We start from the raw sequence: 105,351 nt of genomic DNA, 5'->3' as shown, positions 1-105,351 counted from the left end.
CAACCGATACCAAAAGACTGAGATTATTCCCTGCATATTCTCAGACCATAATGCTTTAAAACTGGAACTCAATCACAAGAAAAAATTTGGCAGAAATTCAAACACTTGGAAGCTAAAGACCACTTTGCTCAAGAATGTTTGGGTCAACCAGGAAATCAAAGAAGAACTTAAACAATTCATGGAAACCAATGAGAACGAAAACACATCGGTCCAAAACCTATGGGATACTGCAAAGGCAGTCCTAAGGGGGAAATACATAGCCATCCAAGCCTCACTCAAAAAAATAGAAAAATCCTGAATTCACCAACTAACTCTACACCTTAAAGAACTAGAGAAAAAGCAACAAATGATGACTAAGCCATGCGTTAGAAGAGAAATAATTAAAATTAGAGCAGAGATCAATGAATTAGAAACCAGAAACAGTAGATCAGATCAACAAAACCAGAAGTTGGTTCTTTGAAAGAATTAATAAGATCGATAAACCACTGGCCAGACTTATCCAAAAGAAAAGAGAAAGGACCCAAATTAATAAAATTATGAATGAAAGGGGAGAGATCACAACTAACACCAAGGAAATAGAAACAATTATTAGAAATTATTATCAACAACTATATGCCAATAAACTGAGTAATCTGGATGAAATGGAGGCGTTCCTGGAAACCTATAAACTGCCAAGACTGAAACCAGAAGAAATTGACAACCTGAATAGACCAATAACCAGTAATGAGATTGAAGCAGTGATCAAAAACCTCCCAAAAAACAAGAGTCCGGGGCCTGATGGATTCCCTGGGGAATTCTACCAAACATTCAAAGAAGAAATAATACCTATTCTACTGAAGCTGTTTCAAAAAATAGAAACAGAAGGAAAACTTCCAAACTCATTCTATGAGGCCAGCATTACCTTAATCCCCAAACCAGGCAAAGACCCCATCAAAAAGAATTTCAGACCGATGTCCCTGATGAATATGGATTCCAAAATCCTCAACAAAATCCTAGCTAATAGGATCCAACAATACATTAAAAGGATCATCCACCACGACCAAGTGGGATTTATCCCTGAGATGCAAGGGTGGTTCAACATTCACAAATCAATCAATATGATAAAACACATTAATAAGAGGAGGGAGAAGAACCATATGGTCCTCTCAATTGATGTAGAAAAAGTATTGACAAAATACAACATCCTTTCCTTAAAACTCTTCAGAGTATAGGGATAGAGGGAACATTTCTCAAGTTCATAAAATCCATCTATGAAAAACCCACAGCGAATATCATCCTCAATGGGGAAAAGCTGAGGAACATGTCAAGGATGCCCACTCTTGCCACTATTGTTCAACATAGTACTAGAAGTCCTAGCAACAGCAATCAGACAACAAAAAGAAACAAAAGGTATTCAAACTGGCAAAGAAGAAGTCAAACTCTCTCTTTTCGCAGATGACATGATACTTTATGTGGAAAACCCAAAAGACTCCACCCCCAAATTACTAGAACTCATACAGCAATTCAGTAATGTGGCAGGATACAAAATCAATGCACAGAAATCAGTTGCTTTCATATACACTAACAATGCAACTGTAGAAAGAGAAATTAGAGAAACGATTCCATTTACAATAGCACCAAAAACCATAAGATACCTTGGAATTAACCTAACCAAAGAGGTAAAGGATCTATACTCTAGGAACTACAGAACACTCATGAAAGAAATTGAAGAAGACACAAAAAGATGGAAAAACATTCCATGCTCATGGGTTGGAAGAATAAACATTGTTAAAATGTCTATGCTACCCAGAGCAATCTATACCTTCAATGCCATCTCGATCAAAATTCCAATGACATTTTTCAAAGTGCTGGAACAAACGATCCTAAAATTTGTATGGAATCAGGAAAGACCCCGAATCACCAAGGAAATGTTGAAAAAGAAAAACAAAGTTGGGGGCATCACGTTGCCCAGTTTCAAGATATATTACAAAGCAGTGATCACCAAGACAGCATGGTACTGGCACAAAAACAGACACATAGACCAATGGAACAGAATAGAGAGCCCAGACATGGACCTTCAACTCTATGGTCAAATAATCTTTGACAAAGCAGGAAAAAACATGCAATGGAAAAAAGACAGTCTCTTCAATAAATGGTGCTGGGAAAATTGGACAGCCACATGCAGAAGAATGAAACTCGACCATTCTCTAACACCATTCACAAAGATAAACTCAAAGTGGATGAAAGACCTCAATGTGAGACAGGAATCCATCAAAATCCTAGAGGAGAACATAGGCAGTAACCTCTTTGACATCGGCCACAGCAACTTCTTTCAAGATTCATCTCCAAAAGCTAGTGAAACAAAAGCAAAAATGAACTTTTGGGGACTTCATCAAGATAAAAAGCTTCTGCACAGTAAAGGAAACAGTCAACAAAACAAAGAGGCAACCCACAGAATGGGAGAAGATATTTGCAAATGACACTACAGAGAAAGGGCTGGTATCCAAGATCTATAAAGAACTTCTCAAACTCAACACCCAAAAAACAAATAATCAAGTCAAAAAGTGGGCAGAAGATATGAACAGACACTTCTCTGAAGAAGATATACAAATGGCTAATAGACACATGAAAAAATGCTCATCATCATTAGCCATCAGGGAAATCCAAATCAAAACCACACTGAGATACCACCTTACACCAGTTAGAATGGCAAAAATGACAGGGCAAGAAACAACAATGTTGGAGAGGTTGTGGAGAAAGGGGAACCCTCTTACACTGTTGGTGGGAATGCAAGTTGGTACAGCCACTTTAGAAAACAGTGTGGAGGTTCCTCAAAAATTTAAAAATAGAGCTACCCTATGATCCAGCAATTGCACTCCTGGGTATTTACCCCAAAGACACAGATGTAGTGAAAAGAAGGGGCATATGCACCCCAATGTTCATAGCAGCAATGTCCGCAATAGCCAAACTGTGGAAAGAGCCGAGATGCCCTTCAACAGACGAATGGATAAAGAAGATGTGGTCCATATATACAATGGAATATTACTCAGCTATCAGAAAGGATGAATACCCAACTTTTGCATCAACATGGATGGGCCTGGAGGAGACTATGCTAAGTGAAATAAGTCAAGCAGAGAAAGTCAATTATCATATGGTTTCACTTATTTGTGGAACATAAGGAATAGCACGGAGGACATTAGGAGAAGGAAGGGAAAAATGAAGGGAGGGAAATCAGAGGGAGAGATGAACCATGAGAGACTATGGACTCTGAGAAACAAACAGGGTTTTAGAGGAGAGTGGGGAGGGGGGATTGGTTAGCCCGGTGATGGGTATTAAGGAGGGCACGTACTGCATGGAGCACTGGGTGTTATACGAAAACAATGGATCGTGGATCACCACATCAAAAACCAATGGTGTATTGTATGGTGACTAACATAGCATAATAAAATTTAAAAAAAAATAGTCTCAAACAATCAGCAAATTACGATATTGAAACTATTTCCCTTTAAGGTAGAATCAGGAGTTGCATAGCCTAGGAGACATCACCTTGTAGCAATGGAGGGAGGAACAGTGGAGAGAAAGAAAAAAAAAAACACGCACAAATTTCAGCTCTTGCAAAATCTTGCTTGGTCAACCGATATTTGCCAGACACTGTTGCGAGTATCAATGATACAACAATAAATAAGGCAAAGCTCCTGATCTTAAAGGCCCCTTGAGGAAGTCAGACTGTAAAACAGAAGAACAAAAAAGTTTTTTAAAAAAGCAGGCTTAAACTGTGTATACCTGTAACATTAATTTTGTTTTTTAAAAATATTGCAATGAAATTTAACTAAATTGTCCCTAAAAAGTGATTTCACTGGCTAATGAAATTGCAGGTCATTTTATTTTTCTTATATTTTAATGTAATTTCCATTCTCTACTACATTTGTAATACATATTACATTTATAATGAGACAAAAAAAAATTTTGTTTTAAACTTTTTTATTTTCATCACTAACAAACCGTACTTTCTGATTTTTTGCCATACCTTTACTTATTAATCAACAGACATTATTATTTTCAGGGATACAACAGAGTGATTCAACCTTTTATGCATTGCAAAATGATCACCTCAGTAAGTCTAGTTGCCATCCATCCCCATGCAAAGTTAATACAGTATTATTGACTACATTCTCCCTGCTGTACATTACATCCCCATGACTTATTTTAAAACTGAAAGTTTGTACTTCTTGATCTCCTTCATCCATTTTTCACACCCACCCCCCAAACCCCTCTCCTCTCTGGAACCACCAATCTATTCCCTGTATTAGGGTTTTGTTCTGTTGGTTTTGTTTTTTAGATTCCACATATAAGTGAAATTGTATGATAGTGAGATCAAAAAATTAATCTTTATGCCTTTTGATAATGTATAGAATTTTTATGACTCTATTCCCCAAAGAAGTAATCTTAAATATGAATAAATTTTGATAATTACAGTATTATTATAGTAATGAAAAATGAACAACACTTTGCTTAAAATCCTTCCTGGAGTGTTCTTGAATGATCTCAAAATGCTGCTACTACAATTTAGAGATAGTACCACTAGGTGGCACTAGGGAATCTCTGACTTGTGAGTCCAACTCCAAGATTAGCTAGCAAGCCTTCAGAGCCCAGTGCTGGTGGAATGGTCATTGAGAATCTTTCTCACAGTGAATTCACAATGTTACCCCTCCCGACCCCTGCCAAAAAAAGAAAAAAATCCAGCTTTTGGAAATAAATTATTTTAAAAAGTAAATGAACAAAGATGTATGGGCCCGGTAGCAAAAAATGTGAAATAACCCAAACGCCCATCAGAAGAGGGATGATTACATATATTTGATATTAATGGTGAAGATCTATATTGACATGAAAAGATGTTCATTATATGTCATTTTTAAGTGAAAAGAAAGCAGACTGCAGAGCACTAATATGAAAGATAATTTGTTATAAAAGCACATCTAGAGGGGTGCCTGGGTGGCTCAGGCGGTTCGGTGTCTGCCTTTGGCTAGTGTCATGGTCTTGGGGTCCTGGGATCGAGCCCCACATTGGGGTCCCTGCTCAGTGGGGAGTCTGCTTCTTCCTCTCCCTCTGTCCCTCCACCCCCATTCATGCTCTCGCTCTCTCTCAACTGTCTCTCAAATAAATAAATAAATAATCTTTAAAAAATTTATTAAAAAATAAAAGCACATCGAGAGTCAGATGGTCTGGGGTCAAATCCCAACTATTAGCTGTGTGATCTTGAGCAAGTTTCTTAACCTCTCTGGGCTTCATTTATAAAGTGGGAATGATAATACTACCTCACTGAGTTTTTTGTGAGGATTAAAATCAGTATTACAGGGAAAACCCTGAGAACAGGGCCTAGCATATACTAAGCTCCTGGCAGGTGTTTGCAACCATTATTACATATAGTTGATCCCACTGCCTTTCTACATGTCCATTATATCTGTATGTGGACACATGCATTTTCCAGAAGGCTAAGTATCAAAATGTTACAATGGCTCTAATACCTGGGTAGTGAAATTACAGGTGATATTTTAATTAAATCTCTTAATAGTTTGGGGAAAAATTCTGATGGTGGTTCTATACACTCAAATACAAGAGATCTCAACTGATAGCCTCCCATATACCATATTTCTAAAACAAACTGAAAGGCTTTTTTTTTTATTTAATAGCAAGTAAATCATTGTTTTAAAATAGATTCTACAATGTAACCCTCTAATAATTTCCCTTTCTTCTTTTACTAAAATTTGATTCCACCTTTGCCCTTATCAGAGCTTCTGTCGACGGTTTCTTCATACCCACCCTTAATTCTAGCTTGTCACTGTTGGGCCCTCCTTTCCAGCCCAGGATGACTCCAGAAGCAGCAGCAACCCCTGCTTTCTGCTCCGGCCCCCCTTCCAGCCCTCCAGGTGAGCCACACAGGGTTCCTCCAGTTCTGTTCCTACTGCCTTTCTTCCTACCACAGGCCCCAAACTAGTCCTCGCTTGAAAAGCCCCCTGATTAGGTTCCCGCCAGTCACACCATTTCTCCCCCTTTTTACTACCACTTCCCTTTTGGCTCCTTTTAGATAAAAAGAACAGCTTCTCCCCCTCCTCCTCTGCCCACCCACCCTTCAAACCACCTTCCTCTTTTTTTTGGTCTGTTCGCCTAGTGTCCTCGTCCCAGGGACAAAGCACTCCTCAGCCCTTGCCCCTTAACGTTTTTTTCTTTGCAACTTTGCTAGTTCCTTCAAAACCCTGACGTACACCAGAACATTTTGTTTGGAGAATTAACAGCAAATTAATCTGCTTTCATAACCACAATTCGCGGTACTAGCTTTAACTGTGCCCCACTCCATTGTTAACATAAAACCTGATACTGGTGATTGAATTCATTAGCTTCTTACCTCTAAGCCCACATTGTCGATACTAAGAACAAATAAATGGCCTTCAGATAGTAGCCTCTACATTTGAACCTTTAGAAGTCAGCTAATTCTTAGCCGCGAAGGGAAGTCAAAACTGAAGTTGGCTCCCTCTGATGATTCAAAAGGACCCACGTTTTGCTAACACAGAAAATGACATGGCAGATGGTGATTCTGGCATAAGGCAATTGCTTGTGGTGGCTTCATGATTAAAGTGACTAGAAGCAACTATTACTACAATTTTTTTTAAGTGAAGCAAGAAGCAGCTACGAAATTTAATTAATAAAAATGTATATTGCAGGTAAGATAATGGTACAATTTTGTAAGGAGAAAATACAGTAATAACTTCTGATTGTACTGTAATCAGCCTTAGCAATTTTGATTGGTTTTAAAAATGATTTTAAAATCAGCTTTATAGTGTTTCATGTTTAAATCAAAGATTTCTCTCAAGGGTCGAGGTTGCTTTCTCTTTAACTCAAAGCTCACTGGGTATATTCATTCATCAAACAGCAGCTCAGAACTGATGACCAGCATAGTGGGGGGAACAGGGTGGGGAGAAGGAGGCTGCAAAAACAGAAGACATGGTTTCCACTTTCACAGAGTTTATAATCTACTTAGAGAGCAAAATATAAACATAAAATAACTCATGGAAAAATTTGAAAGCAACACAATAAAGTGTAACGATATTGGGAGGTTTTTTTTTTCAAGAACTTAAACTTGAGTCTCCAGATAAAATACAAGACCCCCAGTAAAATTTGAATTTCACAAACAACAAATAATTTTTGGTTAAACATGTCCCATGCTCAAAAGAGGAGGAAAAGGTATTTGTTATTTATCTGAAATTCAAGTTAACCGGGCATCCTGTCTTATTGTTTGCCAAATCTGGCAACACTGAACTTGAGGTATGTGGACTACAGTGAGGATCCTCATAGAGTGGAGTTGGTCAGATAAGCTTCCTACAGAATGTGAGTTTTTAGCCAACTGCTGACGGAAGCAGTGGATGGAAACAGAAGACATTCCAAATGTGGGAAGTGCGTGCTCATGGCACTGAAAGAGAGATGAGCAAGTAATTCCTGGTTAGGATGGTAACCAGATTAGCTTAGCAGAAAAGACAGTTTCAAGATGGACGAGAGAACTGGAAACCACTGGTGTGACTGGGTCCATTCTTAACTGGATTTCTTTCTATAGAGTTTGTTTAAAGAAAAATATTCGTACTTCCCCATCAATGAGACCTTTTTTCTTTTTTTACAGGGGTGTTACAATTTGCATTTTGCAGTCACATAACTCAAAGATCAAAAATGTCTTTGAGTTACATATATATTACATACATTACATATTATATATATATATTATATATTATATATATGGTCTGTTAAAACAAAATTCAACTGAGTAAATTTTAAAGATCAATGATTCATGAATCAGGCAGCATCCAATCTAACAGATGGAAAGGCCCTCGAAGATGCTGTACAAGACGAAAGGCTTGTAGAGCTGGAAAGAAGGAACAAGGAAGCTATACTGAGCAAAAAAGCAGCAGGTTCATCAAGGTTACTTTCCTTTAGGGGATGGCAGGGATTTATCTATCGGGCAGATTACCTATCTAGTGCTGATCAGCCCATTCCTGATTGACTGGTTTAAGATTCCATTTCTGGGACAGCCGAAACTATAATTAAGACTCAGTTTGGTGACATGGAGCTTAGCATATATCATTCCATTTTGGGCCTGCTGTCTTTTTTAAAACAGATCCCAGTGGCTTCCAACAGTAGGATCCAGGGCGGGGCGGGGGGGGGCGGTGTTGTGTGGGGGTTAGTAGGGTAGGAGGGAGGAGAAGGGTGAGTCCTAAAGAGATCTGCATTAATAAAAAGAGCGAGCTAGAGAGTGGGGAGCCTGGAGCCTGCAGTGTACTTGTTGGTGTAGGGAAAGGGGCTGGGGAGAAGGGAAATACTGAAAAAAAAAAAAAAAAAAAAAAAAAACCTCTTGTCCTTCTGCTTTCAAATCTATATTTCTTATACCTATCAACCCATTTCTAGAAATCTATTAAAAGCTCCAGAATATATGGTTAAGGGAAGAAAGCAAGATTTAGGAAAGTTGTACACTATGCTACAGCTTACCTGAGAACAGAGTATACAAATATATTGGTTTCTATTAAATAAATACATATGATTATATTTTTTAAACAATGGGAGAACAACCACAAAGTAAAAATAATAATACCTACCTGGGGAAGTGGGAGAGGAAATAAGGTGGAGAAGAAACAAACAGAAACTAGACTTCTTAAGATGGGCCTGGTTTGGTAGATTTGACTTTGGGATCATGTAAATGTTTACATAATTCATAAGGAAAAGCAATCCTTAAAATCAAAAAAATGAAAGGAAACAAATTAATGTAAATGTATATCCAGTTGGTGGCAAAACCACCAGAGAGAAACCATTCTAAGTGACTTAAAAACACAGTAATTTCAGTGGCATCTTCTGTGAGATACAGCCTAAGGATGAGGATGAGAGAAGCTATTTTTACAAAACCCACTAATAAGGAAATCTTTGAAATTTTGAAGTTTATACTGTTGGTATCTGAGATTGTCATGTATATAACTTGGGATAAAGCAAATGAGTAATTATGTGATGTTCCAACTCGCTCATTCCCCACGTTATTGAGAAATGGGGTTCTTGGTGTAGAATGAAGGAAGAAAATAAATTTAATAGAAGAGGTTAAGTAAAAATCCTGTAGTCATGAATTTGAAAATGATGCATTTTATCTATGAAATAAAAATAAAAACTGTATTTCCTAGCTTTGTCTGCTGAAAAGTTCTAGAAACAATGGCCAAAAACATAGCAATGAGCACTCTAGTGCCCAAATTACGATCTTGAAATACTACTTCCACTAAAAGAGATAAGGGCTTCTTAAAAAGAACTAATTCTAGGGGAAGGAGAAATACAAGATGAACTTGGAACATCTTGTCCCATCAGATGACAGAGAAGCTATCAAAGACTACTGAGTCATGTCAAAAGGGCTCTGGAGACAATTTAAAGGAGCTCCCACTGACCAAAGATGAGCATCAATATGAATATAACATATAATTAATATTAATAATATAATTCATCAATATGAATTATAACAGCAAAAAATTTAAATACATCAAATACATTTACTTCATGAGTTTATAAAGATAGTAAAGCAAAATAAACCTATTGATCACTGTTGAAGGATACTAGGGAGACAGCTTATTATTTTGAAAATTGATAAAAGGAGATAAGCATTTATCCTGCTTTTCCTATATAATCTGTACACTGTGTAACCAAATAGCAGTCCAGCTAAGAAATGAAGAATGAAAAACAGAATTAGAATATCACCATTCTGCAGCCCCGAATGAATTAATGGATCTAGGCATGAACCATCAACGGCTGCTGGCATGACAAAGAGAGACAACTAGACATCAGGTACCTCCAGATGGAAGGACCACATGACCTACGAAGTGGTCCTGCTGAAAACTCAAAGCTGCATTGGAGAAAGATCCAGCTACCAGTTCCCAAGAACCATAGGAGACAAAGGAAAAATGCTACACAGTCTGAGTGAACAACTAGCAAAACTCAGATGACCATTTTTTTTTCCATAATTGCAAGAGGAAAAAAACAAAGGTAGAGTGAGAATAACTGGATTAAAAAGGATTTAAGACACATATTAATAATCACAATGTATGGACTTTAATTGGTTCCAGATTCAAACAAGTAAATGGATTTTTTTAAATTATGATCTTTATGAGAAAATTAGGAAATTGAACAGTGGTTTGATAGTTGCTATTAAAGTATTTTCATTAAGTTCAATATGTGACAGTGGTATTATGGTTATTTAAAAACATGAGGCTTTTCTTTATCTTTTAAATACATATACCAAGATATTTACACTAAGAAGATACAAAATCTGAGATTTGCTTCAAATGAATACTGGGGAGAGGTGTAAGAAATAAGATGACATCAGATTGGCTGTAAAGTGATCATCACTGAAGCTGGGAAATGAGTACAGGAGGGGTTCAATGTACTTTCCTCTCTATGTTTTTACATGTTTGAAATTTTCTTTAATAAAAAGTCTTTTAGGGGCGCCTGGGTGGCTCAGTCTTTAAGCGTCTGCCTTAGGCTCAGGTCACGGTCCCAGGGTCCTGGGATCAAGCCCCCCATCGGGCTCCCTGCTCAGCGGGAAGCCTGCTTCTCCTTCTCCCACTCCCCCTGCTTGTGTTCCCTCTCTTGCTGTGTCTCTCTCTATCAAATAAATAAATAAAATCTTTTAAAAAAAAGTTTTTTAAATCTATAGTGCCCCCCAATAAACAGCTGTAATTTATTGAACACTTAATATGAATTTTTTTATTTGACCCAGGCAACAACTTTGTGAAGTAGGTACTATTACTATTATGTCCATTTTAGAGATAAGGAAGCTGAGGCAGAGAGGTTAATGAAGACATTGAAGGTTCCACAGCTGAGACAAAGATGCAAATTCACCACATTAACCACCATCCTGTAAGTGGGTTTTCTGCTTCATGATGGTGCTGAGTCCTGGGTGTAGGTTTGCATGAACCAAAAACAGAAGGTGTCCTTGGGGACAGTTGACATCTGGGTTTCAGTCATTTAAAAAATGTTAACTTTCCAAAATACATAACCAAAGTCATTAGGGATAACAACAGCTTGTGTAAGCCATGTCAAGGAAAAATGGATCTCTACTTCTATTCATGATAAAAAGCCTATTTAAGCCAACACATTATCCCCAAAAAAGTATTTACTGAGCTTTCGAGGAATGAAAAAGCAAGCATAACACTTATAGACAGGCAAAAAGACAAATGGTCCTTAAGGGAGTATGAATTTGAATACAAAAATTTGAACAATGGAGAGCAGCCTGTTTCTTAGATCCCCCGATGTATGAAGTCTGGTCCGTTTCCAGCAGCAATCAGGAGATGCCAGCAGCGGCTTGTTGGCCCACCTGTAAGACCATCTGGAAGGCAGGGACGTGCTGGCCACACCCCGGTCAGGCTGACCCCAGCGCTGGCTTGTCTGTTCATTTTTACAGTACCTGCGGAACCGCAATGTGAGGTTAAAGAGGAGTGACCCCAACACCCGCAACATCAAAGAAATTTAAGTGTCTCATCGAGATAGTAAAGAGGACTTTTCAGTCACAGAATGAGTCAAACTTAGAGTGACTTACTACCAAGTTTTTAAAAATTCGCCCAGAGAGCATCACATTTAAGGCCAGTGTTATCTTTTCCCCCGACTGTAACTCAGGAAAGCTATCTTTATCATTCTACTTGTATCTAACAACCCAGATGTTAAGTCTCTGACGTGAATATATAGCTTTGAGGTTGAAAACTGTTATCTCCCCTAAACATTCTGTTCTGGGAGGAAATCGCTTTTTATACAGCAAGAGACCAGCCTAATGCTTTACTCTTTTCTGAGAAACAATGATACAATATTCACAAGGATCCTTCAGACACCAGAGATAAAATACTTGATATAAAAAAAAGTGAGTTTTAAATCTTACCAGATCCATGGGGGAAGTGAGTGTGGAATAGATTTTCAATAGCCCTTTCCGCATCTTGAAAGATATACAGCCAGAGTTGTTTTATCACAATGTTACTGAATTTCAAGCCTGTCACATGGTAATGAGGTAAAAAAAAAAAAAGAGAGAGAGAGAGAGTACAGAAAATTCAGAATCAATCACTGTTTGATGCAAATCCTCTGGTAAAAAATAAAAACCTTAGGGCGAAAAAACCCCACACGGATTCTCTTATAATACCCAAAGTGGTTTTAAAAAGAAAGAACAATAAAAATTGAGAAAATATATAGTAATATAAATGTAGGTAAATTAGGAAAATAAAACTGTTGTAGTAGATTTTCTATTTTAATCATTTTTTCCACTAAAAAGAATGTGTCAATATTTTGTATGCAGTCAGACGAATAATAGCTGTTGAAATGCTCAAAGGAAAAAACTAAACCCATATATACAGAGAACAGATTGGTGGTTGTTAGAGGTGGGCGGTGGAGGGTGGGGAAAAATGGGTGAAGAGGGTCAAAAGGTACAAATTTCCAGTTATAAAGTAAGTCATGGGAATGTAATACACAGCACCGTGACTATAGCTAATAATACTGTATTGCATATTTGAAAGTTTCTAAGAGAGTAAATCTTAAAAGTTCTCATTACAAGTGGGACGCCTGGGTGGCTCAGTCGGCTAAGCGTCTGCCTTCGGCTAAGGTCATGATCCCAGTGTCCTGGGATTGAGCCCCACATCGGGCTCCTTGCTCAGCAGGGACCCTGCTTCTTCCTCTCCCTCTGTTGCTCCCCCTGCTTGTGCTTTCTCTCTCTTTCTCTCTAATAAATAAATAAAATCTTAAAGAAAACAAAAGTTCTCATCACAAGAAAAAAATTGTAACTGGTGCCAGATGTTAACTAGACTTATAGTGGTGATCATTTCGCAATATGTACAAATACAGAATCATTATGTTGTCACCTGAAACTAACATAATGTTATGGCATTTATACCTCATGAAAGAAAACACTAAAAATGTATTCAAGTAACACAGTGATGGAAAGAGTCCATAGTAGGGATAAGCACACAGCACATTAATAAATGTTTAAGTGACATATCAGATCCTTTCCTCTTTGACAAGCCAAAGAGAACACTGGGAAACATGAAGGCTACTGAAGAGGGGCAGAAAGTCAACCTCAAAGGGCTAAAGTTGACCCTCCTTATCAACCTACCTAGACAAATAGATGTTATTAGGGTGCTTTTGGTCTCTATCTCTTATACCATGACTTGAGACAACACAGTGACAATGTTGTGCAACCTTAGCCTTAACATAATCCATCATAATAAAAGAGTTTTCCCCTCAGAAGATCCATGAAGCACCAAGAGGGTTATTTGCAGTAGTTATGACAAATTACCACCTCACTAAAAATGTATGTGCCCGGATTTTTATTACTTTTTCTCACATTACGTTGTAATTATTTGTATACCTGTTTGCTTCACCAAGAGAAAAGATTCTATTTTATCTATGTTTCTCTATCTGACACATAGAGGTGCCCACACAGAGGAGGGACTTGAAAAAAGGATCTTGAAGTAATGGGGAAATGTACATTATATCCTTATTGTGAGATTCTCAGACCTTCACTCCAGCTTGACTCCCCTTTCTATAATCCCAACGGCCCTTCTATTCCCCTGTTCACAGGAATCTATCTCACCTGGCAAACAGCTCAAGAGGCTTTCCTGCCCTCATTTACTCAAAATTTTAATGTCTGCTATCCACCAGATTCACTGTTTCCTGATCCATAGCTTTTCTAAAGCAGCTATATTCCATCCAGTGGTGTGCTGGTAAATGTTTAACAGCCGGTTCTCAGGGCAGGAAAGTCAGGGAGAGACCTGATGTGTAGAATTGGCCAATTTCTCACTGTGGCTGATTTCAAGCTGCCAATGTGACTTCTCTGAGCTCAGAGCTGAGAAGAGATGTACATAATGGGCTCTCACAACCAACTTCAGCTCACTGTTGGTTTACATCTCATCAATAGGCCACAGTCATCAGCATGACCTTGGAGGTGGACAGAGTTGGAATGTCTCCCCAACTCTAGCACTGGGTGACTTTGGGCAACTTATTTAACCTCCCTAATTGCATTTCTTTATCCATAAGCTGGAGATAATAACAGTAGCTACCTTATAGTTCTTGAGTGCTGGAAAGAAGGTAATGCATATAAAGTGCTCACCATAGTGACTAGCACACTATACAAAGTGCTTGTATATTATAGCTAGCATATTAGCTACTGGGGCTTCTGGGTGGCTCAGCCGGTTAAGTGTCAGACTTGATTTTGGCTCAGGTCATGCTCTCAGGACTGTGAGATCAAGCCCCACATTGGGCTCTGTGCTGGGTGTAGAGCCTACTTAAGATTCTCTCTCTCTCCCTGTGCCCCTCCCACCCTTAAAAAAAGAAATATTAGCTACTTCTCTAGTGAGGGGAGAAGGGCTGGAAATGGAGTTAATGACTGACCATGCTTAAGTGATGAGGCCTCAATAAATCCCCAAAGTATGGGATTCAGTGAGCTTCTAGATTGGTAAACAAATCCATGTGCCAGGAGGGTGACACGCTTTAACTCCATGAGGACAGAAGTTCCTGTGCTCGGCACAAGTCCCAGACTTCGCCTTATGTATCTCTGCATCTGGCTGTTCATCTCTATCCATCATATTCCTTAATAAACTGGTAAATGGTAAGTTAAGTGTTTCCCTGAGCTCTGTGAGCTGCTCTAGCAAATAGTCAAATCCAAGGAGGAGATCATGGAAACCTCCAGTTTGTAGCCACATCTGACAGAAGTTATGGGTGACCTGGGGACCATCTGAAGTGGGGAGCAGCAGTGGAACTGAGCCCCTAACCTGTGGGAGCTGACGCTATTTCCAGGAAGATAGTGCCAGAATTAAATTGCGGGACACCTAGCTGGTGTCACAGAGAATTGTTTGGTGGGAGAAAGCCCCCACACATTGGTGACCAGAAGTGTCAGAAGTGAAGTGTTCTGTGTGAGTAGTAAAGGAAACACAGAGTAAAAGGGACTGTTTTTTTCTAATGTAACCACCCCCAGGGGACAACCAAACTCCACAGAATACAACCAAACTCAAAAGACATCACAGAATGCCATGCAGAATGAGAGTAACAATCTCCATCCAAAGGGTTAAAAAATATCTATCCTTGGCTATATATGCCTGAAATATTGTAGTAGCAAGCAATTTACCTTTCTCAGTGCTGAACTTTGAAGTCAATCAATATGTTAATTGTGAGCAGCTTTACGCAACTTCATGACCTTTTTTCCATTAACAAAAATATTCTGTACAAGGAGTCCACCTGCGCTGGGTAATTTGTCCTGGTGCTTTCAGAGGTTACCCTAAGAGAACTGTGGAAAGCGCTGCTAAGACAGAGGGAAGTCATCCCACTAGAGGAAATGCTCTGACTGTAATGTAGTACCTGCCAAAGCGATCAGTGTGCAAGTGAGAACACCTTGAGGAAAGCGTGTAAAACCCTCCACTTGGCCATGGTTCCTGTTACCTGCCATTCAAGTTACAGAGCTTTGTTCCTTCCCCGTTCCCATATCCAATCAGGAAACACACTTTGTTCTTCTCTTCCTGTGGTCTGACTGTATGATGGTGGCCATGAGAATGGAAGGGGAGGAGGTAGGTCGGAGCCCCCCCGCCCCCCCCCCCCCCCGCCATGAGCCCACCCCCCATTCTCACTGCCACCCCCACAAAGCCCAGCCTTTGTTCTCTCCTAGGGAACGTCTTCTAAATAGGGAAATATTTGCAAATTCAAAACCTAAGTGCCAGAGGCCTCTCTCTCTTGATTACTGCAGGATTTGATTTAAATAAAAGGCTAGTTTTGCCTAAGGTAGTGTCTTTTGTCATCAGCAAACTGTTGAAGAACGAATGCGGTCGGTGTCTATGGAAATAGTAATTTACGAATTCTGTAGTTCTTTTTGGCGTGCCCCATCATCGGTCTTCTGCCGGACGGAGTACGAGTCCTTCCAGTGCCCAGCAGACGCCCCTCCTCAAGCCATCAGAGTAGACCCTGGGGCTGCCCACGCAGTTTTTCTTAGAATGACCCGCTCAGCCTCTAAGTCCGGGATCAGAACCTCCCCCGGGGCCTTCACAGCAGCCAATCAGCTGTTTCTTCTGGCTCCGTTTCAGTCCCAATCTTTACTCTATTTAAAGGGCTGAAAGTTAAAACTGACCCAGAGACATAGCTAGGAGGTGACAGCAGCTAAGCCCCTGAGGCTTTAAATAGAAGACACCGCCTAAGGAGAAGCTTCCCTGGAGTGTTCCTCTGTGGTCAAAGGGATCTTTCAGGAAAGTCACTCTGTTAATCACTTATGACTGCACTGGAATCGATGCCTGGTGGCTGCCAAATGAAGCAAACAGTGGGTAACTGCCTCCCTTTGCCAGGAGACAGATTTCTGTCATTATAACGTATGGGAAAATGCCATTTGTTATGCCAGAGGAAAATGCGCTGGTTTACAAAACAAATGAGAGGAATGTATCTATTGATCAATTATTATTTCATCTTATGCTAGGAATTGTTGAAGTTCAGATACACGATTCTTCACCACAAGAGAATTTAGTTCCTCAGGAGTCCTCCAGAGGCTGAGCCAGACAGACCCCTAGGAGTGTGAAATAAGATGAAAATAAGATGCACCTAAAAACATGCAGATTTTAAAATATTTAAAAACCCTGAACTGGCCTTACAAAACCTAAACACAGCTGCAGGCGAATCTGGCTCACACATGCTGCTTTGCCTTGCTGGCTCTTAGCTTAAGCAGAGAGATTATAAAAATCATGAAAGCCTTGGAAATGCTGCTGCTGGTTGTTGTGTTGTTTTTTTTTTAACTATGTGGTTTAATTTTAGATAGCATGAATTGACTCTCTGCTATGAAAGATGAAGTGATACAATTTTGTTATTCCTCCTACCTACACTTTCCCCTGTTCCAGTTTTCATTGCTTATATTTTTACTTTGCCGGGTTATAAACCATCACATTGTGTTCTGTAATTGGGACGCTCATAGTTATTTAATCTTTGTTCTTTTGAAAAATGGATTCAGCGCTCGTTTCTGATTCTTTTACCACTCCTAAATTCTTGGTCTTCATTCATTTGTTTGGCAGAATTTCAATGTCAAATGTGTTTTTATTTTTGGGTTTTTTTTTTGGTTGTTGTAAGAAAGGCTCTCAGGTTTTGTATCTCTTACACACCAGATTCTAAACACTACTTTCCCTGTTTTTTTTCGTATTTGAAAAAGCCTGCTTGCTGACTTTATAACTAAACAATTTTTGACTGGGTTACACTTTCTTGTCCTCAGAAGTTTGTAAATATTGTTCCATCGTGTTCTGGCTTTGAATATTGCTGAGAAATCTAAGGCAACCCTAATATTCCTCCTTATGGGTGACTTACGTTTTCTTCCTGAGCAGCTAAAGATTTCTTATCCTTTAACGTCAATAACTTAACCAAAGTGTGTCTACATGTTTGTTGTGTTGTATCAATTTTTCTAGCATACAGAGTGCCCTTATAGCTAAAGATTTAGTTTGTTAATTTCAGGGAAAGTTTCTTTTATTACATATCTAACTACTTTTCCTATTCCATTTGTTGTCTGTGTTGACTGGTCTCTGTTCTCCATACTGACTGCCTTCTACATATTTTAATTTCTTTGTCCCTTTTCTCTGCATTAGCTGATTATTGCAGGCATCTCCTCCATTCCACTAATTTTATTTTCAACCACTGTCTCTCTTGTTCCTTGCTCTTCCTAAATAATTTACTAGATCTATAATGGTGCTCTTTGGACTCTCAACAAGTTTTCTTAGCTCTGAAATTTCCTTGTTCATTTTATTCTGTTGTTTTATTATCTCATTTTAGGGCCTGAGTTTTATAGAACAACAGTCTCATAAAGCAATTCTGTACCTCAAAGCTCTCTCAGGGAATCTTGTTTGCTTGGAGAAGCTAGCTACATTTTTGTTATCTGAAAACCCATTCTCCCCCTTAAAACATCTGCCTTTTTGTACCAAGTTCGTTCTTTCTTTTTCTTCTCATTTTTCTTTTCCTTCTCCTCTTTCTTCTTCTTGTTCTAAAGGGTTTGCTTATCGCCATGCCATTTCTTTTCATTTTTCATTAGATAGCTCTGTCCTGACTTATTTGGTCTGATATAATGCTTCCACTTTATTTAGGACCAGTCTGTCTGCCCCATTTGGAGCTAATTCAATGTGTTGGAGATACTTTCGATCCACTCATCCATGGAGGGCATGGTGGGAGGCATGTGAGTGAGGGAAAACCCACACTAGGTCGGGGTAGCCTCTGATTTCTCCTTTGAAGTCCAGTGAAGCATCTTGCACCAGTGCCCGCCCCAGCCAGCTGGGGATATCCCTCTCATTCATCCTACCCCCACACCCCCCACAGGGACCTGGAAGATCAGAAGCCCTTCCTGCCTCCGACCAGGCCCCCTAAGGAGAAGTAGGGTCAGCTACACTGAAGCCATTTTCCTTTACTTACCCACGGCTACCTGATCACTCCCTCAGACAGCTTCTGTCCAAAGTGGATGACACTAATAAAAATGATCAGAGTTCTCAATATTCTCCTGGTGAGTGGATGTGAAGAAAGGGGCAACAGCAAAACTTCTGTCACTGTCCTTAGCCATCACTTTTTGAAGTTTTATGCTGTAAAGTTGTTCTTTGTTCATTCATGAATTGTTGCCTTTTTCTCACTGCTTCTGTTCACTTCATTAGATTTGAAGGAAGATTCTTTATTCTGGCTTTGTTTCGCCATTTGTATTCAGAGGTCACTTTGCCCTTCCGATTTTCAAATCTTATAAACTTATAATAGGCACATAGAAAATATCTGGAGAAATGTTGCCGCTACATAATTTGTTAAAAAGTAAAAATTGTTGGGCGCCTAGGTGGCTCAGTCGGTTAAGCGACTACCTTCGGCTCAGGTCATGATCCTGGAGTCCCGGGATCGAGTCCCGCGTCGGGCTCCCTGCTCAGCGGGGAGTCTGCTTCTCCCTCTGACGCTCCCCCCTCTCATGTGCTCGCTCTCTCTCTCTCTTTCTCTCATTCTCTCTCTCAAATAAATAAATAAAATCTTTAAAAAAAAAAGTAAAAATTGTTAATGGGACTGTTTATTGCTCTTGGGTAGTTAAACATTCCTCAAAACTGCTACTATAAGATAGTTAAGAAGCCCAGTCTTCAGTCCCCAAACCCTGGAGCCACACAGGCCTATGTTCAAAATCTCAACTCAACTACTCACCAGTTGTAGGATATTAAGCAAGTTCCCTAACTCCTATAAGTCTCAGTTTCTTCATCTGTAAAAAGGGGATGATAATAATGCCTACCTTATGAATTATGAGGATGAAACGAAATAATGTACAGTGTTTATCACAGTGCCGGTCACTGAACCCATCCACTTTCCAAGTTATGTGTAGGGCTTCCCTTTTCTGTGATGCAGACCATGCAACAGGAATTTTTAGAATTGAGAAGAACTTTAAAGGTTATCTTATCCAAACCTCTAAGATCACAAAAGATAAATTAAGATCATAAGAAATCACATCAGAAATAATATGATACCTATTTCCCAATACCCTAATACTGGGATTAGACCCTTAGTCATTGGTCATAGACCCTGAGATGACTGTTCTGATCATGGGGAAGGTGTATCTCTCATTGTAAGTTATTAACAAGGTATCCACTTGATTAAAAATAGAACAAAAATGGGATGTCTGGGTGGTTAAGAATCTGCCTTCGGCTCAGGTCATGATCCCAGGGTCCTGGGATCGAGTCCCGCATCTAGTTCCTTGCTCAGCAGGGAGCCTGCTTCCCCCTCTGCCTGCCGCTCTCTCTGCTTGTGCTCTCTCTCTCTCTCTTTGTCAAATAAATAAAATCTTAAAAAAATTAAAATTAAAACACAACAAAATCATTTCAGCAGGACCTATGACGACAACCTAGGACCTCTGAATCCAGGTGTGGTGCACTTTCCCTTGTTAACTGTCTCTCTTTCATTATTGAAGGAACTATCTTTAATCCCAGAAAGGTTTATAAAAACATTTATACATGAAAAAATGTAGTCATTTTTTAAGTTGTTTGACTTGGTAAAGAGACATAATATCATTAAAGATCTGTACTATTCCTGAGATATAGATCTCATAGAGATATGCTAAGCTCATCAAAGGCTATAGCAAAAAGCTTTAACCCAAATTCATAATTCATCATAATACATCTGTTTAAAGAACACAGTGTTGAAAATGCAGTGGTATGACTAGCTAAAAAAATTTATGAATTCTTAGAGGAAAAAATATTCCACTTACTAAACCACAGTGAATTGGCCAACCATAATAATGTATGTTGCTTCTAATCCAGACTTTCTAAGCCTAGAAGAAGTCAGAGCAGGAACAGCCTTGGAGGATATGTTTCCCTGGATGAAACTCGTGTGCCACTCTTACTTTTCTGGTCCACAGTCACAAAGTACCCACCTCTGTACAAAGCAATTCCCAGGCCCTGTCCTCCTTAGCTTATCCCCCCGCCAAGAGTCCCCCTGCCAGTCAGACTGTAGAGTTGCAGACATACTTATTTAAACTTCTCTTACTCCCAATGTGGCAACCAGTTAATCAGATAAACAGGTCAGTTATAAATGATTATGAACTAATGAAAACTAGAGATGCAACAGCCCACTCCCTTGCCCTCCCAGAAAATATTAACAGACTGTGGCTTTTAGAGACTGTCTTCACTTCTATTGCTTAACCTGAAGGATTGCTTTCAGTGGTAGAGAATTCATGCCACTCGAGCCAGAAGGAAGCCATGGCATCTCCTATTTGCTAGAGTCCCTGAGGGCTGTGGTAGACTACTAAATGAAGGGTGAAATGGCTGGGGGGCACTTGGAGGACTCCTCAAAGAACCCCAAGCAAATAGTTATTTAGGCCTGGTCTGGTATGAAACACCTCAAGCCATAATGGCTCTGGTATTGAACAAGATGGCCATCCCCGTCATTCCCTCACCACCGGCTGAAGTTCCGAGGCCCTTGAATGGATCAGAGCAGAAAAGAATCCTGTGACTCTTCTCCCTACGAAGGTGGGACCCCTGACCTTTGCCGTAAGCTTTTTCTCCAGGCCACCAGAGCCCAGGCTGGGGCATTGGCACTCCACGCTTCCTGACGCTTCACTTGCTCTCAGGCTCCGCTCCTCTTCCCTTCCCCAGGCAGACCCACAGTGCCCTCCAGAGCCCCTGCCAGGATACTAGAAAACACTGCTTTCCTCCAGAGCAGCTCTGGTTAAGATGGACGCTGATGATGCCTGATGACCACGTCTTCCTTGTACCCAAACTCAAAAGCACTTTCTAAGGTTCAACAGAGAAGCTTCATCTAGAAGGTCTTGACACCCACCACATTATACTCCTCACTGAAAACTTGGATACCCAAAGCATCTAGCTTTCTCAGTAACACTGAATCTATCATAAAATTTCAAAACAAAGGATAAGCCAGAAAAGTTCATGCAGATATGTTGCTCATTGTTTTCATACAAAGTGTGTTACTCTAAATAAATTCAAAGGCCAAATCTTTGAAAGTCAAACAATAAACTTGCAAGTTATAAGAAGAGCTTCCATTACTGAGACTCACAACTTTTATAAAATAGTTATTTATACTACATCTTCTAGACTTGGTTTTTGACAACGTATTTTCAACATTTTGCTAATGATGCATGCTTTTGCCTCTGGTTTTTTTCTTCACAGTTGAATCCACGGCCAACCAGCTTAATACAATGAGCATTCATTTGAGACTGAAGAGTCACAACCTTTGGCATGTCATATCCATCTTCCCTTAAGAGATAGAATCCCAAATTTGGCTGGGCATATTTCCCACCCTCCCTTGTAGCTAAGTCTGGCTATATGACTAACTTCTGACCAATAGAATGTGAGCAGAAGTGACAATTTCTGAGTTGCGCTCCTTAAATGGAAAATGTACCTTTTTATTCTATCTCTTCTTCTGCCATCCTGGTGCCTAGACATGGTGGCAAGTCATCTAGGAACAAGCAGACGGGGCCAATATTTAAAGGATACTGCAGGATGGAAGGAGCCAACACATCAATATTACGTGAGAAATAGATCAGATTATTAAATGAAAATAAAATTCTATATTGTTTAAACTTCTGTCTTTATTAAAGCAGATTAATCTGTATCCTAATTGAAACACCCTACAATTTCAACTTCAATTATATTACATTTAGAATTTTTGCTTTTGGTGACTCTTGGCTTTTGCTATTTCATGTTCACTAGTTGTTGAAAGTAAGTCAAGGAGCAATAAAACATTCAAAGAATTACACAAATTTCTGTACAAAGAAGGCTGATAACTTTGCTAAAATTGATGGGCATTGACATCATCTAATAGTTCAAAATGGTCATTTTATTGGCTGATTATAAAAGTCCACGTCCAGGGAACAAACCCTATTTTAAAAGTTATGCACAATGCTGTTTACTCATGAAGACAATGAACACAGGCTGTTAGGGGAGTGCACCGACACATTTTACTTTTGGTGCAATTAGGGCAAAAGCTAGAAGAATGTGTTTCAATTATTCGAGATAAACAATTTCCTGTTGCTAAATCCTCTTAGCAGATGTAAACAAATTACTCGAATTCTATATTTAACAACCTGTTGAGTTTCAGTTGTAAAGTTGGCTAAGAGTCGTTGGTTCGGAAGAGGTAACAGACCTCTTCAAAAAGTTTCTGTTGTAAACTGAGGCTGTTGTAACTACCAGCAATTTCAGAAGGTAGATTGCTATTTGATGCAAATTTCTACTTGCAAATAACTCAGCTAAAGAACTAGGTTAGAAAGAACGTTATGAGTCATTTCTATTAGAATTATGCAGACAAGGAAGTAGTCAGGAAAAGAGGAATCATCTTAAAATAAAGAACACTCAGGACTAGAAACTTTATTTCACTGTAATGCCCAGTATGACTATAATTCCTATTTCTATTGTGGCTACCACAAATAACAGGCAGTAAAGGGAGAAGTAGTATTATTAAAAGAGGAGAAGAAATGTGTGTTTCCAGTCTTTCCGATTCTCTTTGGGCTACCAAAATGGGGTGAGAGTGCTAAGTTAGAAAATAGAAGCCATAAATGTTGCTGGAAGAGAAAGGAATCACATGGCCTTCAGGGAAACCTTAGGGGACATTTGGGAGAAGCTATAGAACTTTCAGTTTCACAAATCGTGAGCAAATCCTAAGAGGCAGCTCATTTCAAAATGAGGATTCATAGTAATAAAGTCTCTCAATGTCTCTAATTTTCACTAATGGGATAATGATCACCATGTCACTTAATCACAGGATGTCAGTTATCTATGATTCTTTCCTCCCTTTTATCCCATTTTCTTACTGTCACTGCTTATTGTCACTCATTGTCACCCTTTCATTTTATTTCCACCACCACTAAGTTCAGGCACTTGGTATCAAACAGCCTCCCTTCCACCCTGCTCTCCAGTCACTATGTTCATTAATTCATTAGTGGAACATTTATACTAATAGACACTGCAGTAAGTGCTAGGGGTATCACAGTACACAAGTCAGACATTCTTCCTGCCCCCCGTGGGGCTTATGTTCTAACAAGGGAAGAAAGCAAATCAATTTTATGGTATCTTGTCCTCCAAGACTCTATAGAACAATCCCAGATCTTTTGTGTTATGGACGGAATGTTTGTATCCCCCACTCCCCTACCCCGCTCCAAATTCGTATGTTGAAGCCCTAACCCCCAGTGTGACTGCATTTGGAGATAGGGCCTTTAAGGAGGTAACTGAGGTTAAATGAGGTCATAAAGGTGACCACAATCCTGTAAAACTGGTGGCCTTATGAGAAGAGGAAGAGGCGTGCTTAGCTGGCTCAGTTGGTAGAGCGTGCAACTCTTGGTCTCAGGGTCATGAGTTCAAGCCCCCATTGGGCATGGAGCTTACATTAAATGAATAAATGAATGAATAAATAAAATAAAGAATAAAAAGAGGAAGAGACACCAGAGCTCTCTCTCCCTCCATGCACACACAGACGGAAGGTCATGTGAAGACATAAGGAGAAGGCAGACATCTACAAGACAAGGAGAAAGGCCTCAAGACAAACCAACCCTGCCGGCACCTTGATCATAGACTTCCAGTCACTAGAACTGTGAGGAAATTAATTTCTGTTGTTTAAGCCACCCAGTCTGTGGTACTCTTTTATGGCAGCCTGAGCTGACCAAAGACATCCTATTACTCTTGTTCCCACCACACAGGCACCACTCTCAAATGCCAGTCCTCAGCTCCAGTTACGTAAAATTCTCCAAAGACATCCCATTTCTCTATTCTAAACCTTTGTTCATGTAACTCCTCATCATCACTCTACCCAACTGCTTTAGTAAAGACTTCATTATTTCTTAAGGCATAATTGTAGGCCAAGTTCATTAATCTCTCTCTTAGTTCTTCCTGCCAGTGACCGAAGTCTGTTTGGAAGAGGAGGCCATAACTAAAGTACTAATGGGAGTTTTCTTACTCTGAATGCAGACAAAATGCACATAGGGAACTAAAGAACCTCTAAAGGGCAGGAACCATAAAATAATTGCCTGCTTGGTAAATTTGCATATGTCCATCCCTTTCACAAACATAGATTTCATTCGATGCCAATAGAAGAGTAAGAGGCTGATAATTGTCTTGGCCAAACTAGATACAACTATGAAATAGTATTTTAAAGTAATTAGGTATTCCCTATTACAGCTTTTTGTTTTGATTTTTCCAAGAAAATAATGTCATAACATATTTATCTGAAAAAGGTATGTTATATATCAAAAATATTCTTTTTTTGGCAAAGATGATAGATTTGTACTGAAGTGGTTGAAGTTGTCACATATGTTCACAACACGACTCATCAGGATTAGGTGTCACAACATGGACAAAAGGAATTTCTCCAAATAGCAACCATACTTCATATTTGTGATGCACTTGCCCCATATTCTAAGCTTTAACAAAACGCACACACACACACACACACACACACACTCTGACTTCAAATAAGTCATCAAATTTAGGACTTATTAGATGTAGTAAGGCCACATTGGAGTAATAAACGTACTAACTGCCAAAGTTTTTTGTTTTTTGGGTTTTTTTAGATTACAATATCAGTTCCTTTGTGAGCTTTTGAGTATCTGAGGTTCCTAATTTACATAAACACTTTGGTCTTTCCCAGAAAGCGCACCTGTGCCTTTCCTTTCTGCTCAGCCACCAGAATGGCTACTCATTTTTATGGACATGAAGTCTCAAAGGAGGTTTGAGGTATTATTTTTTCCTCTCTTCCAGCAGAGTCTACTTATCACCTTCTAAAGAAGTTTTCCTTTAGATAATAAACGTTTCACAGGTTCAGAAATAAATCTTAAAATTTAACTGGAACTTTAGCAGCCACTGGTTATATTAATAAATGACATGGGCTGGCATATCTTCAAATTTAGTACTGGCATTATTCAGCAAAGTGGGCCTCAATGAAATATAATACTTAAATAAATATAATAACTCTTAGGAAGCATTTCCCAAGAAGGCATTTTAAATTTAAATTACACTAACTAATATATATTACCCAGAAAATGATTATCCTCTTGGGAGAAATTTTTCTATGTGTCAATAATAAGCTTCTTTCCAATTTTTAAAAGGTGAATGAAAACTTCTTTTAGGAAGAAGGAAGAAAAGAGTATTTCAGAGGACAGAGGTTGGCTTCCCTGAACAGATTTCTTCAGTGACCCTGCTCATGGGTGAAGCCCAAACGTGTACCATATAAATAGTTCCCACTGTTTCAGCTCTATCCGGTAGAGAGACAATGAATGATTTTGTGTGATTCAGACTGTGTGTCTGTTCTTAGTCACTCTTCAGATTTTAAATGTCACCAAAACTCAATGGCTTCTCTGAGCATATAGACATAGCTCTGCCATTCTGTTTCTATGATTTTTGAGGTTGTTTATATGATGTGGTGCGCAATCACTCTGTAGGTTAAGCTTCAACAAAGCAAAAAAAAAAAAAACCACTTATTTTATTCTGATTAAAAGGATAATATATGTTCGTATAAAATATTCAATAATTCTTTTTTTTTTAAAAAAGATTTTATTTATTTATTTGACAGAGAGAGACACAGCGAGAGAGGGAACACAAGCAGGGGGAGTGGGAGAGGGAGAAGCAGGCTTCCCGTGGAGCAGGGAGCCTGATGTGGGGCTCGATCCCAGGACTCTGGGATCATGACCTGAGCCGAAGGCAGACGCTTAACCGACTGAGCCACCCAGGCGCCCCAATATTCAAACAATTCTAAAGATTATATAGAAAAAATTAAGAACAGGGTGCTGGGTGGCTCAGTCGGTTAAGCATCTGCCTTCAGCTCAAGTCATGATCCCGGAATACCAGAATGGAGCCCCACATCGGGATCCCTGCCCGGTGGGGAGTTCACTTCTCCTTCTCTCTCTACCCCTCCCCCTACTCCTTATCTCTCTCTCTTTCACTCACTCTGTCTCTCAAATAAATAAATAAAATCTTAAAAAAAAAAAAGGAAAAAAGAACAACCTAAAAACTCTAGTTCCTAAATGTGACTGTTGTAAACTATTATAAAGATTTTGGGGAACATCTTTCCAGATGTCTTTTTATTCATGTATACACATATACACAGTCTAAAATATTAATGACCTGATATTAAGCATACTATTTTGTAACCTGATTTTTTTCACTTAGCAGTGTGGCTTTCCACGTCAGTGGATAATTGATATGCATAGATATATGTCATATTCTTTAATGGCTGCATAATATTCCTATCCTTGTATATGTCACAGTGTATTCAAATAATCCCTCTTTGGGTTGTTTCTAATTTTTTGAGAGAATAAACTACAAGTTAATGACTCTGTGATTTCACTTTTGTGTATCTGTCCAAGTGTTTCTTTTGGACAATTTCCTAACAATGAACTTGGCTGGATCAATAATATCTACCTTTTGAGCTTTTGATTTTTCTTAAATCTATATTGCCAAATCGCCTTCAAGAAGTTTGTACTCTCACCAGCACTGTGTGAGAATGTTTGTGCTCCTGCAGCCTTGCAGACACAGTTTTGTCCATCTTTTCCAACTCTGGCAGTATAATAAGTATATTAGTTCTACTTCTGTGTAACAAACTACCATAAACTTAGCAACTTAAAACACATACATTATCTCTCAGGGTCTGTGAACTGGGAGTTCGGGCACAGTTTCACTGGGCCCTCTAAGTTTCCTCACAATTTTTGCAGCAATCAAGGCATGAGCCAGGGCTGGGGGTCTCATCTGAAGGTTCACTTAAGGAGGATTTGCTTCTAAGCTCACTTACATGGTTGTTGGCAAGATTCAGTTCCTTTTGGGTTGTTGGAGTGAGGGCTGCAGTTTGCAGCTGACTATTGGCCAGAGGCTGCCCTCAGTTCCTTGCCACATGTATCTCTCCAACATGGCAACTTGCTTCATCAAAACCATCAAGGGAGTAAGTCGGCTAGCCAGATGAAACTCAGAATCTTTTGTAATCTGATCACAGAAATGACATTTCCTTGGGGCGCCTGGGTGGCTCAGTGGGTTAAGCATCAGACTCTTGATTTCAGCTCAGGTCATGATCTCAGGGTTGTGAGATCGAGCCCCGAATCAGGCTCCATGCTGGGTGTGGAGGCTGCTTGATATTCTTCTCTCCATTTCCCTCCCCGCCCGCCTCTCTCTCTCCCTAAAAAAAGAGAAAAGAAAAGAAACGGCTAAAAAGAAAAGAAAAGAAACGACATTTCCTCAATGTTGAGGTAGTCTATTGGTTCTTAAAAGCAAGTTATTTAAGGAGATGGGATTATACAAAGCCATAAATACCAGAAGGCAGAGACCATTAGGGGCCATCTTGGAAAATGCCTACCACAGTCCACCCTCTGGTCCCCAATGATTCACATCACTTCCACATGCAAAACACATATCATTCTCTCCTAAGGCCCTCAAGAGTTTCATCCCATTATAGCATCTGCTCAAAGAACAGAATCTTATCATTTAAATCAGGTCCAGCTACAGATGAAGCTCCTTAGGTATAGTTCTGTTAAGTATATCTCCTGGAGCACAATTCTTTTTAATTTGGGGAATCTGTGAAAGAGATAAGTTTTTTCCTCCTAGGCACCTAATGTACAATGATGTGACAGGCAAAGAAAAACAGCTACCAGCATTCCCAATCAATATGGGGGAAATGGTAGGTACAAAGACAGCAGGGGTCCTGAGCAATTCAGAAATACATTTCAGCAAATGCTGGACCTTCTCTGATTAGGCTTCAAGGTCTAGGTATAATTCTCTGTGGTTCTTGGCTCCACCCTCTAGACTCTTGGTTCCATATTCTGAATCTCTGTTCCTTTTCATGAAAGGTAGTACAAGTTTGCAGGATACGTACTTTTCTCACCTGCCTCCTGCCCGTAGAATTTTGGAAGCCCAACACCTTTTCATTTTGTACTCCTCTGTCCCACTCAGTCCAAAGGGGCAGTGTTTTGAGTGATGTAATTTTCTCATAAACTTGGTGGGTGAACCATGAATTTCCTTGGGGTTGATTCCATTGGACAAAAGCCAATCCAAAATCTCTTCTGGGTAAGACCTTCTCTACTTTGGGGTCCTGTTGATTTTGCTGAGGAAAAAATGCCCTTAAACTTCCTAAAAGGCCTATGGGTTAATTGAGAGGTTTTTTAAAGCCTACCTTTAATCTCTCTCAAAGCTCCTTTGTGTGACTGAATAGTCTGAGCCTTTGATCTTTCTGAGGTTTTAACAAAAGATTGTACAGTCACACGCTCAGCTTTTCCTCTATGCCACTTTCCCCAGTCAGTGCTCAGAATCCATTCCTCCACTTTAGCAACTTTTTCCATCTGAAGAGGCTGAATATTTTCAAAATCATCAAATCCTGGCTTCTTTCGTTTCATAGTTTTTCTCTTATTTTTTTTCTCTCCTCTTGCATTTTACTATAAATATTAAGAAGAAACCCAGTGGCACCTTCAACACTTCTGCTTGAAAATTTTCATACTATATATCTAAGTTCATCACTTACAGGTCCTGCTTTCCACATAATTGCAGGAGACATTTGGCTAAATTTGTTACCATTACAAAACAAAGACACCCCTTCCTCCAAAGATGTCCATTCCAAAAACATGCTCTGCATTTCCTTTTAAGCCTTACTGGCATTGTCCTTAAAGTTCATATTTCTTCTCACAAACCGGTCAAGGCAACTGGGCTTTCTCTTTCATGCTCCTCATAATTTTTCCAGCCTCTGACCACTACTTGGTTTCAAAACCACTCCCACATTTTTAGGTATTTATTACAGCAGTACCGCTCTATCAGGTACCCAAATACCACAAGTAGTTATCTATTGCTACAAAACAATATTCCCGAGTCAGTGCAGAGCCAGGAGGAAATGGTGAAGCAGACCATACAGATTTCCACGAGGGTGAAGCCAACTGTCCGAAAGCAGCAACAAGGGATTTATTCCATAGATGAAGATGAAAAATTAACCCCTAGCCTGGAAATTACCTTACCTTGTGATTTGGCAGATGGATTTGTGAATAATAAGCGAGAAAGCTACAAATTTAAGTCAGACATCAGAAGTTCGCTGGCTTAGCAACCCTAGGGTCCCTAGAAAACAGGTGCATCTTGCTTGGGTTGTGACAATAATTTGGACTCTATACATTCCTTCAACCACCTCTCAACAGAATGACTAGGAGGAGGAACCCCCCAAATAGGAAAGACTCAGAGATTATGACTTATGCCACAGATTTACAAATAGATTCAGATATAACCAAGATGTTGGAGATGGAATTCAGGCTAGCGATTGTGAAGACAATGGCTAGAATGGAGAAATCAATTAATGGCAACATAGAGTCTCTAAGGGCAGAAATGAAAGGTGAATTGGCAGAACTTAAAAATGCTATCAATGAGATCCAATCTAATCTAGATAATCTAACAGCTAGGGTAAGTGAGGCAGAAGAACGAATTAGCGACCTGGAAGACAATTTAATAGATAAAAAGGGAAAAGAGGAGGCCAGGGAAAAACAACTCAGAATCAACGAAAACAGAATCAGAGAGATAAGTGACACCATGAAATGTTCCAATGTCAGAATTATTGGAATCCCAGAGGAGGTGGAGAGAGAGAGAGGACTAGAAGATATATTTGAGCAAATCGTAACTGAGAACTTCCCTAATTTGGGGAATGAAGCAAACATTCATGTCCTAGAGGCAGAGAGGACCCCTCCCAAGATCAAGGAAAACAGGCCAACACCCGGCATGTAATGGTGAAACTCACAAATCTTAGAACCAAGGAAACCATCTTAAGGGCAGTTAGGGGGAAGAGATTCCTTACATACAATGGGAGGAACATCAGAATAATGTCAGACCTACCCACAGAGACCTGGCAAGCCAGAAAGGCCTGGCAAGACATATTCAGGGTACTAAATGCGAAGAACATGCAGCCAAGAATACTTTATCCGGCAAGGCTGTCATTTAGAATGGATAGAGAGATGCAGAGCTTCCAAGACTGGCAGAAGCTGGAAGAATATGTGACCACTAAGCCGGCCCTACAAGAAATATTAAGCGGGGTTCTATCAAAGGAGAAAGACCCCAAGAGTGATCTACAACAGAAATTTACAGGGACAATCTATAAAAACAACGTCTTCACAGGCAACATGATGACAATTAATTCATATCCTTCAATATTCACTCTCAACATGAACGGCCTAAATGCTCCCATAAAATGGTACAGGGTTGCAGATTGGATAAAAAGACAGGACCCATCCATATGCTGCCTACAAGAGACTCATTTTGAACCTAAAGATACATCCAGACTGAAAGTGAAGGGATGGAGATCCATCTTCCATGCCAATGGACCACAAAAGAAAGCTGAGGTAGCAATTCTTATATCAGACAAATTAGATTTTAAACTAAAGACTGTAGTTAGAGACACAGAATGACACTATATCATTCTTAAAGGGTCTATCCAACAAGAAGATCTAACAATTGTAAATATCTACGCCCCCAACATGGGAGCAGCCATCTACATAAGCCAACTGTTAACCAAAATAAAGAGTCATATTGATAACAATACGTTAATTGTAGGAGACCTCAATACTCCACTCTCAGCAATGGACAGATCATCTAAGCAGAAAATCAACAAGGAAACAAGAGCTTTGAATGATACACTGGATCAGATGGACCTCATAGATATATACAGAACATTCCACCCTAAAACAACAGAATACTGATTCTTCTCGAGTGCACATGGAACTTTCTCCAGAATAGACCACACTTTGGGTCACAAATCAGGTCTCAATCGATACCAAAAGATTGAGATTATTCCCTGCATATTCTCAAACCATAATGCTTTAAAACTGGAACTCAGTCACAAGAAAAAATTTGGCAGAAATTCAAACACTTGGAAGCTAAAGACCACTTTGCTCAAGAATGTTTGGGTCAACCAGGAGATCAAAGAAGAACTTAAACAATTCATGGAAACCAATGAGAACGAAAACACATCGGTCCAAAACCTATGGGATACTGCAAAGGCAGTCCTAAGGGGGAAATACATAGCCATCCAAGCCTCACTCAAAAAATAGAAAAACCCCGAATTCACCAACTAACTCTACACCTTAAAGAACTAGAGAAAAAGCAACAAATGATGACTAAGCCATGCATTAGAAGAGAAGTAATTAAGATTAGAGCAGAGATCAATGAATTAGAAACCAGAAACACAGTAGATCAGATCAACGAAACTAGAAGTTGGTTCTCTGAAAGAATTAATAAGATCGATAAACCGCTGGCCAGACTTATCCAAAAGAAAAGAGAAAGGACCCAAATTAATAAAATTATGAATGAAAGGGGAGAGATCACGACTAACACCGAGGAAATAGAAACAATTATTAGAAATTATTATCAACAACTATATGCCAATAAACTGAGCAATCTGGATGAAATGGATGCCTTCTTGGAAACCTATAAACTGCCAAGACTGAAACCAGAAGAAATTGACAACCTGAATAGACCAATAACCACTAACGAGATTGAAGCAGTGATCAAAAACCTCCCAAAAAACAAGAGTCCAGGGCCTGACGGATTCCCTGGGGAATTCTACCAAACATTCAAAGAAGAAATAATACCTATTCTACTGAAGCTGTTTCAGAAAATAGAAACAGAAGGAAAGCTTCCAAACTCATTCTATGAGGCCAGCATTACCTTAATCCCCAAACCAGGCAAAGACCCCATCAAAAAGGAGAATTTCAGACCGATATCCCTGATGAATATGAACTCCAAAATCCTCAACAAAATCCTAGTTAATAGGATCCAACAATACATTAAAAGGATCATCCACCATGACCAAGTGGGATTTATCCCCGGGATGCAAGGGTGGTTCAACATTTGCAAATCAATCAGTGTGATAGAACACATTAATAAGAGGAGGGAGGGGGCGCCTGGGTGGCTCAGTCGTTGGGCGTCTGCCTTCGGCTCGGGTCATGATCTCAGGGTCTTGGGATCGAGCCCCGCATCAGGCTCCCTGCTCAGTGGGAGCCTGCTTCTCCCTCTCCCACTCCCCCTGCTTGCATTCCCTCTCTCACTGTGTCTCTCTCTGTCAAATAAATAAATAAAATCTTTAAAAAAAAAAATAAGAGGAGGGAGAAGAACCATATGGTCCTCTCAATTGATGCAGAAAAAGAATTTGACAAAATACAGCATCCTTTCCTGATTAAAACTCTTCAGAGTATAGGGATAGAGGGAACATTCCTCAAGTTCATAAAATCCATCTATGAAAAACCCACAGTGAATAACATCCTCAATGGGGAAAAGCTGAGAGCCTTTCCCTTAAGATCAGGAACACAAGGATGCCCACTCTCGCCACTATTGTTCAACATAGTACTAGAAGTCCTAGCAACAGCAATCAGACAACAAAAAGAAACAAAAGGTATTCAAATTGGCAAAGAAGAAGTCAAACTCTCTCTTTTCACAGACGACATGATACTTTATGTGGAAAACCCAAAAGACTCCACCCCCAAATTACTAGAACTCATACAGCAATTCAGTAATGTGGCAGGATACAAAATCAATGCACAGAAATCAGTTGCTTTCATATACACTAACAATGCAACTGTAGAAAGAGAAATTAGAGAAACGATTCCATTTACAATAGCACCAAAAACCATAAGATACCTTGGAATTAACCTACCCAAAGAGGTAAAGGATCTATACTCTAGGAACTACAGAACACTCATGAAAGAAATTGAAGAAGACACAAAAAGATGGAAAAACATTCCATGCTCATGGATCGAAAGAATAAACATTGTTAAAATGTCTATGCTACCCAGAGCAATCTATACCTTCAATGCCATCCCAATCAAAATTCCAATGACAGTTTTCAAAGTGCTGGAACAAATAATCCTAAAATTTGTATGGAATCAGAAAAGACACAAATCGCCAAAGAAATGTTGAAAAAGAAAAACAAAGTTGGGGGCATCACGTTGCCTGATTTCAAGCTATATTACAAAGCAGTGATCACCAAGACAGCATGGTACTGGCACAAAAACAGACACATAGACCAATGGAACAGAATAGAGAGCCCAGACATGGACCCTCAACTCTATGGTCAAATAATCTTCGACAAAGCAGGAAAAAACATGCAATGGAAAAAAGACAGTCTCTTCAATAAATGGTGCTGGGAAAATTGGACAGCCACATGCAGAAGAATTAAACTCAACCATTCTCTAACACCCTACACAAAGATGAACTCAAAATGGATGAAAGACCTCAATGTGAGACAGGAATCCATCAAAATCCTAGAGGAGAACATAGGCAGTAACCTCTTTGACATCGCCCACAGCAACTTCTTTCAAGATTCATCTCCAAAAGCTAGTGAAACAAAAGCAAAAATGAAGTGTTGGGACTTCATCAAGATAAAAAGCTTCTGCACAGCAAAGGAAACAGTTACCAAAACAAAGGCAACCCACAGAATGGGAGAAGATATTTGCAAATGACACTACAGAGAAAGGGCTGGTATCCAAGATCTATAAAGAACTTCTCAAACTCAACACCCAAAAAACAAATAATCCAGTCAAAAAATGGGCAGAAGACATGAACAGACACTTCTCTGAAGAAGACATACAAATGGGTAACAGACACATGAAAAAATGCTCATCATCATTAGCCATCAGGGAAATCCAAATCAAAACCACACTGAGATACCACCTTACACCAGTTAGAATGGCAAAAATTGACAGGGCAAGAAACAACAAATGTTGGAGAGGTTGTGGAGAAAGGGGAACCCTCTTACACTGTTGGTGGGAATGCAAGTTGGTACAGCCACTTTAGAAAACAGTGTGGAGGTGCCTCAAAAATTTAAAAATAGAGCTACCCTATGATCCAGCAATTGCACTCCTGGGTATTTACCCCAAAGACACAGATGTAGTGAAAAGAAGGGCCATATGCACCCCAATGTTCATAGCAGCAATGTCCGCAATAGCCAAACTGGAAAGAGCCGAGATGCCTTTCAACAGATGAATGGATAAAGAAGATGTGGTCCATATATAAAATGGAATATTACTCAGCCATCAGAAAGGATGAATACCCAACTTTTACAGCAACATGGATGGGACTGGAGGAGATTATGTTAAGTGAAATAAGTCAAGCAGAGAAAGACAATTATCATATGGTTTCACTTATTTGTGGAACATAAGGAATAGCATGGAGGACATTAGGAGAAGAAAGGGAAAAATGAAGGGGGGAAAATCAGGGGGAGAGATGAACCATGAGAGACTGTGGACTCTGAGAAACAGACTGAGGGTTCTAGAGGGGAGGGGGGTGGGGGGATGGGTTAGCCTGGTGATGGGTATTAAGGAGGGCACGTACTGCATGGAGCACTGAGTGTTATATGAAAACAATGAATTGTGGATCACCACATCAAAAACTAATGATGTACTGTATGGTGATTAACATAACATAAAATAAAATTAAAAAAAAAACAATATTACCACAAATTTAATAAGTTAAAACAATACCCATTTATTATCTCACAGTTTCTGTGAGTCAGGGATATGAATGCAACTTAACTGGCTGCTCTGCTTTGGTGCCCTTAGAAAGAGGCAGATGAATCTTGAAAGAAGTAGGACTGGGCAGAGGAAAAATTGAGCTGTGATGCAGTGCTAACAATCCTCAGCCAAGCCTATGGAGTCCAGCCAAGCCAGGACTGGAGTCTTACCTGCTGCTCAACCAGGGAAGATTCTGATTCCAAAATCATGTGGTTGGTGGCAGGATTTAGTTCTTTCTGTTTCTTCAGACTGAGAGTCTTGCTTTCTTGCTGGCTGCTGGTAGGAGGCCACCCTCAGTTTCTTGCCCCATGGGGATAACTTCCTCAGGGAAGCTCAGTTCACCAAACAAGCAAGCCAAGAGGTAATAGTATCTTCTAGCAAGATGGCAGCTACATCTTATGTAATATAATCATCCTTTGCCATATTCTATTGGTTAGAAGTAAGTTATGGGTTGCTCCCATGTTCAAGGAGAAGGGATTACGTGAGGAGTATGACTGGGGGGGGGGGGCATCTTAGAGTCTTTCATCCACAAAATACTGATGCCTTCAACTAGGGATATATCTTCATTTCCATCATGTATAAATGGCTATTGGGTTTTTATTCACATTAACACGAGTAAGGGGGTGCCTGGGTGGCTCAGTTGGTTAAGTGTCTGGCTCTTGATTTCAGCTCAGGTCATGATCTCAGGGTCATGAGATCCAGCCCCCATTGGGCTCCATGCTGTGTGTGGAGCCTGATTAAGATTCTCTCCCTCTGCCCCCCCACTCCCCCTCCACCGCGCCCGCATGCATGCACACATACGAGCGTGCTCTCGATCTCTCTCTCTCAAAACAAACAAAACCATGAGTATCAACTATTCTTTTAAATATGTCCTGGGGGTCCCTGAGTGGCTCAATTGGTTAAACATCCAACTCTTGGTTTTAGCTCAGGTCATGCATGATCTCATGGGTCCTGAGATCAAACTCTGAGTCAGACTACCCTCTCAGCAGGACATTGGCTTGAAAATTCTCTCCCCCTGCCCCTCCCCCTACTTGTGCTCATGCTCTCTCCCTCTCAAATAAATAAATAAATCTTTCTAAATAAATAAATAAATAGGTCCTGAACATTGACTATGTGCTAGGCATTATACAAGGTACAAGGTGAAGTTCAATGATGAGCAAAGCCAGACACAGTTCCTGTTCTCACGGAAATTATAGTCAGAGGGAGAGAGAAAATAATTCTATGAATAAATGTGAAATTACAATTTTGACAAATACTATGAAAATTTGTGGTGCTGTGAAAATATGTAACATGAGGAAGTGACCTGATCTGGTGGTTGGGCACAGCCTGTGGGAGGATGTTTCATTTGAGATACAAAGACCAGGGAAAGCCCAAGGAAGAGAGGAAGAGCAAATACAAGGGGCTTATAAGAGCAGAAAGCATCAAGTGATTGAGGAATGAAAAGTGTGATTAGAGCAAAGAAACCAAGAGTGACCTCCAAATTCTCATCTGTCCTTTGGAGTCTACACTTACATATTCACCTGCTTATTTGATATCTTCATCTGGATATTTTGTACTCCTCACATCAATGGATATAAATCCACGCTACTGATTTTGGCTTGCCAAGCTTAGTTCTTTCCCAATATTCTCTAGTTCAGTGAATGGCACCACCATCTGTCCAACTGGAAGTGAGAAACCTAGCGGTCATTCTTTTTTTTTTAGATTCTATTTATTTATTTGACAGAGAGACAGCGAGAGAGGGAACACAAGCCGGGGACCAGAAGAGGGAGAAAGAAGCAGGCTACCCTCCGAGCAAGGAGCCCGACGCAGGGCTCGATCCCAGGACGCTGGGATCATGACCTGAGCCGAAGGCAGATGCCTAACGACTGAGCCACCCAGGTGCCCCCCTAGCAGTCATTCTTAACAATTCCATCTTCCTCGATACCTCACCAAAATCTTAAGGACTTTATCACTAGTTACAGCAGTGCTCACCATAATCCAGATATACCATATTCTCTCATGTCCCAAGCCTTTACTTTTGCTGGTCTCTGTGTTTAGAAATTCATCTCCATCCTCTCCCTTCTCTTCTTAGCAACATCCTACTCATTCTTCAAGACTTAACCTAACCATACTGCATTGATGTTCTGCTACCCCTATGCAGAAATAATCTCTCGCTCCTTGGTGATACCAAACACTTTGTATATACCTCATCATCCCTGTTACAGGTTGAGTTCTCTGGGAAGCAGACTTTAAGATAGATCAGCATAAATGGAAGTGCTCTTGGAAACAATGCCTGTGGAAGGGAGAGAAAGAAGTAGGACTGGGCAGAGGAAAAATTGAGCTGTGATGCAGTGCTAACAATCCTCAGCCAAGCCTATGGAGTGCTCTGGGGCTGGGATGGTCCTTTAAAATTGTCCCAAGTTAGGGCAAGAAGGCCAGGACTTTATACCCCCAGGCTGTTGAGTGATTGGATATGGGCTATCCCTGGAAGGAGACGTGATGTTGGCTGAGGAGGTTTTCTTCGGTAATTAACCCAGAAGTCTGACACCTAATGGATGTCTTCTGGTAATACTCCAGAGTTGGGGAATAAGTCATTATTGAAGGGGCATCTGGGAGGTGCATCACAGCATCCAGTCTAATCCCCATATTCAAATCAACTTACTATAGCAATACTCTCTTATATTAAAGCTATTTAATAAAGGGACCATCATACTCACTAGGTTCTGAGATTTCTGAGGACAATACGCATTTGAATCAGAGTTGCAATTTCATGAAAGTACAGTGAAGAAATGATTAAAGAAATGACCCAAACCAAAAACATGAGAGCCTACTTGATGAAACCAAATGCCAATTTCTTCCTTTACACCAGTATTTCTCAACCATTTTTTAATTATCACCCCTCCAAGTGCCTTTTTAGATATTTTTCCCTAATCACCAGCTATGAAATTTTAATGCCACAGATACATTGCATATCTGTGCATCAAGCATATTTTATCTGTATGTTATATATTTTTAAAAGTATTTTTTGCCCCGAGAACCAGTAATTTTCACCCCCATGGGAGCAACATTGGTCCGTTAAGAATGCATGATTTATATCAATAAATGTAACTGTTAAGAGGATCAGAGTACTGAAGTCAGCTCTTCAACCCATTCTGTTACGTAGTCAAGTCTACATGAGAGGCCACATGGGTGTGCTGTGCTGAGCATGAAATCAGCGCAAAGGGGGTTAAATGATCTCAGCAGCTCCTTGTTGAGCTAAGATGGTCTGATACCCTTTTCCCCACTCTAAGATGATAGTGACCCAACAGTTGAGTAGTCAAGGGAGCTTCCATTATTCTGTGCAAACAATTGCTTTAATCATTTAATTTTTGTCATTTATATTTAATTACAAAGTATTTCTGGCATATAAAAAGTAGAAATAATATAAGGAGACTCTTGTACCCATAATCTAGTTCGAGATAAAACATTATAGATATTTTTGTGGGCCCCCACTCACCTCCCGTATACATCACTCCAGTCTCAATTCTCTCTCACTCTCCCTAGGAATAACCACTATCCTGAATTTGGTGTTCATTATTCCCCTGCATGGTTTTACATTCTTATTTATAAATCTGCTTTTTAAACTTTATATACATGATATCAGAATGTAAATTTCCTTTGCTATGTTTCCTGTGGCACAGCATTCCACTGAGTGCATCTTTGGCTTTTGTTACCACATTCAGTCTTCTCTGCTTTCCCGGGCCACTCCATTCACGCCCGAACCAGTTTTTACTTTCCTACAGGTTCTTAGCATATCTTCTGATCTTTTAAAGAGACTTAGAAATATCCTAGCCCTTTCAGCAACACATTTATAAATTATCTTTCAGCTTAGGACACTTCGGCAGATAATTTCATTATTTACTAATTCTTACTAATTTATTCTGAGGATAACCCTTTCCTAACCATAGTTCACTCTCCTAGGTATATAATCCTGTGGCCCAGGAGTGTATAATGGTAATAGTCTACATTTTGAAGACCCAAGTCTACATCTTCCTTTCATCAGCCCTCAAAAGTAAGTTACTTGAGTGGAAGCTTCCTGCACTGTTATGGACTGAAGGTTTATGTCCCCCCTTCAAATTCATATGTTGAAGCCCTAACCTCCAATGTGACGGTAATTGGAGCTAGGGCCTTTAAGGAAATAATTAAGGTTAAATGAAGTTATAGCCTGGGGCTCTGATCTGACAGGATTAGTATCCTTATGAGACACGAGAGAGTTCACCGGCTTTTTATCCACCTCCTGGGACACAGCAGGAAAGTGACCATCTGCAAGCCAGGAAGAAAGTCCTTACCAGAAACTGACCATGATGACACCTTGATCCTGGATTTCCAGCCTCCAGGACTGTGAGAAAATAAATCTTTTGTTTTAGCTCCCTAGTCTATGGAGTTTGATTATGGCAGCCTGAGCAGACAAATACACATTCTAATCCCAAGAACCGATCACACAGTATACTAAAAAAGAAGAGCAGCCAAGGGGTCAAAGCAATGAGAAGACTGCATTCTACTCTGAGCCTGGCCACTCTGACTCAAGGGTATGACAACCCTTTGAAGCCTTCTTTTTCTCTTCTATGAAATGAGAGACTTAAGTACTTAAGTAGAACTTCTTTGGGCCCCTTAGAACTTCCTAATTAAAAGGGTTAGATTACATATTGTGGGCTATGACTCAGGCAATTGCACTGCCAGGATTATAACCTTAAGAAGTAATTATGGATAGTCACAAAGATTTAGTTATAAGCATGTTCATGCCAGAATTGCAATCAATAGCAAAAAAACAAAAACAAACAATAAACCCTGTAATTCTAACCAACAATAAAAGTATGTTAAATTACAGTAGAGCCAGACAATAGAATAAGTGAATATTTATTGTGTGAACCTATAGAAACTGCTTTTGTTAATAAACATCAAGGATAGGGGCTCCTGGGTGGCTCAGTCAGTTAAGCATCTGACTCTTGAACATATTGTTTGTTTCAGGGGTACAGGTCTGTGATTCATCAGTCTTACACAATTCATAGCACTCACCATAGTACATACTCTCCCCAATGTCCATCACAGCCCCTCCATCCCCCCACCCCCCTCCCCTCCAGCAACCCTCAGTTTGTTTCCTGAGATTAAGAGTCTCTTATGGTTTGTCTCCCTCTCTGGTTTCATCTTGTTTCATTTTTCCCTCCCTTCCCCTATGATCCTGTCTTGTTTTCTAAAATTCCTTATATCAGTGAGATCATATGATAATTGTCTTTCTCTGATTGACTTATTTCACTTAGCATAATACCCTCTAGTTCCACCCACGTCGTTGCAAGTGGCAAGATTTCGGTTTTATTGATGGCTGCATAATATTCCATTGTATATATATACACCACATCTTCTTTATCCATTCATCTGTTGATGGACATCTTGGCTCTTTCCACAGTTTGGCTACTGTGGACATTTCAGCTCAGGTCTTGATCTCAGGGTTGTGAGTTCAAGCCCTGAATTGGGCTCCATACTGGGCATGGAGCCTCTTTAAAAAAAAAAAAAACATCAAGGATATAGTATTGAGAAACCTTGTTTTTTACAATCATAGATTGGCAAAAATTTTGTCAGAAATCCCCTCAGAGGGGCGCCTGGGTGGCTCAGTTGGTTAAGTGTCTGCCTTCAGCCGGGGTCCTGATCCCAGGGTCCTGGGATCAAGCCCCATGTGGGGCTCCCTGCTCAGCAGGGAGCCTGCTTCTCTCTCTCCCTCTGCCCCTCCCCCCACTTGTGTTCTCTCTCTCAAATAAATAAAGTCTTAAAAAAGAAAACAAAAGAAATCCCCTCAGTAAGCATGGAACTTCCCACTCTTATAAGAGTCTGAGCCATGCAGGTTACTTTTTAAAAATGTCTTTGAACTGCTTTATTGAGGTGTAGCAACTTAAACTATAATATTTAAAGTATACAACTTGGTAAGTTTTCACATACATATATACCCATAAAACCATCACGACAATGAAGATAATGAACTTATTTATGAGTCCCTGAAATTTCCTGATACCCTTTTGTAATCCCTCCCTCCCACTTCTTGCTCCCACCCCCTTCCCCCAAATAACTCTTGATTTGCTGTCACTATAGTTTGCATTTTCTAGTTTTATATAAATGGAATCATACTGTATGTACTCTTTTTTTTTTTTTTTTTTGCCTGGCTTCTTTCACTCAGCATAATTATGTTGAGATTCATCTATGTTGTTGCATGTATTTATAATTCATTCCTTTTTCTTTCTGAGTGGTATTCAATTGTATGAGTCACTTTGATACTTAGAAAAAGCAGTCTTTAGTTCCAACCCACATGTTTCAGGTAAGAGGTTTCAGAAACATTTCACGTTCATCTTAATTTTGCCACTTCTGAGGAATTAGGATTCTGAATCTACTTGGGCCAGGCCTGGTAACTCCTTTACAAACAGCCTGCTTTGCTTAGAGTCTTTCAAAGCATTGCTTCATTTAAGCTTTACCTAAACTTCATTCTGCCATAAGTTAATAAACCCAAATTTGTGGCACCACAGGTGTGTTCCTGGTGTTCAGATGGACTTTCTCAATGAACATGAATGTTCATGACCACATTAAGTGCAAAACAGTAAATAGCATATGACCTTATTTCTCTTTTTAAAATATAAATACTTGGATGACTATACAGTTATATATGAAAAATGATATTTGTATTACTAAATACATTTTTAATCTATTTTTAAGGTTTTTTTAAAAGGCATTTTTAGGGACAGTCACAAAAAAGTGAAATTATTTTACATAATCAACACTTGCTAGGCTGCCAAAGGAACAGGCACATCCTGCTACTATTACCGTATAATAGCTTAATTCATAAATCCACAGGTGTTAACCTAGAACGGGCATTTGAACTTCTTAAAGTCATCATCTTTCCCATCTCTAGAAACAAAATGTTAAAATGTGGAATTATAAATCTAATTTCATAAATATAAATGGAATTTGGAAACTTTTAGGGTTAAGGCGGATCCCAATGTCATCATGTAAGTTTTTGGCCTTGTAACTTACATTGTCTTTAATTATAAGTCTATATAAAGCTTAGCAAGAGTAGTCTTTCATTTTTACTATTCATTTACAAAACTCCCTTCCACCCATTAATCACAAAGTAGGTCAAAATACTCCTTAATAGATATTTGGCATTAGGTGCTTATTGATCTTACCCCCCTTTTCTATTCTTTGAGAAAGTCTGTACAACTGACCCTTGAAAAACAGACGTTTGAACTGCGTAGGTCCACTTACAGGTGAATTTCTTTCAATAAACACAGTACAGTACCGTAAATGTATTTTCCTTAAGATTTTCTTAATATTTTTTCTCTAGTTTATTATAAGAATATAGTACATAATACATATAACATACAAAAATATGTTAGGTGACTGCTCGTGTTCTTGGTAATAAGGCTTCCAGGCAACAGTAGGCTATTAAAGTTTTGGGGAAGTCAAAAGTTATATTCCACTGTCCAGGAGTCACTGCCTCTAACCCCTGAGTTGTTCAAGGGTCAACAATATTTAATCCACTTAAGATACTTGCTTACATGCTATCATTTAATGATTAAACAACTTCCTTATAGCAAAGTGGAAAGAAACCGCAAGGCACCCCGCAAACCATCATTTTTGTAATTAAAATATGAAAGGGCAATTCATTTCTTCCTAACTCTACCCAGAGATGGTCGACACAGATTCTAAAAATAGACTTTTTTCAAACTCCTTTTGTGGTCTTGTATGAAAGCTTAAAATAAAACACAAGGAGGAAGCTACCTCTACGCGTAAACACGGTCCAACGTGCTTCTCTTGTTATTTCTCATTAAAGCTACAGATTAGTAGGAAAATAGTGCCGCCCACGGGCTTTTCAAGTTTTGAATTCTGGGGAACACCCAGAGCAGGAGTGAATGAGCGAAATTGATGCGAACCGCCCAAGCCAGGCCAGCGAATGATAGGCACGCGGTATGTTAGTTGGCCCCGAAGAGAAAGAGCCAGTTTGTGAATGAAACCTAGGGCTTGGAGGAGGAACGTCTGGCTTCATACTCAGTTAAGCCCACTCTGTTAGAATCTAGCCCTATGACCCAGGGAGAAAATGCTGATTCCACCCCAACACCACTCCCAGAAAAAGAATGGAGAAAACCTACACCTACTAGGGCGACTTTGACCTAGACACCCCGACCCGCTGTTACGCTCTTCACCCTCTCCCCCCACCCCCGACTTCCTCGAAAGCCCCTCCCCTGGACTCATTCAAAGCGCCACGTCTCCTAGCGCCAAGGGACCAGCTACCCGGCGGCGGCTTCCTGCAGTTAACCCCTCCCAGACGCCCGCCCAAGGTCTGCGATCCCGAGGCTCGGAGCCTCCACTAGGGCCAGAACGTGTCACCGCCAACCGCAGGAGCCGCGCCCTCGACCCAACGGCTCCCGCCCCGCCCCGCCCGTGCCCACGTGACACCCACGTCCCGCCCATGGCGCCCACGTGACCCGCGGCCATCCCCGCGCGCGGCGTGGATCGCGGCCCGAGCCGCCATTGTTCCGCCAAGGGACGACGGCGGGGCCTGGCACTGGCGCCGAGACGCCGCTTAGCGGCCGCCACTGGAGACACTCCCTCCCGCCGCCCCCCTCCTTCTGGCGGCGGCGGAGTGAGGCTGGCTAGGGGGACCTGGGAGCCCCCTCTCCTGGCGGCGGCAGCTGTCGATCCCCGGCTCCGGCGCGAGGGGCGGCCGCGATGCGCTCCGCCTGAGGCAGTCCGGCCCGGCCCTTCTTCGCCTCCCTTGACTCTTGTACGGCGTCTGTGCGCCCCAGCGTCATCCTGCGAGTCTCGCTGACGGAGGGAAGATGGCTGCACAGAGCTGGCAGGACGAGCTGGCCCGGCAGGCCGAGGAGGGCTCGGCTCGGCTGCGGGAAATGCTTTCGGTTGGCCTAGGCTTTCTGCGCACCGAGCTGGGCCTCGACCTGGGGCTGGAGCCGAAGCGGTACCCGGGCTGGGTGATCCTGGTGGGCACCGGCGCGCTGGGGCTGCTGCTGCTTCTCCTGCTCTGCTACGGCTGGGCCGCGGCTTGCGCCGGCGCCCGAAAAAAGCGGAGGAGCCCGCCCCGCAAGCGGGAGGAGGCGGCGGCAGTGCCGGCCCCGGCCCCGGCCCCTGACGATCTAGCCCTGTTGAAGAATCTTAGGAGCGAGGAGCAGAAGAAGAAAAACCGGAAGAAGTTGCCCGAGAAGCCCAAAGTGAGTAGGGGTGGAGCGGCGGTAGAATAGGGGCCAGGGGCCGGCGTGGAAACCCTCGAGAGAGCGGGAGGCCGAGCCCCAGCCGCCCCAGCCGCCCCAGCCGGGAGTGGAAAAGGAAAAGTGAGGTTAGTCAAGAGCTGGGACTGCGATCTCTCCAGGTGGAGGAGGGGATCGGTGGACGCGTTACTGGGGAATCGTGGAAATTCGGGAAGTGCAGGACGGGTGGGGAAGACTAGTTTCAAGGAAGGAAGTTAGACGGCGTGGGGTACGTGTAACTCGAAGCGCCCAGAGGTCAAGCCGTTTTCGGGAACCTTGACCGCCGGAATTACGTACCAACCCTTCTTGAGGCCTACCGGGGTAGGCTGCATGTGTGCAGAGTAATGGGACCTTAAGGTGGTGTTGGGAAGTTGTGGAAAGACAGTGACTGGAAGACAGATGTCTGCTTCAAGTCATATTGAGACGGTAGTCAGTGGAGGAGATACGATGACCTAAAAAATCTGGGGCTTACAGAGGATTAAAGGTACCCAGGTCTAGACGCGCTTCCATTTTAGTTAGACTGTTTAAGGGAAATGGTTGCCCACTCTTATTCTTGTGAATGTGGCCAGTGGAGGCCTGAACAGGAGTAAGGCGAGAGGAGTCGGTTGCCTGATTTACTCTGGGGTACATGGCCCCGTGAGAGAGACCTAAGGCAAGTTGAGCGGTGTGCGAGGTTTTGAAATAGAGTAAAAGGGGATGACAGAGCAGAATGGTGCAGTCTGAAAGAGAGATTTAGGCACCGATTTACCTACCGGACCACGTGTGGAAATGCAGAGAGCATTACATCCATTTTATCATGCCTTTCTGTTTTATTTGTATTTTCTTTATTGCCGTTTTCCCATTATATCTTTTATAGTTTTGTTTTTTAAAATACAGTTGAGCAGAGTTTGGAGGATGTGCAGAATTAGAAACCGCTCTTGGCCTATTGTTATGTACACTGAATTAAGCTCTTTACCTTTCAGTACAATAAAGTAAATGTAACCAAGGCCATACTTTGTGATATGCACTCTGGTCTGTGTTGGGCAATGGGAGGCATACACATGGGAGTTAGAGTCTATCCTGGAGATTAGTGTAGGAGACAGATTCATAAATAATGCCTATAGTGCATAGACAGGTGCTGTAGGAGCACAAGTGGTGTTAATGAGGTCTGGAAGGTGGGAGACTAATTCCGTTGAAGGAATTTAGGAAAGTTATTGGAAGAAGTGGGATTTGAGTTCAAACTAAAGCAATGAGAGTATTGTTGGTACCAGTACAAAGAATAAGTCAGTATTAGAGAAGTGACAGGTCACAGTGCATTATTAGGCCTAGATAAGTGATCACATTTTGTCTGCTGATTAAGAGGATGTAAGATACATACAAAATCTAGAAAAGGTACAACTTTGTCAGTATGAATTCTACCTTAAGTTAGAAGAGGAAATAGAACTGATTTGGAACATATATAATTAAATTTGTTGAGCACATCAAAGGTTACCAGAAAGTAATGTTATGGTGGACATAGAGAACTTGGCTCCAAAATAAGCAAAGAAGGTGATCTTGAAAAAATCACATACATTAGTAAGCCTAAACCCTATGTGGATGAAGCAGGTTGTGAACATTTCAAAGCGCTGTTTGGGATGTCTGGAATTTCAGATAGACTTGAGTCCAGAGACGGGTGCTCCAGGAGCCCATCCGAAGTGCATCATAACACTCAGATGACCTTTATCTGAAGAAGGAACAGACTTCTGTGAAACTTGTACTGTGAAAAATACTCATCAGACTTCGGACTTACTGCTTCTCTTTTTCATTTTAGTTAAGGAATGGGGCAGTGAATAAATAAATAAATCTAATATTAAGCTTTGGGGAGTGGAGAATGGGACGACTAATCAAATGGTCGAATGTTAATTGGGTGAGAAAATATCTTTGCCTACTTTATGGTATAGAAGTGTTGGAAAAGTTTGTCAACATTAACAAAATTCTAGCTTTCAAACTTTTTTGGCTGCAACTTACAGTAAGAAACACATTTTACATTACAGTACCTGCCCCCACTCTTCCCCCACCCACATATCAAACCATTCTGTTTTTCCTTAATGATATTTGTGACCCATCAGATTGGCTTCACATTTCAGTGTGAGGCATGACCCACAGAAAAATACTGCTTTATGGGACTGAAAAGTAAAAGCACCCATTTGTGTAGTACTCAAATGCTTTGCACTGTGCTAAGTATTTACTTGGAGAAAAGCAGCATACTGCTTGCAATTTGAAGGCAGTAAAAAAGAATGCAATATACATATGTGTCATTGTGAAGGGGATACAAAAGTAAAAGCTCAGTTGCTCCCCAGGGAGCTTTTTATTCCAGTTGTGGAAAAAGATACACGAAAAAAAAAGTTAACATCGCAACCCCAGTGTGGGCCCAGGAGGCTGTGAACGGCCTTATCGCACAATCTGGCTTTGAATGTGGGTAGGAGCAAGGTAGTGGAAGAGGCTGAAGCAACAGAAAAGGCCCAGTAGAGGAAGACTTAACTGTCAGCCTGTCAGGAATGGGGACTAAACTTAAGTAAGGCATTTAACCTTGCTCTGTTTAGCATGTCTTGTTTATAAATTGAGGATCTTAATTGAGTTAAAATACTGCAGGATTCCTCAAAATGTTATCTCCGACTACTTGCGATAGAGTTACTTTGAATGCTTACTAAAATTTATAGATTGCTGAGCACCAGAACTGATCTTATAAATTCAAAATCTCTGGAACTGAGTCCAGGGAATCTGCATTTTTAACGAGCTCCCTTGGTAAATCCTTGCTATTGGTTTAAAAATGACTCATTGGTGTAAGACCATGAGATCCATAGAATAGGAGAGGTTTCTAAGTGGAGTCATGTTTAATCTTACAATTCATCTCTTCATTACTACATCATTCTGATATACATTTTAGGATATACCTTACTCTGATCCAACTAAACTACTATGGGTTTGTAAAAGGATATTACATGTTTACTTAAATATTTTATTCTCATCTTTTTATCCCATTATTTTTAGTTCTCAAGTCATTCCAAAGTTTGCAACTCAAGTTTTTAAAATTTGTTTCTAGTAGCTTATTTTTATCTGTAGAGTAGGTGGTATTTAGCTCTCTAATATCTACCCATAAGCACTTTTTGAAATTTTTATATCATTTTGGTTTTTATCCCCCAATAATATCCTGGCATAGGTCTTTTAGGGTATGAATTGCAGTTTATTTCCCTATTAAAAGTGGAGGGGGTGGCACTTTTCTGGGTTTATTTCTTGGCATTTTTGGAAATCATTGTTATGTATTTTCCGTGACACCTAGTACGATGTGAGTATTAAATAGGCACTCAGTAAATATTTTTAAGTTGACTTAGTCTGAGCAGTGATTTAGATGGATGTGAGATCTCAGATAACTGGTCTTTAACAAAAAATCATTGCTTTGAATCTCAACTGGAAGCCTATAACCCAGGATCAACTTCAACAAAAATTCATTTAGTGAAAAAGCTATTTTTACATTAGTATAGGACTTCTCATAAAGATTTGCCATAGCGCAGTCATTGGTATCAATAAATTCACTGAATAGAGTAGTGTTTTGTCTTGTTTGCTGCTGTATAACCTTGCATAGTGCTTGGCACTCAATAAATAATTAACAAATGCATAAAGTAGTAAGATGTCCTACCAAAGTATTTATACAACTCATTCCCATTCTTCATGCCTGGTAAACAGCCATATGAGCCACCTTTTTATTTTTACAGTGGATGATGGCTGTGTTTGCCTCTTCTGACTAAAATTTTGTGAGGTCCATCGTTCTACAGCCAGTAAATCATTCTAATAGTATGCAGTATCTTTTGTAGTTATTACTTCTGTTCCAGTTTCATTGCCATTGCCCTAGTTTTGGATTTTATTACCTTTTGCTTCAACTATACTAACAGCATCCTAACTGGTTTTCCTGCTTTCCGTCTCTTTGTTGCCATTCCTTTCTAGAACCCACTCCTGCTAGTTAAATCTTTTAAAGCCCAGCTCTGATCGTGACTTTCATGTTCACATCTTGTCAGTAGTTTCCCCATCACATGTTGAGTAAAATCCAGTCTATGAGATGGCCATGATGTAACCCCATCTTAGATTTATCTCTTAACCATTATCCCAAATGCATTACCATTAGCTAGACTGCAGTATTTCTTTATTCATATTATTTTGTTCCATTGGAAAGCCTTCAAGAAAGGCCCAGCTGTGGTGCTCTCTCTACTATAAAGCCTTCCCTAGCTCCCCAGGTAGAGTTAGTCTCTTTTTTATATGTTTATTTTATATTTTATTATGATCTAAAACAAGAAGACAGAGCATTGCCTAGGAATGTACCTGTGGGGCAATTCAGATTTTTTTCCCAGCTCTGTGCACGTCCATGAGTGATCAGGAAAGCACCTCAAGTACTGATTTTGGGATTAGAAGTTAATTTTAGTGAGTAGGTGAACTTGCCAATATGGAATCCCTGAATAATGGAGATCAACTTTATATTAGTCTGTATCTATAATTGGACCATTCCTCTCATCTCCTCATATCTAGGCATATACTTGACTTCTCCAATTGGAAATCTGGCATTTGTCTCAAATTTTAACATCTCCAAAACAATTCATGATTCCTTGCTTTCTCCTGGTCTTCCCCATTTCTGTGAATGGTAAATGACTGCCTGCCACCCATTCAGTTATTCAAGCCAAAAATCTGAGAATCATTCTTGAATCTTCCCTTGTCCTCACTTCCTTGTATCTTCCCTACCTCATGTCTAATCTAGGAGCAAATACCATCCATTTTATCTCCAAGATGTAATTCAGTTTGACTACTCTGTTCTGTTGTCTGGCACCTTAGCTCACTTGTGTAGCTGGAGCTTCTGCAGGCTGCCTCCAGTCCTAAAGCCAACACTTGTCTAAAATCAACACCTCAGTGGCTTTTGCATTTAAAATCTCAACTTCTTTCCTATGTGGCCCAGCACCTGCGTTTCTTTCTAAGCTGATTTTGAGTTAATTTCCTCTTATTATTACCTCCAGCTATAGTGATCTTTTTTCAGTTCCTCAAATTCCTTCACAACCCAGTGCCTTTACATGAACTATTATTAACACTTCTGGAATAATCTTTTCCCCACTGTTCTAATCAGCCTGTAGATCTCACCTTAAATCTCACCTTCGTAGAAAATCATTTTCTGATCACCCTATTTCACATAGTCATCCCGTTCTATATTCTGTCTCAACTTTTGGTATGTGGGGATTATTTTTATTGTAAGTATCAGAGTTTGTAAATTATTTACTTATCCATTAACTTTTGGGGGGGGTCCTCTGCCTCCACTAGGGGAAAGCCTCACTGGCCTTGAAATGCAATGGCAAACAGTGCCCAGCACACGTAAGAGCCTTTGATGATTATTTGTTGAACTCAATTCTGAACAGAGTAACTATAATGATATCTCACAGTTTAATTGGATAGTTTATTTGGCTAAATAAATTTATCTTTTAAGATACTCCAACAGAATTATATCTTTTATTCTTAAGTAGTGGTTTTGCTGTATCATCCCAGGTATTAGTAAAGGTAAATTATATCACTTGCCACCTACATACAGGATTTTCTTTTTACCTCTAAATCACTAGTGCCGTTAGTTTTAAGTACTAAAAGAATAATCATTTGAAAATAAGTAAATGAATAATCATTCGATGAAAAAATCCCAAGTCATAGTTAAAACACATATTCCTGATTGTACAGAAAAGGAATCTTGAGATTCATAAAGATTAAATAACTTATTCAAGGGGCGCCTGGGTGGCTCAGTCGTTAAGCGTCTGCCTTCGGCTCAGGTCATGATCCCAGAGTCCTGTGATCGAGCCCTGCATCGGGCTCCCTGCTCCGCGGGAAGCCTGCTTCTCCCTCTCCCACTCCCCCTGCTTGTGCTCTCTCTCTCTCTCTCTCTCTCTCTCTCTCGCTGTGTCTCTCTGTCAAATAAATAAATAAAATCTTTAAAAAAATAAATAACTTATTCAAGGTCATAGAGCAAAGGAGTTTCAAAGGCTAAACAGTATCCTAATTTTTAGTCTACAAACCCAACTGTTACTTCCAGGGTACCTCTCTGGTTTCTGTAGCATGTTCAAGGATGTTACTTTGCATTCAGAGAGCAAATCCAGTTTTCCCAGTGAGTTACAGCTCTCTGTATTGCTTTTAAAATTTACTTTTAGAATCAGAAGTTTGTACTGAAAATTGTAATGACTTTTACCAAAGCTCCAGAATTTTGGCTCCATTTGTTTGGTTATATGACAGGGCTTTTTCATCTTGTCATTTTCTCCTGCCAGAGGCCTAGTAGAGAAGACCTTTAATAGTTCTGCTTATCTTAGATACCGAGAGCAGCAATAAACCCTCTGAACACCTGGGGTTTCTTTTGCATTTGGGCATTACTGCTTAACGCACTACTTCTCAAGTTCATGAAAGCTTTGACAGTATTTTTAAATTATTATTATTCAGGCAAAATCAAGGGCTCTGAGTGAGGAATTGGTGTTATTTGACCAGTTTTAAAGTTTACTTTTTTCTCTCCAGCTATGCTAATAGTTTTCAAACTGTGCCACAGAATACCAGTATTCCAGAGGGCATCCAACAGGATCCAAGGAAGTACATGGCTGTGTATCTGCTCTATCAAATGTAGTCCTTATCTCAGTACCCATCAGAGGCAAAACCTTTGAAACCAATACCGTATTGAATTCTTCAGAAATCCTCTTAGCATAATTTGACCAGGTGACAGGTATGGCGTGTCATCTCTCTATCCTTTGAAAGTAGCTCTGAGCATCCCTGATGCCGTCAACAAGTGGACAGTTTGGAATCCCTGAAAAGAGTTGAGTCTTTGGCCAGCTGCTTAGAAGGCAATAGGATCTTTACTACTAAAGGAAAGATCTCAGGATACACAGCAAGACTGTGCAAATTTGAATTATAGGCCATATTTTTAAGATTGTTCTGTCGGTTATTAAAGAGTTTAAAATTGGAGTTGAATTTAAAAATAATTTGGTAAATTACTATGACTAAAGCTGTAGTTTATTGTATATTTAGTTTATGTAATTGGTATATTCACATTTGGCAGAAAAAAGACACAGTTCGTGCTTTCAAATAAATGACAAGGAATTGTTCTATCATGAATTTGTATCAGAACTCTTCAAACTAAAACTGACTGAGGCAAGGTCTTGTTCATTAGATAAGTTGATGTGTATAAAAAGCATCTAGCAAGGTGCTTGGCACATGGCAAATACTTGGAAATTATTAGTTATTGTCAGGCTATCTTTATCAGCTAAGGATGATGCACCTTGAATTTCTATAACATCGTGCCTTTTATCTTCTTTATGAAGGGTATAATGTATATACTTATGCCTCCTGTATGTGCAATATAACTTTGAGCTAAGAAAATTGAAACTCCAGTGACATCGTAACTTGTCCAGGTGGCACACATTTGAGAATTCAACCCTGGTTCCAGCTTGCCTTCAAAACCCATACTGTTTGCCTTTAAGGGGTGGGGTTGGAGGGGTAGGGAGAAGGGGGCAGAGTATACCTTTTGCCTTGTATTTTAATATGTGATGTTGTCTTCTTCCTTTGCTAGGTTCTAAGCTTTTTGAAGGCAGGGATTGTGCCTCACTTGTCTTTGTTTCAAGCTTTTAAGGGTTCTACGTACTCTACTATGTTCACTTACTGGATGTTGAGTGAATGAACATAAGTGAATATGATGTAATTTTCTTTTCTTAGAAAATGGTGAAACTATAAGCAGGTTTTTTGTTTTTTTTTTTTAAAGAAAGATAATATTACATTGCTGTCTCTAGAACAAGCCTGGACTATTTCTGGCCTCTGAGAGGATATATTTACTTATCATTTGTATTCTGTTAACTTTCCAAAAGAATTTGTGTCTGGAGTACTGAGCACATGTATTGTTTGTTGGCCCTCTTGACCACCAGGACTTAACATTTATTTTGAGCTTGCTAGTTTGAAAAGTGACCTGAATGCTAGAACATGAGGATAGGGATTTGAGCCATCCTAGCCATGTTCTCTCCTTTATTGTCGTTTTAATAAGAAACTTGTATAAGACAAGTACATATTTTTTTTTTTTTTTTTTTTTGTATTACAGATGATGAAGTCAAGGGTTAAGTCAAGGAAAATGCTTACAATCACAGGGAGTAGATACAGAAGTCGAGTCTTGATCCCAGTTTTGTCCAGCTTCAAAGCCCATGGTCTTTTCATATTCCATTTTTTTTTTTTTTTTTTTTTGGTAGTTGGTAGACTGCCTTTCTAGTTTCTAAACTTAAGGCGTTTCCAAGTAATTTAAGTCATGATTTTTATATTTTATGTCTAGAAATAAAATTTACATAGCTAAGTGAAAATGGGATTCTAAATGGTTTCATTTTAGAAGTCTAATGTTAAACCTTATATATGCTTTTCTTAGATGTAGATTCTTTTGCAATTTAGAATCAGTTTGACAAATATGTACAGGCTGCTCAAATGGAGTAGATGTCTGTTATTAAGCATATCTTCTGGGGCGCCTGGGTGGCTCAGTTGGTTAAGCGACTGCCTTCAGCTCAGGTCATGATCTCAGGGTCCTGGGATCGAGCCCCGCGTTGGGCTCCCTGCTCGGCGGGAAGCCTGCTTCTCTCTTTCCCACTTCCCCTGCTTGTGTTCCCTCTCTCGCTGTGTCTCTCTGTCAAATAAATAAATAAAATCTTTAAAAAAAATTAAAAAAAAAAAAGCATATCTTCTTATTCTAAACTTTGAAACTCCTGGAAGGCAAATTCCTTTCATTTGTCCTTGTTCCTGAGGTCCCTAGCCCATTGCCTGGTACTGAAGTACTTTTTTTTTTTTTTAAAGATTTTTATTTATTTTTTGACAGAGAGAGACACAGCGAGAGAGGGAACACAAGCTGGGGGAGTGGGAGAGGGAGAGGGAGAAGCAGGCTTCCCGCGGAGCAGGGAGCCCGATGCGGGACTCGATCTCAGGACCCTGGGATCATGACCTGAGCCGAAGGCAGACGCTTAACGACTGAGCCACCCAGGCGCCCCAAAGTGTTTATGGAATTGTATGGAATTAATAACTCGAAGGTTCACTAACACAAAGAATTTTATTTCCTTTAAATCAGGCATTATTAAATAAGAGACCCTACTCCCCTATGTGTCTCCCTTCTGCATTTTATTTTCTTGATTGTCAGCTAGGTATTTTCGTTCTGGTTTATCACCACCCCTCCCAACACACAAACACACACTATGTTCTTTTCATGAATGCATTTTTAAAAGAATCTGGCATAGGAATTGGGGAATATATAATAATAAGGCAGGCATAGTGATGCCTACAAGGACTTTATCCATATAAGAAATGATTATGTCATTCTTCTGTTATTAGTTGATTTTCATGAGATTTGGAGAATGTTCTTGTCTAATTTAAAATATAGATTGTATGCTATATATGAAATTAGCCTTGGTTGGCCCTGGAAGGAACCCTCAGAGGGTTCTAGAAAATTTTATACTAGGGTACAATAAGAGGCTCATGTAATTACTAATCTATGGAAACACACCATATATATTAAGGCTTCATGATGAGAGAAGATAATACTTTTGTGTAAAACCCAGATTGGCAGTCAGGTTATATTTAAAGTGTTGGTTTGCAGTTAGTTACTTTTCATGTGAGCAGATCTACATAGTATTCTTCCATTTCTGGATTTGCTGATTTAAATATGGTTAACAATTTTCCAGGGCGAGGCCTTCTTGACCAGCTAGTGGCAAGTAAGGGGACAGATTAGTGTTGCTGGTGGGTAGAAGAGGCACAGCCACCATAGTGTATCCTTTTCTCCTGCTGTCCAAGAGCTCTTTGACTTTATTCTTGGGAAAGGAGGCTTATTGTTTCATGTTATCAGGCATTTGGGGGGAGTTGTTGCTGACTTATGGACTCCCAGTAGTAGTGAGAGCAATATAAAGCCCCAGAGTTAGTGGAACATTGGGACATCTGCAGAGACCAAAGGAACAGCTGCAGTAACAGCCATTGCTTAAGTTTATGTTGCAAAGAAGGAAGTAAAATTGGCACAGGTTGATGGTGTGGGACCAACCTCTGGCTTGGTGGTCATTTCAGAGTCTATGAGATGGAAACTGAGTATTCCCTTTGTAAGTCACTGATAGAGGACTTCAGACTTCCTAGTTGATCAAGAGGAGAGATTGTTTCATCTTTCATTTGGGAGGCTGTATCAACAGTGTTTGCAGTTGGTCTCAAAGGAATTGCATTGAACTTTTTAGTCATTTTAAACCACTTAATTTCTTGCCTTTTAGCAGTTAATAAATAAATTAAAATGACTCCGTGTAGTCATTTACATGAGTAAAATGGAAATGCTATTTAAGTGACTATGATGGACAGTTTCCTGAAGGGATTAGTTAAGTGAAGTTTTTAGAAATGTAAGCCTGTGAGCTGCCAGTTAGAAGTGGGAAACTGGAATTGGAGCTGCCAGATCTAAGGTGGCGTAAGGCTTGTATAGAAAGGTAAAGCCAACCACAGGAAATCAGAAAAAGTTTGGCTAAAGAGGATAGTATGAACTAAGAACTAGCATATGTTGGATATTAGAAAGTAGAATTAAACAGTTTTATATTCCTGTTGTGGTTATGGCTCTAAGTCCAAATTCCTTTTAGGGTTTCTTACCTTTCTCTGTAGTACCCCCCCGCCCCGCCCCCAAACACACGCATATACATACACAGGAAGGTGGATTAGAGGAAGCAGCAGGAAAGTGACAAAACAGCACAGGAGAAAGAAAACTAAATGAGGAGTGAGGAGACCTGGTTTTGGCATCTGACTTCAACAAGTTGCTTAAGAGCCAGCAGATTAAATTGGGATTAATTGGGAATTTCATCAGCTAAAAGACAGCTTTTGTTTTGGTTTTTCTTCCATAAATCTTTGTGAAGCCTACAAATTGGGTTTTAGAATATTAATGGTCTCTTTCTCTAACTGTATATCCTTGATAATTTTGAACAAACTCAGGGAAAGTCAAGTTATAGAAACTTGAACATTCATATTGTTTTCTTGAGTATGGCTCTGCTATAGTGAGTAATCTGGTGGAAGTCAATTCTGCAAGAACTGGAAATAAGGCAACTGAAACTAGTGTATTGATTTACTAACTCACTGTGTTGGAATATGAGAATAAGCAAGTGAAAAGAAGTAGTAGGATCCATAAAGAAGAGGTTAGAATACAGATACCTGGACCCCATTCTTCAAATTCCTGAATCCTAAATACATTTCTGGTGATAGAGCTCAGAAATTGTTTTTTTTGGGAGGGGGTAGCCCCCAAAACAAGTGATTCTAATGAAAAGCCAGATTTGGAATTCACAGACTTATTTTTATTCATGAGCACCTCTAAGAGCTATCATTTTATTTTAGGAGTGTTAAAGCTGAGGTAGCCTTTCTTAAGCTTTAGCAGCGGATTGGTAAATTTCTTAACCCCGGAACAGTAGAGCCATTAGATAATAGAATTACAAGGGATATTAGAGATAATCTTATACAGAGGCCAACAAACTATGGCCCATGGACCAAATCTGGTCCTCTACCTGTGTTTTGTAAATAAAGCTTTATTGGAAATAGCCAAACTCATTAATTTATTCATCTATGTCTGCTTTTGTACTATAATAGTGGAGTTTTGTGTTGCAGCAGAGACGATATGGCCCACAAAGCCTAAAATATTTCCTGTCTCTTTACTGACAGAGTGTGCCAACTTTTGAATTGATCAGATCTATCATTCTATATATGTAGAAATAAGACTAAAAGATAATGAGCGAAACATTCGGAGATTACACAACTAATTGGTAGTTAGAGTGCAAATGCAGTATAGTTCCCTTTTTTCCTGCTTTCAGCCCATTATTTTTTGCTGGAGCAACTGATACCTGAGTAAGATCAGAAAATATATTTGTTTATAGGTTCATTATTAATTATATTATGAAACACAGTTACTATGAATAGTAGTCCAGGTCTTAGATAACATGGCTGTACAGAAACCTTTTAAATTTGGGTCAGGGGGTAGAATTTGATTGTAGTATATTCTGTTTCCTGAGTATAAATCTTTGGTTTGACCTATTGAGTAGTTTGATAACAAGATTCTTTTCTGTTGCCTGTGCAGCCAAATGGACGGACTGTTGAAGTGGCTGACGAGGAAGCTGTCCGAACTCCTCGAAGTATTACAGCAAAGCAGCCCTTAGAGACAGATAAGAAAAATGAAAAGGTAAGCTTGAGAACATATGAAATTATATGCAAAGCTCTTAATAAAGAGAGTAACATATAAAAATGATGCTTTTCTGTTTCACAAAAGTGTACATATACTCCCCATTAAGGACAACTGAAAATCTGAATTTGTCATAGCAGATAGGTGGTGCAGGTTTAAGTAAGTTGTTTTGTTTTTTTACTTTTAAAAAAGGAAGGATATATCACCAAGTATTTTAAACATGCTGTGGCATTATTAAATACTCATTTTTCCAAAAGAATTTACTCATGACTTGAACATCTTTTATATGAGTAAGGTTCCAGGTATGTAACATCCCTCTTATTTGAAAACAGAACTGTGTTATCTTTGTTAATAGTGCACTTCTGACATAAAAAGCTTACCAAAATTGTTCTGTGGTATTAAGGTTGAAACAAATTGCTGTTCTGATGGAGATATAGTTGTCTTCTTTTTAGACAGTTTGACTTTGTTTAACAAAAAAGAATGTTCTATATTCAGGTCATTATTAAAAGGTTTGGATGTGCACTCTTAAGTTTTCAAGTAAGACAATCTGTCATACCCCATAAATGATACATTCCTGGGATTTTATTCATTTTTCAGTTTTCAGTGTTAGAACTGACCCAGTTTTTATTTGACTCAATTTAGTTTGTAAGTAGGCAAAATGTAAAAAACTGTTAACAGTGGGTTGTTCTGCTGTGGGAGAGAGACTTTTTATTTAAATCCTTTTGGTACATTAAATACTTGTTCCCCTCTCCCCCTTTAAAACCCTACACGTGCATAACTTCTTTTCAAGAAAGACAGACAAAACAAAAAATAACCAGAGGTAGGTAAGTGGTTTCTAGGAACCAGAATGCAGCAGTTCCAGTCCTACAGAATACTAGTATGAAATGGTTGCTACAGTTTCTGAATGCTTGCAATTTCAAAATGTCTTTGAAGAACTGGCAAGATCAATTCTCCCCCTGTAACCCAATGAAATTGGTCTAGGGCCATGACAGTTGCAGGTGGGATGGCTTAAAATGAAGGATAGTTGTGGGAAAAAGTTAAATTTATGCCTGATTTTGCCTTTGGCAGAAAAATAAAAAGTAAATGACTTGTATTAGCAAATAAGGATATAATTTCGGGATTGTGAATTTACAGAATGAATAGTTTATGTCTAATATGGATTTATGCTTCTTCCATCTGAAGTTTCCTTATTTCTGGGCTTTCTACTAGTGAGCATTTTATGCTTGTTCTTGCTTCCAGTTCCTGAATTATCCTATAAAATTTGTAGTTGGAATAATTGATGAACTACCATTCATTTCTGATTGATGAATTATATATAGATTGGGTGCATGAGGATGTAAAACTATAGTTTAGAGTTTATAATCATTCTGAAATTTCTGATAGAAAATAATTATAATTGACATTTGTTAAGTATCTGTAATATGGCAGGCACTGTACAAGGTGAGGTGTGTGTATATGTGTGAATATATTTACATATATCTAGTAGAGACAAGTTACTGAGTACCTACTGGGTATACTTTTAAGACTTTATAGAATATTTATATGTTACTTTATTTATGCTCACAAGAGCACTGAGGAGGTGGTATTATACCTACCTTACAAATAAGAAACCTGAGGCATAAGTTACCAAAGCTACTAAAAGTAGTCAGTTCTATCCCAGACCCATCTGACTTCAAAGTCTGTGCTTTTTACTGCTCTGTATGATTTCTGATCCTTTCATAAACTCTACAAGGCAAATAGAAAGAGCCCCATTGTACAGATAAGGGCTCTGAGGCACAGAGGGATTTTGCAGTTTCACTCATTTCATAGTTTTCTGAAGTAGGATTCGAATCCAGCTCACTCTGGTGCCAAAGCCCGTGCACTTGTTAATCACTTGGTGGTACCGCCTCCTTTCAGGTGCTGTTGATTTTTAAGGACAAAGCTTCTGCCTTTGGTTTGCTGCCTATTTGATTTGACTTTTTGCATAGTAGTAAATGCTGCAACTCATAGCTAGTGTTTCTTTTTGCCATCTGCATCTTGAATTTATGCTTTTAACCTGGTTCCAGTCCAAGAGACCTCATTTCAGTTAATTTTTTATGCTCTTGCACTGTGTGTTTTTGTGCGTTTTAAATATGTGTTTTTTAAGACTTTTTATTACTTTTTTTGTAAAGATGCTTATCATAGATCTACTTATAAACCTTAAGACACATTATTGTCTGTTTTCCTCTCAGAGCCATATCTTGGGCACTTTGAGAAGTACAGTTTGCCTATAGAATAATTGCAGTCTAAGCTGTGATACTGAATACCTTGCCCTGTCACTTGAGTAAACCTCACAGAGAAAAACATTGTCTAAAAACCATGTATGACAAGAGTTATAGATCTTGGGTCTATAAAGCAAGTTAAACTACCATAGTTGTCTAGGTCTTTATTTGGCTGTGAAGGTCAATGCTTCATTGATACTGGTCTCTAGCAGAGTCCACATAGGACCATTAGCTAGGCTGAATGTATTGTGCTGTTAGATGCTGAAGGGAATAAGAAGAATGGAAGATGTACTTAGCCCTCAGAGAGATTGCAGTCTAGTTAAGGAAATGCAAGCACAAGAGAAGATACCAGGTAACAAGGCCTTGAGTGCCAGATATTCAGAGGAGTAAGATTATCTATTCTATTTGGGTGGCCAGAAAAGATTGACTTAATAGGACTCTTAAGGATGGGGATGGTATTTCAGTAACTAGAAGTGAGGAGGCCAGTTCTGGCAGGTGAGAGAAACAAATGAACACAATCAGACATTATTCAGCTGAAGCAAAAGAGCATATTCAGACATACTCAACGGAAAGCCCTAGACAAGTTTGACTGGTCAGGGTGGAGTGGGGGTATGACAAAAATAGGTATGTTCAGCTGGCAGCAACATTTATGAAAACAAATCAGGTTTGCATCGATGATGAGGGTCTGAATTAAAATAGAAGTGTAAAGATCGTTAGAGAAGCAATAGAAACAAAAATGTATGAAATTTGGTCACTGTCAGGTTGTTCAGGATGAAGTCAGTGGTGTCCTACTGAAATACTAATATCACTCATTATAAGTATTAATAAGCTCTTACATTTTTATGATGCTACAATAATACAAATATTTTCACATCTCTGAGCCCTGATGAATAACTCTTGGTTGGGGAAGGAGGGGAGTATAATCATTTTTTTAAAATCCAGCTCATTAAAAAGAGTTTAGTGGATTGCCCAACATCACATAGCTAGTAAATAATGATCCCTAAATTTTGCGGGGGCACCATTTCTCAAAGTGTGGTTTGTGGACCCCTGGAAAGGGGCCTCGGGGACCTTTCGTTGGTTCCAACTGTTTTCATAACAATAGAGACATTTGCCTTTCTCAGTGTGTTGATATTTGCATTAATGGTACAGAAGCAGTAGCAGGTAAACCTGCTGACCTCCCGAGCACAAATCATGACTGTGACACCAAACTGCTAGTAGCTGTATTCTTTATTGCAATCCACTCACCATTAAAAAGAAAAAGAATGCCAGTTTCACTTAAGAGTGTCCTTAAGCTGTAAAAATGATCATTATTAGTTTTATTAAATCTTGACCTTTGAACACATGCTTTTTAATTATTTTGTATGATGAAATGGGAACTATACATACAGTATGCTGTGTAGTGAAGAACAGTGATTGTCCTGAGGACAAACACCAGTACCGTTGAATTACAGTCCTGACTAGCCACTTCGTTCATGTTGCTCCATTTTAACATGAAAGAAGAGCTGATAGATAGGCCATGGTGATTTAGACTTGGGTATTTGCAGACATTTTCTCAAAAACAGTCAGGATGATCCTGTCACTTCAAGGAAAACAACACTTAGTATTTATTGCAAATGATATAATGATTTGTTTCCAAGTGAAAATTAGAATTTTAGAAAATTTGTATCTGCTACCATGAGCTTGACAGCATCCCAGTGCTTAAAGAATTTCTGATGAGATCAATTGTGATATTAACAATTGAGATTTTTTAAAATACTGTATACAATGGAATATTTTAACATTTTAGAAGATGTGTGTGTCTCACTGAACCAGTATTTTCCAAATGACCAATGCTTGCGTGTTACAAAATCAGGCAGTGTAAAAGATTCATTCAAAGTGCAGGATAGACCAATAGAGTATGGGAAAGTTCATCGATACAGATTTCATGTTGCAACAATTTTTAGGAAACTACCACTTGACAAGTTTTGGCATAATGTTTTTTCCTTCCTCTGCTTAAAACTCTTCACAACTTCCCATTGCTCTTACGCCACAGTCTTGAACATAACCACTCAAGTCTCTCTTCCTATCCCTGACCCTCCCTAAGCCCAAACACATTGGTTTTCTGTCTTTCTTTTTTATTAAACAGCTTTATTTTGAGATATACTGTAAAATTTATTTTGTTTAAAGTATATGATTTCAGTGTATCTGCAGAGTCATAGTGTAGTTTTTGAACGTTTTCCTCTTCTCAAAAAGAAATCTTGTGCCCATTACCAGTCATGCCCATTACCAGTCAGGCCCCATTTTCCCCTCTTTTCCTCTTAGCCCCAGCCCCTGTCAACCACTAATCTTTGGTGTAATATCAAAGAAGAATGCAATTATCTGAAAAAACTATTAAGACAGTCCTCGTTTTTCCAATTATATATGTATGTGTACGTAGTCAGATTTTCTTCATATGCTTCAAATAGTGTATCACACAGTAAAATTAAATGCAAAAGCAGGTATGCAGGCTGTCTTTTATGAAGCTAGACACTAAAGATATTTGCAAAATGTAAAGCATACCACTGTTCTCACTAAAATGTTTGTTGTTGTTGTGGAAAATATGGTTGTTCATATAGGTGTAATTATACAATATGTAATGAGTCTACTGTTTGGAAATAAATTAATATATATCTAAATAATATCTTAGTTTTAATTTATAATATGGTAGATATCAGTAGGTATAATCCATGTAAACAAAGGCTCTTTGACATCCTCAGTCTGTTTTAAGAGTAATCCTATATCCAAGAAGTTTGAGAACCACCACTCTAGGAGTAATCAGTGTTTAGAAGACCGAAGACAAACTTACTCCAAGGCATCATAGATTTTATTTTATTTTATTTTTTTTTTAAAGATTTTATTTATTTATTTGACAGAGAGAGAGAGACAGCGAGAGCAGGAACACAAGCAGGGGGAGTGGGAGAGGGAGAAGCAGGCTTCCCGCCGAGCAGGGAGCCCGATGTGGGACTCGATCCCAGGACCCTGGGATCATGACCTGAGCCGAAGGCAGACGCTTAACGACTGAGCCACCCAGGCGCCCGGCATCATAGATTTTAAACAAGTGTAAGGTATAGCAGCTCTTAGCAAAACAGAGAACACCTGCATGCCCAGTGAGCTTACATGCATTTGTGTTTTACCTTCCATAATACATCTTACAAACTAATTTAAAACCAGGGATTGGCAAACCATGATCTATTTGCCATGTCTAGCTCTCTGCCTATTTTTGAAAGTGAGTTGGAATGCAGCCACACTTACTTACTTATTTATTGTCTATGGCTGCTTTTGTACTCCCAACAGCAAAGTTGAGTGGTTGCAACAGAGGCCTTATAGTCTGCAAAGCCTAGAATATTTACTGTCTGACTTCTTCTTTTTTTTTTTTTTTGCTGAAACCCTGTTTTAAACTCCAATATAGTCTTTTGGATTCATTAAAATGTTTTTATCTGGAATGCTTTGAGTCTGATTGTGTAGGTCTTGGACTCTTGACTTTTCGGGCTCCTTGGGCCACAAAATCTATAGTTTCGTGAGTCTTGGATTCCCATCCAAGGAGTTAGTTTTCAGTGTCCCCTTTAAGGCAAACACTATTTTCTATAAAAGAGGGTGTATCTTACCAGAGAAATGTCATTTCTGCTCCTAGAATTTTCTGTCTAAACTCTGACAAATGCAGAAATGAGACCAGAACCAGGACTTCCACCCTAGCCCATCCTTTTTCCATGATGCTGTAGTTGTATGAGGCAGGAGGGGATCGAAATATGGTGAAATAATGAATTTGGTTTTAAACATACTAAGATTGAGGTAAAAATGGGGTCTCCAAGTGGAATTAATTTATTAGGCTATTGGAAATATGAGAACCGTATCTGGGAAAGAGTTCGGGGCTAGATAAAAAGTGTTCTTAAGGAAGGTTTCTTGTAATTTTTTTAAGATTCTGGGTAGATAGCCATGCTACTTATGTGGTGTACCATAATTCATGAGCTCACACTAAACATATTTAAATAATTTAATGGCTTGGATGATGGATCAAGTATACAAATATGATAGCCCAGAGGTTTTATTTTGGGGACAGTGAGAGTTGGGCAGACAGGGCTATATGTAATGCAGTCTACTTTTAGGCTCTTCCATTGATTAACCAAATATTAATTGAATACCTTCTATCTGCAAGGTACGTTATTCTAGGCACTAGGAATATAATGGTTGATAAAACAGGATAAAATGGGAGCGGGGGGACAACTGAAAACAAGCAAATATATTCTCTCATGTCAGATGGTGGTAAGTGCTGTGAAAGAAAATATAACTAATTAGGGTAAGGAGAAAGAGGTAAAGTTTAAGTTGTGGGTACTTCCCTGCACCTGCAATCCTGCTCCTTCCTTGCATTCAGGAAAATGCATCAGGATAGTAGTGAGTAGAATAGTCTTGGCTCTAGTTTGAATTACACCACCTCTGCCAGCCACCACCACCACCACCTCCAGAAAAGGGGGAACATCAATTGCAACTCTCTCTACTTTTAAAAAGATTTATGACACTTTTTATAATTAATCTCATCCTAATATTGTGTCACCAAGTTACTAAGATTAAGAATTGCTGGTGTAGAAAAATATAAGTAATATGCTCTTTGAACCGTCCATCCTTTGCCATTTAACCATGCCCAGCTTGTTTATATGTTTGAGACAAGTGAGAAAAAGAGTGCTAAATATGGAGCAATGTAAAATAAGGACTTGCCATATTTGTTTAGGCAGAAAGTGGATGAAATTGATTTAAAGCAATAGTTTTCAGATTTTCCAAGTGGCAATTGATTTCACCAACTAACAGATTTTAATTTTGTCAGGTATGTACATTTTTAAAACCACTGTCACCATTACAAAAAAAAAAAAAAAAAAGGAATTTTGACACAGTGGAAAGAGAAAGAACAAAAATCTCAGAAAACAGAATAGTTTTTGCCATGAATTAGTGGAAAATCTTACATACTAGCCACTCATCTGCAGACAAAAGCATCATAGTATCCACTTCTGACCTCTAGGAAATACTCAGCATTCCTCTTTTTCAGGTTCCATTTCCTTTATCACTCCTGACTTTACCAGCAGTGGCTTTAGATAATTATAGGGCTTTAAATATCAGTTATGTCAGTTCACCAAAATTTTAAGGACCAGTATTTTCCAGAAAAGACAATTAAGAAATTGAGTAAGGATTACATTTAGAATCTGGCTGCCTACTTTGGTGCAAATAACTGATTGCAAAATAAAGTATCCTCTAACTTAAAATTTGTACAGTATCTCTCTTAATGATAGTTTTTGACTCTATACGAATATTTAGACTCCCTAAAATTGAGCACTCCTCTGCCCTTTTTTTTTTTTTAATACTTCACAATTCCTTAAAATCTGCTAAGCAGCAGCCATTTCAGTAGATCTGCTTTTGCTGCCAACATATACCTTTTGCTGCTCTAATAAGTGTTATCACTTATTTTTGGGTGTTGTCTAATAGTAGGAATATTCATTCATGTTGGGAAGTTAAAGATAGAGGCTGAGCTTATTTATGGAAGTCATTTTAGTGTTTTTGATAACTCAGCTTATAATTTTTGATATTTTAAGTTCTGTGAATTCGAAAGCATATTACTTGTAGTCCTAGAACTGCTTCAGCATGTGCTTTTTAAGACCATTGTCTCCAGAGTGGAGTATACAGGAGGATCCATTGGGATGAAGGAAGAGAATATTGGACTTTCTATTTATACTTAGTTTTTTATTAAAACAAATGAAGCTTTATTCATTTCAATATATGATGTCATTGGCATCCTCATTTGGAATATTAGAGGGTAGTAAGACACTACATGGGCCAGATCCTGAGAAGAATGGGAAGCTACAATGGAAAGACTGCCCTCATTGGTTCTTTTCTCGTAATATATTTTGACAGATTGCAGTTGATGTGTGCTCAACTCTGTGGGTTTCTTGATTGTGTTACCCAGTTTAAACTAGACTAACCTTTAGTGAACAGGCTAGGAAGCTGCCGACTGTAGATGATGATAATGCAAATAAACAGAAAAATAGAGTGGGCACTACTATTCCTACTAAGACCTCTGTCAATCACATCATCATGAGGTTAAGATGATTTAATCAGACCTAATAAGAAATTGGTCACAAAAAATGGAATCATCAAGGAAGATTTTTGAAACAGAAATATATTCCTACTTCTGGTAAGAAGCCTTGCCCATTTATACTGTGACTTAAGATTTTAGCTAATGATATTCTGAAACTGTCTTAATCAGCAGGATATCTAAGCATTTAGAATGTGAAGATTGGCCTCCGCAGTTTTTTTTTAAAGATTATTTATGCAGTACCCAATAGTACAGAATTTTACTAAATATAATTATGAATGCTTAGAAGCCACTCTTGGAGGTTTCTTGTTTAAAAGGGGAAAGACATATGTGGGGAAACACTTGTTCTTTCTGCCATGGTAAAATCGCAAAAAACAATACGACAATCAACCAGAACACATTCTTTCATCAGCATATACTGTTGGGTGCAGCATAAAAACATTGTTGATGAATTAAGTAAATCAGTAGCAGAGCAAATTGCAAATTGGAAAAATGTACAGATGATTCTGACATTACACTTGGGGAACTTGGTATATTCTATTTCAGTAATGAAATGCATAAAGAACTAGTTTTGTGAGCAACTAAAGATAAAAAAAAAATACAAAGATACCTTCTCAAGAATAGATCACTTAATTTAAATTTTTTGGTGTGGAAAAACTAAATAAAAGCCACTGATGGAGGGCCCATGTGAACTGGAATTTAATTTAAAAAAATAAAATTTGGGGAATAGGGAGATGAAGCTATAGAGATAGCACCATGCACAAAATTCATTCACTACATTATTTCTAGAAATCTGTGGTGGCAAAAAAGGTATAAAGCCAGACTGTAAATTGGAAAATGAGGCCTTTAATTTATGGTAAGGGCAAGGTGGGAATCATCATCTTTTATTCTACAAAGAAGAGATTCATTGATTATATTTGTCAAAATACTTTTAAAAAGCTGACCAACTTAAAAAGCGAGCCACACATTTTTCTTTTACTAAAATTCAAGTGTTTCAAATATGTTGATCTTTTTTATAATGACAGATTATACTTAGCAGATCTTTTTGGGAAAAATTTGTACTTAATCTGTCCCGTCAATGTTAAGGAAGCTTTAACGAGATGTGTCAGAAAGTAGCTGATTTTTTTTTTTTTTTTTAAGAAACTCATGCAACGAAGAGTGTATTCTGAGAAGTTTACACCATTGTGTGATTTTGTTATTAAAAATTATTTGTTACTTGTGAAAATTATCATATCTGCATAATTTAACAGCTCAGGAGCAGTTTTCTAACAGAAAAATAGCATAGCAGCCCAGGTTCTGGAGCATGCTTATCAAATCCCAGCTCTGGCACTTAAGAATTATGTGATCTCCGGGCGCCTGGGTGGCTCAGTCGTTAAGCGTCTGCCTTCGGCTCAGGTCATGATCCCAGGGTCCTGGGATCGAGTCCCATATCGGGCTCCCTGCTACGCAGGAAGCCTGCTTCTCCCTCTCCTACTCCGCCTGCTTGTGTTCCTGCTCTCACTGTGTCTCTCTCTGTCAGATAAATAAATAAAATCTTTAAAAAAAAAAAAAAAAGAATTATGTGATCTTCGGGTTGGTTACTTAACCACTCGGTGCCTCCCTTCTCTTATCTGTAAAGTGGAAATAATAGCATCTGCCTCATAGAGCTATTTTGAGACTTAACTGGGTTAATTAGAAAGGTCTATAAGTGATAGCAATTACAACCAACTTTTTTTAATTTAAGTGTTTTAAGTGAATCCATTTTTTAAAAATGCCAAAATAAAGTAAAACCATCAGATTCAAGTGCAGGAACACCTGGTGTTGAGGAAGACTAAATTTTATTAGTTACATTTCCACAAAAACCTGTGCCTACTTAGAGGATGAGGTGGAAGAATTAATGTCATGTTTTAGTAAGCGTGGCCTTCATTTAAATGGATCTGTGTACCTTTGTCAGGTATGATAGTTTTTAATATTAAAAGTATTAAAGTATTAAAATGCATGAATTTAGAAGATTATTCAAAAATAATGAAGCGTATTCGGTCCTATTGCTCTGATGTTTTACACATGTATACATCATCAGTAGTAGGATATGTGTAAAATTTACAAATAAGCATTTTGGAGTATATGTCTAGCACTTTGTAAGTATTTAATAAATCTTGATTGCGTGATGACCAGCCATTCAAGAGAGGCTAAGGCTAGCTCCATGGTAGAGTCTGACAACGAATTGGGGGAAAGAACTATGGTAACAAGGGAGCTAGAACTTTGTATTTGCAATTTTCCTTCAAAAGTGTTAACTGTAGTGGAGCTGCCCAGAAGTAAGGTGTTCCTCTGAGTAGGATGACTGGGGCAAATAGTAGCATGTATGCATATTCATTTTAATGCTTTTTATGATATGTTATTAAGTCTCAATCTGGGTAAGCATGATTTTTTGGTTAGTTTTTTAAAGGTAACTAAAACAAGACCTAAGCCAAGATAGTTGTCTTTATTTTTCTGCAGATTTTATTTTAGTGACACATCACAGTATTTCGGTGTGAATGTAATTTCTGTCCTTTTTTCATAGTTGCTTTCCTTGAAAAAGTCTTATTTATGTATACTGTTTCGTAGTTGGCAATCCGCTTTCACATCTTACTTAATCCTTAAAAGACCTTATGTGAGGTTAGGAATTTTTGTCCCGTATGGCAGTTGGGGAAAAGGGTTTAGAGCGATTTAGCCCAAAATCACATACCTAATACATGATTAAATTTGTATTTAGAGTTAAATGTAGAGAGACAGAATAGCAGAGTATTTGTGAGGGCAGGATCTAGAGTCGGAACTGAATTTTAGCTCATTTTACCACTTAATAACCCTCTGACCTCAGGCAATTTATATAATCTATGGCCTCAGTTCTCGTATCTATAAAATGAGGGTACTTTAGTTAGTTCCTGTAGGTCTGTACTCTCCAGTGTGGTAGCTGCTTACATGGCTATTGAGCACTCTTTCTCATACTATGTTATTAATAGTTTTTTATATTAATTACATTTTGAAATAGTATTTTGAATGTGTTGATTTACATATATTATTAAAATTAATGTTACCTATTTCTTTTAACCTTTTAACCTGTGTGCTAGGAAATTTTAAATTACTAACATGGCTCGCATTATATTTCTATTGGACAGTGCTGCTCTAGACCAGGGGTTGGCAAACTCTGGCCCCCGAAATCCAACCAGTTGCCTATTTTTGTAAATAAAATTTTGTTGGAACACAGTCATACCCATTTAATTACATATTGTATATGGCTACTTCCATGCTATAATAGCAGAGTTGTACAATTGCTACATGTAGAGATACATATGCCTTGCATAGCCTAAAATATTTACTGTTTGATCCTTTATAGAAAAAGTTTGCTGACCCCTACTTTAGGCTGTAATCGAAAAGTGCGCAAGGTATTGTGTGTATTTGAGAGTGGATATGAGAGACAGACAGAAAGTGGCCTGGTGGTAGACGCCAATGGGAAGAGGGTAATGGGGAGTGATTAATACTAGGTACCAGTTTTCTTTTTCGGGATGATGAAATCATTCTGGAATTAGACAATGGTGATAATTGTACAGCCTCGAGTATACTAAAAACCACCGAATTGTACACTTAAGAAGGATAAATATTATGGTATGTAGATGATACCTCAATTTTTGTAAAGTGGATATGAGCCTGGTTTGGTAGGTGTAATAAAGCAGTACACGAGACATGATACATGTTCATGAGAACATGCAAAGAAACAAGTACAGATCAACTATGGGAAATAAAAAAACATTGTTTTGAATAGTTGTGTACTCCTGTTGTCAAAGAATTTGTAATCACTCTTAAGAGCTGTCATTCATTGCTTACTCAAACTATCCTTTACTGCTTTACCCATGAAAAAGGCTTACTATCAAGATATAATCTTTTTTGGTGGTAAACTTAACTTTAAGATAGTGTACAATAATACATATGTGTAGCCAATATTAATAAATAGTTAAATGTGTGAATACAAATTATAAATAAAATCACTATTTCATGAATGTTAGTACTCTTCTCGAATAACTAATCTATAGGAATCATGGCCTTATGAGGTTTTAATGAGCTTTTGAGAAGAGAAAATATTAGCGGAAGGGAATTGGAAGGCTATTTCAAAATATCCTTACCTTCTGTGTGTGTAGGTGTTTTTTCTTTAATGAATTACTAAATACTAAACATCTACCATATATGAATTCTAGATATTTTCACATTGCTCTGAAACCGACAAAATATTATCTACTTTGTACAGTTGACTCACTAATTTGCTATACAGTAGGGTATTCCAACAATGTGTTTTATGAAATCCAAAAACCAATAATCAGTGCATCATTTTCTTTCTGAACATTAGCAGTAGGTTTTTATTTTATTCTGAACACATCATATTATAGTACCTTATTTATGATGTAAGTTAGGGTAGCATGTTTCTAAGGGCACAGACTTTGGAGCCAGATAGACCTATTTCCTAATTTGACTCTGCCATTTACTGACTCTTAATGTGACCCCAGACAGCCTATTTAATATTTAACAGCTCTAAGTCTCCATTTCCTCATCTCTAAAATGGGAATAATACCTTCTCTAGTGATTTTTTTTTTAGGGAATAAAGAAGAAAATGAATGCAAAGTACTTAGCATAGAGTAACCACTGAATAAATGGTAACCTCATATTATTATTGCCATTTAATGTTAAGTTTTTTAATCAAACATTAAATTTTTTGGTTGTCAGCATCATACATTTCATTATGTATCTTACTCCTACCTTTTCAAAAACATAATGAAATATTAAGTAACATTCTATTTTACTTTCAGTCAAAGAAAAATAAGAAGAAATCAAAGTCAGATGCTAAAGCAGTGCAAAACAGTTCACGCCATGATGGAAAGGAAGTTGATGAAGGTACTTGAGCAAGTGAAAGGACTATAGAAAAATTTTTAATCCTTTTTTACCATGGTGCATTATATAAAAGCTGCATTTGTGTCGCTTAATCTTGTATCTAGTTTTCTTTTAATAATTACAGATTTTAATGTACAGATCTGTGACATTGTTAGAAAACATTTTTTTTTTTTTTTAATCTAAGTTATAAGAATCTAATAGTGCTTTTCCTGAAGGGAACCACTTTGAGATTTAAGGTGTAGCTCAGTATCTTGAGCAATTGTTTTGTCTTTGTTTCTTAGAAATATGATTTGGACTTTTTCTCTCTTGTTCTTAAATACACTATCCCTAGAAGGCTGTGTACAAAATTCTTGAGGAAGCCCTTTATTGTCATCACCAAATAAACCCATTTATTAGTAATTATTTATAACACTCTCAATTCTCTCCAGCAGGATAAAAAGATCTACAGGATGACTTATAGTTATCATTTTTCCTAAATCATAGATGACAGTTGATAAAAATTACCAGAATAAATAATAATGGCAGTTAGCTGCCTAAAACAACATATTGGGATTAGAATAAATTCTTAGGATAAATTAATATAATCAGTACTCTGGGTTTTTAGTTTACTCTCTTAATTTATCATGATATCTTATGTGCCCTGCCCCATTTCCCCCCTCAGAACTACAACGTTTTGTCTTCCCCTTTACTGAATAACACTTTTTTTTCTGGGGCTATGTCAGGAGCCTGGGAAACTAAAATTAGTCACAGAGAGAAACGACAGCAGCGTAAACGTGATAAGGTGCAGACTGATTCTGGTTCATTGGATTCAACTATCCCTGGGATAGAAAATACCATCACAGTTACCACCGAGCAACTTACAACTGCATCATTTCCTGTTGGTTCCAAGAAGAATAAAGGTATATTAGTGGAACATAAGAGTCATACATCAAATCCAGCTCCTTTTAATCAGATGTACAAAATATCATTATGTCAAAATTTGACTATTTTGAACTGCTTACATCATTGTGCTGATATACCCTTCTTCGTGAGAGCACTGTGGACCACATATTGGTTTACCTGATAACCAGCAGTGTTACTTGTTACGTAACACCTGATGAATGGCCTGCTAAATTAAAATTGCCTTTCTGCCTTGAGTCACGTGAGAAAATGATGTTGTCTTTTTTTCTTGTGTGCATTGCTTTGCCCCAACTCTCTTACATCTCCATGTCTTACAGTGGACAAGACATTTATTAAATAAAATTATTTGTCACCATTCTGCATGTTGGATGCTTTCATTCCAAGATGAAACAAGCATGTTCTGGATAGTGCAGGCTCTATCTGGACTTCTTATCACCCTAACTTTTTGAGAATGCCATAGGTGTTTGATAAAGCTAGACTGAAACTTCAGAGGTCGTTGAGCTGATATTCTTCCCAAGTATTTCAAGTGCTCACACTATCCAGTACTGATGGCTTCTTAAAGCTCTTTACATTGCCATCATTTTTACCCTGGAGACATCAGTCTGCAGTGATACTATTCAACTTGAGCATTGACTTTTCTTCCTTCACTTTTTTATCAATTGCCTCCTCACCCTGCATTTGTCTCCAGACCACTTTCTTAGCTTTGGTGTATTTTACTTTTTTGCTTGATGACTTGCTGAAATGTATTGCTTTGGTACAGCAATGACTTCTATTTATGCATTTTCGCTGTTACATATTAGCCATGTCTTAGCGTTCCGTTGTGTTGGGGACCCTTTTTCACTGTCTTGTGCATGCCTTCCTTTGCTAGCACAATCTGTCTGCTGGCTTTTTGATACATTGTAATCATTAAATGCTTTTTAGTGTCAGAGAAATGGTATCCTTGTTATAATATGTATTCGTACCTCTTGCCATATTTCCTAAGTCCTGGTCCCAAATACTGGCAGTGTTCTTCTTAAGTTGGATGTGTTTGCTTCCAGGATTATTGAAAAGGCAGCTGGTATTGTTGAGAGGTGGCAAAGTTGAATCCAATTACAGAGCCCCAGTTCTCCAGTTCCTACTTAAAAGAATCTCATAAGCGTTACAGAACAGCAGACTCTACATATACTTAAGAGATTTTCCAGTTCCTATATTGCCATTTTAGTTGACTAAGAATATGGTAACTATAAAACTCAGTTCCTTAAGGACATGTCAAGTGTGTTGTGAGTAAAACTCTTTTCCAGTATAAGAATTTAATACTTGAAGAAACAATTTATTAAAAATAATAAGTGAAAACTTAATTTATATGTTAACTCCTAATTTAATGTGCATAGTGGCCTATTTAGTATTAAATAAATTTTATTTCTATTTCAACCAGGTGATTCTCATCTAAATGTTCAAGTTAGCAACTTTAAGTCTGGAAAAGGAGATTCTACACTTCAGGGTGAGAGAAATTACATGTAACTTAAATTGAAGGCCCATCAAAATAGAAACTTATATACATGTCTGTTTCCTCACATGAATGATACAGAAGGAAAAAAAAGACTTAGAAATGATTTTTAATTACTAAAGTAACATAATCACAATCCAGAGATTTTGGAAAATGGATAAAAAGAAAAATCATTCCCACTTCCTAACAGTCTTTGGTATGTTCTAGTTGTTTCTCCCTCTCCCCATATGTAAAAACAATTTTTTAGTAATAGTTTACATGCGATTTTTATTCTTGCTTGCATTGTGTAAGCCAATAGAGAAAAGAAAGATTTGGGGTGGGGGAGGACTTGGTTTTAATATAGGCATATATGGGATAAAAGACTTTACCCCTGTTTATTAAGAAAAAAACCTTAATACCTATAATCGTTTAAATTGCTTCCTTAACAATATCAAATATTTTACAATAAATGGACTACAGTCTGAGGTTATACTGTGCTTCACAATTAGAAAATATATTTTATTTACTTGTTTATGATAAAGATTGAATTAAGTAGAGTGATATACCTTACCTAGAAACTAAAAGTGTGGTAGTAAAATATAAACTCAGAAATGAAAAGCACCTTCTTGTTTTAGGCTTATTTTAACCCTGTCAGCTTCCTTCATTCCCATGGTTCTCAATCCTGGCTACACATTACAGTCATCTAGGAAGCTTAGAAAAACAACACACACACATATGTACATATACCTGCATACAAATATTCTGATTTTATTTTATTTTATTTTTATTTTCTTAAATAATCTCTATGCCCAACATGGGTCTCGAACTCACAACCCCAAGATTAAGAGTTACATGCTCTACCAACTTGAGCCAGCCAGGCACCCCTAGAGATTCTGATTTTAATTAGTCTGGGCTGAGGCTCCAGTGTCTACTTTTATTTTCAGTTGATTTTAACGTGCAGCCAGGTTTCAGAATCACTGCCTTATACTCTGTGTGTGTGTGTGTGTGTGTGTGTGTGTGTGTGTGTGTGTGTGTGTGTAAATAAGAAAGGAACATGGAACTAAGGAGAATTGTTCATATTTTTAGTGGGTGAGTATTCTGAGCATAGCAGAGTATGTGTTGTTCTCCTGTTTAATCTTTTGTACTTTCTTTGAGCAAGTCATTCTGCTGTTGAAAACATCATTAAAATATAAAGTTCAAGCCTACTCTTAGTTTCTAAATTAAAGTCATCCATTGGTGGTCATGTCACTTTTAGGACATAATTTTTATTTTTAAAGCTCAAGCTGTTTAGAGGACAGTAGGGGAAAAAATGAGTGATAAATATAAACCAAGCAAATTTGAAAATATCCCAGTTTTCATAAGGAGTCATGTATCAGTTTTTAATCTTCTTTTCTTTTCTTTAAGTTCCTTCAGGATTGAACGAAAACCTCACTGTAAATGGAGGAGGCTGGAATGAAAAGTCTGTAAAACTCTCCTCACAGATCAGTGCAGGTGAGGAGAAGTGGAATTCTGTTTCACCTGCTTCTGCAGGCAAGAGGAAAAGTGAGCCATCTGCCTGGGGTCAAGACACTGGAGATGCTAATGTAAATGGAAAAGACTGGGGAAGGAGTTGGAGTGACCGTTCAATATTTTCTGGCATTGGTAAGAAGTGTTAGAAAATTTTAAGTTCATTTACAATTGCTTATTTCCAGTACATTTTGAATTTTCCAGGAATGAAAAAAAAATCCATGAGTAGAAAAATGAGTAAAGCTATTCAGAAATAATAGTAATAACTAACTCATCTCAAACCTTCACATAGAGCAAAGTGGTAACTAAAAAAGTCAATAATAGCATGTATTACTTGCTCTTTACTTAGTGCTCTCACATACTTTTATCACATCTGATTATCAGTGTAGCTAAGGGGTATAATTGTGTATTTTTAGTGATGTTATAAATGTAGTGTGTGAGCAGACTTTTTGATTAATTTCAACTGTTCTGTTGAGTTTAAATAAGAATAATAAAAGTTTACAGCATCCACTTTTATACTGTTTTGCAGTATATATAATTAATTTTTCTCCTCGGTTTTAAAGATAAAGACAGTAGTTGAGAAGCTTATTCTTGTTGAAAGCCGTCAAATAAAAAGCAGCTTAATTCCAGTGTGTGTGTGTGTGTGTGTGTGTGTGTGTGTGTGTGTGTATGTGTGTGTATGTGTGTGTATATGTGTTACAGAAAAGTCCATGTTTAATATGGAAAACTTAGAAGGAAAAACCCACTGTTACTACACCACCCAATGACAACCACTGTTTTTTATATTTCGTTAATGGTCTTTTTTTTCCTGTGTAGTTTTTTGGGGTTTTTTTGTGTGTTTTTTTTTTTACATAATCTAAATTAGATGTGCATTTTTATGTCCCTCCCACACACACACACACACTTAATATTGTAACATAAACATTTTCCTTTTTGTAAGGATTTTTAGTTGAAGGCCCTGTAATATATTGTATAAGCATAGCATATAAATTATTCAGCTATTCCCATATTATCAAGAGAATTTTCTGTTTTTTAACCATTGTAAGTAACATTGCATTAATATATCTGTTTTGGGGTTATTTTTTTTAGGATAGATTCTTGGGAGTGATATTATTGGGCTAAAGGGAGTATAAACATACAGTGCTCTATGACGTGTTGTCAAAGTATTTTCTAAGAGAGTAGTTCTAATTTATACTGTCAGCATCTATTATATGAGTGCCATTTATCCTGTGCTGACCAAGATTGGGTATTCTTATTTAAAAAATCTTTTCTAACTTGATAAACAAAAAATACATAAATTGTTCTGGTTAAATGAGGTTGAATATTTTTCACAATTTTCTTGGTCATTTCTATTTTATGAATTGTCTATTCATGTTCTTTGCCCATTTGTCTAATGGCCTCTTGTTTTTTTTTTAAATCAAGTTGTAATTCCTTGTACATTAAACATACACTTTTTTCTGTTATGCTTGTTGCAGATATTTTTGTTTTATTTCTTTTATTTGGGAGAGCAATAGACACTGCAGAGTTTTTAGTGATTAAGTACAAAAAAACCTTCTTCCAATGTTATTTGCTTTTCCCATCACTTTTAAGCCTAAAAAGATTCATGTTGACTATTGTCCCCAAGAAGCAAACTCTAGATCATTTACTGATAATTATTTTTAAGCTTGTTCTTCCCTACAATGTCCAGAAATTGTGTAGAAATATCAAAATTTGTTTGGAAGAAGACAGTCCCTAAATTCCCAGCCTCATTTTCCATAGTGAAGAAAGCAGAAATGTCTATGCTTTAAAGCATCCTTTCATATTTAACAGAAGATCATCAGGTTTTATCGAGTAATGTTAAGAACTATGGCCTTTTCAGATATTTGCAATTTACTTATAAAAGCTATGTAGCATTTTCATAATTAGGACATAAATTAGATGGTACTTGCTGAATGGTTGCTACAGATAAAATTAAGCAGCAGGTTAGAGTTCCTGCCTAGGTGGATTAGGACCTTTGTTGAAATTGAAAGGGAACTATATTAAATTGGGTTTGTAGTGAATCACTAAGAAGAGACTGGTGTGACTGGTCTCATGGATGTATACATTCCTTAAAATACTCATTTATATAAGTAAGAAATAGCTTGAAAATATTGAGGAAATAGTACAGTATAGTGGAATGAGTGTGGACTAGTTGGAAATGGACCTATTTGGAATGAATCCCTATTTTCCCACATGATAACTTTTATGGAAATCAGGCTTAGTTTTTTAACCTGTATGAACCTCCTATTTCAGTAGTTGTGAGGATTGGCTGTAATGAATGTCAAGTACCAAGTTCAGTGCCTGGCCCCAAGTAGTAGCATAATTATGGTAAATAATAAGGTAGCTTGCTAAAGTGGAGAAAGGCATAGGCTTTGGAAATCAGCTTAAGTTCCAGTCATGGCTCAGCTGTTTTCTGGCTGTCAGAAAGTCATTTAACTACTCTGAAATTGTGCCTAGCAGGGTTACCCTAAGGATTAGAGGTGTTTGGTATGAAGAGCTTGGCCTGTAATAGACATTCAGTAAATAGTAGCTATTGCTGTATTGTCCTAATTTCTAAGGTTATCTTTAAATATTATTATCATAGTTTAAATCTGTACATATCTTTCAACTTTTCTTTTGCAAATTGAAGGTTCCAAGTGACGTTCTTTATTTTAACAGCTGCTTGGTCTAGTGTGGATAGGGGAATGAATACCTCTGAACAGAATTCTTCTTTTGCATCTCTCACACTTAACTCTGCTGTTTCTGGTATGTGAAAACAGTCTTTCATTTAGTTAACAAAAGAATTTCTGTTTAAATTCTTTGTAGCTCATGCTATTCGAAAAATGAAAGAGTCAAGTACTGCTATCAACATAAATAATAGATATATAATATAAAGTAGTGGAGGCCTTAATAAAAGGAGAGAAAAGAAGACCTAGATTCTTATCTGCAAGTGGCTTGGTTCCTTTCTGTAGTGAAGATAGGAAGATTCTGTGGCATAACATAACTGAAAGTTCCTTGGCATACAAATACAAATAGAAGGCCTTCCCTTCAGGGTTATACTTTTCTGTTACTAGTGTATTTCTACCATACTTCTACTTGCAGTTTGCTATTTCTATTTGCCCTTATTCATCATGAGTTTGTATCTAAGCCTTTTAGGTTATGTAGAACCTCACATAATAACTCTACTTAGAGTATCTATTGATTTAGAAAATACAGTATCACTAATAAACTATTACCAATTCAGCATTACTTAAATGCTGTAATGGATGTGCCTTTTATTAATCGTGTAGAAGTCATATGTACTTAACAAATACTACATAAATGTGGGAGGTGTTTAGTTTGTAACATTTTGTTCACTATGGAATTCATGGACCCAGTGTACTAATTATGTAGCTCCACAGTGTCTGGAGTCACTAGAACTCTAGGGGTCAGCAGACTTTTTCTGTAAAGGGCACAATAATAAATATTTTAGGCTTTGTGGGCCATACTGTCCCTGTGGAACTACTTAATTCTGACATTGTAACAGGAAGGCAGCCAGAGACGATACATATAAACAGATGGCTGTGTCTGGTTTTGAAATACTATTCTTTTGATCTTTTTTCAATCATTTGTAAATACAAAAACTGATCTTCGCTTATGGATCATACAAAAAGGGACTGTTTGCATTTGGCCTGTGGGTCATAGTTTGCCAACCCCTGCTCTCATAGACTACATTTCAGTTCCAGAGATAGAATTAATTGCCTCTTTCATTTGGTGACTTGGTACAGCACAGATGCTATTCTCTTCATGTATTCAGAGAGAAAGAGAAAGCAGCATGGGCTGCTAAAGAAATAGCAATAGTGTTACTGTGGTGCTTATAAGCAGCTAATATACTAATTATATATGGATTTATAGGGTTGTTCTGTTAAAATTTTTATTAAAAAATACATAACTACTTTAAGTATGTATCAAGCCATTATATTATGGAAGGCTGGTAAGATCATCTATAATCAGGTGAAAACGTTTAAGTTAGGAAGGGCTTTTATAAGAGGACATGATTGTATGTAAGTCTTTTACGGTAACAGGTTTTCTTAACCATTTCTTTGTATCAGTGGCTCCAAATCCTAAGTGAGGATCAGAGTCTCCCAAGGATTCCAGTACATGTGAAAATTCTGATTCAGAAGGTCTGGGGGATATGTATCCCTAATGGAGAATCCCTGCTTTATGTTTGCATTCTAAAATGAATTTATAGCTATAGAACAAGGGTTTTTGACCTGGCACCCATGAATTTCTGTGTCCCCAAAATTATCTGCAAAATTTTGTGTAGGTTCTGGACAGAGTCCATCACAGCTTTCATCAGATTCTAAAAACTATGTGACCCCATTCTCACCCCACCTCCTCCCCAAAAATGAAAACAGAAGGAACTTAGGAGATAATAGTCTCTTCTCTTTAAGTGCACCTGAACTTAACTTGGCCTCTAAACCACCGGCTTCCCTCTGTCTCACCTCTCTAGATAATCATCTGTTTCTTTAATTTTTTCTTAGGCAGAAGGTTCCAGCAAACCTAGATATTTTCTAGCTCTCTCTTTTCAAGGTCCTCAGGTTATAGGCATATCCTGAAACATTCAGGATTTCTTTTGTGCTTTATTATTTTTCATTAAGAACAAAAATAAAACAACTTTTTTCACCTTCTTGAAATTTGTAGATATCAGTTTGAAATATGTGTTATAAAAGACAAAATCGAATGGATTGGTACTAGGGACAATATATAATTCCCATCAGTGAATTCAGTCAAGTATTATCATGCTTAATCTGAAATTACCCTCAATTCTACTTTTCCTTATCTTAACTCTTTTTCTAATGTCTGAATTTTTCCTTTTAGGGGAAATAAAAAATAATTTAGACTCCGTGTGCAAAGTATAGAACTATTGTTATGAAGCATCATTAGAAAATTCCATTTTTAATTTTATTGCATTCGTTTTCATTTAAGGGTCTACTGCTGAGCCAGTTTCTCATTCTACCACTTCTGATTATCAGTGGGATGTTAGCCGTAATCAACCCTATATCGATGATGAATGGTCTGGGTTAAGTATGTCCTTTTAAAAATTATGTTTTTGTTTTTTTTTTTTTTTTTTCAGAATTTTCTTTCTAGCACCCTAAATTCATGCTTTATGTTTTAATTTTAATCCTAATTTTCACCTCTTAGGCCATAGTAATATAATTTAATACCAAATGTGTACTACTTGTAAACTGATGTTTTTGAATAACTGTAGAATTTAAATTTATACTTTTTGTGATTGAGGCAATATTTAAACATGATGTTTTCTTATAGTTGCTCTATAGTTTTTTATTTTAAAAATTTTTTGTTTTATATGAACATTCTGTTTCTCTTCTTAGTTTTAGTATAATAGAGTGAATATAATATATAGGAATGGCTTTCAGTTTGTGAGGTATGCAAGTTTTGTATTTTAAAATAATTTTCTTAGCCTGATTCCCAGTAGAAACTTAGGAAGGTTAATGACAAGAGTTATTTAAAAAAAAAAATAAAAGGAGGAGGAGGGAAAAAGAATATGGTTTTTACGTTCAGAGAACTTATGCCGTCTTCACTTAAAAAAAAATCTGAGATTTTTTTTTCCCCGCACAACCTCAAACCTCAGAATGTACTCCTTAGAATTTTTATAGCCATCCTTTTCTATTTATTTAGCATTTATATGTTACCTTGTGGACTTCTCCACCATTTGGCTAGTGCAAAAAAAAAAAAAAATTCTTGAAGAATATCTTGTGTTTCTTCAAGTAGAGTTGAAATGAAACCCTCTAAAAATAGGAACTCTCAGTTACTCTTGGATCCTCGGTACCTAGTGCAGTGCTTTATACAGAGGTGTTCAGTAGTAATAATGATAAGAAAAGCAAACAGCTGATTGTGCCAGGCACTCGTCTTAAGTCTTGTGGATTTTATTAGCTTATTTTAATGCTTACAATAATTCTACAAGGTACGTGTTTTTTTCCCACACTTTCCAGATGAAGAAGCTGAGGCAAAGAAAAGTTATCTAACCCAGGTCACACAGCTAGTTAAGTGGAGGAAGTGGTATCAAACTTGGGTAGTCTGGCTCCAGAGTTCATGCTCTTAACCACCACAGGGTCCAGCCTTAGTGATGATGGTCATCGCGAAGGTAAACTTGCAACGCAGTACAAAAATTAGTCTGTAGATTAATAAGTCTCCAGAGATTCACCAAAGCACAATTCCTACAGATTAAAGGAAGTGAGGTGGAAAGGTAGATTAGGCCATAAAAAGCCTTGAATTGCTGGCTAAAGATTAGGGAGGTGGGGTTGGCGTGCTACTTGAGAAGAAGGTATTTCCTACTTTAGTCCTCACTTTAAAACGTTGTACCTCATACGGCTTGACTTCACTTATCTTGGAATCTAGATTAATTGAGCTGTAAGATGGAGCAAATAATCTGTCCCATCTACTTCTGTAGATTGTTGTGAGGTTTTAATGTGGTAGTGAATGAACATGAAAGCTTTTTGTAATTACAAAGTACCATATAAATCCAGGGTATTACAGGATGTGAAAGTAACGATTTTGGGAAATGAAGTCTCTGTACTTTGGGAAGAAAGATCAGCTCTGTGCAGGATAGAATTGAAGAGTGGGTTGTAGGAATGCCAGAGAATAGCAGTGAGGCAGCTATGGGCTGAGGCGGAGGACAGCTGAGCATCAGGGCTCTAGGCTTCCCTGCCTGCACAGAATTACTCCACTTTTATCCATTTTAGAATTCTTATAACATGAAAAACATGATTGGCTGCCGAAATAAAAGACTGAAGCAAAAGATGTATCCACAGGACTCTGTTGAAAGCTAAAAGTATCAGAAACACCATCTTTGACACCATCTTTCATTGGTTAGGCTCTTAGCAGTCTTTTAAGTCCAAAGTTTCTCTTTAACCTCATTTTTCTCTGTGAATTTTATTTTTTGTTTTATCATCTATAATGTGGCTAATTTTGGTACTCCGTGCACTTAATTATTCCTTCTAAATTTACAAAATGCATGATTTAGTATTTGAGATTACTAATCCACAGAGTATGTATATGTGTGTGTATGTATGTACGTATACACATACGCTGGCTTTACATTTCGTAGTGTGATATGATTAATATATTGACCCTCTGGTGTGAGGCATAGACATCATTATCTGACAAAAAGGCATTGGATTTACCCGAACACTTGAATATAAAGTTAAGATGCTAAAGTACAGAAGATACATTTTTTAAAGGCAGGTGTTAATCTTATCCGTTGTCTGGATCATAAAGGAACAACATCATCATAACCCCTGTAAAAAGTCAGATTTTGAATAGAACTTTGTTTTTGTTGGCACACCAGAGTGAGTGAATTTGCTGCAACATAGTTAGGGGTTGAGAGCATGAGCTTTGAGGACAGACTACTTGGGTTTGAATCTTAGCCTTGACATAAACTTAGGTAGGTACATGTCATTGTATGCTTCAGTTTCATCATCTGTAAAAAGAATAGTTCTTCTCCCACAGTTGTTGAGAGAATTAAACAATAAAGTATATAAATATAGCACTTAGAACACTGCCTGAATATTCAGTAAGTGCTGTGGTGCTGTTGATATTCTTCTAGGGGCAACATTTGTCTACTCGGTGGAGTCAATTAGTACTGTCTGTTTGAACACTGGAGAGTCTTTCTAACATAATTGTTTTGTTGTATTAAAGTTAATGCTAAAGTAAGCTCTGACCAGAAGCAGCTGACAGCCATTTTTTTACTGATAAGAGATTAGCTATGAGATACTTAAAGCATTATTCAAGCAAATTAAATAGATAAATTCCTTACCATTTTGAAAAGACACTAATACAGCTCTTTGAAAAGGTATTGGCAAACCGATGGGAGAATTTTGAGAAATGAGAAGTTACCCTGTTTATAAATGGAGAAAACTATCCAGTGAATGAAACCATACTGCATAGTTTCCTTAAAGGAAAGAAGTTTTTAGCATATTAGGCCCATGAATCTAAAGAATTATGTGTTGAAAAGTCTCCTGGTGACAACTTTTATGTTTAGGTAATCTTTTGTTTTATAAAGTAGTTTTATTTGATCCCAGTTAGTAAGAAAACAAACAAACCTGAAATCAATAAACCTGGAAAAAATCACCATAAACCTTTATAAAGCCAATAGAGATTTGTGCTTCTGTTAATGTTCTTACATAGGTTAAACCATAGGCTGCAGTCATTCCCCAACCTTTCTGGTTATCTAAGCCTTTAAAAAAGTAATGTTACTAAATACTTTACTAGATTTTTACCTGTTATCCCCCCACACCACTGTATTTATTAAGAAAATAGTTTATGGGGCGCCTGGGTGACTCAGTCGTTAAGCATCTGCCTTCCGCTCAGGTCCTGATCCTGGGATCGAGCCATGCATTGGGCTCACTGCTCAACGGGAAACCTGCTTCTCTCTCTCCCACTCCCCCTGCTTGTGTTCCTGCTCTCGCTATCTCTCTGTCAAATAAATAAATAAAATCTTAAAAAAAAAAAAAAAAGGATGGGGCGCCTGGGTGGCTCAGTCGTTAAGCGTCTGCCTTCGGCTCAGGTCATGATCCCAGGGTCCTGGGATCGAGCCCCGCATCGGGCTCCCTGCTCCGCGGGAAGCCTGCTTCTCCCTCTCCCATTCCCCCTGCTTGTATTCCCTCTCTCGCTGTGTCTCTCTCTGTCAAATAAATAAATAAAATCTTTAAAAAAAAAAAAAAAAAAAAGGAAAGAAAATAGTTTATATGTTAGTATATTGCCCACCCACTTGTCTAAACTTTTTTTTTTCCTATAAAAGAAAGTATCTTTTCTGACCAGAGGCCTTAGAGACCTGGCTTATGGAGAGCAATTTGCCAAATCTGCATTGCTTATTTGTGAGGTTTAAGCAAAACCTGTGACATTCAGATCTCCTAACAGTGTTCTTAATGAATGCTTAATGTAAATTGAGCAGTTGGTTCCAGATGTCTACTAGATGCCTTTATACTTATAAAAATGATTTCTACATTACGACACACCAAATGTATCTTACTGAGAGATTTACTGGGGTTGTAAGAAATAAATTCTTAGTTGTGTATGCCTGATAGCTTAGAAACTGGCTTTCTATTGTTAACGTCATCAGTGCTACATAAACAGAACACCTACCATTCATTGAGCACGTACTGCATTGCTGTGCACTGCTTTAGATGTATCTAATATAATCTTCTCAGTCATCCTGGAGAGTTAGTGTATAACCCACTGAGATTATGAAATTTGACCCATATCACATAGTTATTAAGTGGTAGATCAATATTCACATGTAGATCTGTTTGACTCCAGGTCCATGCCCTTAACCCTGATGTGGGTGTACCGTGCAATACTGCCTCTGGATTCCTGCTCGTAGTAGTAAATTTAGGAAGGGACTTCCTTTATTGTAACATACTTCACAGTTGTCATCACTTGTTACATGTTTAGACTATCAGTTCTTATTTTCAGTCTCTTTCCATCCTCTACTGTTTTAGCCCCTCTTCTCCCTTTCCATACCCCTGTGACAGAAAGTCTCATTCTGTACTTAAATGTCTCTTGTACTTACCTATCTTCATCTCTGAATAGATAAGACCAGGAGCTCCATGTTGGGGGTGGGGGTATATTGTACTCATTTTTGTTTGTCTAGTACCTACCCAGCTCAAGTTCTAATATATAGTAAGTGCTTAATAAGGTGAAATTCCTATAACTCTACTATTAAGATATATCTGTTGTTACTATATTATTTTCTTCAGTCTCTTCCTCATATAAATTTAGGATCATGTTTTAAAGACAATTTTGTCTATTTTTTTTTCTGTGAGCACTTTCCCAGATTATATTCTTCCGAAACATAGGTTTTAAAGCCTTCGTGAGGTATCATAATACCTCCCCTTTAAACAAAAATAAGAGTTCACGTGAAAAAATAAGAACAGCAAAGAAAATAAGAATCAGGCAGATTTGTCATTCGAGTTACTAAAAAGTATTACAGAGTCATATATGGCACCAGCCCAGGAATATATCCGTGAAATAGGATAGAAATTCCAGAAACAGACTCAAGTGTATGTGAAACACCTCAGTAGTTAGTAAAAGTAACATTTGACATAAATGGGGAAAGATTGGATTTTTCAATAAAGCAGTGCTAGAATGACTTGTTCACCATTTAGAAATAGAGCTTAACCCCTATCATCTTAAACCACTGGAAATGAAACCTGGCTGTAAGTAGTCCTTGCAGAGGTGATGTGGAAGCATTTCGGAAATCCAGGGAGAGGAGAGAAGAATGGACTTTGAGAGCTACTTAACCAGGATAAAGCCAAAGATTGTTTTTCCCTTTTTAGAATAAGCAAGTGATAGCTTCCCAAAGGAGGTAAAATTCAGTGCCTTTTAGAGTGAAAGAAAGGGATCTAGAGGTCTGAAATAAAAATTTATTCTTGAGAATAGATGATAGAAACCCTGAAAGTGACTGGAATATTTTGGAATGATAAAAGTAGCATTGAATAATTTGGAAAACGTAAGAAGGTACAGATTAAGTATTAACCATTAAAAGTCACAAAGTAATTGTTCCCCAAAAAAAAGGAAGAAAGAAGACATTAAATATGCTGTCGTGACTTGGTGAATTTGAAGAAGAACCTAATCTTGAAAAGCTCCTAAGGAGGGGAGGAGGTGTAGTGTAAAAGGACGGATGGCGACCATAATTTTGGCACTGCTGTTGTCAAGATTCACTAATTCTGGACCCTAGAAAATAAATCAAGTACAAAAATGGAATGACCAAGGGGAAAAAAATGACCAGGACCCAGACCAAATTAGACATAAAAAGTACAAACAGAGCAAAGTCAGGTGGTTGATCACAAAGGAATTTGGGAGAGTGGAATTAAATAGGTAATTCTTAAGTTTCCTAGAGTTTCTTAGAAATTCCATTTAATTAGCCATATGATGTGCCTAGCACAGGTGGGACAGAGGTTTTTACCATTATGATTGGGTTTTCTTCTAGCTCTTAAAATGTGCATGGGAGAAAGAAGGAAGAACAACATTTTAAAAATACAGCTTAGTTCAACATAAGGAATTTTAGTTTTTGCATTTTAGTTTTTGGCAGAAATGATAGATACCTAATTCACACTGTTAAATTTTAGATGGTCTGTCTTCTGCTGATCCCAGCTCTGATTGGAATGCACCAGCAGAAGAGTGGGGAAATTGGGTAGATGAAGAAAGAGCTTCACTTCTAAAGTCCCAGGAACCAATTCCTGATGATCAAAAAGTGAGTAAAGGCATTGGCGGGTATGTCTATTTCTCTGTGCACCCAACTATATTATAATTATTAGGGGTTACATTCTGTATTATAAATACATCCAGTGGTAGAATTGCTTCTGAGCCATTCTGATTATATTTGCTTCAATCCTTATGCCTGCATGCCTTCTCTGTATCTCTGTTTTTTCTTTCCACATATTATTGAGAATTGTGATATGTGGAAAGCACTATTAGGCACTGATAAGAAAACACAGTTCCTTTCCTCTTATCAGAATTAATAATAGTTGGTATTATATCAACTCTTAGTGTGTTTAGAGAAGACTAGATCAGTTGCCAGTGAAAGATTTAGGAAGGCTTCATAGCAGCAGACAAGACTGAGAACACCATGAAAAAGCCATCAAGGCAAGAAAATAGGTAATAATTTAGTGGAGAGGTAAATAGTACACATGTGTGGAATCAGTTGATGCAAAGTACGTTCCTTCTAGGCTACGTTCCTTAAAGAAAGGGACCGTGAAGTTTTTGTTTTGTTTTGTTTTTTTGTAGCTCTAGCAACATGCTTGGCATTCAGTAAATAAATGAAAGGAATGATAGATAACCTTGCCACATTTTTGTGAAATTCTGTAGGTGATAACCTGTCAGCGGCTTTTAAACTAGGGATAACCTAATCATCACTGGGGTTAGGAAAATTAGGTTGGATATGGCGGAAAGACAAGAAGCTTGGGAAGCTATTTTGTACTATTTTGGGGTAAGTGTTAAAGAGGCAGTTACATGAATCAGGTAGGAGATAATGAACTAAGTTGATAGCTTTGAAAAATAAATGGAAGTGGTGTTTACCAGAGATATAAAGCGACTGATCAAACTGCAACTGGGAAAAATCAAAGAGGCTCTGAAGATAATAGGGCCGTTAGTATTCAACAAATATTAATTGAACATCTGCCATAAGTCAGGTATTGGTTAGTAGAGAAGCGGTAATAAGACACGGTTACTGCCTTCCAGGAGCCTACAGTCTGGTTAGGGAGGAGAGGAAGGAGACCGGCACATCAGCAGGTAAAAGTCGTGTTACGGTATGTGTTGGGTATTAGGGAAGCACTTGGGAGTTTTAGCAAAAGCATCCTGAAGGTAAAAGCAGAATGCGAAACAAAGAGTGGTCAGAAATTAGACTAGAGAGGGAGGCAGGGACCAGATGCTAGAAGTTCTTGAATGTCATATTTAAAACCATGGATTTTATCCTCTAAGTAATGGAAGGATTTTAAGCTAAAGTGTTTTTTTCTCCGTGGGTTACACTGGTAGCCCATGTAGAAAAAGGTGGAGGCATATGTGAGAAAAGGCAAGAAGACCAGTTCAGAGTTTGCTTAGTAGTCTAGGACAGTAGTGGTAAGAATGGTACACGGAATACAGAATGGACTTGAAAAATACATTGAAATAAAATCCACAGAACATGATTAGGATTGAATGGTGTTATACGCAAACAATGAATCATGGAACACTACATCAAAAACTAATGATGTAATGTATGGTGATTAACATAATAAAATAAAATTTTAAAAAAAGAAAAAAAAAAGAATTGAATGGAGGAAGAGTCATCAAAATGACTTCCAGGATTTTAGCTTGGGTAACTGGGAAGGTGGAAGTAGTCCTCCCAACAGAGAAAATATAGGAGCAAAGGCTAGTTAATTGGGGGAAGGGTGGTTGGTTCCATTTGGGATATGTTAAATGCAGAGCGTTTTGTTGAAATGCCTAAGAGAAGTTGGTTTTGTGCCAGGTTAAAGCTTAGGGAAAAGATCTGTTTGGACGTTATTAGTATATGGTTGTTAAACACTTTGAGAGTAGGTGAAATATCTAGGAAAAATCTGTAGACTTGAAAAGAGCAGTGGAGTGAACATAGGAATCTGGGAAACTCCCAAGTTTTAAGGAGAAAAAAGCCCATGAAAGAGACTGAGGGAAGAGAGTTTTGGGTCACAGAGGCTGAGACATCTGCTCTCTGGTAATTAAGAGCAGTTTCGTTAGAAATCTTGGACTAGGGGCGCCTGGGTGGCTCAGTTGTTAAGCGTCTGCCTTCGGCTCAGGTCATGGTCCCAGGGTCCTGGGATCGAGCCCCTCATCGGGCTCCCTGCCCGGCGGGAAGCCTGCTTCTCCCTCTCCCATTCCCCCTGCTTGTGTTCCCTCTCTCACTTTCTCTGTCTGTCAAAAAATAAAATCTTAAAAAAAGAAAGAAATCTTGGACTAATAACCATATTGCAGTAAGTTGAGTAAATGGTTAGGAAAGAGTAGTAACAATTACAAGGTTTTTCTAAAGTAAGTTTGGATAGAAATGGAGGAGAGGTAGTGGGTGACAGCACACTGTAGTATCAGGAAGGGTTTTGTTGGGGGCTGTTTGTGTTTTAATGACAGGAGAGATTTTAGTACAGCGTCGGTAAACTTTTTATTAAAGTTCCATACAGTAGTGCAAAAGCAACCGTAGACTATAGGGAAATGAACTTTATTTACAAAATCTGGCATCGGACCAGACTTGTAGTTTGTCAACCCCTGCTTTAACATATCTGTGGACACAAAGGGAAAGGATCTAGAGTAAAGTAAAAGCTAAACATAACTGAGAGATGTGGCTAATAGAGTAAGTTCCTGGCAGTAGATGTAGAGGAATCTCAGGCATGAGTGGATTGTGGGTTGGCCTTTAATATAATAGGATGGTAGTACCTCTGATCTTTAGAGACCACAGGAAGGAAGAGGTAGTAATGGGATTTATTATTAAGGGTATAAAGAAATGTACAGGGGGGCAGTTGATAGGTAATATGAAGGTCGAGGGGGTTAGGGGGAGAGAGAGAGATGAATGGGCAGAGCATGGAGGGGTTTTAGAGCAGTAAAACTACTCTGTAGAGACACTATAATGGTGGATACATGTCATTATACATTTTTCCCAAAGCTGTAGAATGTACAAGACCAAGAGTGAACCCTAAGGTAATTCTAGGGGCTTTGAGTGATAGTCGTGTGTCAGTATAGGCTCGTCAGTTGTAACAAATGTCCCACTCTGGGGAGGGATAGTGATAGTGGGAGAGGCTGTGCATGTGTGGGGGTGGGGAGTGTATGGAAATCTCTGCCTTCTGCTCAGTTTTGCTGTGAACCTAAAATTGCTCTAAAAAATAAAGTCTGTTAGGAAAGAAAAGCTTCCTGGTACGGTACCTTAACACACAGTAATAATTCTGATATTTGTTGAATGTTTAGTGAATGTGCAACCAAAAATCTGTTTCTTTAACTGAAACTTCCTTGTGCCCGATCATCAGAATTACAGAGTAGAATCACTGAATGGAGTAAAAGACTGTTAACATATCATAGCACTTCTTTTTCTGAGTATATTCGGAGATCGTCTTTCATTTCTCTTAGCAAAAATGGGGCAATATCTAAATGCCCATCAGTTGAGGAATGGAGAAATAAAATGTGACAGGTTTGTACAATCACATATTAGATATTAAAAATCAATGAAATAAGTTACATTAATATCAACATGAATAGAATCTCAAAAACATGTTGAATGATGAAGGACAGGTTTACAGAAAGATACAGTATGATACCATTTATATAAATTTTGTATGTGTGAACACACCAGAATTTATAAAAAGAAACTTGATCGGATGGACACAAAAGAAGTTCATGGTAATGGTAATGGTAAACCATTACCATGGTAATGATAAACCCTAGGGTAAACCCCTAGGGGAGGTGGTGTGGAAATGGGATTGGGAAGGGTTTAAGAATAAGTTTATCAGTAATGTCTTTTAATAATCTAAAATAAATGTGTCAAAATGTCAGTTCTTTTGTGTGAGTTAAAAGATGGTATGGAGTTGATTTCAGCCTTTTTCCCCATGAACAAAACTAGTGTTTTGCCATCAGGAACTACAGTTCTCTCATGGTTGGATAATTGGCTGAGAAGCAGAGTGCCCAGAGTCCTTGTGACCTGAATATTCCTTATAGGATACATTTTTTCACGTGGTATTTTAATCACTGTGAGCTTATGGTGAAAACTTCTGTGGAAGTTTCTCTACAACTAACAACCAACTTGTACTGAACATCTCTTAGCTAAGTTTGTGTAGGATTTTGTTTTTCCATCTGCTAGTAATTTCTGTGAACTGTTTGGTGGTTCATCCTAATGACTGTGCTGCTGAGCAGAGAAATAGTAGTTACCCCATCATCTCATCCTATAAGGATAGGCTAGGAATCTTGGCTGTCATCTGTGCAGAAGAAACAAAAAGTGCTTTTTGTTTAGAAAAGTCAACTATATGGTATGTGTGAAGGGATATTATGAATACTAGTTTAACAGTTCTAATTCACTATTTTTGTCCTGCGGAATGTTATTTTCAATGACATTCCATCTCAAATTCAATTTTTTTAAATTAAGCCTTCTGTAGAGTGACAGGCCCTTGTGAGAAATGATACAGAGAGATTCCCTGTACTCTTTACCCAGTGTCCCCCAGTGGTAACATCTTGAAAAACTTGAGAACAGTTATCACAACTAGGATGCTGACATTAATGCAGATACAGAAAACATTCCCATCCTGCAAGGACCCCTCATGTTGCCCTTTTTTTTTTTATAGCCACCCTTTCTTTCCTCTTGTCACCACCCCCCTGGTAACCCCTGGCAACCAGTGATCTGTTTCCATCTGTATAATTTTATCATTTCAAGAATGTTCTATGAATAGAATAATATAGCATGTAACCTTTTCATACTGTTATTTTTTTCACTCAGCATAATTCTCTAGACACTCATCTAGATTGTTGTGTGCATCATTAGCTGGTTCTTTTTTACTTTTGAGTAGTCATGGTGTGGATATGCCTCAGATTGTTTCATCATTCTGTTGAAGGACATCAGGATTGTTTTTTGGCTTGGGGCTATTGTGAATAAAGCTGCTATCTACATTTATGTACAGGTTTTTGTGTGAACATAAGTGTTCATTTTTCTGGGATAAGTGCCTAGGAGGACAGTCCCTGGGTTGTATAATAGATGCATATTTAATATATTAAGAACCTGCCAAACTGTTTTCCAGAGTGGTTGTATCACTTCACATTCCCGCTTACAGGGAATGAGTGATCGTATTTCTCTGAATCCTTGCCAACACTTGCTTGTCACTGTTTATTATTTTAGCCGTTATTGATAGGTGTGTAGTGAACTCACTGTGATTTTAATTTGCATTTCCCTATTACCTGATGATGTGGAACATCTTCCCATGTGCTGCTTTGCCACCTGTCCTCTGTTGTGAGATGTCTGTTCATATCTTTTACACATTTTCTAATTGGATTGTTTACTGTTGAATTTTGAGTGTTCTTTATATAGTCTGAGACACGAGTCCTTTGTTGGATATATGGTTTGCAAATATTTTCTCCCACTCGGTAGCTTGTCATTCTCTTAACAGAGCATATAAAAACAATCAGGAAGATGTAAAAAAAAAAAAAGTGGTCTATCATAGACAATAGGAGAATGAAGTTCCACGTACTTTGTTCTTTTTAAATATGTAATTTTAGATCCATTTTATTACTTATTACTAATTCTTTACTTAGCGTTTAGGAGATAAAGACTGAGCCTAATGAGTGAAATTATTCCATAATTTCTGAATAATGAAAACTTAACCAACTGTTTCACTTAATACTTTTGCTTTTAACATCAGGTTTCAGATGATGATAAAGAAAAGGGAGAGGGAGCTCTTCCAACTGGGAAATCTAAAAAGAAAAAAAAGAAAAAGAAGAAGCAAGGTGAAGATAACTCTCCTGCACAGGTAGAGTATCAAAACAGATGTCATTCGTTAAGCACCTACTGCTCAAATGTGAAAAGATAATATGCAGATACTAGAATATGTAGAGATAAAAGACACTAGGAGATAGGTTTACTTGCAAAGCATTTGAAAAGTCACAGAATGTTTTAAAGATCTTCTATATCCTACTGTAATAATAACTATTGCTGTAAAAAAAATCATACCAAAGGTGTAAACCCAAAAGTAATAAATTAAGTTAGATGCATTTTGATTTATATTAAGGTGAAATGGAAAAAGAGGTACAGTATTTCTCACATACAAAAATGCTTTTTGAATAACTTGAATTTAGCAAGTTAGAATTTTAGCTTAGAACATGTGAGTCACAAGTGGAGTGTCACTCCAGAGTTTGCTCTCTGTTTCACTTAGTATCCTCTTAATACCTTCACTTAGTATCTTCATCTGCTTGTTTGGCTTCTGACAGAAACTTTCTACTTCTGTCACTCCATTTTCCTTCTTTTTTCATTGGTCTCTCCTATTGGGAAAACTAATTTTAAATGACAATATAGATGAAAACAAAGGTATTTTAATTGCAAACATACTAGATTACTAGAAGTATGCATGGGTTTCTCTTTGAAAGCACTATCACCATTATATTACAAATTATGAAAATCTTATTCCTTACCTACAACCATGTGGCTACTTGTTTTTATTCCTTTAGATGTAGGAGATAGCCAGAGTTTCTAGAGGATAGCCTCCATAGTAATTTTCCTGTTTATTCTCTTTGGGAGAAGTTGGTGCATAAGGAAATACGTGTTGCGTTCATTTTTTGTTGAGGGAAGCACAGCCCATCATAAATGACACTAATCCATTTTCAAAGCTTGTTTTTTCTCACAGTAATATATGTAACTGAGATCAATGGATATACTGTGTAATAAGGGTGCTTCTCTCGTTAGCTGAGCTAGCTGATGAGAACCGTTATGGACAGCTATCTTTTGTTAGTAATACTGTCTGAACTCTGTTTAGCCAAACTTTTCCTGGACTTCTGTGACTTACATTATAGCCTTTACTAAAGACTACTTTTCTGGTTTGTGGATTAGATGAGTTCCTTTTAAAAGAAATTTTGTGGGACAGATGTAATCTGTAAATTTCAACTTACTGGCAAAGGTCATTAACTTGTGAAAGTTCTTTTGGTATTCTTATACTCCTTTTAAAAATGTTTGATATGTTTTTAAAAATAACAGTGAGTATGGGGCAGCTGGGTGGCGCAGTTGGTTAAGCATCTGACTCGGTTTTGGCTCCTGTTGTGATCTCAGGTCGTGAGCTTGAGCTCCACATCGGGCTCTGCGCTCACCGCCAAGTGGTCTTGGGACTCTCTCACCCTCTGCCCCTCCCTCCCTCCCTCTCTCTCTCTCTCTCTCAAATCAATAAATCTTTTAAATAAATAACTGAGTAAGTATACAGGCTTTGGAGTCAGATCTGTATTCAGATTTCAGTTTTGCCATTTACTGGTTGTTTTTGTTTGTTTTTCTTTGCACAGATGACTTAGCTGCATAGGTTGCTTTGAGAATTAAATGAGACAGCCATGAAATTCAGTGTCAGGTTCATAGAACATAGTATCCTATCCGTAGTACATTTGGGAATTTGTTCTTTTTAGTTGTGGGTACGTGGTTGGTGGGCATCTTTACTGTTAGAGTACAGCTTAGGATAAAACTAACTGATGTCTTCATGTTAATTTTGTACAGATGGCAAATCTTACATATATACTTCCAAAGCTACTCTTCAACTTAAATTCACAACAAAATTTATATTACTGTCTAAACCCACTACCATCCTGAACAAGTTTTATAAAGCATCAGTATTGGCAGAAGACTTCCAAGATCACCCTAGCCAGTTGTTTCTATGTATGTGTTGGCTAAGGAACAATACAATTAGCAATGATGGTCCTGTTTAATGTATTCTAGTTCATATTTATTTCACATACCTAAGCATGTAATGTGCTTTAGAATTGCTTTGTTGAAACTTTTTTTTTTAAGTCTGAACGCCTTTGGACACCTGGGTGGCCCAGTCGGTTAAGCATCTGCCTTCGGCTCAGGTCATGATCCCAGGGTCCTGGGATCAAGCCCCTCATCGGGCTCCCTGTTCAGCGGGGAGCCTGCTTCTCCCTCTCCCTCTACTGCTCCCCCTGCTTGTGTGTGCGCTCTTTCTCTCTCTCTCTCTCTCTCTCTCTCTCTCTGTTAAATAAATAAATAAAATCTTTTTTAAAAAATAAAATAAAGTCTGATGGCCTAAGAATGGAAATGTTAAAGCTTGGATAGGACCTTAGAAATTATCTAGGCACATTTTATTTTATAGTTGAGGGAGGAAACTAAGGTTCAGGGAAATGAAATGATTTGTCTTTGACACTACTCAGCTAGGCTGCAGCAGGCCAGAACTGAAATGTCCTTTGTACTATGTCAGCCTCGTTTATCTACAGAAAGTACTTATGTACAGATATTTTGTTCCTTGAAGATGTCATTAACTGAAATGTTATTTCTAAAGTCTTAGTTCGAGTATCACGTAATTCACTGTGTATTTTGTTTAAAAGACAAAATTCTAGTTTATTTCGTTTGAGTTGGTTTAGTAAATTAGAATGGTTTGCATTTGGGGATGGGAGTGTATTGGTTTTTAATTCCCAATTGATTTAAGTCCCTGGGGAAAGCAGGGGTGATCACTGTTGTTCCAGATGTACCTGTATATTTTAAATCTTTGAATGATTGTTTTTATATGCTCTGTTAAGCTGTTTGGACAGTTACTGAAGTGAAATTATTTTCTTGGAATATCTTTTGGACATTAACACTACAAACCAAATAGATTTTTAATTAGTAAAAAAGAGTGATTTATATCATCTAATAGACTACTTTTCTCTGTAGGACACAGAAGAATTAGAAAAAGAGATTAGGGAAGAGCTTCCAGTGAATACCTCTAAAGTCCGTCCAAAACAGGAGAAAGCTTTTTCTTTGAAGACCATAAGCACTAGTGATCCAGCTGAAGCACTCATCAAAAATAGCCAGGTAATTTTTTGATATTTAAGGAATAAAATTTTGATGACTTGAGAGTTGTGTCATAACTCATATTTTATCGAAGTACTAAGTGCTAAGCATTGCTAATCACTAATTTAAAGTGCTGAGTATTTTAAATACACTAATTTAACCCTCATAACAACCCCATGAGAAAGGTCAAGATCTATTATATAAATGAGGTTGGAGAACTTAAATAACTAGTCCCAAGCTGCCTGTCAGTGGTGAAACCAGAACCAATAGACTGTGCTTTCTCCTATTAAATAGCTAAACATACAGGGGATAGTGGCTTAGAGAAAATGTAACTGGTTGCGTTTTCCTAAAAGCATGCCATAATATATAATATGACTGTGGTCCAACCTCTCAAAATTTAACATTTGTTTAAAATTGGTGACAGGTTCTTGAAATCTGTGCCATTGGTAGAAAATTTTGATGTGTCAGAAAGGATCATTTTACAAAAGGTCTAGGCCAGTGACGCATAGTTTTTTAAAATCTAATTTCTAGAAAGGTAAATTGTATAGAAATCTATGAAATCCTACTAGAGTTGCATGGTTCATTTATATATGCTCATTCAAAAAAATTTACTGAGAACCCACTACAATGCCACACACTATTTGAGGATATATCAGAGAACAAAGCAGATGAAAAAAATCTCTGCCTTTTTGGAGCGTACATATTTAATGAAACAGCTTCAGACACAAACCTGAGTTACAGGGGCGCCTGGCTGGCTCAGTTGGTAAAGCATATGATTCTTGATCTCGGGGTTGTGAGTTCCAGCCCCACAGTGGGTGTAGAGATTACTTAAAATCTTTAGGGGCGCCTGGGTGGCTCAGTCGTTACGTGTCTGCTGTCCGCTCAGGCCATGATCCCAGGGTTCTGGGATCGAGCCCCGCATTGGGCTCCCTGCTCCGCGGGAAGCCTGTTTCTCCCTCTCCCACTCCCCCTGCTTGTGTTCCCTCTCTCGCTGTTTCTCTCTCTGTCAAATAAATAAAATCTTTAAAAAAATAAAATAAAATCTTAAAAAAAAAAGAACCTGAGTTACCGCTAAAAGAAGTAATTGGTAACAGTCTTGTGCCAAAATAAAATCTTAACCATAGTTCCTATTTGGATTTGATGCTTTTAATTCCCTAAGAGAAGAATTCCCTTTTGAGATGTAAGGATGTGATCTCAGTACATGCATAGGTTTAATAGTAGGGCGACAAAGGGTCATTTGACATTTTGATGTTTTACTTACTAGCAAGTCATTTTCAGAAGCCATTTTGTAAAGACTATTTGAGTCCTTCTGTGATTTATCATAGATTAAGTGGAGAGAATAGAGGGGAGAATACTGGAAATAAATACTAAAACTTTTGGGTGAGAAATAAATATGGAGAACACTAATAAGAAAGCTGAGCCAAGCAAGACAAATGCAGCTTCGGATACCTGAAACGGAAGGAATCCTAGTAATTACCTGCGTACACACAGCTTCCTCTTCTTGTTTCCTTTTCCGCTGAGCTTTCTTACACCTACAGAGCCTAGAGGAACAAGGGGCAAGAGAAACATCACTTAGCCTTGTTTCTATATTCAATCATGATGATAAGGCTAAGGATGCATTGATCTCCTCTGTTACAGCCTCAAGGCACTCCACAAATACTGGGGTTTCCATCCTTACCTCTCCTGACCATGCATTTACAGGCCTCACAGAGGCCTTTCTGCTTCCAGGTTGGAGAGGAGAAGCAAGGCCCTCAGCATTATGATTTCACTACCAGACTGGATAGAACTCTGAAAATTTGGACCTGAGTTTTACTGCTTCCTTTAATGGATAGGACTAGTAGCCATAGTTTGCTTTTGTCTGAGGCCACCGTTTTCTGTGGGTAGGAAACGGAAGTGATTGCTGCCCTGTTTGAGTTAGCCTTACCTCTCGAGAAGCAGAGAAGGGAGCATCACCTATTGGTATTTCAGAAATTAGCTTTTTTCTTTTTGTCTTTCACATGAAAAAGTTTTGAGGAATTAAAGAGTTGGTAAGAAGTGGACAGACATTGAATTACTAAAACATATAAAATCATTCTATTTGTAATGAAAAAGAAAAATGTAAAGGTTCATGAAAATGGAATTATTCACCCCTATTTGAGATTCAGTAAACATCTTGTAATTTTATACTTTCATCCATTTTTATCTCAACCTAAATTGATGGCTATTGTGGGTAAGGATTTATTTGGTTACGCCACTAGAGGGCAGGCGCGGGTTGTAGTGCTTCTGCTGGTAAATTATTTGGAAACGGTCTTAGTATTTAGTTGTTCCTAAACAGCCTCTTGGTATTACTATATTTAATTTTATTTGAAACTTTTTACAAAAGAACTTAAGATAATTTTATTCCAAAATAGCCTATCAAGACTCTTCCACCTGCTATTTCTACCGAGCCATCTGTTGTTTTATCAAAAAGTGATTCTGACAAGAGTTCGTCCCAAGTGCCACCGATGCTACAAGAGACAGATAAATCCAAGTCAAATACTAAGCAAAATAGTGTGCCTCCTTCACAGAGTGAGTAATCCTCCGTTCTGGTTCTTTTGTGTGTTCTTGTACTGGTGATAAGCGTTAATATCTTAGAAGGCTGATGGATTAATAGATAATCCTTCCTTCCTTGGCAAAGGCTACATTCCTTGGAACCTTGTGGACCTCAGCTGTGAGGGCCAAGGGACTGAGATCACTCCAAGCAAGAGGGGGTGGCCAGGAACATAGATGGCAGAGACATGCCCTTGTCCATCTGGTCCCTCTCTTTTTCTGTGCACATGTTCTTGGGACTGGGAATTGTTCTGTGCCTTTTTTCCCTCCGTTGCTCCCTTCAGCTCCCTTCAGTGTCCATTTTTGCCCATTTTCACTTTCATTACTTAGATTGAGCCGTATTAAATGATGGCTTTTCTAGATCAAAACTAGTGAAATACCTTCCATGTCATGAAAAAACAGAATACATTGGGATTCAAAGGAAAAGAGGACGGCAGCCATAGAATAACCTATAAAACATGTCACTGGAACTTGAAAACTTAACTCCCCTGATAATGCTTCAACCTTTATGTTTATTTGAACGCATGTTTTCATTGATGCTACTTTTACATTTTTGAGACATAACAGTATTTACTCCTGTTTTTTCTTTCTTTTTTTCCCTTTAGCCAAGTCTGAAACTAGCTGGGAATCTCCCAAACAAATAAAAAAGAAGAAAAAAGCCAGACGGGAAACGTGAATATATTTTTCCTGAATTGGACATGTGTTTTCAAACACTGTCTGGAAGATTATGCTGTTTATGCAATAATTTGTGAACATGTACAGAGTTTTATATAAATTTAAACCAATTTTTAAAACAAAACTGTGAACACAACCACCATAAAAATGGAATCAAAGGAAAGTTAATTTATGAAATTCAGAGGTCAGCAGAATATACTCCAGTGCTGGAAGACACTTGGGGGAAGTCTTTTCAATTGAACAAGAACGGTCTTAATTTAAGAATATTATCCTGGTTTTACAGCAGTGCCCTGTTTACAACAGCTTGTGCCCTGTCTCATCTGCAGCTGAGGAATAAAGGATTCTGATTAGAGAGAGAGCTGCCTGCGGATGCGTAGGCAACATCTGCGATCTTATGCACGGAACTTAAACCATTTGAATCTGTTTTATGCTTAAATCAAAGTGCTTTGATCAAATGCATAATCTGCCATATCTTTACATATATGTTGGTAGCAATTTGTATTAAAGGAATCACAAGTGCAAATAAAAGGTCATTTATCATTTGTTAACTAAACTCCTGGTTTAGTTTACAATTTTTAAAAAGTTCTTAACTAAAAACATTGAACATGCAGTTGATGCTTGTATGGCTTATGAAGTTATTTTTGATAGTCTTACATTACTTGAATTGTTCAAAGTTCAGTATATTTTAAATTAAGAAAGATAAACTATATGTATTTGTTTTATACTTTTAAGGTTCAGACTCACAAATAATGCTCTTGTTTAGAATTTGAAAACTTTCAGGCAAAATGCAACTTAACATTTTTCCCTTTCCCTAGCAGTTTCTTTTTTCCAACGTCAGCTCTTCTCTTCATTGCTAATACTTCTTCGACTTTAAAAGTGAAATGTTTCACAAATTAGTTACACAGACAGAACTTTGAGTATATGATGGAGAATGAAAAACTAGAGTCAGACAGCTTTAATTGACATTGTCAAGACCTCCAGTTATCAGGAATACATTTTTTTACTGCCTTAACCTATAGTGCGTAGAATATGCATCAATTTCTTGAGGGGGATTCATGTTTTTATAAGAATTTTCATGTAATTATTGCGATCGTGGTCAAATAAGGAACGTTTTCTGCTTGAAACTATTGATTTAAATGACGTGTGAGATGTTTCACCATTTTCAGGCACTGTGTAATTCTATTGTAATAAACTGGCAGGTATCTTTGTAACTATAAATAGTGCATGCTCAGCCATGTACACTGTAAATAGCCTTTACCAAACGTGTTTGACAAAGACCATAATTAACATCACTTAGTGAATTGTGATAAAGAAAAAAAGCCATGATTTATTTGATGTGATTGGCTTGTTTTTACGTGGCGCCAAGAATGAAACTGTTTAACAGCTGTAACCAATGGTACTGATCTGTCCATCCAATCTTGTCTTTATTAGATCTGATTGTGGTTTGATAGTACTGCATTGTCACACTAGGAAAGCTAAAGAAACACAATGGTTTTAGTAACTGCTGAAGACTGGCCTTATTAATGGACAGCTTTCCTAACAAGCAATTATTAACTTCTATCAGGTGTTACCATCTGTTTCAGGAACACGGCAGTATGTTTACATGTCAGAAGTCTTGTTTCATTCTATGAGATTTCTAAATTGATTTGTTTAAATAAATTCAGCAAATGGACAGCATTGTGTTTATTTGCTTCAATATTGGGGTAAATAAGCTCAACTGCCAGGAATTCATTTCTTCAAATGACTTTATTCTGTGAGCTTTACATAGATGTTTCCTAAATAGATAAAGGATTCCTGAAGTTGCCAGCACTTTGTAAAGGTGTCACGGAGAGTTTGAGAAGGAGTCTGTATAATTTTAGAATGTGCCAAAAGGTCTATGCTCAGAAAATTCAATTGAACTCTCTCAACTCTACCTCACCATTTCTTTATCTTAGAATTTTGTTGGCTGTGTCAAATGTTGGGCTTTATTTCTCCGGCTTAGTATCTCCCAGACAGCCACCTACAGCAGATGTTAGGGACACGGTCTTTTGAGGAGAGATCTAGTGTGGAGGTGGAGAAGTGCATTGCTAAATGGGTGGATCCGGTGTGGAGATGTCTCTGTCTCTCCAGCTCAAGAGCGAGGACGTGGATTTTATGTTTTAAGAGATGGCAGCTATGAGTGATAAAATTAATTTTTTTTCACATGCATGAGATGAAAACTCTTGCACAATTAAAGTATCATTGTTCATTGCTCTTTACCTGTTCCGGAAGATCTTTATATGGCATTAAATCAGTTTCTGGAATCTGAACACAGGAACTTTTCTCCATCATCAACCTTAGAAGGCACTAAAATGAAGGTAGTGATTCAGGGAAGAGGGGAAAGAGAGGAACCTATTGTCCTTTGGAGACTTGCATTAGATGCTACCCAAACTGTCAGTAGGGAGATAACTGATCCCTTTAGGCTTCATCAGGCCTGAGGGGGAACCTTGTTCTAATTAGCAAATGAGGCGTCCTCAGAGAACCTGCTTAGAAATCTCCCTAATCCTGACCTGTCTCCTCGTACTTACTGAAAATCTTTCCCTATTCTGGAGTGGGGTTTAGGATTTCCCCAGACTGGAATCCTACCTATCTGTACCCCAGATTGAGCAAAACAATAGTTGAGAGAGTCCAAAAAAAAAAAAAGGTGTTGAAATAAAATGTCGTTAATGTAATTTACCATGTTTACTTTGTGCATGCATTTTGGGGGTGGGGGAAGCAGTGGAAATAATTTATCCAAATCTAATGGTATTATTTCACAGGCGAATCCAGTTTGTATTTGGGTTAAAGATCATTGAAAGGCAATATTTAACTACAGAGTTTAGTTTTTCTTAATTAAAAACAGTCCTCTATTAACGTAGTGTGAAATATCTTTCAAAATTGAGAATTTAGGTTTAAGATGTCTAAGAGATGTCTTAAGACTTTTCTGTAAACTCATTGCACAAACTGGAATTACTTTCCAAAAGACTTAGGGAATGCAAATATGTTATTTGTAAAATGCATTGAGTATTGTAAATAAAACAAACCATTTTGTTTTGTTTAAATTGCTCGTTACAGTTCTCTTATGGGAAGGGACTTCAGTCATTCTGCATCTTAAGCTAGTCTAAAGGCAATTAGTTTTTGATGTTCTTGATGCTTCTTTCAAACCATAGATGCGCTTGCAGGCTTTACCAGTGGGAGGTCAGATATTTGGAGTTCAGCACCTCGTAAAATAGCCGTTTGTGACGCACGATGTTCTCCGTGGGAACCCGCTTCCATCTGAGGTCGTCATAGCAGTAGACGCACCCCACCAGGTGCAGGGTCTAACTTGCATCAGCGTTTTAGGTTAAGGAAATGAGACTCAAATTTGGTACTGTTAGTTGGGCCGTGTCCCCAGACAATAGTGACTTAAACAAGATAGAAGTTTATTTCTTGTGCGTGCGTGTAAAAGTCGGGAAGGCGGTCCCCTCGACCGCGGTCCCCCCACGCTCAGCGCGCGGCTTCCATGTCGAGGCTGCCGACAGCTACACAGCTGGGTAACACCGGCCCTGCCTTTAAGAGCACTTCTCCAGTTACGCCACGTAGGCTCAACTCAAACTCAATCACTTGGTCCTACTAGCTACAAAGAGAACAGGATATAATAGTCTTTATTCTGGCTGTCGTGGGCCAGTGAATATTCCAGGATTCGTTACGGGGGAAGCGGTGGGGAGGTGGACAGCGAGCCCAGCTAGCGGTCCCTGTCACAGGGTAGGACATACGCTGCGTTTTTCCTGCACCCAGGCATCCTTTCTAAGGTCAGGTTTTAGCGTTTCCAACGGAGCAGAAATTCTGAAATCTCTCAGATACTGCTCAAGAGCAGCAGCTAGTCATGTTCAAACTTACGTGTAACAGCCTTCTGGAATAAATTCCTGCCATTCAGTTCCTGCTTTAAATTCTAGAGACAGGCTGGGGCGCCTGGGTGGCTCAGTCGTTAAGCGTCTGCCTTCAGCTCAGGTCATGATCCCAGGGTCCTGGGATCGAGCCCCGCATCGGGCTCTCTGCTCGGCGGGAAGCCTGCTTCTCCCTCTTCCATTCCCCCCTGCTTGTGTTCCCTCTCTCACTGTCTCTCTCTCTGTCAAAATAAATAAAATCTTTAAAAAAAAAAAAAAATTCTAGAGACAGGCTGAAGGAAACTCAGTAGCCTATCATGCCTATCCTGCAAGTATCATCACAAGTTCCAACAGAAAAATTGCCCTGCTATATAAAGTAATCTCTAAAAAATAAAAAAGCATTACTATTCTTTCTAAATGCTTTTAACGGGAGAAGGATTTCTAACTCTAGCATCAGGACAGGAAGTACATTGTGACATGTTTGCTAACTATTAATAGTTACAGTACTGAGATTTATGAATAGGCTAATTGAAGAAAAATTTCAGCAGATACAAGGTCTTCCCCATGATACTGGCATTCTTCTTTGTATATGTGTGCTTTCCTTTTTTATTTATTGTATTAAAGCATTCAAAATGAATATATGTAACATGTACATAAAGTATAAAGCATAATAAAATGAACACCTCTGAAAACACCATTCTGCTTAAGAACTAGAACCTTACCAGCAGAGGGGTATCGGGGGTGAGCCTGACTTTTGCTGTCGTTCGCTAACAGGGTCAAGGGGGGGGGCAAGGCATGGATGAAGATAGCTGCTCTCGGGTACCCCAAGCTGGCATGGGTCCTTTTGCATGCCCAGAGTAGCTGTGGGTCCAGGTGAACTCTAGCCAGTCTTGGAAGGGAATCACGGCCTCACTGGCGCCCCTCAGTCCACTGCCATCTGCTGGGAAGTCGTAGTAAGTACACGTAGGCACCATGGCTCATGTGAATGGTGCCCCCAGAGCCGTGTAGCGCACACTCTGCACGACCTCTTTTCCATGAGGAAGGAGGCTAGCGAGGCTCTATCAGGGACGTGCCCGCACCCCCCACGCGCCCCCCGGGAGTCAGAAGAGCAGCACGTGGCCCATTTAGGGTGCGGATTCCTGGTGAAGTTTGTTGAGGGGCTGCCGATTTTCTGACAAACACCACAAAGGGGTTTATGGCAAAACAGCAGGAGCTGTGAGTAACTTAAGATAGTGTAATTATGGATGATTTCTTTCTCTTTGAAGCTGTATAGCAACTTAACTAAAATACGGGATTACCTGGGGAAATTGCAGCTATTCCCATTTCTCATCAAAATTGAAATGTTCACAATAATGCAAGATGGAAGAAAACCCGCCTTAGTACTGGAAGTGGAAAGCGGGACATCCAAATGCCAAAAGCCCGGGGACATTCCTGTTATTAGCAAACAAAATCCAATAATTTATCAACAGAGTAAAACACCATGAAAGATGCAAGTGTGGGCTGATGATCAGGAAATCCAGTAACACATTTCATTTCACCACAAACTTAAAGCAGAAAAGGCCTATGATCATGACACTGCTGAAGAAGTATTTTACAAAATCCAATAGCTGTTCCCAATTTAGATTTAAAACACAAAAACAAAAACTTAAGGGAAATAACTAAAGTCATCTCAATTGAAATCAGAACAGAGCAGGGTTACCTACTAGCCAAGACTGTCTTGGAGCGGTATTAACAGATAATAAAATTTTAAAAACTAACGTCAGAAGAGAAAAAGTATTTTTTTCTGATTGTACACCGACAAAGCTCAAGAGATTTTAATAAAAAGCTATGACCACTAGGAAAAGAATATACTCAAGCGACAGAAATACAAAAACCAATAGAATTTTCTGTACTAGAATAAGCATCTAGAAAAGAAAATGGGAAAAAATCCAATTACATCACAACTAGAAGCATCTAATATTAAATAAATTTTTCAAGAAAAATACAAGACCAAATGGAAACTAAAGTCTTTAAAAAAGGACAGAAAATAACCTAACAAATGAAAGCATAGCATTAAGCACATCTGAAGGAGAAAGGAAGGTGGGCCCAGCAGGGCTTAGATCTGCTGGTAGGAATTCGTTCTAAGCACAGTACTGAGTAAGACACCGTGTCTGGTTAGCTCACTTTGGCTCCTTGAACTACAACAAGTCTGACTTAGCTGCTCCAAAAAGTATTTGTTCAGTGACCACCTAAATAAACGGATCCGTGTCAGATGTGTTGCCCATTTTATAGAGAAGGTGGGCTGAACCGAAGTGTCGACGCACGTCACGTGTGTTCCCAAGTCAACAGTCAAGCAGCTGCGCGCTCCTTCCGCAGCGCTAAGCATCTCCGCGGCTCAAGGCCCTGCGCTAGGGGCAGGGATTCGGCAGTCACCAAGGCGTCATGACAGATCAATTGCTCGCCTTACCGGCCTAGATGACAGACAAGCAAGCCGGTGGTGGGGGACAAGAGGATAAATGCTAGCACCGGAGAAGCATGGAGGGCCAGGAGGGCCAACAGTAAGCCCAGGTTTAGTTTGATAAGAAACTGCCAAATCCTTTTCCAGAGCGGCTTACCATTTTACATTCCCACAGTAATTTACGAAAGATCCAGTTCCTGCACATCAGCACCACCATTTTTTTGTTTAAATATTTGATTTGTCAGAGAGAGAGCACAAGCAGAGAGAGCGGCAGGCAGAGGGAGAAGCAGACTCCCGGCTGAGCAAGGAGCCCGAAGTGGGCCTCGATCCCACGACCCCGGGATCCTGACCTGAGCCGAAGGCAGACACTTAACTGACTGAGCCACCCAGGCCATCCCAGCACCACCATTTGATAGTGTCATTTTTGTACATGTTGCAATAGGGGTGTAGTAATACCTTATCATGGTTTTAATTTGCATTTCCCTGATGGCTAATAATATTGAACATCTTTTCTCATGCTCATTTGCCATCCGTACATCATCTTTGGTGAAATGTCTGTTGATGTTTTGCTCATTTTCTGGTTGGGTGGTGTGTTTTGACTACTGGATTTTGAGAGTCCTTCATTATTTTCCATGAAAAAAAATCCTTTGCCAGATACGTGGCTTGCAAATAATTTTTCGCAGTCTATAGCTGGTCATTTCATTTTTTTAACAGGGCCTTTTGCAGAGCCAGAGTTTTAAATTTTGCTGCAGATTCCAATTTCCCTTTCCCCTGTATCTCCCACTGCTGCCCTGTCCTCAAGCCCTCCTGCCTGTTCTTGCTGCCTCCTCCCGAGTTGCCTTCCCATCTCCACAGAGCCAAATTCTAGGCAAGCACAGCCCTACAGAGCTTTCTCAGTGACAGAAATGTCCTATATCTGTGTTGTCACACACAGGAGCCACGACGAGCCACATGGGGCTAATGAGCACTTAACAGGGGGCCATTGCAGCTGAGGAACTGAATTTCTAATTCAGTTGTATTGTGTTGTATTTAAAGAGCTACAGACTCTTCGGGGCGCCTGGGTGGCTCAGTCGGTAGGCTCAGGTCATGATTCCAGGTCCTGGGATCGAGCCCCGCATCGGGCTCCCTGCTCGGCAGGAAGCCTGCTTCTCCCTCTGCTGCTTCCCCTGCTTGTGTTCCCTCTCTCGCTGTGCCTCTCTGTCAAATAAATAAATAAAATCATTCATAAATTAAATAAATAAATAAATACCATCTCCTCTAATCCTTCCCTTGTCTCCTCAGTCCTCATCTCTAACTCTCTCTCTCTCTCTCTCTCTCTCACACACACACACACACACACACACACACACACACCCCACAGCCCTGGCCTGCATCTGCATCTCTTCAGAGGTGTACTCATTCCCTCCATATCACTGTAAATTCCTGGAGACCTCCTGGTCTGTCATCTTTCTGCCCCCCTCGCCCCCGCGGTGCCTTCCACACAGCAGGGATGGAAGATTGGTCAATGTGCAATTTGCAGTCTGGACCTGCATAAGTCCAGAGTCCAATTCTGAGCTTAAAAAATAAGAACAGTAATTAAAAAGTTCATCTTTGGAATTCATTGAGAATTGAGGTTACTCTCATCTCATGCTGTTCTTCTCCTTCATTGACTTCCAGAGGAGACTGATACCAAATTGCTTTCTCAGTAACAGAAGTGATTTGTAACTTTCCTGAGGCCTACAGTTCTATTTTGCCACGTATGATATTCCTCAGGAGAAATGGAGGAAAACTTTTCTTTGCTCTGTAACGGTCTATCAGATCTAAAGGATTGCTTTCCCTGCAATATCTTCAACTACAAGCAAAGCCTTTTTTTTCCAATTAAACTTTTTTATTTTGAGATAAATGTAGATTCATATGCAGTCCTAAGGAATAATACAGAACCCTTTACCCAGTTTCCCTCCAAGATAGAATCTTGCAAAACGATAGTGACAATATTGCAAGCAGGAAACAGATATTGATATAATCCACCATCTTGTTCAGATTCCCTCAGTGTTAAGCACCCTTCTCTGTGGTATTTATTACCGTGCAATTTCATCACATGTAGATTCGTGTAGTCAGCACCAGTCAAGGTACACAACGGCCCCTCACCACGCCGCCCCCCCCCGACTGTCCTTTTATAACCACACCTGTTTTCCCAGCCCCACCCCTGACCCTCACCCATGGCAACATGTGCTCTGTTCTCTATAATGTCATTTCAAAAAT

At 38.5% G+C, this 105,351-nt stretch overlaps 1 protein-coding gene across 7 annotated transcripts; it reads left to right on the top strand.

The window, feature by feature from the left end:
• Window positions 1–43,472: 43,472 nt before the first annotated feature.
• MTDH (metadherin) lies at window positions 43,473–101,370 on the top strand. 7 transcript variants are annotated; one of them, XM_036072271.2, is made up of 13 exons: window positions 43,474–44,211; window positions 56,357–56,458; window positions 69,607–69,691; window positions 70,411–70,587; window positions 72,003–72,068; window positions 73,458–73,694; window positions 76,236–76,322; window positions 78,525–78,623; window positions 84,689–84,813; window positions 90,455–90,562; window positions 93,448–93,588; window positions 95,958–96,114; window positions 96,741–101,370. In XM_036072271.2, the coding sequence occupies exons 1-13, from the start codon at window positions 43,825–43,827 to the stop codon at window positions 96,809–96,811; spliced, it is 1,842 nt and encodes a 613-aa protein (XP_035928164.1). In that variant the 5' UTR covers window positions 43,474–43,824; the 3' UTR covers window positions 96,812–101,370. The 7 variants fall into 7 exon arrangements, with proteins under 7 accessions (XP_035928165.1, XP_035928164.1, XP_035928171.1 ...); XM_036072272.2 differs by lacking the exon at window positions 72,003–72,068 and having other exon boundaries at window positions 43,473–44,211; XM_036072278.2 differs by lacking the exon at window positions 76,236–76,322 and having other exon boundaries at window positions 73,458–73,544.
• The last annotated feature ends 3,981 nt before the right edge of the window (window positions 101,371–105,351 follow it).

This window comes from Halichoerus grypus, chromosome 5 (genome assembly GCF_964656455.1).
Source record: "Halichoerus grypus chromosome 5, mHalGry1.hap1.1, whole genome shotgun sequence".
NCBI classification, from domain to species: Eukaryota; Metazoa; Chordata; class Mammalia; order Carnivora; family Phocidae; genus Halichoerus; species Halichoerus grypus.
The sequence above is the reverse complement of the archived record's forward strand: the minus strand, read 5'-3'. Positions and strand labels throughout refer to the sequence as shown.

Excerpts from the sequence above, each read along its gene's own strand:
- MTDH (XM_036072271.2), top strand. The coding sequence starts at position 43,825 with ATGGCTGCACAGAGCTGGCAGGACGAGCTGGCCCGGCAGGCCGAGGAG. Across the intron at positions 73,695-76,235 it reads TTCAATATTTTCTGGCATTG|CTGCTTGGTCTAGTGTGGAT; the intron begins GTAAGAAGTGTT and ends TTATTTTAACAG. Across the intron at positions 96,115-96,740 it reads TAGTGTGCCTCCTTCACAGA|CCAAGTCTGAAACTAGCTGG; the intron begins GTGAGTAATCCT and ends TTTTCCCTTTAG.